Source organism: Coturnix japonica, chromosome 3 (assembly GCF_054131305.1).
Source record: "Coturnix japonica strain WE chromosome 3, WE-NBRP24, whole genome shotgun sequence".
Lineage (NCBI taxonomy): Eukaryota > Metazoa > Chordata > Aves > Galliformes > Phasianidae > Coturnix > Coturnix japonica.
In genome coordinates, this window is record NC_140665.1 from 91,514,077 (window position 1) to 91,658,255 (window position 144,179).

Consider the following 144,179-nt stretch of genomic DNA (forward strand, 5'->3'; position numbering starts at 1 on the left):
CCAGCACTGGCTTCTTTGTTGTCTTTTCATGAACATACACAAACAAATGAGTGATTGCATATACACAGACATGTTTATGGGCAGGTAAGCCACACTCATAATCAGACAGCCCAAGGGAAGGTAGGTAGGGTGGAGCAGAAACCTACATGCCATGGGGGGATGGCAGGAACCATCTCCAGAACTGCTTGGGGGAGCAGCCACAGAGATTTTAACACCGTCTGCCTCTTTTCTCCTCACAGAGATGTGAGTGGGGAGTCAGAAGCCAAAATACTGTTGAAAGCCCTGTGCTCTCGGCTAACCCCAATCCTCTCCTCACGCTCTTTCTCCCAAACCACTTTCCCACAGCTATCCCACATCCTCACCTTGGAAAAGACAGTCTGGGAAGCTGAGGTCTGATGAGTGGGAGAAGGGAGACCACGAGTGGGTTTAGGCACCTGCAACTTCTGCTGGTTTCAAGCACAAAGGGGTGGGTTAATCCGCTTAATGCTCTCCTGGCTGGCTTCTGAGAGTGGTTTTCTTCTTGGTTTATAAACCACACAATCACAGTGGGCAATAAGTAAAACTTTATGAATTACATACAAGAAAATTAGTTTTGTTGATAGGTCGAATGAGCATACTTCAAACAGGGGGATTATACCAAATTTCCATGTCCTCTATGTCTATATTAATAAACAGCCAGAACCATTAACGTAATCCCTGGTCTTGCTTGACCTAGGCCAGCAAGTGTTTTCCCAAGCTCTTCTTGGGTGCAGCCTAAGAGTTCACATGAGCAAGAGATCATTGCTAACAGGTAGTCTGGATGCGGCTACTGTGGTTTGGAAGCTATGAGAAACTAGCAAGTGAGGTGGTGGTAGGGCCTTAACAGCCATCTCCTATGGTAGAAGCCAGCCCTTGGCCTATTTAGACTTTCTGAGTAGATTTGAGTAGATCAGGCTTGGGTGCTCCAGCCTTGTCTGGCACTAAAGCTAGTTCATTGTGCGTCATTTCACTTCTGCAGGCCATCCATCACACAAGTGCCAGCCCTGTCAGTCATGCCTACTGAGATGTGTTTGCTTATTGCTGCGCTGCACCAACCAATTTGTGTCATGGAAATCCTTGACCTTCCTTATTTAGCTTCTCTAAATGCTTCATTTACACTGGTGTACTCTGTTTTTTCCTGCTTGACACTAAGGTTCCCTGTTTCTACTTTGAGCCTCTTTGTGCAAAGATTTCCTGCCTTTTTGCTGAGTAGCTTTGACCTTAATTCAATAAATCAATAATCTTTCCAGAATTTCATAATTACAGTCCCTTTTGCTGCCTCTGCCTTTTGTTCCAGCCCTCACTTTTGGCAATAACTTGCTTGGAATGTCGATGGGATATGCAGTGACTGTATTGCTCTTCGACACAGATTGAATGATTCTTAAACCAACATTAAACACAGCAGAGCTCACTTGCATTACAGTCAACTTGTCTCTTCCCCCAGGCAGGTTTGTGAGGCCAGGGCTGGGACAAGTGTACCCCAGTATCCAGCTCCATGAGTGAAACGGCACTTTGCTGAAGGTTCCTTCCAGTGATGGACACCAGCTCCTTCAGTCTTTCTTAGTCTTCTTCAAAATCTAGACAGAGTGCATAGATTTTGGAGCTTAGTCAAGTTCTTGGGCTAAAGACTACTCTATCAGTTCCTCACTGAAACCAACACATCTCCACAGGTCTGTCTTTTCTGACTGGACAGTCAACACCAAGAAGAAACTTCTCAATTGAAAAGAAAAACATAAAATTCCAAACATTTCTCAGGCTGTTTCTCTTCCTCCAGAAGAACAGATCTTTTCACCTCATACCAAGTTCAGAAGGATGTGTGTTTTTTTTCAGAGCTCATGTATGGCATTCAAGTAGCAAATATTCTTCCCTCAGTAGACTGCTTTCCACTTTGACTTACAAGGGGAAATAGGCTCTCAGCCAAAGGTTAAATCTAAATTCAGATCTACAGAGTGGTGCTGTTTCCATCTTTGTTTGTATTTGGTCCTGTCTGGCTTCCTAGGGTGAAACTCCTCTTCCAGCTCTGCGCAACAAATACCGGCTTTGCTCCTGTGCTCTCTGCTCTCCCTTTGGCATACAGCTTGCTGGAAATAAGCACATCTAGAGAGATCAGTCCAAACAGCCAAGAGAAACTGGCTATTTTTCTGAAATGTGTGATACAGATCAACCACAGGTTGCTGCCTAGATTACTAGTTTGTGGTACTCATGAAATCAGACTAGGTGATCATAAAGGTGCCTCCTGGCATTCAAATGTATCAGCCTAAATAATGCATTAATGAAGTAAGGTGGAACAAAGCCACATTTGTTCATGTGTAAGGCACGTTAATGATGTTCCTTTCAAAGATGGGTAGATGGAGCAGTGGATTGATGCACTGAATTTCACCTCTAGGGACTCTGACTTTGGTTACAAGACAAATGAGTTTGATAGCATCAAGTAAATACTCAATGGATATTCGCCTGCATCCCCAAAACCATCATGCAATTTGGCAGGAGCAGCAGTCTGTGCTCACGAGACGTCTAGAGGTGCTCAGGGCATTGGCAGTCCTTTGGGAGGAAGCATCTGACTGCACTGTGCTGGCTTTAGCTCACTCTCACCCTCTCGCTTCCCAATGTGCTGGCAACACGCTTCTCCCCAGAACCACCGGGAAGAAAGCATGAAATTCAAGCTGAACGATGTGGGGAAAGATACTTATTTGGGTTCACAAAGTGAGCTAATGCTGGAGACCGGCTGGACCAGACTCTGTATCGACTTTGATGCATTATGAGAATTGTGAAAACTTTCAGTGTTTCAAGGAAAAGATTTTTTCCAGGCACAAGATCAAAGTGAAATCTAAATAATATTGGGTTACAGAAGAGGGAATTTTCAAATGGCTGATCTTGACTGTTTATGTATCCAGAAATGTTGTGATAGGAACAGCCCTTTATTATAAGGCCCAGTAACAACAGCTTAAATCAAGCATTAATCAGAAGTAGACAGCAAATTGGCTATTTCTTTTTATAAAGCCTTCTACTGTAGCTGCTTTTTAGGGAAGGAAAAAAGGAGTTCTGTTTTTAATAGCAGAAGAATAGTCATCCAGGAGGCGCCACTGTATCTTTGTCCCAAAGCATAACAATGTCGGATATAAAACAACAGCTCTGAAACAGCTGATAAAACCGCATACGGCCACGTTTCGACACTGAGGCGCTAGGACTCAGCTCAGTGTGAATCCTCTCCCTTTTCTCCTCCTTGCAGAAATATTTGTGCTAATAAAAGAGAGAGATGCAAATATGTGGGCACAAGGGGTAAGGAAGTTTTGCCTGCAAAGCGTGTCCCTGTCGGAACAGAACTGATGACCACAGGAGCCTGAATTTGAAACAGCAGCATTCACAGGTACAGGACAACAGGCACATAGTGTTCAGAAAGGCATGACAGCAGAAATCTGGGCTCTCACTGGCTGTGAGAATTAAGAGAGGAAAAGCACAAGGGTAAACACGTGAGGCCAAGACTAGGAACACTGTCCTAAGACAGGTGCTTAAGGCAGGAACTGAGCTGCCCCCAGAAAGGTGCCTCTTTTCCCTCCACAGCTCCTTGGAGCCAAGGTGTCTCATGCAGCCAAGCCGCCTAATTACCAGGTGGCTAAGACAAAGTGAGATGCATCACCCCCACAGCTAGCTTACCTAATCATCATGACTCTTGTTACGTTTCCAGACAGGGAAGAACAGCCAAATACTTTCAGTCTTGGATATGTTTATATGAAGGAACACAACAAGAAAGAACAAAAGTAAGGTCTCCCTCCAGGACACGGCTACAGTTTGTCTCTTTTTTTAAACAGCTTTTGTTGAAAAGAGTAAAATGGCTGCTTCCCCAGATGGGGAGAACTTGGTTTTCTGTGTAGAGTTAAAAGCCAGCCTTTTGTCTAGAGTCAACCTTGCCTGGGTGGCATCCCTATCTGAATGGCACTGTTCAGGCCCATTTATAGAGCCAAGGAAAAGAAACCTGAAGACCTGCTTCCTCCATTAATTGCAGACTACCATAGCTTCAGGCCAAGTTCAATTGTTGCTGCAAGGAAGAGAATCCAAAAGTAGCACAGACTTTTTTCTTAGCCCACTAAGGAAGCACAGACTGTCCTGAGGGTGACTTTTTCAGCAACAAGGATCAAATCCATGGGAATGAGGAATATGTACTTAAAAATATCTCCCACATTCAAATGTATCCATAAAAAGCTGGTGCTTCTCTCAACTTACAGCCAAACTGATAGGTTTTGAGTAGCAAGCATATTGGGCTTGGTCATCAGCCTATGGTTTTTAACTGTGGTGCAAGTAATAACCAACCATCAGAACTCAATAAACCCATTTGATAGCTGTGACCATTATGGCTTACTGTGTCTGGCTGTTTTGCTCACAGACATTTACACCTCCAAATTGTTCCACCATGCTGAAAGTCTCAGACCTACTATTGAGAGCCCTTCTCCCTCGGGATGGAAGAGTTGAATCGAACCCCTTTGAACAGGGCACTGGGCTCCACCAAACAGAAGGCCACCAGTAGAGCTGTGCCTAGGGATGAACACCCTTTTCGGGTGGGTGCAGGTAGATCCTCATGGGCTCATTTATAAGAAGAAAGGTCTGCATGCAGGCTATTCACAGTGAGTGAATGTTTCCTGAATGAAGCCTTGGAATGCAAGTCAAGCAATGCCAGAACATTTCAAAAAATTCTGTTTCTGTGGCAAGAATGGTGTTGTAAAAATATTTGTGCATATATTCATATGAATATACATATAAATGCATGCGTATTTGGCTGGAATGAGATTCATTTATAAGACATGAGAGGCCAGAAAGAGTGTACCTTCATCTGCACACATACACAGGTATGTACAATTATGATTATCTGTATAAACAAAATAAAATTGTACCTGTGGCAGAGATAAAATCTTCTGTGCGATGGATTAGGATTTATGTAATCCAATAAAAGGATTTGTCAAAGGAAGTAAAGCAGAAACAAAGGAGGCATGCGAGCACTCAGCTTCACAGTCTTTGAAGTGCTCTGTCTTTTACAAGGGAGTAACCCAACTCACATTTATTCCAGTGTTTTTCTTCCAGAAATTACTCCAGAGATTTTCTTTAAACAATAAATAGGAAACACTCTCACATACATCTGTGCAGGATATCTAGTTTACAAGCCTTTTTTCCAAGGTGGGAGCTTGTTCATTAGGCACCACAGTAATGGAAAACAAATACTGAACGTGCTACGGGAAACAGCAATGCTGGCTTTCTAATTTAGCATCCACTCCATACCAAAGTTCACAGCAGCAGATATCCCCAGGCGACTGTCTGCATGAAACCTGCATGAATTCTAGCTACAACCATCCAGTAAAACTTCTATCTGCCTCCCTGCAGTGATCCTGTTAATTTTCATAAGCTGCTAACCAGGGTAAAATGCTAAGCTCCTGAATCTGCTCTGCAGCAGGACTCAGTCTTGCAAATCATCCATTAGAAATATACATGATAGTTTCTAAGTTCCTAAGATGATGCTCAGAACATTCTGGTCTGGACAGAGATATGGAAAAGGTCAGATAGGGTTTAGGCACTAGAAGCCACTAAAACTCTTCTTGGGTCTGATATCACAGACCTCACATAACTGAAATACCATGACTGATAACTATGAGCTTTTTCGAAGGGACAGGCGAGATTAGAGAGGTGAGGGATGTGCCTTCTATATTAAGGAATGGATACACTGTGAAGAGCTGCCCCTGAGAAACAGCCATGGACAGTTTGAGAGCTTGTGGGTTGAAACTAGGGACAGGACCAACAAAGGGCATCTGGTAGTCAGCATCTACTACAGGCCACCTGGTTAAGGAGACCTCTTGAAGGCTGACTATTAGCTGGATAAATAAATAAAAGCTTTGATGACACCAAGCTGAGTGGTGCAGGTGACAAAACAGAAGGTTGGGATGGCATCCAGAGGGACTTGGACATGCTCAAACAGAAGGCACACAAAGATTTAATAAGGTTCAATAAAGCCAAGTGCAAAGTGTTGCACTGGGGTCAAGGCAGTCCCAAATATGAATATGGACTGGGAGAACACACTGGAAACAGACCTGTGCAGAATGACTTGGGAGTCCTGATGGATGAAGAGCTGGTGCTCTTGTAGCCCAGAAGGCCAACAGTGTCCTGCATCAAAGGAGAGGTGATCAGCAGGGAGAGGGAGGTGATTGTTCCCTTCTATACTGCCCTTGTAAGTCACCATCTGGAGTACTGTGTCCAGGTCTGGAGCCCTCAGTACAGGAAGGATTTGGAGTGGTTGGTGCAGGTGCAGAGAAGGGCCATGAAGATGATCAAAGGGCTGGAGAACTCCTCCTGTAAAGAAAGGTTGAGGGACCTGGGCTTGTTCAGTTTGGAGAAGATAAGGCTTCAAGGAGACCTCACTGCAGCCTTTCAGTACTTAAAGGAAGCCTACAAGAAGGAGGAGAACCAACTTTTTGTATGGTCTGATAGTGATGAGTCAAGGGGGAATAACTTTAAACTAAAGGAGGGGAGATTTATGCTGCGTGTTACAAATGTTTTACTCAGAGGCTGGTGATGCACTGGAACGTGTTGCCCAGAGGAGATAAGGATGCCCCATATCTGGAGGTATTCAAGGCCAGGTTGGGTGGGATCCTGGGCAGCCTGATGTAGTGAGTGGCTGGTGATCCTGCCCATGGCAGGAGGTTGGAAGTAGATCATCTTGAAGGTTCCCTCCAACCTAATCCATTCTATGGTTCTATGATATCATAGAACTCATAGAACATTCATAGACAAGTGTGCTCAAGCAAAGCCTACCTATAGCAGAAGTATTAAGATCAGCCCAGAGCACATCTTCATCTGCTTTTCCCACTGTTGGATAACATCACAGGGGCTAGAGCAGATTCATAGTGACTGTGAGACCTGGCTTCCAGCATCACCAGCCTCAGTGTTTGTAATCAGTCTTCCTGCATATGGAGGACACTGTCCTGGTCACCAGGCTATAACATGAACCTGGCATTCAGAGGACAGGAAAGAGATAAATGTAATTTTTTCTTTGTACATATTAAAGATGGGCTATGTGCATCCTAGACTTCAAGACCTGTAAGGTCAGAAGGTGACAAAGAAGCTTCACCATCAGAGGGCCAAGATAGACCAGGCTACGCCAGAGATTGGTCACTGAAATGGAAATACATTTGTTAGAAAGCTGGATGTGTTTCTAGACTGTATCTAGAAAGTTTCCATGCAAGATAACGGGACGGAGGTGAGCCTGATCCAAGCAGTACTCCCTGCTGTTAGAGGTAGCACAGCTTTGCATTTCAGATACCCAGACAGGTTTTATATCAGGCCGATTTTTAAAGCATAATGATGATCTAAAAGCAAGGAGGTAAAAATGGGATGGTAGGTCTCTGAGTGACTCAGATCAGGTATGCCCTGCTTGCAAAGGAAGATGAGGAAGAGGTTCACCCTCACCTTAATCTGGCAGCCAGGTTGGTTATTTTACACTCCAGTCATTAATTCTGCCTGATTTTGCCCTGGGAAAACAGACAGCTATTTATCATATAGTTATACTGATGATGCACTGAAGAGCTAAAATACAGCTTTCTACCCATTAGAGAAAGGGCAGTCCTCCACAGTGAACATTAACAAGGAGTTAGTAAATGTGTATTTATATATTGCGCATATATCGAGCAGCTCTCTCAACTTACAAAGCATCTGATTTTAAGAAATAGTTGTTTTCTTCAGCCACTTCTGCAAGAACACTAGAATTGTGCATTCATTTCATAAAATCCGCCTCAGCTTCGGCTGTGTGTTTTCTTCTCTGCAAAGGCTTTGTTCCCATGCAGCATTTCAAGCACAGGTACCTGTGGCTCAGGGCTGAGATCAGGCTTAAAGTCCTGAGCCTGGAAACTTGGAAAGGTGGTAGAGGAGCTATATGAGCTATAACCATAACCAGACACCTTCTTTTTGGAGTGCTCCTGAAACACTCAGGTTGGCCACTGTCTGTCCTTGCCCAGCTGAAGCTCTTTTGATATATCCCGTTAAATTCAGGAGGAATGATGGTGTTAGCTCATTCACTAAGCTGCCTCAGGCTTTTGCTTGCAGGAAACAAACCAGGCTGGGTCCCACTGCACTGCCAGAGTGGTCCTGCCATGATGGGCCACTGCTGGCTGGGTCTGAGTCTGCTTTCACTCCATGCCTACAAAAGGAGAGAAACTAAACCAGGCAGGAAGAATATTCTGGCACAAGTTCCTGGCAGGCACCAGGGCCTTGTTTATTATTTCATGCATTTTCTTTCTTCTGCTCATACAGTCAGCTCAGATCACATTTTGTCTTCCAGAGATAAATTAGAACCCGCAATGGGCTTCAGACCAACCTTGATGGAAGCTGCCTAAACAGAGCATGAATTTGCCCCTCTACCTTTGCTCTGACTTAAGGAAACATGCATGCCCAGATTATTTCACCTGAGGTAGCCAAGCATTAATTAATTACATAAAAGCATTTGTGAACCTGTTAAAACTATCTATTAGATGAGCAGCTCTGCTATCTCCACCATCACTCTAAACGTTTTAATTAATTTGGGGGAATTTACACATGCACGCTGCCTGCCAAATTCAACAAAACTTGCTTTATAAACTAATAATAGCTTTTGCTTTCACTGTGAAGGAGTTATGCAAGCTCTGTATGTGCATGCAAGTGGAGCGGGCGCCAGATTCTGCACAGAGCCAACTGCTGCTTGATGATTTACCAACAAACCATCCTTCTCATCAATATTACTGCCACATTAATGTCAGCAGAGGTGCAGACAAATGTGTGCTCGGTATCTGACAGGATCAACTCCATCAAAAACAGTCTTTTATTTTCTTAGAATCATAGAATTGTTTGAGTTGGAAGGGACCCTTAAAGGCCACCTAGTCCAACTCCCCTGCAACGAGCAGGGACACCCACAGCTCCATCAGGTGCTCAGAGCCCCATCCAGCCTGGCCTTGGGTGTCTCCAGGGATGGGGCATCCACCACCTTTCTGGGCAAACTGTGCCAGTGCTTCACCACCCCTACCATCATTATTTTTTTCCTTATATTCAGTCCAGATCTCCCCTCCTATAGTCTGAAACCGTTTCTCCTTGTCCTTCCACAGCAGATTCTGCTGCTAGAGAGTCTGTCCCCTTCCCATTTATAGCTCCACATTAGATACTAGATATTTTAATTCATTGAAAGAAAAATTGCTATTTGTCCATATAGAGCTATTGGCAGGGCTTCACTGGCTGGCACTACCCCCCTTTTCTGCTGCAGTTTTCACACTGCATACAGATAACACAATTGTAATGGCTGGGAATTAGTGGCCAATGCATAATTTTTAAAAGGAAAAAATCACTGCTTTGCTTGGCAGAAGTTAAGAGGATAACTCATTAGCTGAGTAGCCTGAAAAACTAAATACAATCCTAATCATCTTTGGTGGATTAGCCCCACAGGTCAAGCAGCAAAGCTTGCACAGATGTGAGGAAGCCTTGCTGAACAGTTCCAGCTTGAGATACGACTGATGCCCTCCTGCCCTGCTGGCACTTTCCTCCATGGCCACAGGAGAAGGGAGATCTCTGGTTGCTGGGCCGGGTGGCACAAGAGCTCGTGCTGTAAATCCCCATTGACCACACTGCACATTGGCTGTGCTCCTCCAAAGTCCTCTTGCCTGGAGGTGGACGGGCTTGTCCCCGCACACAGAAGTGCAATGGCTGCTAGGCCTGCATGTCCTGCAGCCTGTCCTCACACCACCTTTCTCTGGTGCCATTCCAGATCACACAGACATTTCTGGGAGTACTCAGGCATCAAGGCAGGCCTCACGTATTCAAAGATGTCAGAGCAGTGCTGCGCTGCAACCTGGGTTAAACCTGCTGCAGCGGGAGCTGAAGTGCCCCTGCAAATGAGGTTTCTCCCCAGCTTAACTACATCACTCCGAATCCACCTAGATAAACCGATACAACTGTTCTTGTATAGACAAGACCATAATCTCCCCATTTCATCTCTTCTTGCTATTGTTACTCCTGGCCCAGGCCTCCTGGCAGCCCAGAGCACTAATCACAGTCAGCTACGAGGACTCCTAGGGACAAGCAGAGAACTACCCTGCACATTCATTCCCACTTGCCCCTGGCACGACGCTCGCACTCCAGGTCCCTGAGGCAATATCAGTTTAGATGTTTCCAGCCTGCAAGTCTCAAATTTAACATGCAAAATGTATCTCCTTAATTTAATCTCCTTCCCTTGATGCTATCTTCCCCCTGCTCCTCGGTGATCTCTTTGTCATTATACCTATGGTGGTTTTGATGAAGATCCCCATTCGGTGGCATCCTGGGGTTCGGCACTCTGCATTGCATTGCTGTGATAATCAGACTGCATCTCCCATCTTTGGTAGGCCCTGCAAGGACAATTTTTAGAGAAATGTGGGGATTCCCACCCACCTTCTGGCCTCTTACAGTCACCAGCACATCCTGCTTCCATGTGAAGGTGGTTCTGTTGTGATGGGTGGCTCTATCCTTCATGGAACAACTGCTTGTTCATGTCATACGGTGTACAATTGAGAAGGCCCCAGCCACACCACACAAGTACTGTGTTATTTTACCCTTTTTCTGTACTGCTCTGGCCAGGTCCTCTTTATCCCCTGCACAATAGGATCTCCCACTCCATCTCACAGCCTTCCCCTGCTGCCTCCCACGGCACCATCCATGCTCCAAACAAAACATGGTTCTAAGAAATAAGAAAACAGGAGCTGTAAGAAACAGTAGTTTGGAAGCAGTGTTTTGGAAGTTCTGATGTGGTGCCATCTATGTGACTGGGGATACTGCTCCTGTAGGAGAAGACAGAATTTGTCTCCCCTGGCTCAAGGGTTTGCACTCCTAAGCATGTTGGCTGTGGCAGAGCAGGTACAAATCTTCTCATTGACCATTTTACTTAAGCAGGTGACTCGGGCTGTACCAAAGTGAGGTTAGAGGTCTCGTGTGAGGTGACCACTGAGCTCTGACCTCTATCTGGGTAAAGCAGAGGAGACAACAAGTGGGAGACAGTGTCTGACTTGGATCAGAGCCTGGCCTGGTGTTGTGTTTTAGAGTCTGCTATCATGGAAGCTTATAACCAAATCTTTTGGGCCTAGCTTATTACAAGAAAGCAATCAGCATAGCCATAACCTTAAAACTAGTCTCTATTTATGCAACCCCCTTGCTCTCCTAACTTCACTTTCCTTGTAGTGATGTTTCCCAGTAGTACAGGCAGCTCATTGTGTAGGTGATGCCCTTAGAGAGAGAACAACGAGAAAAGATTATTTCCATTGAAAGAAAACTTGGAAATCAACTTGGAAATATTCTGTGGGATGGTACCCACATCTCACCAGGCTCAGGCTGGGTATCAGGAAAAGGTTCTTCACCAGAGGACGGTGGGCATAGAACAGGCTCCCCAGGCAGTGGGCCCCAAGTTGCTGGAGTTCAAGGAGCAAACACTGCTTTCAGTCCTGTAGTCTGACTTTTGGGTGGTCCTAAGAATTTCTGTGGAACTGAGGGATGAACTTACTTAGACTGAATCATCCATATGGTCCTTTCCAGCTCAGGATATTGTACGATTCTGTGTTTTTATGATTCTATGGTATGTTCTAACATCAGGCATAAATGTTCATATTCATCTGTGGCTTTTAATATCCCACGGAGACACACATAGCAGCTCTCAGGACTGTGTGTGTATCATTTCTCACTTGCAAAACCTCCAGGCTCTCAGCAGGAAACCTTTCACAGTTGCTTAAAAGCTTGGAACAATACACGGCATGCGGGTGCGCGAGTGTGCACGGAGTCACATCCCCTTCCTCACGCTGTTTCACTGCCTGCAGTTATTCCACTTACCATTATGAACTCGCTCTTCATCCAGGTAAATGTGCGCCTGTGCTTGACATACTGTGTCAGCGGGAAATACCAGAAGGGAAATTTGAGCAGACACATCTGCAGGATGTGCAAATCAGCGCAGAAACGAGGAATTTGGCAGGTCTCTCGGAAATGTTGATAGTGGTGTGGGTTGGGGTTTTTTGTTGTTGTTGTTGTTGTTACATCTCATGTCTTTTACTCATTCAAACGGGACACTGTTTCCTATTCCATGACATTTCCACATTGCGTATCTGCTGGGAATGTAAACTCATTCCAGGATTCATCCTCAGCTTTTTTTTTTTTTGGGAGAGAAGTCACAAACATCTGCTTTCTAGTGTCACAGCCTGCGTGAGGAAGTGCTCAGTGCAGTGACGCAGCTTGGGGCAGCCCCATGCTGGCTGCAGGATAAGCCCCACAGCTGGCCTGGGGTTCTACAGGGAGATGAGCTGTTCTGGGTCCAGTGGCAAAGCCAGGGCTTGCAAATGGAAAAAAGCGGGGGTGCTTGTTGACATTTAAGTGTCATCTGATTCAACTCCCCTGCAACGAACAGGGACACGCACAGCTCCATCAGGTGCTCAGAGCCCCATCCAGCCTGACCTCAAGTGTCTGTAGGAACAGAGTATCCACCAACTCTCTGGGCAACATGTGCCAATGCCTCACTGCCCTTATCATAAAAAACGTGTACTGATTGCTACTCCTTCTGACAGCTCTGTCTCCCCACTCTCCCCATGCCTGGTATGCACTTGGTTTGCCTCATGCTGTTCTGTCTCATGGAGAATTTAACTGTAGGTAGTAGTAATGCAGTGTTGGTGGATGCTGGCACTGAGCTGGCTTGAAGAAGGCATGGAAAACATGAGTGTAAATGCTTTCAAAAATCTGTGATGGGCTGATAGATGAAATTCCTGCCATTTGTTGTTGTCTAGAAGATGTTACTGCCCCTTGTCACTCTGGGCTTAGTACTTCATCTCTTCAGCTAGTAGAGTTTGCAGGCCTTAAATTCGAGTTTATATCAGTCCCTGCTTCAGATAAAATAAACAGCTGGGGATGGTGCCTGTGGCCAAAGGAGGACAGCAGCCCCTCAAATCACCCCACAAATCACGCCTGTCACTGTGCCAGCCACCATCCAACACTGTGAAAGTCACTGAATTGCACTCCTGGATGTTAATTTCTTTTCTCTCCCTTGAGAGATGCAGGAAGAACACAAAAGGCCTTGAAAACCAGGGCAAGGAAGAGGGTGACAGGAGATCTTTTGAAGCCACCAAATGGAGGCTGCTGTGGAAGAGAGACATTGTGTTTTGTTTCACTCTCAGCTCAAAAGCCTTCAGAAGGAAACAGCATTGGTAAAATACATGAAAAAGGCAGGAGGAGGTGAAATAAATACATGGTACAATGCACCTGTAACAGAGTTAGGGTCAAGCTGTCTAAAAAAGAGCAGCTGTTGGAGCAGCAGCTTCTTCTCATGTACCATTTGTAGCATCTTAAAAAGGCTCCCTTCTCAGAAAGAGCCAGAGCAATGAAATTCCTCTCCAAAGAGACTGTGGGGTCTTGGAGCTCTGTCCAAGCTGGGCATCCTACAGTGGGTGTTCCTGATACAGCAGGGGATATGCCCAATGGATCCAATGAGCCCACCTCAGCCACGCTGTGACACAGCTGCCTAAAAACTGAGCTGAATTCAGGCAGTGAATGAATTATTTTGTGAAAGATTGGCCAGCCCACAGAAGGAGATTCAGAAAATGAAGTCTTTCATGCCAAGCAGTCTGTAGTTGGTATTAGCAACACTCTAAATATCTCTGATTAAATAAAGAAGAGTAATGAGAATAGCTACATCATACGTACTAGGCCTCCTTAAAGCAGACCAAAGGAATGAGAGGGTTAGGATAGCAACCACTAAACTAAATGGAGCAGTTATCCATCTCTGGAAAAGCTACAAAAGAGGGACTGAGCACAAAAGCTGAACCTGTCCCTGCAGGTGGACTCCCATCTCCAGTTTTTCCCAGCTCCCATTCTGTCTGGCCACAGGTACATTTCTCTGAGAGATACAGCTTGGTTTTTTGTCCAGATACACCACAGATGTCTGGATGGATTCAAATACCATCCAAACAAACAAGCAACTACAGTGCACAGCTCAGGAAAAATTTGTAAGCAATTTATCATTGAAGGAGATGGACTGTGGCAAAGGATTTTCCAGCTGTGTGCACTCCACAAAATACCTCAAAGACAATGCTATTGTCAGTGTGCATTTGCAGCTGTGCACACAAGACCATGACAAAGGCCTTTTTATTGTGTTGAATCCTCAAGTCACTCCCTGGAGAAGAATTTGGTTTTCCTATCCAAAACGTGGTTATTAAACTACCAAGCACTTTATAGTTGGGCAAAAGAGTTCATCAGGAGTGCTCCTTAAAGCTTCTGAAGTTCAAGAAAATGCAGAAAATTCTTTCTTCGGTAGCTGTAGGTACTGCTCATAGATTAAACTAGGAATATACACTACAGAGTCATCTGGGGTTTCTCTTAAATCACTGAAGGCTGCTAAGATGCCAAATGCTTGCTCTGCTCCGGACATACGTTGATAGCCAACTGGCAGAATATTAGGATTATGGGATAGAGATCAAGATATGTAATCATTAGCACCATGTGTCTCCAGCCTGTGATTCTAAAGGTAACATCAGTCCATATTTAATTAAAAAGTGATACAATTTCAAACTTGTAAGCCAGTGTTTTGGGTTGGGTGAGATTGCAGAAAGGGTACTTTCCAACTAAAGATTTCTTCTGCTCAGCAGATTTCTGTCCAGAATATTTTGTCTACTGTGCTATTTTTATGAGAGGCCACTGAACTGAAAATATGCTTTGGACAGAATATAAAAGCATTTATATATGCAAGGAAGGTTAGAAATTGGTAACGTTATAGTTTGTGGCCTGATAGATTCCTTGACATTACACAGGGGATCTCTCCATGTACAATTCATTAACTCAAGTTGATAAAAACCCAACTGCAGTAACATGGAGTGCTTTAGCATCATGGCACTGTCAAGGCTGTGTCACCCTTGTCTCCTAGACCACATAAAGTCTTTTTAATATATAAAGTTTCCCCTTCACTTTGAAATAAAACATATCTACATACTAGATCAAATGTCTTTTTTTTTTTCTCCTGATGTTGCTACAGAAGAGTGGGGGTTGATGATGAATAATCCTAATAAAGAAGAGCAAAGTAATCGGATTAGTTCTGCTTCTTAAAAACTGCAGTTCTCAAGAGGCAGCAGGAGACCTCAGAAGAAGCTGGAAGTCCCAGCAGGGGAGGGGCTCAATGTCTTAGCAGAGAACTGGCCACATCAAAGCAGTCTGTAGCAGAAGAAAGTTTGGTGAGTCAAGGGACATTGCTGTTTACCCGGTGAACTCCTGAGCAGAAAGTGGGCATGGAACCACACTTGTACATAGAATCAATGAGGTTGGAAAAGACCTCCAAGATCATGTAATCCAACCATCTACCTACCACCTGGAGCTGGGCCCATTTATAGGTAAATGCTGTAGTGGGTAGGAAATGTGGCATTTAGGATTTGCTAAAATGAGTGAAGAAAAGATCATATTGAGGCCTTCTCAGCAGAAGAGAAATGGAAGAGAAGTCCATCACAGTACATCCAAACACAAGGGCCTGAGGACCATCTGCCTATAAGAGCTTTTTCATAAACCCCAGGAGATGAATGCTGACATTAGGTCAGTGCCTGTTCTCAGAAGAGAATCTCAGATGGCCTTTGGATGCCTTTGTCAGAAGTTGCTGCACATTTGTGTCACAAAACCTATGGCTGCTTTCAGAAAGATGCCTGATGCTCTTAGTACGACTCCTGCTGCTCCTGGAGTTTGATGTAGGCTACTGGGTTTGCATACAAGCTGGCACAGAAATGTAAAGCAATAAAAAGCTTAGCAGTCATAAGGCACTAAGCAGTAGAAAGTGACTAATTAAAAGACTTTTTAAGCTGCCCTGTCATGGTTGCTTTATTTGAAACCATTTACTGAAAATGAGCATTTCCTCTCTAATTTGTGCTTCTTCACAGAGGATTATTGCCTACTTGCCGTAGTTTGCACTGCTTGCCCATGTCTGTGTGATACGGCAGAGCATGTTTTCATGGCTGCATCATCCATACCAGAGAGGCAATTTGCCAGGCATAAGGAAGGTGGAAGTTCAAACCTGAGCTCCCTGAGAAGTCACAAGTTTAGCTTTGCCTGGAGCCACAGCCATCTCAGCTCCCCTCTTCTGGGTCACACCAGGGGACTCACAGCCAAACAGCCCTGCATGGAGGAGTGTAGCCACTGAAAGGTCAAGAAATAACGTGACACGAGGACTAAAGGCTTGATCTTAGTCGATGACTCAGGACTTGTGGTGGCTTGTTTAATAGCCCCAAAGGGAATGCTCCCACTCTTCAAAGGCTATTTCATCTGCCCTTTGAGGATGGGAATGTATGCTTGGGCTTCCATCTAATCTTTGCTGCCGACTCGGTTTCACATCAGACAGCTTTCCACACAGCCTTTCATATCAGGCACGGGGGACTTTTAGTTCTATTGGGGGTGGATCTGACACAAACCAAGTGCAGCCACCTAGGAGTTGGTTTGGATGATGGCGGGACAGCTGCTCCGTGCCATGTCAGTCTGCAGAAGACTGATATTCCCTCAGATACAGATCTTCAGAAAGAAGTCTCTGTCTTCAAAGAGCTCCTGTGCTCAGTGGAAGGTTATCTGATCTACTGAGTGAGCACTTCGGCTTGTGGATATTTAGATCTTTGAGAAAGAATAAATTGCCTCTTTGAGAGTTCCCAGAATCAGAGCCCTTTTTCTATAACACCTGTGAGGGGATCTTCCACTGAGTGTTCATCAGGGAGGCCAAAATACAGGTGTTCCCAACAAACAATGCTTTTGTGCCCACTCCCAGAAATGGGGCCCCAAAACCACCTGTGTTCTGTGTCTCAGTGCACTCTGGGCATGGCCAGCTCTGAACCACTCACCAGGCAGAGGCATCTGAGTTCTGGAACTTGCTTGTATACCAAGCATGAATGTAGGCAGAGCAGGAGCAGAGAGCAGGGACCTACTCTGAGAAGCACAGAAGTACAGCAGCATCCATAGTGCAGCCATTTCTGCCCATTGTATCATTTCACATCAATTTTTAGGGATGCCTGCTCCCGAAAACATTTCTATGGCTGCTGACCACAGTCCTTAAGTGTTCTTAGTCTACAAATTGAAGGGTCATGAGGTAGTGTCTTACATTACACCAGGCTCATTGACAGGATGTCAACAGGGGGTGAGTTAAACATCACTGAAAAGCACTGGCCCTCCTGTTTCTAGATGTGTATGCCTTATACCAGGTCTTGATTAGCAGCAGTTGCCCCTCAGTGCACAAAATAAAAGAAGCTGTAAGAGTGTGAGTGTGTATTAGGGCATCTGTGCAACCCAAGCAAGCAAAAAAGCAATGCTTTTTTTTTTTTGTGGGCATAAATAGCAAGCCTAATTAATTGTTACTCCCTCAGTAGGTACTAATGATACAGCTTTCTGGGCACGTTCTGGTGTAAAAATGAGCTTATTATTAATTAACTACAATCAACATATTAATTACACTATGTGAGACCTGTTCTGTTGCTCCTTTTAAATCCACTACAAAGTGTGACTGTAGTAGAACTTGGCAAACCAAGTATATTTCTGAAGTAAAGTAAGGTAATTAATTGCTCTCACTGGATTCTTCTCTGCTTACAGAGTGCATATGGAGAGCAAACGTAGAAGCTCTTATGTGAGGACGCAGATGAAAGACAGGTCTTCAACCTTCCAGCCAACATCCCTCCACCTTAAATGACCTGTGAGCCTCATTACGCCAGGCAGATTTATAGGGGTGAAGATGCCAAAGTAGCTTGTACAATAGCTAATACCAGTGTGACACTGGAGAAGCACCTCACGTGGTGCCTGTCCCAGCCTGCAGCCAGCAGAGCCCTGCTCCTCCAGGTTGCAGAATGGTGACAACCCATTAGAGGGTGACTTGAGTTACCAGAGGGCAAGTCTGCAACTGCATGGCCAAGGTATCAGTCCCAAAGGGGACAAAGGAAATACATAAAATGGAATCAAGATGGTGCAATTACATTTTCCTCTCATTTATCTACATTGCTTTGAACACAGAGTTGCTGAATACATTGCTACTAGATAAAGAATTCCTTTCCAGCACAGACAGAGGCACAGAAAATCGCACCAGTGACAAGGAAGAGCAAAAAAAAAGAAAGGAAAGAAAGGAGAAAGATAAAAGGATTGCTATATGAATACGGCCTGAATACAGAGAAAGGAAAAGGCACCACAAGTTCATTCATCATAGACGTTTTCCGAGCAGGATGCAAATGACATATAGAAACATAAAATCATAGAACAGCTTGGGTTGGAGGGGACCTTAAAGAGCACCCACTTCCAACTCCCTGCTGTGGGCTGGGAGCCATCGTTTCAGGCTGCCCAGGGCCCACCCAACCTGGCCTTGAGTGCCTCCAGGGATGGGGCACCCACAGCTCTGGGCAGCTGTGCCAGGCCCTCACCGCCCTCTGAGCAAAGCAATCCCTCCTAACATCTAATCTAAATCTCCCCTCTTTGACGTTAAAACCATTCTCCCTTGTCCTATCACTATCAGGCCACTGAAGAAGTCAATTTCTCTTCATAAGCTCTCTCTACATACTGGAAGGCCACAATGAGGTCTCCCAGAGCCTTCTCCAAGCTAAACAAGCATAGCTGCCTCAACCTTTCTTTGTAAGAAAAGTGGTCCAGAACAAAAAGTTGCATTGAAAGCTGGACAGTTGGGTAAAATTCATATTGCCCCCACTCTTGTTAGCAAAGTAAGACATTCCTTGTTCAAATCCACTCTTTGCCTCATTCAGCACAGGGCTTCCCACTGAGATCTGCCATCACAAAACAAACTAAGGCACTCCAATGTAGATAACCTACAGCCTCTGCTACTCCCAGAAACAGGAAGCAGAGCCTAAAATTCCCTATCTCCTCATCATTCAAGGGTTAGAATTATTTTTATTATTTTTTTCTTCTACAGATTAATCATTATTTAAGTTACCTTAGAGAAAGCAGAAGTTCCAACATGAGGGATGAGGGTGCTCGCAGTGTCTTTCTCCAGCTGCCCTGGGAGCACACTAATTCAGACCTGGTGGCTTGGGCAATGTCCTCATGGGTGGGAGGTGCAGTTTCTGACTCCCTCGGGCAGAGGGATCAGTCAGTCCCTGGGTCTCCCACATCCCAACCACCCACCTTACCCGTGACAGCGAGTGACCATGTGCTGGCCTGTAGTATCTGAGCCTAACCTTGCAAAGATCCTTTAACTCCTCAAACAAAGAACTTCTTTGTGGATGGCTGATCATCTGCTCTTCCCGAAAGGTTAAATAGGGCCTCGACTCCTTCAATTACTTGGCTTGGAGACAATGAGCTTTAGCAGGCTAAGCAAAGCTCTGCATGTGAAAACAACTGAACTGACATGTATTTAGTATGTTGCTGGCTTCTCCTCCAGCAGCTTTAATCGATGTTCAGAGAACAGGTAAAATGTGTTTTGCGTGCCCAGAACGAGGATGCCAGTGGCAGTTCCTACAAAGACACCCAGGCAAAAACTGTTGATCGGACAAGAAGGGAGGTCTGTGATGCAAATAGCAAATACCACACAAATCCTCCCATCTGCTGATCTAAGGAACTCTCTGCTGATGGCTCCTCAGTGAGCCTTGTGGCCACCATGGGAGTGAAGTATTTCATTCATTTTAAATGCCAAGATAGTGAAGCTGGGAGAAATTTGGCTAAAGCCAAGCATTAAATCTGCTACGCCAGGAAAAAGTCTTTAAACTTTCACTTCGTATTTGAGTTTCAGATCCTTTGGTCTTACCTGGTGAAAGCAGGGACTCAGGTGAAGCTACAAGACTGGTGAAGCTAATGGAACTGGGATTGGGACCAAACGGTCTGGAGAAGAGGAGGCTCGGGGAAGACCCTATTTCTACAACTGCCTGAAAGGAGCTTGTGGTGAGGTGGGAGTCAGCTGCATAACTAGTGACAGAACAAGAACTCATGGCCTTAAGTTGTGCCAGGAAGGGTTCAGGTTGGGTATTAGGAAACATTTCTTCTCAGAAGAAGTGGTCAGATTGGCACAGGCTGCCCAGGGAGATGATGGAGTCACTGTCCCTAGAGGTGCTCAAGGAACATGGAGATGTGGCACTGAGGGATGTGGTCAGCAGGCATGGTAGGGATGGGTTGTGGTTGCACAAGATGATCTTCGTGGTCTTTCCAATCTTGATATTTTTATAATCCTATGGTTATTCTTGTAATTGTGGCTACAGACCACAGTGCTCCAGCCCTGCATGTCTAACCCTGCCCATCTCCTTTATTCCCTGAGAGCACCACACAGGGTGAGCTCTGGGGTGCAGAAATCACCCAGCAGATGCCTCCTTGGGTACCCAGTGTCAGTCTGACCTCACATCTCTGCACAGAGCCTTTGTATTAAAAACATGTTTTTAATATTCAGACAAAATGAGGTACAGACACTGGAAAAGCAGCAAGGCACACATGGGACAAAAAATACCAGCAAATAAGAAACACCCAGGCCCATTCTTTCATTCTGAGGTTAGTGGACCATGTCTGTCCAGCTTAGATTTCTGGAGCATGGTGGCCACCTCTGAACCCCTTTGTGAGACTGGGCCTAAGCTGTTCACAAGGCCTGGATGTGGAGAAAGCCCAGGCAGGGCAGATCCATCCAGAGGCTCACAGCATCATAGTGGAGCTGGACTGAGTGAAGGTTAAGTTCATTCGTGGTGGTGATTTATGGCAAATGGGATTTGGATTGGTGTGAACATGAATAAACCATATCAAACAGACCACTAGAAAGCTACATGACGAAGAGTGGGTTTCGGTCATGACCAATCTGATTTCTGGCCAGATTAGCAAATCAGAGGGTGAAAGGCTCCATATCCCATTACCATCCACCCCAGGATCTTTAGACACAGCAGGAGCTCTGTCCTCTCTTCAGACCATTCCAAATCTCTGGGGTGAAGAACAGGAAGGGAGAAATGTACTGTGAAAAAGATAAAGCATATTTGGGCTCATGGCCTGGAAGTAGAAAAGAGACCTTAAAGGATAGCAGCCAAAGAGAAATAACAAAAAAGAAGCACTGAACCTTGAAAAGATAAATAGATTTAATGGCGCTTTTAATACTCATAAGCTCTTTATGCTGCTTATAGCTTATGAAGAAGGGTGGATTTTTTTTTTTTTATTATACTTTCTTCCCTTTTTAAACTTATCTTCCTCAGATATTTTTGGTACATCCTTAAATAAAACCAAGATCTGAGACCTTACCAAATTAATTTGCAACATATCAAAGATGTACTTTATTTTCTGAATTGAACTGGTCTAATGCAGCGAGAAGAAACAAGAGAACGTATCTCTACTGATTTCTGCACCAGTGTAATGACATGCTTCAAAGCATGCCCTAGAAAATCACTTAACACAACCATGTTCAAACTGACCAAGTGACCAATCTGAACTGGTCAATTTGACAACATTAGATAATGAGACATGTTTAAAGAGGGAGAATTTAGATGGTTTCAATTCCTAACGTGATCTAGAAGAAAATCAACAGTTTCCAAGAGTGACTCCCACTCCTTGAAGAGAGACACACAATCTGCAGGGCAGCTGGTTTGCAAAGAGTGTGGCTTCATCACAGTCCTCTGCTGCTCCCCAAGGGATTGCCACCCCTGAAGTCATGGATGTGCCTTCCCTTCTGGATGCTTCTTCTGGGCTCTACAGCAAAGCCATTAGCCACTCTGATCTGGTCATCACTATTTTATTGAATAGGACAAAAAACAAGGATGAGAAAAAATTCGGTTAAAACCATTAATCATAGTGTGATGCTTGCACTGCAAGTTCTGCCAGGCAATCCTCCATGGTGCCATCACAGCACCCTCACTGGTGGAGTGAGAGCAGAGGAGATGCATCAACTGGTCAGTCTCCATGCTGACTACTGTTCTGCTCCTCTGAGTAATTTCACCTGAAACAGAGGTTTTTAAAGAGGCAAGCCAACTCCTGATCTACCTGTCACTGATGGTAACCTTATGGGAGCGCACTGTCATGGCAGCTTTGTGCTTACCTCAAGGAGGGACTTTCCTCCATGGGCAGAGCTGCCTACGTGTAGTCACTTGAAAGTTACAACAGGGCAATGTCTCTCTCTTGGTTTGAGGCTGCAGTACCTACAAAAAGATGAACATCATGTGTCTGTGGGACACCTAAGGACAGAAGAACCCTGGCAAACTCCAGGGATTTCAGAGTCCAAGAAGTTTTTGGAGGAGGCTCTCAGAAATATGGTCTGAATTTTGGGTGGTCCTGTGTGAAGCCAGGAGTCGGCCTCAGCGATCCTGATGGGCCCCTTCCAAATAGGGATATTCTGTGGTTCTGTAATTCTGTAATTCCTGACACTATGGTATGTTCACTGCTGGCAAACAGGATGCCCGAGTGCCCTACATACCAGCTTTGCCTCTCTCACACTTGTTAATTGCTCTCATGAGCATGTTTCACAAACTTGCAAAACTATTTCTCCTCTGAGACAGAGAATCACTCCAGTTCCAAACACACCACACAGAATGAGACCGTTTCAGTGACTTTCTCAAAGGGGAAAGAGCAGGTAGAAATGAGATCTGAAGTTCAGCCCCCACCCCCAGCCCAGCACCCTCACTGTAAGCCCATCCTTCCTTCCAGACGCTCAGATCTAACAGGAAGCAGAGATAAAAAGGAGGCTACCAGCATGGCCCCTCACCGCCTGCTCACGGTGCTGCAGGAAGCATCATTGTTATTTCCAGGCAGGCGATCTGCACACATCAATCTCTGCTCTGAAAACACAGCCGCTGGCAGGAGCCCCAGCCAAGGACACTGCTGATGGAGATGCCATGTTGAAACGGATGTCCAGGATGTTTGTGATCATCAGGGCTGCGAGGAAGGGGGTGGGGGGAGGGGGTGGTCTCTGCATCTGCACCTGGACCTGTTCCAGCACAGGGTTTTATAGTCTCCAGTTGCCTGCACCAGAGTGTGCCCCATTTCCTCGTCCCTGGCTGCTCCATAGTTTAGGGTGACTTGTGCTTGTGCAGGGAAATAAAGGCAAACAGAAGAGTGTCCTTCGCAATGCGCTGCATAAATAGAAACACTGCTTCCACTCCCACCTTCTCCAGTCGACTCAAACACCACAAGTCCTACAGCAAAGAAGGCAGAGTCCTACGACCTTTGTCGCATCTGAGCTTGCGTGGGTAAAATTCCTGCTCCCTTCAGCAATGGCAGCATTGTCACGGTGTGCAGGATAAGCAGATCCCCTTCGCAGCAAGCAGGCCTTCCTGCCAAAGGCTGGAGCACACAGCAGGCTGCCGACCTTGCGGGGGCTGACACGATGAGTAAGGACAAGTCTCATGAGTAAGGCCCACAGGACTGGACGCAGCTTGTTGTTCTTTCAAGTGCGTGCAAGCCTGCTGAAGCTGACCTGCAAATTAGTCAAGAAAAGGAAAGCTAAAGGTTACTCTGTCCTCTTACTGAGGCAAACCGCAGTTCTTTCCATCAGTGCTTCCTGGGTCTCACTGGTTAGGAGCACATCTGTAACTGCAGTGGTGCCAGCAGTACCATTAACACCAAGGGAACGAAATGCGAACCAAAGCACTGGTTTGTGAGGGAATGCCATGAAAAGGGAGTCACTGCAGCTTGCCATGTGCTGAATCTCAAGGAAATGGTGCTTGCGTTCTTCTTACTCATCTTTGCATGCTGTTCACAGATTTGTCATCACCAAACAGCACAGGTATGCAAGATACGTACTATTGAAAGCTCCTGTAGGCACCCACAAGTGTTTCCTCTCCTGCTTGATCCAAAACACCTCCTGCTCCAAGGCTGACACGGGGCAAAAGAGGGACAGCATCGACGGTGATGTTGACATACACAAAGGTTTGCTGCAGCCTGTCTGTTTGTGGGGGCTTACCTCAGCGTGCTGATCAAAGAGATTGCAGTGATCCCTTTAGAAGAGATTTATCAGCTGCGACTGTGTGCACGCAAATCCCTTGCTGTAAGTAGCTGGAGGAGAAGCTGTAGTCAGATCACGCCAGATCTAAGAGCAAAGTATTTGGGATGAGAAACCATAAATCTCTTGAAAAGCAAAAAACTTCTCATCAGATGCCACTAAACCACAGATGTCCAACCTTTTGGTCTGCCTAAGCTGCACTGAGTGGACAGGAATTGTCTTGGAACACACACAAACAGTGGTATCTGAAAGTAATGCCTCCTATTTCCTTGGAAACTACGACCTATACAAAGAGCACGATAGCACTATTTGATAGAACAAAATCTCAGCTACAAAACCATATTTATCTGCATGGTCACCACCGTTGGCTCTGCAATGAACAAGAACCTGCATGCCATGCTCATAACAATCTGCACCAGCAAAGGTGACCTACTGTTGTTGTCTCCATTGCTGAAACGCACCACCCACCGGCTCATTGTGCTCATAACCACTGTTCAGTCTTTACAAACATTCAGTTGGCCAATGTCAATGGGTGCCATTTTTTCTGCATGGAGGAATTCACTGACACACCTTTGCTTCATACACTCTTCCACGTCAGACGCCATTGTGTCAGAGTGCCCCTCTGCTGTCATCTGTCACACAAAAGCAAATGTAATGGGATATTGGTGAGAAGGTTCAATGTCTATTGCCATTCCACCAACATTCACCTCTGATGCTGTAAGCCAATATAATAAAATAGCAGGCATTACTTTTGGAGCAGCTCTCATAGAATATATACTGTAGTATATACAAGCTCTGCTTCAGACCTTCCTCATCATCATCAGAGCTTCCAAGCAAGTAGTAGTATTTTGGCTTTAGAGAATTGCTCAGCTCAGATCTGAAGGCCACTGAGTTCCTTTACCAGAACTAAATCTGGAGTGGTAAATGTTTGCTCTAGGAAGCAGAGCCTGAGCACAGAAATACTTCAAAAGAGAGTAGCTTTGTCTTATCTACTAGTTCAGTGAGGGCAAATGATTTACGACTACCCGTCTCCTATATTGAAAAACACTCCCTAGCCTTATTCCTTTCCACCTTCTGTGCTCACCATCCTTAATTCTGAACCCCCTCGTTATCACACCTGGCAGTTCTCCCCTTATTTATCCAAACCCTTTCTTCAGAAGACTGAAGCGTGGCACTTTTTTTCCTTGCCTGAGCTGATACGGTACAAATTGACATCTGCTACAGAGCCATGTGATGAAAGGAGGCCCTCGCAAAAATCTCTGACGCTGAATACAGAATTCTATTAGAATAAGAAAAAAACAAATTAACACTGTTCTGTCTCTCTCCACGCTCCTGCCTGAGATGCACTGAAATCATCCCCATCTGCCACCCCACTGCAAATTTAAAAGTGGCAATACTCCATAGATCCTTGCAGCTATGATTAATTCTATCTGGGAAGGAAGAAAGCCTCAGAATTCAATGAAGAAGTTACCACATACAAAAGAGATGTTGCTTAATAGTGGCCCGCTTTCATTTTATTAGGACTATAATGCTGAAATTAGTTGTTAGTGTTTTGAGGTCTGCCTTTGATCTTAATAATATATGTGGTGAGAATTGGACAAATCAGTAATTGGCTCCAGCTGGAGACAAAGCAGTTGGAAAAAAAGCCATTTCGGGATCCTCTGTAGTTGCTTAAGTAAATCCTAGGATTAAGGACATGCAAATTTTACTGGTGAGAGGGCAGAGGAGATGGGCTTGCAGTGCTGAACAGAAGAACAAATGCAACGATTTTAGGTGGGCCAACTGCAAATGCTTCGTTTGAATTAACTTCAGGAAAATGGAAACCAGTTTTGGCCAGGTCTGTCTGCAGTGAGAACTGTTGACTGAGTCCAGTGCTGGGGGTACCTGCCCAAAAGGTTTGTCAGAGCTGATGAAGGAAGCTTGGTGGAAGCTGGATGTGGAGCTACGTCAGAGCAAAACTGGGAACTGAGACCTACCCCTGAGCTGTGTCTGCAGATCACCTCCATATGTCACCCGGAGTGGAGTCATCCCAACATCACCTCACACCAGTGTGCTAACATCCACAAAATATTTCAGTATTTGGACACAGCAAGTAACACCTCCCAGAGGAATGCTTTAACCAGCAGGTTATAGAGGACTCCAGGCTGGATATGGCTCTGGGCAGCCTGGTCTGGTGGTTGTCAACCCTGCCCACAGCAGGGAGGGTTGAAAATAGATTATCTTTAAGGTCCTTTTCAACCCAGGCCATTCTGTGATTCTATAGTTGTTCCTCAGAGGTGAAGAGAAAGCACCCGGCCCTCCCACCCTGTGCCAGAGTCCCAGCCTTCTTGCCACTTGTGAGTGATGCCCTAAGTCCTTCAAGAGTCCAGACTAAAAACTACAAGGAATTCAAATCAGAGTTTAGACAGGCCAAAATTACACTTCTTAACAAACCATTTGCTCCCTTTAAACACTCGTTAGATGTTGCAACATAATCGTTGATTCTCCTACTGCTGGTAGCTAACAAGGACAGGCAAACAATAACGGGCTACCACCACACCGACCCCCCTCCTTCATCTATTGTGCCATAGCTCCAGGATGCAGCTACTTTAACCAGACATGGTTCCCTTTGTCTATCTGCGCTAAATGCAGATGTACCTTTGGAACAGCAGAGGTGCGTTATGCTCTGCCGTGCTCTGTTTTCCAGCAGGATTACAGAATCACCACCTTCAAGACCTTCAAATCTGCCACCAGCAGGCAGAGCGGCAGTCTGCCAAACAGGTTTTATTCCACAAACGCATCCTTTAAGCTTCAGCGTTGTGTGCTGTGCCCAGATTTCATGAATGCAATAACAACAAAACAAACCGACAAACAGAACTGTTCTCCCGTCAGCTCAGAGGTTGTCAGCAATGGTTAAAAATAAGATGGAAATATTTTCATTTTGTTGCTCTGGTTTCAAGGGGAAGATCTTGCCCCATAGGAAAAGACGGGGGACTGTGGAGCTGGAACGTATTTATAGAGCGCAGGGAGCTGTTTGCAATTATCATTGGTAGAACATACCTTAATGGAACCACGCTGAAGTGGTTTGCTTGTGGTTCGAAGGCTGAATGTTACTCATACTTCACATACAGCAGACACTGTGAGGTTAAATTGGGCACGAGCCAGCAAGCACTTCTGCTGAGCCTCATGACGTGCGTGGCACAGCCACGGGGACATCTCCAGGTCTCTGAACAACAGCCAGTTAGGGCTGTAATCTGCTCTGCTTCTGCGGAGGGATTTCCAGGCTCTGGCAGTTGTGGTTAGATTTTAGACAGGAGATGGAGGAATATGCAGCAATTTGCTTGTACCCCTTCTCGCAGGTAGTGATTTTCAAGTGCCAGTTCTCTCCATGCTGTTTGAGTATATTGGGAGCTTAGTTACTCTGTGTAACCGCAAAGACTTAACTCTAGGTGTTATGGTTTTTTAAGCTTTCTCTCCCAGTACAGTCTATTGTATAGTCCTGTCTACTGCTGTCTGTTTTCTGAGCTACCTAAAATGATTGGTTTCTATGGTAGAGAGGGACACTTGGTCAACAATAACTTCCCCACGTGAGCTCTGACATGCATGAGCATCTCTCCATGCTATAGCTCTGCATCTGGCCACAGTTCAGAGATACAACCATACCAAGCAGAGAGACATAAGATGTAGGGATGACGCTGCCATCTACCTTGTAAGCCCACTCCTGTTCTGCTTTTTTTCAGTGGAACAATCAATCAGGGCTCACATATTGCAAAACTGGCGCTTCATTTGGGCCATTTGTGCTGTGATCCTGTAACAACAGCTCACACCTACATGCTCAGTGATTGCAGTTACCGGCTTCCAGGGCTTGAAGCAACATGGCTCTGCTGCCTCTACCATTAGGCAGGCTGCTGGTAGCACAGGAGACCAACACAGCTTACTTCAGCTCCAACGCCTACGGCCCGGCTCATGGCTTTGCCTGGCTTTTGAGTCACATCTCAGCATGTCTGCTCTGGTGTACGTCAGATGTGTAATGCACCCTCAGCCCCCACAGTGATGGCAGCAGTGGGAAGATTACACTAAGTTTCATAGCCTTCCCTGGCACTCCTGCAGCGCTTCAGCTTTCTCCCAACAACCCACAGCCCAGTTACCTGCCCTGCAGCAGGTAATGTACAGAAGTGTATAAAAAACAGGACAAGGACAGAGTGATCTTTTTCTGAATACGTGCTCCCAGCTTCAGGCAATCACCGATTTCTTGAGCTGGAGATGGCATCCAGGATCTCATGTACATCAAGTCTCAAAGGACTTATTACTTGTAAGCATATCTCAGCCTTTCCAGGACTGGCAAATATGTTTGACTTCAATAATAACCTAAGATAACCAACTCCACAATGTGCCTTTACACTGGACATGCAAAGAGAAGTAGTGGGTGTGTTGGAGGTGCTGAGGGCTGGGTTGGGTTGGCCATGGGCAGCCTGAGCTGGTGGGGGGCAGCCAGCCCATGACAGGGGTTCGGTGGGTGGGCTGTGAGGTCCCTTCCAACTCAACCATCCTGTGATTCTATGGTAGAAATGCTCCAGGTGTTTATCTTGAACCTGCTACCTGCTAATTTCATTTGAAGGCACCTTGATTTTACCTGATGAAGAATGTTTCATAACAGTTTTTCATCATCTGCACACCATTCCATCTATTTTATGAACTTCTATTGTATGTCTGCTCAGTCTTCATTTCCAGGCTGCTGAGTGCCACATTATTTAATCTTTACTTGCAAGGAGGATCTTAATGTCTCTTACAAAATCGCTTCAGTCATACCATACCCTTTCTTCAAGTCGGGTCATCAGAACTAATACTTAGCTCCCGAGGTACAGGAGTGCTGGGTTCTGGAACAGACGTTTTTTGACTCCCACAACAACTGGCAGAAACCAAACCTACTATACAAGCAAAGGGAGGATGCATTATTAAGAGCTTTTTGGAAAATCAACTGAATTATCTGCTCACTTACAGAAATCTCAGATACGGGGCAGCTTCTGTCTAGGATTGACTGAATAGTTTAGGACCTCGGCCTGGAAAAGAGATGACTTGAAGACTTGTGAAAGAAATCTAAAGACCAAGAGTGTTGTCAGAGGGGACTACAGTGAAACAGGTGCCTCACTTTCCTCAAAGTATGAGCCTGGAGTGAAGCTGAATCAAAGGCAGCAGACATCAGGCTCAGCACCAGCATGAGGAAGGGGCTCATCGTGCAGTGGTCACAGATGTGGATGCCAAAGGTCTGCAGGCTTCAAGGGGAAGCTGGACAAGCACACAGATGCTAAGGCATCAAGGACACAGCCTCCAAACCCAGTGGAATTTGTCCCCAGGAAAAACACTGCTGATAGCAGTGTGACTGTTAGGTGGGAGCCACTATCATATCCCTAAGCAAACGTGAACCGCACCAGAACTGTATCCCACTCAAATAAATGTTTTGCAATTGCTCTTTGAAAGATCACTGTAAGCCTGAAGTACCAACACCTGGATCTGCAAATGTTTGTAGGATTTCCATCTCTCCCCAGGCGCTCTGGCAGTTTGCAATGCTACTGCCCTTGCCTAATCCTATAACAACGTAAGAAACCTAAGCAATCACCTACAGTTACCGAACCTATTCTCCAGGGTAAAATTCAAAGTCGCCTACTTACAAAACCTACCCAACAAGGGCATTTCATACCTAAACCGTTACTGAATGTGGTACCTTTGCAAGTGGAAACCACAGAGTTTCCAGGGCACAATGTACAAAAAAAGGTGACCTTGCCGATTTCCCTTTAGGAAGTAGAAACAGATGAAAAAGGAATCGGTGGATTGTTTTATTTGTTTGTAAATATTTAAAGATTCTCCCTTTCCTTTTTTTCACCCTTGATTGTATCTTCTCAGAGAAAAGGGTGTCTCTGGTTTAAGTCCTTGGTAACAGAAACCAGGACACAGAGATGTTTTGACAAGTACTGTCTCTAATTAGATCACAAATTTCAGAGAGCAGGGAATGTACCTTTTTCTGCCTTCCGCATTAAGGCAGAGCCCATTTGCATTTAACTGCTAATAAATAACTCAAGAAATTTTCGGTTGAATAGCATGAGTAACAGCTCAGGGCCAAAAAAATGCCTTTGCTGCATTAGCAATAATCCCCGCAGCATGTTGAGAAGGCTTCGCTGGAGGTGGTCATGCAGGAAGCAATTACCTTATGTATAGCTTGATTAAGGCTAGATGCAACTACAGTATGGACAGCACCCTCTACCTCACAGTCCAGCGGCCATTAGGGCTCACCACACCAATGGAGCCATCTTCCCTCCTCCTTTTGCAATATACTCTTTGCCCCCAACCCCACCTACCATAACCATCTAGACCTACTGGCAATCTAAGCCAAATAGTGCAGACAACGTGCAGACAACACCATCCCACCACAGGCAGAACTCCCCCAGTGTCAGTGATGGTACAACGTGTGTCAAAACAGCGGGGCTCATCCTGTTGTCTGGGGCTGTGGAGGTGGAAAAGACCTGCAGCTGGAGTGAAAGCCTGAAGAGAATCAATTGAGAAATTATGCAGGAGCAGTTCAAGGCACTGCATGTGGGATGAAAGCCGGCTTATGTTTAATGAATCCAAGAAATTATTCAGTAATAGTTCATCCTCTGCAATGGGATCCTTATAATTAACGTAAGCAGCATCCATTAGAGCCAATACAAATTAGGTACTGGTCGTTCAAATTAATTCTTTGCCTTTGGGCACCTCTAGTTACACAACCAAGTAAAAACTTTTAACAGAGAAAAGAGTAAGTCCATCTTTCTCAACTGCCACAAGGTAGTCAACCCAATTTACAGACCTGTAGTTCAGGGAGCCTAATGTACAGATATGGAGCAAGCTCTCATGGTATCCGGCTTCTCCTTTTCCCTGAACCCCGTGATCAGCTTTTGCTTACTCTCAGAATCCCCAATACTTATGTGAGGACAACAAAACCTACTGCAGGCAGATCTGATTTAATGCTGTTCAGCACAGCATTGAGGAGTACTGCTTTAGGAAGCATGAGGTACATGTCTGAAGCTCTCATGATACATCTGGACAGATTGGTCTCACAGATGTATGGGAGACTTTCCAAGAGCAGAATAACTGCTCAGAGAACTGCTGCAGAGGGAAGGCCAGAAGTAATGGTGTTGTCAGGCTCTTCGGACAGCCTTCAACTAGGACTTCAGAGTTGTGGTCAAAGCAGGGATATGCTTGCACTTTTAGATTCAAACACCTCTGAACTCTGAGCAGGTCTGGAGGCCAGACCAAGTTCTGGGCAGATGCGTTAGCCAGGAGACAGAAGTTTTGACCTATGGGAATTGTAGTCTAACAACAGAAGTTTGTTGGCCAGATGAGTACCTTACATAATGAAAGATTCTTAGGCCCATCTGTTTCTTTAGCCTGGTTTATTCATCTGGATGTCCTGCAATGCATTAGTCAGTGTAGACATGAAGTAATGCATGGAATGCCAGCGGTAGGGTTGTCTCAAAGTCAAAAGCTCCAAAACATGCTGAGATCAAGACATTATTTCCACTTAGTTCCCATCAACTGCCACCAAAGCCTACCTACACCAGAATGAAACATCAGCGATGATCATTTTTTCTTTCTCAGTATTTCTATGTAGTGCAGAAACTGGTTTGCTGTTAGGACTTGGCAACTGAAGGCATCTTGAAGAAACAAAGAGTTTGTCTATCAAACTTCCTGCAATGATTCTGCCCTTTGAACAGTACTCACTAGAACCATTTTTGGTCAGCTGAAAGAAGGTTGGGGAACCTGCCTTGATGCTGTCAGTGTCAAAATATGCCTAACCAGAAAAAAAGGAAAAATAGAAAGGGTTCATACAACTCAGCACTTGAGTGGTTACACTGCAGGCACTCAAGACTACTGCTCCACACAGGTATCCCCTAACTGAGACTTCATGGTTAGACAGAGCTTAGCTATCCCACCCCAGCAACTCCACAAGTTGAGGTGGGAAAACAAAACAATACCAAAATTAGTGGAAAAGTTTGAAGGAGACCACATTATTCTGTCTGAGCAGCTCTAACAGCATTGACACGTTGGCTGGAGGAATCCAGTGGGACTTTGTTGTTGTTTTTGTACTTTAAAAGACATTGAAATGCAAAAAACAACCCCCAAAACAAACAGGTTGGGACAGGATTCTATCCTCTAGGAGAAAAGGGTGGTAAAATTAAAAGCTAGAAAGTCTTCACTGAAAACCCCAAACCAGAACAGATTAATTTCAGCTCTTGGAACTCAGACAGCTGCATTGATAAGCTCTTCTCTGTTGGAAAGCGTTTCAAGAAAAAGCATTTGGCCAGATCCCAATGGGTTTTCCAGCTCTCTTCTCTCTTTTCATTCCCAGCTGTTTTACTGGCTGTTTTACTTATGCTACTCGTTTTCCACATTTATCACTTTCTATGAGAAGTTCCTCTAATTTCATGGGGAGTGGTGGCTTCTTTGTTCTGCTTCCCAGGATCTTCAGAGGCAAGTGGAAATTCAATTTCTTATCTGATGTGATGTGTCTATTGCTTCTCCATGATTAAGAGGAAACACGAGTACCATTACAGACACAGAAACCCATCCATTTCTGGGCATTACTCTCCAGAAATCGCTTCAGTAGACATCACATGCACTCACAGAATGAGGGCTAGGAAAGCTCCTTGGTAAGAACAACTGAAGCCAGCAAGCCGCCTTCCTGGCCCATTGGTTATTCCATCCTCAGTTACATTGAGCTGTAACTCTTTGCACAATCAACCTTGTTTGGTCCAATACAGGCAGTCCCAAATGCTGCCACTGAAAGCAGCTTTTCTTCTCACCATCCCAGGGAGATCAAGAGCTTCCTGGAGAACCAAAATAGCCCTGTGCCTCATCTCTGCTCTGAAGGAGAATCCGACTTGTTTAGTTTCTACAGGAGCCTGTCATGTCTTTGAAAGACTGCACAAGAAAATAAAGAACTCTCTTCTTTCAGCCCGCATAAAATGCTTTTCTCTAAGCTTACCAGCACTTCTCATTTCATCTTTAACTGACTAAACTCAGTTTGTTTAGCAATACTGTGCCCAGCTGCATGCACACTGGGATGCCAATCACGGTGTTCTCTGCCCACACCTATGCTTGTAAACTAAACAGTGCCAGGCCCGGGACGAAGCACTGGAGCACAACCCAGACTCTGCTTCTGTTAATTTTTTAATTGCTGTCATGTAGTTACCATGGCATCGTGCTAAAGAGATACATTGTAACTTGTCTAAAATGCCTCGGATAGAGGATATTTATTTGCTGTGGAGATCTGTTTAAAAATATTGCCTCATATTTTCAGTGCAACAGTCCTGTTGGGAAACCCCACATCTATGTGGGAAAGGGGAAAAACAGAGTAGTTATGATAGGAACGTCACAACCTTCACTCTTCATTCCATGTAAAAGAACATCCTTGAAACTGCAACAGACAAGATAATCACTTTTCACTACATTGTCATTTGCATGAGAAGATAAAATCCTTGCAGGGAAGCAGGCAGTCTACTATGGCCCCTACTGTATATGCTTCACTTGAGCTGGGATCATTTCTAGCAATATGATAGTGAAATTACTGAAAAATCATAGCACAAAACTAACTCCACCCTAAACAACCAGACCATTCCTAAAGTAAGGCTGTAACAGTGGCACAGAAGCATATAGAGATGTACAAATGGGATTTCTTTTGTTAAAAAGGCTTGTACAAAGAACGTGCCAGCTCTGAGCCCCCACCACGCACCCTGATGGCCCAGAACTCTGCATCTGAGATTGTCCACATCCATTCTGTTCAATATAAGCCTACATGCAATCCATCTACTATTGCCACACTAGTGCTCATTCTCAACACTGTGCTGTATCTGCACATATTTTTACTATAGATTCTGATACCAACAGAAATTCTGTAGTGTCGATACAGGCACCTCACAAGAAATAGCCAGATGTTAAAACGGGAGATAATAAGTAGGAGAGACAGAATGGCTTTGGCAGAAACTGCTGTAGGGAAGGGAAGGGTGGTTCCAGGAACTGGGAGTATAAATTTTGATTAGGGCTGGGCTGGTATTTCCCATTTCAACTGCCTCCTTTTCTCTTTAATGAGGAAATAGGATTTTCAATTTTGCCCCACTCAAAGAGTGATTAAATGGAAACAAGGATTTGCTTTCATAGGTAAGCCAATCCAAACGTCACTTACATATGCCAACACTGGGAACAGTGACATTTTATATGTGAACTTGCTGCAAAGCAATTACATTTAAACTGTTGTTGGATGTAACAAAGAAAATGCAGCAGAAATGTTTATTTCAAACAGTGAAAAAGAAATTATTCTGTTCTGAGCAGCAGCAGCGTTCAGGGTCAATTTCACTCCTTGAAAGGACGCTGCAGTCTGAAAACAAGAAGTAAGCGAAGAACAGAAGAGGAGGTCCTGAAAAACCAAGGTCAGCAACAGACAGATAAGGCTCTGAATTTACACTAAAAGCTGCAGAGATGATGCACAGCCACTGCAGTTTTCCTTCACTTGTACTGAGGACATTTGCTTACTTTACCTCTGCTCATACGGGGTGCAGACCAATCTGTAACACAGGATGCTCACAAGTTTTTCATACAGAAATGCCACTTACAGTGCAAACAGGACAACGTGTGCTGCTCTAGCAACAGAAATATGCACTGGGCCCCATATGGATCAAAGATATATGTCTGAACAAAGAGGAAGGAACCTACAGTAGAACACAGCCAATGTGAGCACAGTCACCAAAGAGAGTCACCAAAATTATGCTGGGGAATGGGTATGGGAATTAGAATGACTTAAGAACAGCATCACAAAGTTTACCTTTATCCATCTGCAAAGTCCTTAAAGGATGAGGATTCTTTTTGCTCTGGTTGTGTCAACTGCAAGCTTGGCTGAATCTGATTATTTTCTGCAGGCTACACTGGAATTGTTCATTTTGGTGATGCGATTGGACGGCTGCTTCAGGATCACAAAGAGACAGTCACTGAGCAAAATGGGCTTTGAAACGCAGAGATAATGATCAAGAGCTGAAGGTTATTAATAGATTTACGCGCTTTCATTCATCTTATAAAACCCACACTTCCCAAGATCAGACAAAATATATTAGCTATGGATGCAAGCCAAAAAAGTATTTAATCTTTATGAAAGAGATACAAAGATAAAACTAGTGAGCAATTCAGCTGAAGGATGGAGCAAAAGGGAAAAATGACTCCAGTCGTTACTGCTGCATGCCTGTTCCCTGCACACCACAACCAACTCTTATCACCACGCTTGAAGGGTCCTATCAGGTTTACATATCCATTCCTCTACCTCAGGCACGCTCATCTCTATCTCTGGGTTCCTGCAGATGTTTCATCTGACATTGTGAATCTTCAAGCAGGCACTACACAGACTCCCCAGGCGAGCTGTTCTGCTACTTGCAGACCAGCTTGGAAGTTTGCCCTTTGAGTCTTTCTTCCTTGAACTCGAGTCTGTTATTCGTTTTCCCATCTAATGCAAACTGAAAAAAGAAAAAAAGGTTGACACAGAGGAAGATGGAAGAGTTTGAAAACTTTGACTCCCTCAGAACTGGGTCTGGTTGGCTTGTATTTAATGTTCTCCACACAATTGCCCTGTGCTGTAGCAAGAATAGTGTTGATATGACACCAATGGTTTGGCTGCTGCTGCACAGCCCTGGCCTATTATCAAGGCTCTTTCCAGTACCCCAAAAGCCAGCAGGCCGAGGGTAGTCAAGAGGTGAGGAGAAGACACTGCCAGAGCAGCTGGCCTAAACCAAGCAATGAAATATTCCATACCATGGCTCAGCAATGGAAGTGGGAAAGGGGAAGGAGGAGAGCTCTTGATATGAAAAATCTGTGCTCCCAAATAAAGGTATTAAATATAAAAATGATAGAGTAGTAATGGGCAAAACACAGACTGGACATTGACTAAGAATGTAACAGTGAAGAATTTATGATGTAATCATTGTGAAGAACATGCAAAGTAGTAACGTGGTGATGGGATGAGGGGTGGAGTATGTGTACATTGTCCATGTTGCTATGTTGATTTTGGTGTGGGGAGTTCTTTTTGTTGATGAAACCAACGCACTCCTATTACTAGGTCTCCATGTGTTTCTGTTTCTTCCTAGGGTTAAGCAATTAGTTAAGAATATCACCAGGTATCTGCCCCAAGGCAGCATGGTGATGGTTGGCAAGGTATGTGGGAGGACATGGACAAATACCTGTCATGGTTGTGATGATTTTGAATTTCATCTCTGAAGTGCAGAGTCATAAAAAAAAAAACCAAACACAAAACAATGGAATATTTGAATGAAAATATGCCCTGAGCTCTCAAGCAGAGCTACTACGAAAACAGAAGAGACAGAAATTGTATGTTTTGTTCTCTGCTGGATCCTGTCTTGTTGTGGGAAACCATCAGAAGTAGAAAGCTGCTGTATGGAGTCCAACATGACAAGATGAGGAAGGCACTGAAGGCAAGTTGAACCTATTTTCAGAGGTAAAATACATCCAATTGGAGCAGCCTGTGGAAAGGATTCTGATAAGGTGAGGCCTAATGGAATGACCATGTTGGACCAATACCACAAACCTGTCAGGGCAAGCACTACATACTCACCATGGTAGAACCAACTACCGTGTGGCTGGAAACATGTTTGGTAAATCATGCCACCACCCAACACACCATCTTGGGCCTGGGAAGGCAAGTTCATCATATCTACTTGGAGGTCTATACATAAACCGATCATATAAAAACACGCACATACATTCTACACTCTAGTGTTCTGACATTAACAGAAGAGTTGAGGAGAATAGTAGATACTTTCACATCCAGTTTTGTGTCAACTGGAGGATGACATTTTGGCTGCATTGTGAAGTTAATTAGTTGCAGTTATGCGGAATTAGTATATCAGCTTCTGTTGAAGCTCTAAAATCTTGCCCTTCTATCAGTCTTTTATCAATGCTTTTTATCGATCCCAAGAACCTGAACATGCTTCATGCCAGATTCCTAAGTACATGAACAGGCTCTGCTACGTCTTCCTTTGCCAAGGGTTTCATTGGCTGTACTTAAAGCCAGCTCTGGTAGAGTACAGCCAAGTAACTGGGTACCAGACTACACATGCCATATGCCATATTTCTATCTCATAGCTCCTCATCCAGAGCCTCTTGAACACTACCAGGGATGGCGACTCCACTACCTCCCTGGGCAGCCATTCCAGTGCCTGACCACACTCTGAGAGAAAAAGTTCCTTCGTATGCCTAGTCTAAACCTCTTCTGGTACAACTTGCAGCCATTGCCTTGGGTCCTGTTTGTTGAACCATCCGTGCCATCCATGAACATTCGGACTCTTGAGTCAACTCAAATACTATCTTAGGCCACCAGTTTTCTAGGATTACCCTCCAGAATGGCTGGCATCCATTATTCACATTTCTCTCTCTAGTTAGCCTCACTGTACCTATACATTTTTAAACTGAAAGAAACAATACAATTAAAACCAGAAGCAAGAAATGAAAGTAGGTACAGTTAAAACAGAGAGACGAAAAGTCCAAATCCACCATCAATTATCCTACATCTAAAAGACAATCAACATTGACTCAGAAAAGCATCGGGTTTTAGAAGCAGCTTTTTGGTTCAACAGTACAATAAATACTGTCCAGGAGATCTAAATGTATCAATAATCTTTCCAGTTTATAAAGCAAAACTCTTAACTACTTCCAAGTGTCAACGTGATTTCCAGTCATAGGTAGATTCCTTGATTTTTGCTGGATCCAAAGTTCACAGTTTCTTGGATATAGTGAAAAGGCTATCTTAAAAACTGTTTATAAACAAAGCTCTCCTGAGACCAAAGGTAAAAGTAAACTTATGTACTGAAATGGTGAATGACATATAGGAATGAAGGGTTTTCTAGATTAAAAAAAAATAATAATAAAAAAACACCAAGAAGAAATGCTCTGCCCTGCTTAGCAACAAGCATTCTGTTGGTAATCAAAAATAAGACATACAAAATATATTAACATATGTCCTAGTTTCTTAACTTGGTTACCTAAACTAACTTTGGAGGACTGGAGGTTACTTGTGTGGCCTTAATACGCTTTGCATGTAAATATACGCTATTTGAACTACCTTGAATAATGGCTTGCTTACCAAAACATTTCTGATTAAATGCACTGGCCACAAAATTTAACTCTGTTGTCCTTCTCAAATTCTCCTTTGTACATGAGCATGTACATTTACCTCCTCTTGGACATACAGGCGACCCCGAACATAAAAGACAAAGCCAGTTTCTGTAAAACACAGTTGTTATGTCATACAAGAAGCAGCATAAAAAACTGTTGTGTTCTTGTAAAGCAAAGTTTTTAGACAAAATAATTTCCCCCCGATTGTGTATCTAAAAAGTCATAAATAAAGACTTCAGAAAGCAAAATCACATTTCTCTTAAATTAAAGACAGTCAGCCTCATTGTATACATAAATTCTTGTATAAAAAACATACAGGGTTACACAATAACCACTTGTTGGTGATTTCTCCTCAAATACAGTTCGCTCTGAAGTTTATAACATACCGTACACGCCAGGTCCCTTGGACAATACTTACACTTTCATAAACTTTTCATTAACTAACCCAGAGTTCAGCAAGTTCTGGTTTCTGTTCATCAGTGAAAAAAAATACAAATACACCAGTACCACAAAGCCCTTTTTTCAAATGAAAAATAAAAAAGTTTCTTAAAAAAATAACATAAATCAATGAAACTGTTGTCCTCTTCCACGTTTACTCTTGAGGTGACTAGCAGGGCGCCTGAGTGCTTTCCTCTCCTGACGATGCTGTTTCTCAGCCTCCTGCTGTTTCTTCTGGTGCTCGGACTAGAATGTTAAAAGATAAAAAGAAAACAAACCCTCAAGTTCTTGTAAAATTATGAACCACGTCACTGTTCAAATACTTACAGATCAAGTCAGAAACCCCCGAGGGAAACCTGGAAACGTTCCCAGAATTGGTCCCACATTATCCTATCCTCATTTACCTGATATTACTGAAACAGACAGGTTTTCTAACATGTGATCTTAGAATTTCATGAAAGCATTTGCTACGCTGGAGACAATTCTAGAAACATTTTCAGCATGGCAATAAACAAAAATATCTGCACCTGTGAATGTTTTTCCTCTTCATCTAAAATACACCAAAAGGAGTTAACTTGCATGATAAACAGAGGAAAATGCCCGTATGGCCATAAAGTTCTATTTTATTGGGAATCCTGAGTGCTTGTCTTGAAATTAAGCAGGAACAACTGGAACTAGCAGGCTTGAACTATCCATGCTCAGGCAAGTGTCCACCTTATAAAATTCTCCAGCAATTAGAGTGATTTCAACAGCAGCACAGGTTAACTGCATTCACAGCGCTAGAGTTACGGTAACTCAAACAGCTGCATCCCCATGGCATCAATAATTCTGTAATTAACAGCACTCAAACATCAGCCCATCTCTCCCTGAATCTCCCATTAGAAAACAAAAACCTTGTGTCCTGTAAATACTTGAGCAGTTTAGAATGCCTGTCTTTAATACTAATTTGTAGTGACAGAGCACACTGAAACTGAAAAAACAAAACAGGGCAGAACTGTAGGAACCACGCTAAAATCCCCTGAAAACTAAACTGCAAAATATCAATGGCAAAATTTCATTGCTGAATCTGTCGGTGGCTGCTGAACATCTGTGGGCTTGATTGCAGCACAACAGCCAAGCTCAGCCTCAATCCCACTGACTTACAAGGCCAAATGTTATCAGTCTCATGGAAGCACAACTCTATTCCTTGCTAAGCCTTTCTACTTACTCCTGGGTACTCCTGCAAGTTAAGGTCAGGGCATCACAAACCAGAAGCTGATGATCAGAGTAATACGGAATTCTCTTTTGGCTTCTCTTTATCTCCGAATCATAGAATTCTATGCTCTAACAAGGAGCATCAAAGCACACTGCAAGGACTTCTCCCTAGCTCTCCCCATCTATCCCCCAACCTAATGTAGATAAATTAATTTTCTCTTAATTAGACTCTTAAAATCTTCCGAATGCAAACGAGCACAACTTCTGTATTTCACTAAAGCCACATCAGTTAGCAGGTGATACACATTATCAGCCCTAAATTAAAAAACTCAAAGCTACAGCACGTCTGACCGAATCCAAATCCTCACAAATTTTTTTGTTTACCAACAATTGCAAGAAGTGACGTGACTCAGCACTTCCTAATTTAAAGTGGCTATGAAAATACTGCGTTTTAGAAGGCCTGGGAAGCCCTGTTTACAAAGCTGCAAGGCACTGACATACCAGTAACAGCAGCTGGTAAAATCCCCTGAATGGTTATCCTACAGTGGAATCTGCGGCTTATTTAGCCATCAACAGGCTTTAAATTCCAGAAATACAAGAATCGAAAGCAGATGAAAGAGTAAATGAACAAGTAAAGGAAGTAATGTAGAAATATTTCAGTAAGTATGGCTTGTTAAAAATTTATTCAGGCACAAAATGATCTGATCTATTTTTTTGGTGACGGTAGTTTTACTGATGAGAAGAATATTTGACAGCTGTTAAGAAGAAATCTATTTGGAAAGAAGAAAATGGGAACTAAAAACATTTTAGGAAAGGTAGATGAGCAGCATTCAACCACACATTTCAAATGGAATTTGGCAAGCACAAGACCAGAGTTCATTCTTGTGATCTACGTCACACAAGTTCAATGACAAAAGTGGATTTTAATCATGCCGTGACCCAGCAATATTATCAACCAGGAGAAAGCATGTCACCAACAGCATCCCAATCATGCCAGGACCCGCAACCAAGATCTGACTAGTCACTGATGTCAGGTAAGGTCACAAGCTTTTGATGATATATGTCTGCAAATAAACTACTAAAATATGGAAGCCAGTATTTTCCACTGGAACGTATTGTTTTATGAGTGCTGCCTGGGTTATAAGGGTATAAACACACAGAGCACTACCGGAGGCTTTCATTCTTTTGGCAAGAAGCAGAAGCGTTGGCAGCACATGAAGAAATGAAGAGGGACATGTGTTTGACCGTTTTCAAGTTCCTGTCCCTTCACACTAAACCTAAAGATACTTCTGCATCTCTTAAACATATATATATATATATGCATGTATGTATAGCTCACCTTCTTTAATTTGAACGTGGCCTGTTTGCTGCCCACTGTCGTATCAGATACATTCAGTGTGCCAAGTTTTTCTTCAAGCTTCAAACGATCTCCAAGTGTTTTCCTGCAGAGAACAATTAACATTAGTCTCCATTCTTGCCATCTTACCACGAGACCTTCCAATAATGCAGTCAAAACGAATCTTAGTTTCCCTGAAACTCTTCAGTGCCACACGTCTAGAAATTAAATCATCAGTAAACAGAGAAGAAACACGAGTTCCAATTGCTCCTTCCAGATACTGCTTACATAAACTTAAAAAGTGTTTCTACTGAAAAGCTCATTGTCTTTTCTTCTAAAAAAGCATCAGGCCTCCAGCTGAGAAAGAAACCACACCCCAGTACTGCTATACTTTTCCAAGACGTTTTAGAAGCAGTCAGGTATATTCAGCTGCAGTAACAGATAAAAGCACACACACAAAAGTACTTAAGGCGAGATAGATCCAGTTTAGCTGGTATTTTAGAATTCCTAACTTAAGAAACACTTCTGAAGGAAGGAAATAATGTTGAATATATATTCAAATTAATCAAAGAAAGAAACGACACTTCACCATCAGCAGCTACAGAGTCCAACTAGAAGTGATTATTCAGACACTGTGTCCCACAGTGGGATAACTGGAATAGTTTTGCAACTAAGAGAACACCACAGGCAAGTGGGTCAGAACTGAAAGGAGAACCTGACCCCACAGCAGAGTGCCACACACCTCTCCTGCATGGTGCTCATCAGCCAGCGGCTGTGGGCTATCTGCTCTCAGGAACTGACCTCCAGTATTTCTATTAAGAAATATTTTTGTACAACTCTTCAGCACCTTTTTCCCTTGAAGTGGAAGGTGGAAAATAAATCATCATAAAAATACACACGAGGAGCAGCCACCAAAGTCAATGGAATTTCTATGGATGAAAGACTCGCACAGTGTGCTCTACGCATGGAGCCTCTGAAGTCTGCAGTGTTTTGGTTAATGAGCCATTTATGTAACAAAGACTCTTCAGATTAACAGTGAAAAATTACTGTCGAGAATTACTTTATTTCTCATGACGAGGTACTTTGATTGTATGTCTTTTTCTGTAGTATATTTTTCATTGCCTACATGTAAAAACTTGTTCCGTCTGTGCGAATCAGGAAGACAAGCTAAGCCTTAGAGCTAACTATGGCAGAAGATCAGTCACCGACATTGTGGTGGGATTTCTACATCCAAGCAAAGTTCCACTTTTCTCCCCTTTGAAAGTGAGTTGGAGAAATATGGCTTCTACCCAGCAATTATTTAGCATGACTGCCCAGACTCTGCTTCAGTCAGGAGAAAAACTGAAAGGAGGAAAAGGCTTTAACTTTGCCATTTTACTGGATAAGCACAGATATGGCTGTATTTATCGGAAAATGCATGGATCTCAAGTGGCAGTGAATCACACAAGCTGATACGCGCAGCTCAGCACTGCCTGGATCCTTTTAAAATCATCCTCAACAAACAGATTCAATTGACACATTAACAGTGTTATCAAATGCACCCTCCCCTGCCCTACGGGTTAAACAGAGAAAGAAATAAAGAAGTGAGAACTGACCAGGTGCTTCTTTTCCTCCTTACAAAAGAGCAGAGAAGAGTCTCTCAGGACTTTTCCTGCTGTTGTACTCGAGCAACACTTAGGAAAGCCAGCTGTGTTTGTTGGATTCTGTTGACTTTCTTGTATGTGCACTGATCTACACTTGACTGAGTAGGATTACTTCAGGTTTTCATTTTTGTGTGCTCCAACTTCAACGACAAACATTTTGAAGGGATATCAGGAAAATCAAAAGCGCTCTGCGGACCCTGATAACAAAAAAACCCTCTCTCCTTTTATGTATTCCTTTTAAGTTGCTGTGCAAGGAAATTATGTGTTAACTAAACAAAGAAAAGTTTTGCATCTTTACTAATACGTTCAGCAGGTTTTCGTATGTAAGCATAAGAACACAAAGGGGGGAAGAGAAACGCAGACAGATTTGAGACGAGGTTATTTGTTATGATCGCAAATAAGCTTGCCAGCTTTCCTACACAGAGCGCTGCATAGACTGCAGGTCTGTTAAGAAATTTATAGTATGCACCACCACTTCAGAAGCTGGGCTTGGAGCCGTGCTGAGTCAGGAGCATGTCAAAAGAAACACCCAGTTTTATGTAAGTCATAAACTGTTTCCTCAGGTAGAACATTATACGATTAGAGAAAAAAGAACACCTAGCCATTAAGTGCGTAGTGAAGGTATTAAGGCACTTAATTATATTGGTCACAGACCATCATTCCATAGCTTGAATAAATCAAATCAAAGACAAACATGCCAGCATCACCAGATTGTACATGCCACTGCAGTCCTTCCAATTTCCAGCACACTAGTTGAATTAATTATTTTTATGCTGACTACTTATCGCTGAAGAAGGCCAGCAGAAAACATATTTAAGTGCTTTTCATAAAATTCTGCTGGGTGAAAATGCTTAACCAAACAAGTTAGGTCACAACACAGATTAAACCATCACGATTCTGTAATCACATCAGTAATAACAAATGGACGCCAGCTGTAATTTTAAAGTTTGCTCCTTGACTTTGAGGAATATTGAGCTTACGCTGTCAGAACAATGCCTGAATGAGCACAGATGGATTCACTTTTGCTTAGGCAAAAATAAAAGGAAAGAAGTCAAGTACATTCCATCTGTGAATCCACTACAGTGAGTGCATGTAACCTGAGCAACCCTAATTACACGTCACCCCTTGAAAAATACTTTGCATGGAACTAACAGTGAGCTGTAAGGCAGATTCTCTCATCCCTCAAGCAGTCTTTTCTAAGTCTTTCCATGGTTTATAACATCACTGATATCCCTACATCCCCTGGACGAGGCTGTGGTGTTTGATTTCATTTTTTCCAAGATGAAGCAATTTTTCTTCCCCTAAACTACAGATGAAAGATTTCACCTCATTCTGTGCCAGGCTTTTTAAAACCATTTTATTTCTAAACGTTTCTCTTCTCTAAAGCTGTTTGGCTTACTTGCCTAAATTTCAGTACGCTTTTTCACATTATGTGACAATTCACAGTTAAAAATGTGTATGTTTAAGGGAAAGGCTGTATTTTTATCACATGTTTCTTTAAGTATCTCTAGAAGACGGCTATCATAACACAAATAGGCTGCACTGGCAGTTATTAATGACATTAAAAAGTATCCTTATATTATTCTTTTTTCCTTCGAATGTATTATTTCATTCTAAGTAAAAAAGAAAAATTAATGGCTTTAACAAGATCCATCTAACCCAACAGCTTGTTTCCAACAATAGTTAAAATTTTGCCCTGCATCCAATGCACTGCAAGAAGCTATTGTCCCTCAGTATTTTAATATTAGTGTCTGCTCCCTAAATAATAAAAGCCTATTAAACCTTGTCTTCCAAAGGCCTAACCTCACTTCTGGAGAAAAAAATAAAAATCAATGAGATTTACAGGCATTATTAAGCACCTCAAAGGCAAGTCCTTGAGAATCTAAAAGATAAGTGTGCCCTTTATACAGTACAGTGTTTTCTTTCACCATCTGGAACCTACTCCAGATAGGGGCTAATCATGCACTGTTCCACAGCCTTTCAGAGGAATCTATATGCAGTATTTCATATTTCATATTTCATTCAGACTGTCAGTTTCATACTGACACCAGCAGACAAATTCAAACAGCCTCAGAGACATCACTGCTATTATTTGTATGAGCAGCAGTTTGCCAACAATGAGTAATGGATCCTCAAATCTGGCTCAGAATATTAACCTCTTACTCATCTCGTTCGCATTGTCTCTCTGGCATACTTGAAATGTTGTATTTGTTTAAGAACAAAACAAAGCTTTCAACGACTGTGTCCCCCTAAGTCATATCCCTGAATCACCAGATGTGGCTTCATTAGTGAGTGCTTCCAAGGCTATCATGCTAACTAATGAAAATGCCACTGGCTTGTTTCATAGAGAAATATTTGAGAATCTTCCACCCTCCACTATTAAAATAGGAACATTTGTCTTACTTCATTAACTTTTGTTTTTTGGCAGAGTCTTTGAAACTTCTGAATTCCTCTCCTTCTTTAATCTCGAAAAACTGAGGTTTTAGTAATGTCTGCTGATCCTCCTTGAGCCTTTCCTGTCGCTTTACTTTTTCCTCTTGGCGTAGAAGCTTGCGCTGTTTCCTGACCTCTTCAACCCAACCTTTTTCATCATCTGAACTCTCAGAACTTTCTGCATCACTTGGTTTTCCTTCTGGTTCTTCCTCCTCTTCCTGCAGACAAAAATAGTATAAAATAAGAAATCATCGACTAATTTTGTTTTCAAACCATCCCTGCAATTAGACTAAGTGACAGATTTTACACAGATACGGTTGAAGAGATGCACATTTTGAATGAAAGTACTATCAGCAAATGAAGCAATGAAAAATAATAAAATTATCTCCACCTACATATTGTATGTCTTTCAAACCTACAATTGTGGTAGGCATATATCTGAAAATGAGGGTAATCTTGTAAATTAGATCTAAGTAATGCAGCTGGAAACAGAGACTTGCATTGCTTCCTTCTTTCAGGATGAAAAATCTGAAAATGTGAAACAGAAAAACACTGTTTATTCCATCCAAAAAGAAAATATTTTACCTGCTCTCTCTCTTCCAGTTCCTGTAAGAGCTTCAGTTTCTTCTTTCTTTTCTCAGTTATCTTAGAAACAAGTGGGTTAAGTAGCCTAAATTCTTCACTCTGCTCATCTACCTGGAAATCAGGATTCTCAAACATGACCTTAAAACGATCATCTTTGAGAAGGCTGGGCAGATTCTGGAAAAGAAATAAAGCATCGGTTAGTTATAAAATTCCAAAACAGGATTTGGTAAAAATATGTAATACTTTTTCAGTTAAGCAAAGTTCTAAAACTTTGTCAGTTATTTTATCCTCCCAGGTCACATAAATTAAAATGTATTGTTATATTGTTATATATTTTATTACTTCCATAAACATCAAATAAGTATCATTCTAAGCTTCCTGTAAGCAAGACAGGCTTTTATGCACACTACAGACACCCTGAACACACAATTACTAGTATTTCTGAATTAATGTTTCTCATACATTCAGCCAGATAGTCTGGAGACACGCTGGCATCTATTGACTAATCAGCAGTACCTCCGAGGCAAATACTCTGCCTAGATGAGAATGATTCTACAACACATAAAACAAATTGTCAGGGTAAACACTTTGTTATGCAACTGTACTGCTGCTTTACTGTAAATAAATAAAAGTGTTTCTGTATGTCTTATGACAGTTTCTTCACTGCCCTCACATATGGAAAGGAAAAGGCAATTTCATTCATGCTGAAGAAAACAAATATGAATCCAGTATAAATGAGTTGAATTAAGAATTAAGTAGGAAAAAAGGATAGAGAAAACAAGTGTAAGTTTCAAATGTGGAAGCTGTTGTAAAAGCGTGACTTGCAGTTTCATTTGGAAGCTAAAAATTCATTCAGACCCAGAGTAACAAATGATCAGAACACACATCTTTATGTACTCTTTTTTTTATCTATGTAAAGATGTAACGTATTCCTGGGTAAATCACCCCCCACATAAGGAACTCATTTCAACACAGGCTTAGAAAGCTAGAATCTAAGGTTTTACTACCATGTACTTTTTCAGTGGTTTAGTTCCTACCGCATCAACTGATCACACAAGGTTTCATTAGATGCCACTGAAGCTAATACCTGCCTTCTATGAATGCAGCACACCTGTGAGAATGAGCACCTATAAAGCTCTGCCTATATAAGGAACCTGGACTCCGCTAGTATAAAAAAGCTGATAAGACAAACTTCTGCTGTGCCATCTGCTCCCCTTAGAAAGTAAACATCAATTATTTTTTTTCCCTTATACTAATTCTAAGATAAAAATGGATTACTTCAACATCAGTAAGATTTTCTGTTGCATAAGAATCAGCTATCTTAGCTACTCCATATACAGTTAACTACATCTTATAAAGAAAGGCAATTACATTGAAGTACAACCTCAGGCAGCCTCCTGCTCCTCATTTCTACCCATTACATCTATCTTGCAATGGTTACCAGCAAAATACTAACAAAAGAAAAAAAAATAATAATTGAAATAAAAATTGAAATATATGTATTTTTTTAATTGAAAAACTTTGGTATTGATTCTTCATTTACCTAGCTTCTGGACTCCTACAAAACTCATTATCATCTTCACCAGCAGGTATTTCAATATATAAAATTTGCAATATAGATAACAGACGTTGGGCCTTTTTAGTTCCCTAGCTACAGAAGCTCATCTTACTGAGTAGAGTAGGTTATTTATGAGAGAAGAAAGAACGGATTTTTGAATCTTTTGAGCCAGAAAACAACAAGTCAGTAACTGTAAACACTACTGCATTCCATGTTAGAGAAGTGTCTAAAACAGAAGCTCACCTTTTGTTTCCTTTTTCTAGTAGCCTGTTGTTCCTCCCCTTCTTCTTCGATCAGTTTAAGGGCAAGCTCTTTATTGACCTTGGGAAGTTTCTAAAGAACGTAGGTGGAATGTTGGTATTAATAGAATACAGATATAAAAAACAGTATTGTGTTCATACAAATCCTTTCAGAGAATCACATTTTAATGGCGTAAGACACTTAGGTTAAAGACAAGCAGAAACAATGAGTTTTATCACCAGGTTATCTGCTCAAGCAGCAGAGTCACTCATCTGTGGGCTTCACATGCATAAGAATTTTATGGCTTCATTCGAAAAGTTTGATAAATTAAAGCTAAGTTTACTTTTTGTCTCTGATGATAAACAGAATCAAGTCCTAAGTAATTACACCTCTAAGGTATATATCACTCTTTATGAATAATTTTTTCAGAAGCATATGCATTTACCTTAAGCTGAACTCTCTGTGCACGCGTTTCTTCTATTTTCTGTCTTATTTTCTCTCTTCTGTATTCTTCATAAGCAAAGGGGTTGGCCATCATTTTTGCCTTTGATTAAGCAAAAGTAAGAAGAACACCATTAATACAGGATACCGTCCTCTGTTTGCGGGTGGGGGAAGCACATTTTAATGTTAACAGTCAAAGTTTACAAGCATCCTCCTCTTTTACCTTATGGTAAAGCCTTATGTCCATGAAAAAGCCATGCATATACGCTCTGAGGAGTGACGATCCAATGAGATGAGCAAGGCCTGGGAAAAAATTACAGAGGATTTCAAAGAGCTTTCACAGATAAAGAACTCCTATTCTGAACTGGCCACTTCACTTACTCGATTCAAGACAAACAAGCACTGCTGACACGACACATCAGTCTCTGACATTCACACCCAGTACATCAAGACTAAGTTAAACAACAACAAAAATATCAGACCAGCAAGAAATCTAAGATACTTCAGAGCAACAAAATCATGTTTTCTTACATGTTACACTTTTGAAAGATGCCTACAAGCACTGCAAACCATAGGCACTTCACTAAGAAAAATTAAGATGTTTTAATGGACAGTCTATATGTGTCTGACGATCACTTCCTTTTTTTTTTACTGTGGTATAGAGATGTTTTGATTTAGAGAGTTTTGCCTTAGGTCACTATCTTTGAAGAATCAACATGGTGAAAGAAATACAGTACCATAACAGATCATAAAACTATCACCCTCAGCCCTAACCTAATAATAAGAACCAAAATACTTCACGAGTTCTCAAATTCTCCTTTCACGTATCTTCTTAGAAATTCAAAAGTGAGAAAAAGGAAATCCTTTATAACAAACCAAGGAACAAAAAGTCATCAGTCTGCTATATTAATAAACAAGATGACCGGAAGAAACTACTGCCAATGAATTTGGAATGGTTCTCAAACATTTCTCACTGATAAGTCACATCTGAACTACCAAGCTTATAAATGTATAAATGAAAAAAAAAACCAAAAACCAACAAATCTAAGCAAACAAAAAAAACCCGAGCAAAGATGTCAATTAACAAGGAGATTCAAATGCTTTACCTAGATTTTCAAGGTCTTTTTTGGTTACAAATTTGTAGTCATCATAAACTGTGCTCTCTGGGTTCTCTTCCAGTTCTTCAGTCAAGTTGTCCAAGAAAGAACACCATTTGGGGGCAGGTCCCAAAACCTATAGATATAATAGTTACAAAGTTGCATATTCTTACAGAAAAAAAAATAAAATAAAAAGCCTACAGTTACATTCTCAGCTACTTTGCTGTAATGGAAGAAGACATGAATCCCTCTGAAGTCAAATACACCTTAAGAACAGCAGCTAGAGAACACAATTAAAACTACTGCTTGCATTAAAGATAAGGAGTACAATCGATTATGTAAGTGTTACATTAATGCAGGTCATTTATTTGAGATCAACAATACAGAGACTTCAAGTGTTAGAAGTGATCCTAGCCTGACCAAGTAATTTATTAAAAGCTCAGAGCTAAATGTTATAAATACAATTAAGTTAAATAAGGGCAGTAGGTATCAGCTAATCTGCAAAGCACAGCTGGATCGTAAACTCATTACTTCACTGCATAATCATGTTAAATCCTACTCTGCCCTATTTACTTTAATTAAGTCAGAACACCACAGAAATATTTAATGTACTTTTATTCAAGGAAAATTCAGACTGCATGAAAAAAAAATAATGGGAAATATTGAAAAACAAAACTTGCATATTTCCACCATGAGGCAAAGGAATTATTTGAACAATATTATGTTGCGCTGTCAACTTTCTTTTCCATACCTGCTTCCTTCAACTTCCCAAGTTAATCATTATCTCCTTTCACTTTTCCCTCCCGCTGCTCTGATTGAAATTCCGCTCTATCTTGATACACACATATTCAACTATTCCAATATTACTATTTTAGTAGGTGAGCTGGCCAAATGGAAAAATCCAACACTACATTTTTATCTCCAGAGCAAATCCATTGGCATTTCAGAACGCAAAGCAGTCAGTGAACTGCTGGAGAGGGACTCTGAATGAGACTTCCATTTTGTTTACTAAAAATTCCCAGGAAAACCTCCACACATGCACACATATATACAATATGAACAGTTTAACAAGAGAAGGTGGTCAGTAGACATGTACAATATGCGCTGTAGTAGCCGTCTGCTAGTAACAGACTACTAGTCTACATAGCGATCTTTGCTTATAACTATAGACAAAAACGTAACCTTGTATTCTAGACCATACCATTCTACTGATATTCTAGACTAACACTCTGGACAATAATACTCTTCAATACCTTTGTCTTTGTATCTGGCATGTCTTTAGGGCTGAGAACTGTAACAGACAATTCTTTTAAAATTTATTTTTATCAAACAGTGCTGCAAATTTTATTCCAATTAATAAAGAGCTTCCAGGGAAAACCCTAAGATGTCTTCACTCCTTAGTGTATTAACCAGACTCCCACTTGTGACCTTGTAACAGCTTAAACATCATACAACTTTCGGGTCAGTTTCATGTCAGCACTGCAGACTGTCCATGTGGGTTTTCCATTCAGTTATTTCCTCTCAAATTTACTTCTAAATATAAATGCCAGTTTTTATTTTATTTTTTTAATATATAAATTAGAAAGTAGTCTAGAAATAGAAAATGTTCCACTATTTTTCACGCCACTGAATAAACCAGCAGTCATTTCTTCATTACCACATCATCAAAACATGACTAGAATAGGGAAATCTCCTTTAAAGTTTACCTCACTAAACACGACTTCTGTAATCAAATCTAAATTTCTGCGCTGATTATTTTTATTAGTGAGAGCTGAGACTCCTCGACTCTCCAATTAAACAAAGAGTTTCCCTTCATTCCATCTTGCTGACACATTATGTAAAGATCGCTATCACTTCAATAAACTTTTTTCATCACTTCCATTTGCATGGCACTATCTGCTCAAGCATTACACATCACATATTACTCATTAGAATTTAGACAACTGCAACCAATTAGGGTAATCCCCAGATGTGCTTTTGACTGGTGTAAATCCTTAAAAGAAGAACTAAAGCAGAAGTCTCAGAAATAACAGAAAGAAGTTTATCTGCTCTTCAGCTACAACTCCACTCCGTATTGGAACAGCCCCAGCCAAAGCTGGAACATCAAAGCGTGCAGTACAGTATATGTTTTAGGGGGAAATAGTAAATAAATAAAACAAAACCACAGCAGTGTAACTGTGTGCACACTGTGGGCACCAGGTTACGTTAAGATTCAGGAATGCAGCTTTTCCCTGTACCAGGTCACTGGATTCCATTGCAGTAGGACACATGGAAAAGCTGGGCTGCACAGCCTCATCTTTCCAGTTTTATGAAATATCAGATAGGTTTCTCTGTGAGTACCAGAGAAGTTGCATACAGCTAATGGGAAAATCATTAAATGAATGCACATCTAAACCTGGCTTTTGCTCAAATATTTCTTAGGCTAGGAAAACCAGACATCATCACCAAGGGTGATCAAAACAATATCTTTGCTATGTTCATTATTATTCCATTTTCAGCAGAATTACCACTTCTTGAAACAATCTGCACTGATTTCCAGTGAAAGTGAAGAAGACTGTCTCTGAAACTATTTTCGCCTATTAACAAAGCAGCCCAGGCCGTGGGCTGAGCCAGCTGGCAGCGGCACAGGCAGACTGCTTCCTGCTTTCCCTCCTTCCTCCTGAAAGGATTCCAAACAAGATGTGATCAAGGCCTGGGAATCCTCTGTTGAAGAGCAAGGCCCTTCTTCTGAGAAGGAGACACAGAGCAGGGCACACTGACCACAGAGACTTCCCACTACAGCCCTCATTCAACATGGGTACTACAGGTAACTTGCCTTTGATGTGTTATACAAAACCATTTGAAGCAAAGATACGAGCTTTTAACTAATATTATTAGTACCATGCCATCTAATGCCAAATTTGTATTAGTATACAGTAAAATGTGTAAACACAGAAAACAAACTATGACAACTAATGCAGCATAATCTGAGTTTACAAGCTGGTCCCATGGCAAGGCCAAACTGCTCAAGAACAGGAAGATAAAAACAAGGTGACAAACGTTTTGAAAATACTATAAAATAACTTCAGAGAACATGGCTCTATTTTACAAGACAACTCAGTCATCTTGTACCACCATGTACCTTGCATGGTGTGGCTCTGCATAGCACTGTACTGTACTTTGGGCTATGTCTAGTTCATGAGCATCATTCTGAATCATCCCTGCAATTAATGAACATGAGGATACAGTGGGTGCTATCCTTAGCCCACAGCAGATGTTCCTTATCTTCAGTCAGACAGCACTTGCACACTTTTAGATGCCACGTGATAATTTGACACCAAAAGAACGGGTCTAAATCTAACTCATTTTAAACATGGAATTCACTCAACTTCAAGGCAGTCCAGCATGTTCAGCAGCTTCTATAGTCAGATGTCATGAGATTTAAATTAATCAACTTCAAATGCAGAGACTGATGTGTGTGCACACAAGAATCCACTTGAAGATCTGCCAGCAGGTTGAGGGAGGTGATCCTGCCCCTCTGCCATGCACTGGTGAGGCACAAGCTGCCTTGGCTCTACAGGGCAGCACCAAACAGCTTCACAGACACTAGCACTGTGATGCTGTTATCATGCTATACCCAGAGGAACACATACAATCACAAAGTTGCAAATAAGTATGAAAATAAATCACCGTTCCTTCATGATATAACGTAAAAGTAAAACCTCCTTTCAAAAATCTTCAAATTGTCCGTCCATCCTTTATGGGTGTTGAAGTCAGACTGTATGACCTTCATGAGACAGAAAAGATATTCAGCTGCAGTGACAGCATTCACTGCCATTCCACTTGAATAATGTCAATTACAACAAAAATAGCCCATCTTTGAGGTTCTTAGCATGTTTCTGGGCACAGCGTATTGTGCAGAATTACCCGTTAGATGTAATGTTAATAACTGTAAGGCAGGATACGGGCTGGTTAATGAGAAACAGTTTATGCTAATTACTGTACAGAAAGGAGGTTACAAGTGAAGCTATTGAATATTTTCACCAGTGACTGCCACATGGAGTGGGAAAATGCCTGAGAATTGTGCAAAGGACAAACTACAAAGCTGCAAATTGGATGACATTTACAGCCAATCACTACCAGATGCAAAGAACAGAACAGGCAAAAATGACACTATCTGACCACAGATCAATAGAACAATCACGAAGCCACTGTATTGGGATAGGACAGGGATAATAATGCAGCAGAGACATCTTGCAAAGCTTCAGGTAATCATGTTCAGGATACACGAATGCAAAGTATAACACAGACAGTGAAAAGCCACCAGGGATGATTTGTGAAGCAATAAGAACAAATACATGCAAAGCTATCACAGTAACACTGACAACTTAGCTAAACGTCAGAAAATGTGTGGAGATAATAGGAAGAAACAAATAACTGATTTTAAGATGAAATGTGGCGTATTTATGGGCAAGATGATAGTCTGACTGCCTGTGATAAAACAGCCTGGGCCACTGTGACCCAAGGAAGACCTCCACTGTACTGCTCTCATTAAAAAATAAAATGCCTTCAAGCAGTTTAACACAGAGAGCTCTTTTCCAGATTAAATATACTTTACACATACGACTCAGTGCTTTCACATAAATACCTTACCTGTAGAACGCATAAATATATATAAAATGGCATAATCATTTTCAATTTGCAGCCATTTGCTGGAGAAAGCAAGTGCACATCTGCGTGTGCACACGCAGTTTCAATTCAGTTTCAGTTATGCCATTCAACAAGAGAGGAAGATTAGAGAAGGTCTAATAAAGGAAGGAGAAGAAACTGGGCGATCTCCAGGGTGTGGGCAGTGATTGAAATGTGCAATTGCGTTTTCAACGTAATTAGCTCCCTAATTGCATAGCCAGGTTTAATTAATGCAATTACATGAGTAATTAATTACTATTCATTTTAAGAGTACTGTTTTTAATGTTTTGTTCTCTAATTTTAAGCATCAGACAGATCTCAATATGTAATGATTTTGAAAAGTTTCCATCATAGGCATTGAAATGGTAAGAGGAAAAACAATACCTTGCTATACTCTGTTACCCCTCATGGTCACATCAACCATAATTGGTAACTCCCTAAAACCAGATATACTATTTCTAGCTTGTACATGTGAAAACCTCCATTTCTCCATTCTTATTTCTGCACTTTGGGTTTCAGTATGCACAGGCCACATACTTCAGGGAAGCCGTGAGATGAGCCTGTGTTAGAGAAGAGCCCTGGGATGATGTTACCTTGTTATGTCTCTACCTACATTTCCATACACAGTACCTATCCCATAGCAACCAACGTCCTCCAAGCAATTCATGACTTTTAATATCATCCTGCCATTCCTTTCTATTCTACCTTTTCCCTGTGAACACTCTACAACCAACTCCAGTCGTGCCCTTTCAATCTCATAATTAATCCCATTTACTTTGTGAGTACAATTCTTTAATTCTCTGAATTAAATGGATGTTGACAATATACCCCACATGAATTACCCATATGCTTTCATTTTTCATTTCACATTTTCATTCACATTACATTATTATATGGATTAGACTTGATACTTTTAAAGCAACTATCTTCCATGGCCAACAAGCAGCTCACTGGAGCACAGCTATGACCAAGATTGCATTTGGTTTTAAGCCCATACACTCATAAATTTCAATGAACTATACAACAAATTGGCTTTTTCTCTCACTCTAACTCCAGTACATCCAGACATTTTTGGTAGATTCATTAATCTGAGGGAGGTTGGTTTTTCTACCTTTCATTGTGCAATAGGAACTGCTAAATGAGCACTCAGAGGTTTTGCTCCTTAAGAGAGTGTGTTAAAGGAAATGTTGCTTTTAAGATCTTTCTAGTGTTAAACAAGAACTGCCGCCCAAACTTTCCAAGTACACCACTACTCTCGCCCTTCATTTTCAGCCATGATGGTAGGGAAACAGATAAGGAGAAAATTCATAATTGCCCTGGGTATATCAGCTGTATCAGAAAAGAACTTCCACACAAGTTCTGCCTGTTTCAACATGGTCAAAAATGTGCATCACAAAACAACAGCATCAGTCACTAGTCTATGGGCCAACAACAGCATAGTCACTAGGCTATGGGCCAACAATGGACAAAACTTCAAAACTATCACTTATATTGATTTTATGTTCCTGATTGCAACCTACTTTACAACCAAGCAAGAACTAAGAATAAGCTAGAAATGCACGATTTCTGATAGAACAGGAAACTTTCCAACCATCACCCTGCATGGTGACCTGCCTTTCTCTTCTGTGCCTGGAAACCGGGGTCATGCAATACAAGCCAGATGGCAAGCAATTTTACAGCAGTGTTATCTTTAAGCTCATGAAAACCAAACAGACTGTACTGTATTTCAGAGCATGACCTGCATTTTACAGACAAGTGCAGCTGTACTACTTTATGTAACAGACAAGCCACTGATAATTTCCTATCGTGGCAATTTAATCGCTCTTTGCAAATCTGGCACCAAACTGGTCTTGATGTTTATAGCACTTCTGCCAGACAACACATAAGAAAGGAAAAGCAGCTACCTGTTAGGAATGTGCATCTCCTCCAGACAGGTAATGAGGATACCTTCACACAAACCAACCTACTCTTTCCCGAGAACAATTTCAGCATGAAGTTTTATGTAACTTTGGAAATGATTTCCTCTGAGTAGGAAGTATCTTTCTAAATGTTTCTCAATGCTGGCTTTCATACATTTGATTAGCTCTGCTCATCTATCAGGTTTGTAGGATAGAAATCTTAAATCCTTATACTTTGAACTATTTTTGTAAATAAGTCATAATTCAGCACATCTGATTCACTGGTAATGCAGACAGATGACAATACAGATAAGCCATAAGATCCTCCACTTTCAAAAATACAATGTAATCTTCAGTTGAAGTTATACAGAGAATTATCATGACCTTTGTCTTTTCTGATTACAAAAAGCTTAAAAACCCATGTGCTGACAGAACATAGGACAGTGTAAAAATTCCTTCTCAATGATCACATCTTTTAATTACTTGTGATGGTGCTGTCCATTAAAGAAAAAGGAGGACAAATGATGTCTACCACACTATCACTATCACTCATAATGGCAGTAAGCAGGACTCACTCTTCAGATGTTAAACTACTACATCAGCAGCACCATCACCAGCTACAACAAATTCAGGAAGATCAGAAATTGCTTCCCACTTATCACAGCTCGGTGTTTTTCTTCTGTGTATGTGTGAAAAGCAGTACCTTCTTTCAGTCAGTGCATGGGAAATAGAGGATATCCTTTGTTGGGAATAAGCCTAGTGTGTTATTTTTCAGTTTGATAGTGTTTAGGTTAAAAAGAGGAAGTTCACATTTCTGTTTATCAAGATAAACAATTTTTTTTCCTAAGCTTGTTAATACTGTGAGATGGGTAATATATCACTCAGCAGGCATTCTTGTTATACTGTTTGCACAATTCTATGTATAAAGGATTAGAATGTTCTGAACGGAAAACTGTTCTAGAAGAATGATATACAAAGCTCAGAGTCAGCTTGAAGGCCAAAGATGCACTTAACTGTCTCTTTATTAATGGAAAGTTTTTTTCTTTCAACACCATCCCGAAGTGTGATTGTAATATGCTACTACGTAACATCCCTGCTTTATAGTCATTTCACAGATCCTGAAATAAGCAAAACTACAGTTAAGACCAATATTTCCCAGTCTATGTCATAACTATTGCATTTTTGTTTTACAGTGTTTTATTCCCAGGGAATGAAATGTTTTCTGGATAGTGAAAAAAATAAATAAATCTCTTGGCTCAAATCAGTTCTACGGCTGGGCTGCTTTCCACCTCACCAAAACGGACTTGAGGTAACAGCTGCATTGACGTCGATGAACAACTGTCTTCTGAAAACAATTCAGACTCATCATACCATCTTCAAGAAGACAGTTTAGGCATTTCGGGATGACCTAATAATACCAGTCAGAAGACATCCTAAAAGAAATCATAATCCCACAGGCTACTGCTAATCCTTTCCACTACTGTCAAAGTGTCAGTCACTACCACTTTGTGAAAGGAGACCTTAGTGTGGTAGGAGCTGGCCTTTTTCTCTGTGTAACCAGCAAAGGAACAAGAGGTAATAGTTTTAAGCTTGCTAGAGGAGGTTCAGGATGAATATCAGGAAAAAACTCTTCTCAGAAAGAGTGGTCATGCATTGAAACAGGCTGCCCAGGGAGGTGATGGAGTCACCATCCCTGGAGGTGTTTAAGAACAGGGTAGATCCAAAACTGAGTGATATGGTTTAGTGGTATGGTGGTGATGGGTTGATGATTGGACTGGATGATCTTAGTGGTCCTTCCAACCTTAACGATTCTATGATTCTGTGAAATACAAAGCGTTGTACTATTTAATTTATAGCTCTTGCCATGCAGAAGTCAAACATCAGGTTAGAGGATGGGACTCATAACGCCAAATGGCACCCACAACTACTTGAATGCTGGCTAATGATGCCCAACACTGGTCTTAGGACGACCCTTGGAGAGGTGTTTCCTCTAACCATATCCCCACCATATGAAGATCCAAGAGAGAAAGGACAACTGTAGATCTCCAAAAAAAATGAAAGAATAAGAAAGAAAATCTTAGACTGATAAAAACTGATGGGACTGTTCTGAAAGGATATTACATAGTTATGTGTGGAGAGTGCCATACATGAAGAATCTCTGACACCTTTAACTGAGGAACAACAAAACTTTAGCATAAATCTCTGATTGTTATAACCCCTTGTACAGAACTAGTCAATGGCACTGTCACCAGACTGACAACTCTTCACTCAGGTCAGGCAGAAGTGGCAGCTAACTTGAAAACCTGCAGTCCAACCAAAACATGTCCTCCTTAGACTAAGAATTATTTTTTTAAAGGTTGTATATTTTTGAGTGGTAGAAAAAAAAAAGTGATAAAGAATTATTAATAGACATGCAGAAAGTCTAAAAAAAGAAGAACCAAAATAATTTAAAGTAACATGTATGAAAGGAAAGAAGCACCAGGAGTGTCTGGTTTGAACTTCATTTCACGAGCACAAAGTCAATAAATATTTCTAGCAACAACAAGATTCATACATCCAAAGAGGGAATTGTATTAGAATCCAGACCCAAAATGAAGATATTCTTGGACAAACTGAATCATTGAGTAGGCAAGAAATATTCGCCCTTGAAACATTTCCACTTTGTAACTCCAGCAGCCCTGAACTAGGAGAGCACCGGGATATCAAATGATTTTTCAAAACCACCTGAAGAGAAGCCAGAGATGCTCCAGGATTTATTTCTTCTTAAAGAGCTTAATATCTTCCCTACACCAAAAGTACATTGCTTCTAGCCTCAACAGGGAGTTTTCTGCCAAGACTGCAGGCAAGTAAAACAAAAACAAAAGAAAAGAAAAAAAAAAAAGCATCCAGAACACAGAATATTACACTCAATTAATTAAACTCTTAATTGCTCTCTTCTTTTAGCAGCCTAATGGATAGAGCAAGCTCAGTTTTAGTATGTCTATGCAGCCCAAAGTTTCAAGTCCAGCAAAGGAGACAGGACTGGTTTGAAATATGTGCACTGAGATGTGTTCATGTAACCAGTAGTAAACAATCAGAATAAATAATGTATGTGCTTCTTTCTTTCCAACCAAAGCATCCAGAAGCTAATATGTAGGATCTGAAAAGAGAACATTACTTGTCATGGAAGCTGACAGCTTAGCTTAAATTTAAGAGAATCCAACTCATTTTAGATCCCGGTCCAGTGGACTAACATATGCCAGTTGAGCTTTTTCCTCCCTTCACTTCTTTGGACAGAACCGGGTTGCACTATTGACTCAACTTACGTTTCTGAGTCAGTAGTCTGAATAGTATCCCAAGGCGCACACTGCTCTCATTTCAGTCTTCCCGAGGCACACATCAAAGCGAGGTACCAGGAAGCCAGCTGGCAAGAAGCGGGTTCCAAGTGTTTGCATAAACTGCAAGTTAACTATTAAACTATTGGCAAATGGCCCGATTCCAGTCAGAGGCACTTGCCTTCATTAAAGTCCAACAAAATAAAACAAAAACAAAGTCTCTAAGCAAAGGTGTTCAAGATGTTCCCTATATAAAACAAACATTTCATTTTAACGGTCAGATTCAGAAGGGATTTTACTCACGCTTTGCACCACATACCTGCACAGGGCATCTTTCCATTTAAAACCAAATCTGCCATTTAAAATGTACCTGCACAGGGCATCTTCCCATTTAAAACCAAATCTTTCTAGTAAACCCAAATCTCTCCCTGCCTTTACTAACAGTTTGCAGACAAAAGAAACAACTACTCTGATTATTTTTTTTTAAAGAAAAATATAGTTCTCTCAGACATTCCAAGTCTCAAATGTCATACCTATCATGCTGAAAATCCTGCAGTAAAACCTGAAATACGTCATTTCACTTACAGGCAATATTATGATAGCTGTTGTCAACTCCTTCATAACCCTGAAGTTCAAGAGACAAGTCATTTTTTTTTGCAATGGAAATTGAGCTTTGGCATTAACAATGGAGAGAACGGGCACATGTAGACAGATAATTCATTCAGACATGAGCTCAGTCAGACCGTATTCCAAGCTAGCCAGACACAAACCAGTTCCAGTTCAGAAGTCATACAGCTATGTTAGCACAGCACTGTGCCCACACCAATAAAACCTGCTGAGAGGCTGGGTATATTAGGTTGGGCACAGTCCTATGCTGTCTGGCCAACTCCAATCAAGGACAGGGGATTCTAGGTCTGTGCATTCATCCATGGAATACGCTCCTGTGCTGCAAGACTTCTGCACACCTCTTCCAAAATGGCTTTTTTCTCATACTTTGTAAACTAGAGCCCAGCACCACCAAATTCAAGATTTTAAGAATCCACGGTACTCCTCTGTAGTTACTCCAATGAAGACTGAAAAAAATCAAAACAACCCTCAATAAAAAGTAATAATTACTAGCACTACCGGGCAATGAGGGCTGGGGCAATCAAAGACAGAAGTACTTCCAAGAGCTCTGAAACACAACTGTCCTCCATGGCAGTAGTTTTTCCCTTGGGCGTTTATTCTGCTGTGGCATTGAAGAATTATAATTTTGTTCTTGTCAACATCTCAAAAAGAGGGGATGCATCTTAAATTCTATTCATGACTATCTCAAAGCCAACAAATAAATAGAAAATTAAGCTATTCTCTGAAAGCAAACAAAAAACAAACCAGCGAATCTTAGTTCTTATGAAAAGCCAGAAAACTTTCCCATGAAAGGAGATCAGGTAAAACAGCAAATCTCTTGGCCTCTCAAGCTCTGCTCCAAAGATGCACACAACCAAACTCATCTTTGTCTGTACAAAGGAAATTAATCAGTGTTCCAAGTACAGGTAGAAGACATGCCTTAATAATACAATGCATAGAAACCAAAGGACAGGTGTGCGTTGCTGAGCTCAAATAATGAGCCTCAGAGATCAAGGAATAAAAGCAGAACATGAACACATTAATAACATTGAGTTTTCCTTAATAACAAATGCCCTGGAGCCCTGAGGCTGACATGACTTCTCCATTTTATATTTTCTTCATTTTCTTCATTTAAAAAGATTAAACAAATAATAATAAGAACAGCCAACAAAAGCAGCTTTTGTGAGCTACATACTCGATTTTTAGGAAATGTGGCAAGTAACCCTTCAATTATAACACGCTATTTGTGATTTGTGCCAGCCCTTTCATTCTTGCCAGTGAAAAGACAGAGAGCAAGTTAGCAAAGTATGAAACTTCTGCCTTAATATCAAAGTGATTTCTTCTACATTTAACTCTTCTGTTGTCTCAAATGAATTTTGTATGCTTTACGCTATCTGAAAATATTCACTTGTGGTGAACTAGAGATTGCTGAATAAAACAATCATGCCAATAGTTATGGTACCTTCATCAGCCTTCCAAAATGTGAAGACATGAACTGGACAAGTTTACCCTATCCAAAAAAGCAAATATAGCCTGGGTGGTGGCCTTTGAAATGAGTTTTAGTGTTCATATACTCATCCAAAACAAAAAAAGAACCAGAAAAACCCCTCTTATATTTATCCTTAGATTCACCATTTGGGAACCAATCTTGGATCCATTTGTATGCTCATGTGTCACGGTGAACCTAAAACCCCTAAAAAGTTATGATTCAAACAAGTTCAGGTGGACTTAATCAAAGAATGAAAAAGGAAAATGGCTTAATGTTGATTTTCATTGGAACAGCCTGTAACTTGAAAAAGTACTAGACAGTGTTAGGCACTATTTATGTTTGCAGTTGATGTCTGTTGAGCGTAATCTTAGATCTAATGCAGAGCGTTTATACTTCTTAGCTAAAAATTCCATATTCAATTTCAGAAACATAAATACAACATTCAGAGAGGATTCCGTGAAAGTGATATTATTTGAAAGAGAAAAACATTTTTTTGTTATAGTCATGAACAAATAGTTAGTAGTAATACAGTTAGAACAAATTCTAACAACACCCATTGCTAGGGGCAAGTCAAGGAAATGAACCTTTTTCTTTGCTCAGTGGTAAGGCTGAATGTGCACCTCTAACATGCTATTGTGGAACTGTTATCAATCATACACACCTGAAGATGAAACAGAAATCTCAATGAACAGTTTTCAGAGAGAAGCTGAACCCAAGCCTTAGCTAGACAAAGAATGGGTCTGAATTATTTAGATGCAGCAACCAGTCAATCTAAGTTTTAAAAACTGAACTGACTCTGAAAATGTGGGAGTCTGCCTTCTCCAATCCACTTAATAAAAGGCAGATAGATAAAAAAGGCTTGGCAACCTACTCCAGAAACTTTACAAAGGAGAAGATAATAGAACCACAGATGTTCATTGTCTACCTACTGGTAATATGGCATCTAAAATAGAAAATATTTGTTGTCCCTCTGCCCCCTGTTACATAAAGCATGGAACAGCTCCAGAACATCAAGTGGTAAGAATTCAAGAAATCGACAATTTACCACCCCCAAAACAATAAAAACCTTATGTGTAAAATTCTACATTTCTTCAGATGCAAAAATCTGACAACACAGCTCGGTACAAGTGGTGTACAGAATAATTCAGAGGAGCATACTATTGGGGTTACACGTTTATACATAACATGTATGTAGCATATGTTCCATAATGTAAAAAGTAACCTAATGAATATACGAATCAAGACCTTAAAGGACAGAAAAAAAGAAAAAAAAAATTAAAATTGATCTCTAAAGATTAATAGTTTGTCCAAAATGTGAAGAAAGTGACTTATGGAGAAGCATGCATAATATACATAAGCATACATAAGACCATCCTATTCATCTCCTGCCAGGCCAGGAACACCCTAGTGATAGTACTGTAGAATCAACAACAAAACTAGAGTGAAGTGTGATGCAGTTTGCAGACGCCCAAAGACCTGCTGTTGAGTCTCCCTGAAACCAACCCACAGCAGAAAAACACGTAGTTACCAGTTGAGCCTTTTGAGAGAGGAGCTCAATACTGGGCACTGAACAGAAGCTACTGCAAACAACCAAACATGAAACCACACAATAACATGTCCTTGCCAGAACAGCAAATAATACTTACATTCATGACTATATCACTTTATACTACAAACTGAAGATGCTTATGAAATATTTTTCAACAGAGCAAAACTATCACCTCAAATGTAAGCTACACAGTCCCTACTTAGGAACTCTCTTCTGACTAGCTATCAAAAACACTTGACTTTGTTTTCTGCCTGCATTTCCTACCACCACTTGCCAGTTTTGGAATAGGTAGGAAAAGACAAATTACAAGCTGTTTTGTTTACTTGTTTGTTTGTTTGTTGTGGGTTTTTTGTTTTCAATTAATTCTACATACTATATAAATAAATTAGGGTTAGCTTAAATGCACTTTATCATGAGAAAACAGAGAATGTAGATGCGAACATGCAGAAATCATTTTCCTGATGTGAAAACATGAATGGCTCCAAACGACTGACAGATTTACAAGAGCAGTATTGGCAACAACTTGTATTATTACTTACTGGGATATAGTAGATATTCATTCGAGGGGCTTCATTGGCAGTCATTAGCATTCCTAAAAAGATATTTCCACATTAAAAAACATTAATCACAAGAGGATATCACTACTTTTATATACACACATACACTCACATACATAAATACACTTGAAGTACATAATTCAAAAGAGGTAGATTTGTACACAGGACTAAGGAAAGAATAGCCTGATAGCAGTGCAATTAATCAAGTGTAATTTCCTACATGCTAATGCCCTTTGTCCTCCCCCAGCATCACTAAGCAACACTAAGCTTTAACAACCACTATCAATTTTCTTAACAAATTGAAATAGTTCATCTCGTTACGTCATTCAGAACAAATTCAGTTCGCCTTATACTTAAAATCTGCTTTGGGCACAAACTAACACAAGTAATGGGATGGTTTTTGTTTTGCTTTGTTTTCAAACATGTATCTATAGTCTAACCGAAGTCATAAATCACACTAAGGTCTGCTGCTGTACTCATATTTCATCTTGGGAAATCAACAGGAGATTGTCAGCAGGAGAGACAGGATACTATTGCTTCAAATCAAAGTGGTGTTAGTCTGGTGGGGAGATCAAAATCTGAAATCTCAATGAATTTTCCTAAGGAATGCTGAGAATAAGGGTTGTAAACACTGTGAATAGGATAAAAAAACTACTGTAAAAATATTAAAATCCACAAAAAAACCTGGATGTGTCACAGGAATTTGGATACATTGAAGATGAGAAATACTCCCAACAAGAGTTGAGTAAGGATATTTGGCATATACTTGTATGTTTATTTCAGTTTTGATGTTCCGACATAGCCGATCACTATGTAATACACGAAGACAGAGCATGAAGAACAAAAGAGCAATCGAGTTAGATAACATTAGGATCTTGAAGTAACACATGCCACTGAGACTCTGAATAAATGGGGCAGTTACCACACACCCGGAGGGCAGAAATATAATTTACACCCAACTACAGGAACACAATTAACATGGGTGGAGTAATCCTTCCTACCTAATCCTTTTAATAAAAACACACAATGCAGCTGGACTCTTAATATCACAAAAAAGGGGGCTTGCTTTCCTGGCAAAGCAAGACATTTGTGAAAGCTCAGACAGCAAACCAAGGCTTAACTTAAAGAGTTGCAGGCAATTGAAGGAAAAAGCAAGAATTTGTGGTATATTTTTCACAGATGATGTGCTCTGTTGGTATATCAGCACGTTCGCTGCTACTATAGGAGGCAAAGCATTTCTCCACTGCCTGAATATGAATCACTAGAGATAAAAAGAAATTAATTCCACAGGTGCTTCAAAGATGACAGTAAAGGGGAAAAAAAACTCCTCTTTGAGAGTCTTCCACTAATAATTAAAGGCGGGAAACTGTCTTTAGAAGAGTACATGGGTGTATACTAAGGGGGAAATACAGAAACAGAAAGAAGACAACAAAAAGGAACAACTCCATGAAAGATATCTATGAGCACTTTCATCATCTCAGCTTGTTCGTTCCAACCAATTTTTGTAAGAAGAAGGACCACACCCAACCGTGCTACACAGCACTCTGCTTTGATCACTTTAAAAGGGAAGTAAATGAGAACTCTGCTTTCACAGAAGGAGTTTTTTTTAAGCTCGTCCTTAGAAAGGACAGTGACTGTCCTTAGTGATAATTATACGGTATCACTGAATGAAAATGTGAATACGAAGCTGGATTAAATGGGAAAAGCAGTTTTAGAAAAGGTTCCTACAGTTTCTACTTGTAAAAAAACAATAATAATAATTTGGAATGATTGAAAGTGTTGCCACATTCCACGGCCTAAAACACAGCTTGAATATTGCCGGTAGTAGAATAAAATTACAAATATAAAAGGTAGAAGTAAAACCTCTAGAAATACTAGGCATCAATTTCAATGACTTCTCACTCATGACATTTTGATATTATTCTCTTTAAGTCTAAAACAAAACCTGTGAGTTTCTCATGACAGAAATTCTGAGTTTTGGCCCATGTCAGTGAAATAAAATAGGGAAAAAAGTGTTTTGTTTCACATGACAGCAAACAGCAAAGCTTTTTTAGGTGAATGAGAGAGGATAAGGGTTAAAGTATGGGTTTTCTCAACAGTCATTTCAAATAAGACAAGAACATAGGCTGGGCAAAAGTCTTGGGATTTCCTGTGCTGTTCCAGCTCCTGAATGTCCAGATGTGCCCTCAGAGAACTGGAACCCAATGACAACGCCAAGCTACAGCCATACTGGTATTTATGTGTCATTGCCTCTCCTGGCTTTCCACAACTGCAGCACTGACATGACTGGAAGGACTTCCTTCAAATGTTCATTACTTTAAATTCTACGTAGCTAGGAATTAGCGCCAGGCATCCTAAATTCTGCCATCCTCTTTAACACCGAGGAAAACCCAGTCCAATTGCTAGTACTGGAAGACCACTCTCTTTCAGAGGGGCAGAATCCTGAACATCAAGACCACGAGCTAATATTTTCATTAGCAGGATCCTGCACACCTCATAGTGTTGTTGCTGCATAAAGTCAAAAATGCCTGCCGTTTCAGCAGAGATTACTATGCAAGTGTTTGTCTTTAAAAAAAGAAAAAGATTCTTAACTGCAGCTGGCAGAAAAGACAAGATAAGTTTTAACTCGTTAGAAATCTCAAACTCACTTATCTACAATCTTGAATTGAGCTGTTGGTAAGATTCAAAATCCAAGTTGTTCTGTGTTCACTGCTACCTTTCTAAAATTAAGATAATAGCAGAGTTTGCAACACAGGCATTCTCTGACCAAGAACTTTGTCCTCTGCCATCCTACAGGCCATGATGTTTCTTTCATCTTTTCCAGTGCTGCTTTCTAAACAGGAAGCATATATCATGCACTAGTTAAGAACTAAGCACCTACAGGAAAAAACTAAGGTCAGCTGCAATCTATCTAAAGCACATATGCACATACAACCACCATTCTGTAAAATATTTTTTCTCCCATGAAATAGAATCTGGAAATGGGTTAAAAGTGGCTCTTTTTTGACCTTGAAACATAATGTTATGAGACACACCAAATTTGAGAAGTTACGAAAAGCATGCAAACCTGTGGACACCCCCAAGCTTAAAAACAAAAGTACTCCGTCTTCAGTAGGACGTGGTGAGCACCAAACTTAAATAGGGGAAAGATCAAATGGTTGTAAACACTTGTAAAAAGTTTGTAAATTTGTCGAAAGAGTTTTATTCCTAGCTGTAGAAAGTATGCTCTGACTTATCTGCAGCTTAGCTTAGACAAAAGGACAAAGTTCTTCTTCTTATGAGATATTTAAGATACTCGAAAAGGCAAAAGTCAGTCACTCAGTTGAAAGCACAGCAGATTCCAACTGCTGGGAGTCTTTGATTTAATGCAGATGCAGAGAAAACAATGACCTTAACTAGCAACCATTTTTTTACAAGCTGTGTAATAAGGAGGGAAGTAGACCTAATTTGTATCACTTATATAAGTTAAAAAAGGGCAACATAATGAACTAACACACACTTTCCTTTTTGAATTCAATAAGGCATTAATAAAGCTGACGTACCAGAATTTGGATAAAGACAGACATCATTGATTTCATATTCTGGCTCCATTGAAGTAAATATCCTCCCCTGTAATTGAAGGAATATAATGTATTATAAGGAAATCCAAACATCACAGTTACATATGGTAAATCTAGATATTATGACTTGCCTTTGTAGAAGCTAAGGATGATAGAATAAATGTTACTAAAGTATTTGAACATAAAATAGAAACTCAGAACTGTATTCTGCCTCTGATCAGGTCTTCTAAGTGTAACCTACAGGTGACTGAGGACACCGCTGTGTACAGCAGCACTCCTGATTTCTTGGTTCAGTTCTGTGCTGAAAAGATGTGTTAGTTTCACTTCATTTTACTTTATGCAAAGAGAGGATGAGGTCCACAAGTCCCTGGCATACTGCTAGAGTAACCCTCATTTTGGTCAAGTCTGAACGTGGTAATCTTAAACCTTTTCATTCTGCTAAGTGTATTAGCTGAAATGACGGATTGGGAGTAGAATTTGTGCAGCTTGTTACCTCCAGCTTGCCCATGTCTACTTAAAATGAAATACTGCTTGGCACTTTATTTGTATGTTACAAACTCAGTATTAAAGCGGTCTAAACACAAAATAAGAATAATAAAATTATCCACAGGTAATGTAGTTGAGCACAGTAATGAAGTTATTTAATAAAACGTTAAAAGTAGGAAACTTTTACCTTCAAAAAATAAGAACTGGAACAGTCTGAAAAATTCAGACAAAATACAGGTGCTCTTGTAAGCCAAGACACAAGACAGCCAGTTAAAGAAGTGTGTCTAAGAACTGGGCCACAGAATACAAAGCATGAGAGTACATGCCTACATGGTTCTAAATGAGCGACAGGAACAGAGCAAATTTTCATCCTATTCCTCTTTTCTCTTTCCCTGCAGCAATCCCACCTACCTTTCCGAGCCCTTCCTTTCCCACCCAGTTATATGCTGGTACCCCACCCATCCCTGGTCTCTCCCCGATGATTAATAAGAGTCCTCCCCCACCCCAGTCTTAGCAGACAAAAGCCTCACGCTCCCCACCCCAAGGCACGTCTCAGCATGGGGCTATTCTCGTATCAAAGCCATATGCTCTCCACCCCACAGTCTGCCTCTGCAGTTGGTTCCCAGCCAGAGATAGTCAGGAACCAACATCTGGGAGAGGTGGAGCCAGCTGGAACACACTCTAGGAAAGAGTCCAAAGCTATCTTTGCCTTCCAGCACTAAGAAACCCTCCCTTTTCCCACTGCAGAGGCCACCTGACGAACCTTGCACTGTTACATTCTCAGTAAGGAAAATCTCTGTACCTAGGAAAAATGGAGGAGGGCCACTGCAGATGTTTTAAATAATAGCCAGTAAATTATTTGCCTTTTTAAACAATAAAAAGTAACTGAAGAGCATAAAAAAATTGCTTGCAATCATAGGAAAAAAAAAATTAAAAAGGGCTGTTGAAAGTTCATGAAAAAATACAACAATAGAAAAATGGCTGCCTGAAATAGTTAGAAAATAAGTGCCTCTAAACTACTGTAACTGCTCTTGATATGTTTCATTACAAAGCCACAAAATCACAGATACAGCACAAAGCAAGTTGTTTTTGGAGGAATACAATGACTACAGATCAACCCTTTTACCAAATCAAGTTGCAGTAGAATTAGAGTGAATCTACAGGATAACGTATTTTGTACAAGCTGCATCAATGGAAGGAAAAGAAAACAAAAACAGCATAATGTAACAAAAGAAAGTCTTATAGTAATTAGATTACAACATTGCCTACAGGTGCAAAAGACAGGGATAAAGATGTCGTCTATTACGACTTAATCCATGAGTACAGCATCATGCACACTGTTACTTGGATCTTGTCATAATATCTGCCTCAAAATCGATTCAAGTTCCTGTAAAAGTAAGAAGCACTTGATTTTCATACTTCATAAACCACTACAAATCTACACTTGAAACAAGGTATCCTTCAAGCAGAGAACTGGAATGACCAATTTTTCTCTGCATTGGATGTTCATCGTGCACTTAAACGAAATACACACACCAAGGCAATGGCCAAGATACCACTTTTTGTGTTTAAATCCTTCTACTGAAAAAAGAATCATCAGCAGACATACACAAACAGATAAAAAAACCACCAAGACTGTACTTTTATACCTGACAGGCTATTGAATACCTTCCCAGATGCAGGGTTGCTTAGCCAGACAAGGAAAAAATGCTATGTAAATTACAATACATTAAAAACTCAACTTCCTACTTTGAATTTCAACTTTATTACTCAAATTGCACATTAAATTAAAAATAAATAGATAAATAAAGGAAATGATACAAACGCAGCAACAGAAAAACACTTACTGTATCTTTGTTCCACATCTTGATGATTCTACAATCTGCGGAGATTATTAAATCCAACTGATGCTGGAACTGAATTGACTTAATAGGCAAGCCATACTGGTGATCTTTGACTAGCAGCGGGTTACTAGACCGAAGGTCATACAATAAAACCTTGAGGAATAAAAGACAGATCAAATTTTCAATATTTTAAGATTAAGAGGTGGTCAAACTAGGTCTTCATTAATGATTTAACTCAACGTGAGATTTTTGTTTGTTTGTTTTCCATAAAGAAATCCTTTCAAGCTCTGAAAATGATTAAGCCCATTTTATCCTGACAATATATTTTAACCACAAAATGTTTTAGTCCAGAGAAATTAAACCTGCATTCAAGAGTTTGCAATCTTTCTAAAGTCCTTTTCATTTCTATTGAAATTAAAATTGAAAAACTGAAACATTTTCAAGGCCCTCTCAGTATTTTTAAATCACTAATATCACACTTCTGCATTCATATACTATTCTTACTCAAAAGGTTTAAATCCTCACATGCCCTTCACATTCACTGAGTATTCCTTTCACTCAGAGAAACAACAGAGAAGGCAATTATTTTTTTAAGAGAAGTGGTGAATACAGGCCATCCTCCAGAAATACGCATTTTTTATCTACAAAATTTCCAATGGAATCTCTGAAAAACCTTACATTTCTCATATGAATGTATACTAATAATTTGAGGGAAAAAATATTATCCATTTGTTTAGTTCAGATTATAAATATATCTCCGGTAAAGCTTGCATGACACATATAATAGCATTATTACAAGCACAATTCTTGTCTCCAAAAAGCAGTTTTCTTAACCCAATGAAAGATCACTAAAGGCAGACAAAAATTTCCGCATACTCAATGACTAGCATGGAAATAACAAATAAATGAATCAAAATTATGCTTTGTCAGATAGGATGAATAAAACCCAACACATTAGTTGAAAGACAATCACTTCTGCTTGTTTAGCCTCCATGGAAGTACGGTAGAACATGTGTATTGCACTGAAACCAGTACTGAAAGTCTTAAAAAGGAGTAATTTCCTCTCATAACTGATTTGTATGTCTTAAGAAAACTACAAAGTTTGAAATTTTACAGTATGCAGGTTGGAGGTTGTGATGATCTTAAGCCAACCCTTCGGTATTCTGAAGATCAGGATCATATGACAAAATCAACTTGCAGCTTAAAAATGACTGTTACTGCTCTACATATGTAATTTACAGTCTCAGAAATACTTGTATTATTGTGTATTACATTTAGTGCACTCAGTGCACAATAGACCTGCACTGGCAACTGCAAAAGGATCTCCTAAGAAGTGTTGTAGAAGTTAAGACTACCTGCCCAGTAGATGTTCCAACAGCCATATTCAAAGCTCCATCAAATTTCAGTGCTGAAATCGATGGCAAACGATCCACCCTGCAAAGCACAATTCTTAGAGTTAAATGTTCTCTCTCTAAATGATCTAAGTTTTTCACATGTTAAAAATAGCTAAAATAATAGCGTGAATTATTCAGACATACCACACATAAAGAGGTACTTTATAACTAAGAAAACCTTACACTAGCAATGAGATGGCAGCAGGCACTGTAGTGCCAAGTGGGAACTGTTTTTAGAAGCAAAACTTCAAAACAAACAAACAAAAATGACCAGAAGAATGCCCTTTGCATAGGTAGCATTTACTCACTCTGTGTCTGCTGTCACACTGCTTAAAGCACAATCCAGCAGCCCAACTCGATCTCTAGTTCTAGGATCCCAGCATTCCACTTTACCCTAAAGAGTTTAGAAAATATATTTGAAGCTCATGCAACAAATATCAGATACCATGAAAGTCTTTACATGAAATTATGAATTCTTTTATCTATTAATAATAAAACAAATTTCGTACAACAAGAGTTGTACTAATAATGGCATACAAGCTCCACACATTTCACGTGTATTTAAAACAAATGCGCTCTAAATCAAAATGGTTAACATTAGATTTCCCAAGATTAAGTGGGCACACAGGCCTGCAGATTTCAACTGAGATTTACATTCTCAGGCAAGATAACAATAATTTCTCTCATCTGCAAAATCTCATGTATCTTAGCAAGCAAGATATTTCAGAAATTGTACCTGCACTGCTCTCTAAGTCTTCCTGTTTAACAGATCTATACTTAACACAGCAAACAAGATCAAATTAATTACTTAAGTTCCTGTCATGATTCCTTCTTATCCTCATGCAAACTAATACAAAAGAGATACAAACACTGCTGCCCTTTTTATAGAAGGAATGCAAACATTTACCTCAGCTGTCCCTGTAGCAAATAAGTAGTGCACAGGATTTATGTCACAAACATTATTCTCTCTAAAACAGAAAAAAGAACAAGTTTAATGACTTCAGAATAATGTAACTAAAAGGAATTCTGTAATCACATACACCGTTGTTTAGCCTGGAAAAGCAAAAGTGGTGAATGGGGGCAGGGTGTGTAAGTGGATGGCAACCTAGTAGCAGCTTCCCATACTTAATAGGAGCTTACTAAGAATTGGAGCTATCAGTGAAAATCAGAGACGGTGCCGATATCTTGAGATGGGTGAGGTTCCAACTGGATGTAAGGATAATATTTTTATGCCCTGAGGGTACCTCCTCATTGGGACTGGCTGCCAAAAGAAGCTTTGGAATTTCTATTCTCAGAGTTTACAAAAACCCCTGGGAAAAGTCTTCTGAATTCAGTGTTGGCCAAGCCTTGAGCAGGAGTCTGGACTCAGGGTCTCTCCAACCTCAGTGATTTTATAATCTTCTGTCAAAGCCCACCACCTACCACCAACTGTTGTCGCATTGCTCTGCTGCTCTGTATTCTTAACTCAATTACATCAACACGTCTTCCTGACTACACGTTCAGAAGCTTATATCTTCAGCATATTCTGACGAGCAGCCTGACTACTCTTTCCTCTTGTGAGAACCACATTTCTCAACTGCTCAAGCCAGAGCCCTGCACTTCTCCAACAATTCTTCCAAAATAGAAATATTTCTCTTTACACCCCTCATCCCAACTTCTATTCCACCTATAATTCTATAACTCATGCAGTTCCCCTGCCTCACAGGCTTTCCAAATCTTCAATTCTCATTTCCCTGATTCAGATTTCACTCAGGACTCAACTCTACTGCTCCAGGATTGTCCCTTTTATTTCCCCTCCACACTGTTACTAGATGTCTATAGCTGTGCCCACCCAAATACCTCCATGCTCCTTAAGCTATCCAACCTACTAAGCCCCACCTGGTGCTCACCAACCAGTGACTTTATCTGCTCAAATCTGTTCTTTTCATCTGCCTCTTCTCACATGAAAGAAGCCCAGCTCCTGCTATTGGTATGGTTTTCAAAAGAATCAAATACATGCTGGTGATATTAAAATAAATCAATTAATTAAAAAAAATAAAAATAAAAAAAATCAGTCAATCAAACAAAAAATACCCCAACACTCTTTGGGCTACTCCAAGAGTAGAAGGACAAAGACATGTCTAGGAAAGTACATATCCTGTGGGCAGGTCTCTATGTGATGGCTAAATTGAGTTGCAATGGCGAAGTTATATAATACTATAATAAGTCTATATTAAGCAATTTTAATTGATTTTTATTTTTTGTGTGGATACTTTAAAGAATAAAAAGTGGTACAAAGAATGACAGGACATAAAGTTAAATAAAATGAGGTTGAAACTAGGCATATGTTGCTTTTCAGTTGTACTTTCCTCTGTATTTGGGCAGTGTTCAGATACAGTTCTGATGGTGAGCATATTAGTAGTTTGGTTCCACCTGGTGGACAGAAGACAGACATCATGCATTACAGTTACTTACGAAGCATCAGTTTGCAGGGAGTTCAGAAACCTTCCTTGTTCCAGATTTAGCCTGTATACTTCAGAACTACAAAGAAAAGAAATAAATAAATCACAATTACTTCTTTTCTGTACACTGAAGAAAGGATAATTTGTATGTTCATCAAAGATCATAGAATAGATTCGCAGAATCCTTAGAGTTGGAAAGGACCTCTGAAGATCATCTAGTCCAACTCCCCTGCAGTGAACAGGGACACCACAGATAGATCAGGTTGCCCAGGGCCTTCCCCAGCCTCGCCTTGAAAGTCTCCACAAAAAGCTACTTCAGTTTCCTTACTAAGATGTTCATCACGTTTAAAACAGAGTACAGTGAATTGCAATTTTGACAACAAATCTGTAAGTACCTGAATCAAAGAATAAAAGTCTCAATGCAAGAAACTGAATTAATTTAAGACTTTCACATTTTTCACTCTTTTATAAGCAATCTCCACCTGGAAGGAATTCCTGCCTTTTCCAATACAACAGCATTATAAATGTTCAGTTAACATTCATTTAGCTCTTGGAAAACATTCCTGACAGAAGTGAAACAAAATAATCCATTCAAACCCTACCTTGCTCCCACAAAATACAGGTCACATGACGGATAGTGATAAGAGAAGTCTCTACCAAATTTTGGTATTCTTATCCTGTAGTAATGCCCATGTTGTGAATGGAACTCCACATATCTGTCACACTGCAAGAAGACAATCTGAAAATAAAACAGAAAGAATTGAAACACACAGAAAAGATAACAGAAGCTCCTTAGCTGGCCTTGGATAAAAACCTCCAGCGACTTTTTCCTGCTCACATAGGTTTGTCACAACCCACTTAAATAATTTCTACTAGAATGATAGAATTTGTTCTTTATTCTCATTAGCCAGAGCAATCTCTTTATTCAAGATAAGATGAATACTTACAGTAGCATATGTAATAACTTGAAGTTTTTTCTGAAGTTTAGACAAATTACTTGTTCCTCTAAGCCTGCAGTAAGGCATCACTGGAAAGCTAGATCTAAACGACTAAATAACATAGCACAACTCACATATATATACATGAAATCTTCCCACTCCCACCACATTTGTGCCGTACTTTAAACCTTACTCAGATACTACTGGATGCATTAATCATCACTGGCCCAAAATCACTCTATGGTGAAGGCAAACAATTAAGTGATATAGACAGTTACAGGTCAACAACTGACTCTGAGGCTCAACTCTCTTTAGATTAGACTAGAGAGGAGCCAGTTTAGAATGTGTGTACTCTGTATATCATCACCCAATACTAAATCCTCAAGACTTTAAACTTCCCCCAGCTGTACTACATTGCTACCTACACTAATAGTGAGCAGCTCAGGGAAGACAAAGTGTAACAGTTGTTTTGAATCCGTCATGTTTATCTACACATTTTCCCTTTGCATGAGGTATGTACAAAGTACTGACCTGGGTGGCTACTTTATGCCTATTTAAGACCTCTCTGTCCTTTCCATTTTTCTAGTATCAGAAACTCTAGTGTTTCAACTTTGATTCAAGGGCTCACTCTTGAGATCCAAGATGAAAGTCAAGTATCACTCTTCACAAGTGTAATTACTATTTCATACAAGGTTATAGATGCAGCTGCACAGCTGATGTTACACAATGATGTTTTTCCAAACACAGCCCAACCAACCCTTTGTGTGCTTAACTTCTTTATGTTTTTAACTGCAGGTTTACAACAAGCAAAGCTCTTCATTGTAACGCTAACAAGATAAGTATTTTCTGATTTTGCTGTGACAATACTGAAATCTCTGTATCTTTCTGTAGTTTAGAGGTGTTCTTATAGTGATTTCTTTAACAAAATTATACCACATTTAACTGAGATTACAAATATCATCTTGTTAGTTCACTATCAGTAAGCCATCAAGAAACCTTCTATCAGGAATAGGGAAGATACAGTTTGCTGAGTTCTCTTTTACTACCTCCAAAAAGACTTTATTTTCTTGTAGCTGATAAAAACAAGCAGATATTCTGCTAACAACTATGTTACCTCTAACAATTTTATGTCTAAAGCTGATGTATCTACAACGTGGGACTTGAAGACAATTATGTCCTCTTTAATTAGAAAAGGATACACTCAACTGGAAGTCACGCTTGTTTTTCCTTCCTAATAATTAAATCTGAAAACTACAAACATGTGGTAGGAAAAGCACAGCCAATGGTGGGTGGCAAAAAAAGACAGAGGAAACACTTGCCATTTTGGAAAAGAATACAGTAGAAGAGATACCACTCTCCCCTAAGTCTAAAACTTAGTCCAAGTCTAAACCTCCAGAGAGCAAAGAAACATAATTGACTGTACAGATACAAAAGTGAGCAAAAGTGAACAGTATGCTCTGTGAAAACACAAATGAGCCTCAAAATGACACCTTACAAGGTTAGTAGGAGCAGACTGGAGAGGACCTCAACAAAGCCAAACCAGACAAGGGGTAGAATACAAGCCCTAGATGAAAAGTCTGGAAGAATCCGAGTTTGTTAGTTAGGCAGTGAGGATACTACAAAATAATCCAGTAGCAGCCTACAACTGAAATGCAGTTACAAAAAGGACAGTCAAACTCATTGCAGTAGCAAAAATTTCAGCTTTGGCTGGGCAGGCAGGATGGGAAGGAACTATTCTTTAGGAGGCGATCACAGAGCATTGGTCTTATTTCATGCAGGAAATGAACCCTAGGTGTCTCCTTGTATTCTAACCATTTCAAGTGCATTCCTTGTATTCTAACCATTTCTTAAATACTATCCCCTCTTTTTGTCACATTTATAATGGCCTAACTTCCTAAAATCAATTTTCTTTCCAACAATTTAGGATGCTTTAGGAAAATACAAATGAAGATACAATTGTCAAGGTTCAGTTTGAAATACAGTCCTAATTTCAGTTCAGAAACACACATAAGCCTTATTGTTTGCTTGAGAAGTCAGAGATGGGTGAACAATGAGAATTCCTCAGCCTTGCAAATAATTGCTTGGTTTTTACAACCAGAAGCAGGAGGCTGCCCTACTAAATCAGTCACTTCCTTCTTCCATTGAGTTCACACATGCTTGGAAAACTCACTTGAAAAACGTAGAGCTAGAAGGTTAGATGATGTGTCTGAAAATATAAGACAAACCTGTACCAGTAATGCTAAAGTCTCTGAAGAAAAAAAAAATACAGTAAAAATTTAACTATCAACACGCTGTGCTCTAATTAGATCAGCAAAATGATGTGCTTAAATACCCATATTTCATTTTAGATTTAATACTCTGATGAATCAGCAAAGATTTAGGAACAGGCAACACCTTTTGTCACACCAACTGCTGCAGCTGGAAAATACAAGATTTTGAGCACATTTCTGATGGCCCTCAACAGAATTGGGAGTGATAATTGTGCTGAGCCTAAAAAAGGCACACAGTTGTAATAACTCAACTGTTTCCTCCAATACAGCAGTTCATAAAATGGTTGTAAGTTAAAAGAGGGAAGATTTAGGTTGGATGTTAGGGAGAAGTTCTTCACTAGAAGAGTGGTTAGGCCCTGGAACAGGCTTCCCAGGGAGGTTGTGGATGCCCCGTCCTTGGAGGTGTTCGAGACCAGGTTGGACGGGGCCCTGGGCAACCTGATCTAGTAAAGGTGTATGTTTGGTGGCCCTGCCAGGCAGGGGGGTTGGAACTACATGATCCTTGAGGTCCCTTCCAACCCGGGTCATTCTGTGATTCTGTGATAAACAAGACACGCTACTTCTCTCCACATTTTTTGCCTCCTTCATAAGCTTAGCTATCATTGCCATAGCAAATCAGCCTAATTCGGCTGTAGCTAGCCCATTTCTCAAAGAAGGTGCATGTTGGCTACTGTCACAGTAATTATAACCAAACGTTACTCTAGCAAGAACAGCTAATTATGTTTTTCACATTAGTTTGATCATACGGTAGCTGACTATCTGAAGCTGCTCTCTACTGCAGACAAAAGACTTTACAAGTGGTGAGGCAAATTACAGTACAAAGAGGCAAAGAAAACAATGTTTTAAAGGTACAAAAAAAATGTTTATCCTGTTTGTTTTTTTAAACAATCTGTTCCAAAAGTTGTTGATCGGCTGCCTTTACTATATATGAAAATGTATTTTAATGTACATATTACACAATTTTCTCATTTATACATTGAAAACATTAGACATACCTTTGAGTAATCATCTGATAAAATCTCAAATGTAACCACTAGAGGAGAGAACAAGAGAATTTTAAGTTAACTAAGCAAGCAAACTTATTTGCAAACATTGGCACAAAGCCTGAAAATACTATTTACTCTTATGCTAACCTTTAGCCATGTAAGTATTCCCCACAGGTGTCAATGCATAATGCAGACATGGTGATAAAATCTTTAATTAGACAACCTTATTTGCAAAATAATAAGTTACTTAAGAAAACTTTAGAAATTTATGAAGCTTCTTATAATCTTTTTTATCATTCTTGTATACTTGATATGCTCCTCAATGTAGTGCTCAAACGTGTGTTTAGGAAGGTCTAATCAAATGCTTTTCAGTGAGTGGGTGGTCCACAGATCTTTGGTGAGCCATCAAAGATGATAAGAATAACATGAGATCAAATGTACTACACGTTTTCAGACACAGCCTTTCTAAGGTGTCAGCTTCCAGAGATTGAGCTTCGAGGGGTCAATAATCACAACTGCAAAGGCTACTGTCTCTGCTGAACACCACAACACACAGAACTTCACCTAGCTTTAAATAAGGTGAGTCTGGAACATTAGGGAGTAGCTGCTTCACCTAAACTGTTTCCATTTAAACAAGGTAGGTCATTTAAGGTGACTCTATGATACAATGCAAGCTAAACATACTTCTAAAGTCTTGTAAGAAGCCAGTTCAAAAAACTGAGCTCTAATTAACAGCAAGCATTAATTGTTACAATGACTCATACTCTTTCCAAGTGGGTCTCTCTCATGCCACACCTTTCTCTCCCCAGCCTCCCTGACTCTTCCTTCTCATACTACTTGGTAGCGCAGTCTCTATCTGCACCACACAAAATTCCTTGCAGTACTAAGGAATCAAATAACAAAATTTCTATTTCCCTTTTCCTGACCTAATTCAGTAGCTCTCATTCTTTTCTTTTCTTTTCTTTTCTTTTCCTTTCTTTTTTTTTTTTTTTTTACATCACATATCAAAAACAGACCAGTTCCATTTCTCATTCACGATTCAGGTCTTGCACTATTCTGTGCTTTCTGTTTTCAACCCCTCAGTTCCATTCACCTCTATCTGTCTTCTGCCATTAGTCTTTTAAGAACAAAAACAAAATAACCCTCCCCAAATCTACAGACCCTAAAATCTCCTCCTTCAGTCTAATTTCCAGCAGATTCTCCCTTTCTCGGATCTTAGGTGGCTCCTTGCTCTCATCACAACAGTTCTCAATGCAAACAATGTGAACAGCAAACAATGTGAAATCGGGGCCTTACCTTTGCTACCACCTGTGTCTAAAAATAATAATTAAGAATAATACAAACCAAATCAAGGAATTCTCTTTAACTGACTTGAGCCACAGTGAGAAAACACAAGAACTTATTTCAGTAACAACTGAGCAACCACAGAGCACTCTCCTACCTCACTGTTTCACAGTGGGAAGAGAACAGAAGGGAGAACTGCCTGCTATCTCGCACTCACACAACACTCCCCAGAAAGAGCAGCAACTGTAGACAGAAGATTTCTCCTACTAACAGCCACAGCTTATACTAACCTTCAGAATCTAAGCACCTTTCAAATTTCTGGGATAACTGATAAGTATCGTAACAGCGGATCCTTGGTTTGTAAGTTCCTGAAACAAGAATTTGATTTTTAATAAGAGTTAAACAAAAAGGTAACATTAACCCTTTTATAAAAAATAAATGATGTTTTATGTATATATTCTTCACTACATCTATGTTTCTGTGAACGAAAAAGAGGCCTCTTAGTAACAGAACTTAACATTACCTTCCAGTAAGACTGAAAGACCAAGCCTCGTGACATTAGGGCTACTGTAGTAATCATGTTAGGATCTCACTCTAACAGTTAACAGTTACAAAATGTAGCATTATCCTCTATCCTTAAAAAAAAACACTCAGTGATACTCAAAAGTCATTTAAAGGAAGTTTGTACCAGAAGGGGTTTATACTAGACATAAGAAGGAACTTTATCTCTCAGAGAGTGGTCAGGCACTGGAATGGCTGCCCAGGGAGGTGGTGGAGTTGCCATCCCTGGCAGTGTTCAAGAGGTTATCTAGATGAGGAGCTACAAGATGTAGTTTAATGATTTGCTGTAGCTACAGAAATGGGAGGATGGTTGGACTAAATGATCTTGTAGGTCCTTTCCAACCTTGTCATTCTATGATTCTACGATTCATATTCTACGAACATACTATAAAAACAAACAAGTTGTTGTTTTCATAAGATTGGTATTCTTCTAATACAGCTGAAAATTAAGCGTTTCTCAACCTAAGTACTAAAACACTCATTGCATCACATCTTAAGAGTAGGATTCCACAGTTACATTCAATGCTTCATTAAATAAACAAAACTAAAAACCCTTTATCTTCTACCTGTCACATTCTGTGATAAAACATTATTAGTACTTTTGGCCTCTGCTACCGCGGGATCCTTAGTTAACTCACCAACTGCCATAATATACTGTCCATCTCTTGATACCTTAATCTTGGTGCTAATTGTGGGCATTTCGAAGTCTTGAATAAGTTCAATTCTTCTACGGATATCTACAAAGGAAAAAGAGATACATATAAAGTCACATTATTTGTAAAGCTAGTACTATTATCAATCCAATAATGAAATCATTTCTTATATGTTGAGTTTCTTGTATGTTTATTTCTTGTATGTTGAGTTCACTGAACAAAAATGAATATTTGTTAAGATACATCTTTGTCTTTTACACAAGCCAGGAGAGCAACGCAGTACACTAACATTGAGAAGCCAGCTATCACCATACCAAATAGATGTCTATAATGAGGTGCTAACCATGTGACAAATTATACCTCACATTCACAAAAAGGTCACACATTCTACACATCAAAGATATATAATACATTCCATCACGCTGTTACCTCCATGAATATGTTTTTAGTTGGCTGCTTTACACAGTGCTCATGATGGTATGTAAACATCTCCTTTGATATTACAAATTTAGAGTAAAACTGAAAGGTTGAGGGAACTGGGCTTGTTTAGCTTGGAGAAAGCTCCAGGGAGACCTCATTGTGGCCTTCTAGTACTTGAAGGGAGCATATAAACACAAGAGGGAATGACTGCTTATGAAGGTGGACAGTGATATGACAGTGGGGAATGGTTTGAAACTGAGACAGGGGAGGGTTAGGTTGGATATTAGGAGGAAGTTTTTCACTCAGAGGGTTGTGATGCACTGGAACAGGTTGCCCAGGGAGGCTGTGGATGCCCCATCCCTGGAGGCATTCAAGGCCAGGCTGGATGTGGCTCTGGGCAGCCTGGTCTGGTGGTTGGCAACCCTGCACATGGCAGGGGGGTTGAAACTGGATGATCATTATGGTCCTTTTCAACCCAAGCCATTCTATGATGATGATGACACGATAAAATCACAGAGCTGCCCTCTATGCTGAGCTTAATACATACACAGGAGTCTACAGCTAGATTTGATCAGAAAACATTTGTGGGATGCATCCACCACACTTGTATTTATTAAAATAAGTTGTGCACGATTTCCTTGAGTCAGCAAACTGCCTACTCCTGGATTAGCACATCAGATGTGTACAGCCTCGATCTGCTGAGGGCTATGATAGGAAAACTCACCCACATCTTTCTTCTGCAGTGCTCTTTTCTTCCTGTCTGAGAGCCACTATAAGGAAACACAGGCATCAGTATCCACATTATGGCACATCAGTAGAATCAGAAAACTGTTATAGTTTAGGATCTGCCTGAAAGATCACTTCTTTCTTCTTAATTACATTAAAAATCCCAGTAGTAAGAATAATCATCCCACTTTTCAGTATCTAAAGGGAGCTCATAAACTGCTGGGAGGCAATTCTTTACTGAGCGGGCCCTGGGCAGCTTGATCTGCTGTGGGAACCCAGCCCACAGCAGGAGGGTTGGGACGGAGGGGCTCTGAGGACCCTTCCAACCCAAACGTGATGAGATTCAATGAGAAAAGAAGTAGAGAATCAGTGTTCGCAGAGCGGGCTGCGGAGAAGCCCACACGTCCCTCCCGCCCCCCCTCAAGGCTCCGTCCCGCTCGGGCTTCCCCCTCACCTCCGGGAGGCTCCTGCCGGCGCTCAGGCTGTAGATCTTCACCTCGTTGAGGCTGGAGACCTGCATGGCGATCCCACACACCTCTTCCGGGCCGTAGGGGAAGCGGAAGGCTGTGCTCAGCTCCGACCCGGCAGCACTCCGTAGTGGATGGGCGGGTCCGTGGGTTGGAGCGGGGCTGATGGCTGAGCTTCCCGTTCCCGGCCGGCTCTGAAAGTGGGCATGCACCAGGCTGGGGAGTCGGGAGAGAACCAATATATCCAACCTGAACATCTCCTGGTGCAACTTAAAGCTATTACCTCTCATCCTATTTCTGTCACCTGAAAGATGAGGCCAAATCATTTTTATTCATTTCTTGCTCGGCAGAGAAAGACCTAGGGGTCCTGATAGATGAGAAACTTAACATGAGCCAGCAGTGCGCTCTGGCAGCCCGGAAAGCAAATGGGATCCTGGGCTCCATCAGGAGAGGGGTGGTCAGCAGGGATAGGGAGGGATTGTCCCTCTCTACTCGGCTCTTGTAAGGCCCCATCTGGAGTACTGTGTCCAGGTGTGGAGCCCTCAGTACAAAAGAGATATGGAGATTTTGGAAAGGGTCCAGAGGAGGGACAGGAAGATGATCAGGGGGCTGGAGCACCTCCCCTATGAGGACAGGCTGAGGGAGTTGGGTTTGTTCAGCCTGGAGAAGAGAAGGTTGCGAGGTGACCTCATTGCAGCCTTTCAATACCTGAAGGGAACTTACTCCCAGGAGGGGAGTAAACTCTTCAAAAGGGCTGACAATAGCAGGACACGGGGAAATGGTTTTAAGTTAAAAGATGGAAGATTTAGGTTGGATGTTAGGGGAAAGTTCTTTACTAGGAGAGTGGTTAGGCCCTGGAACAGGCTGCCCAGGGAGGTTGTGGATGCCCCGTCCTTGGAGGTGTTCAAGACCAGGTTGGACAGGGCTCTGCTTCCTGCTTTGCGTTAGAATTGAGACCATAGCTGAGACCCAAGCACCTAAATGTAGGTGTCTACATGGGCACTATATATCAAAGCTCCCATTTCAGGGAGCTAAGGCTTCACTCACCTAAATGTAGATTGTCTGGTGGCATTTGAGCTGCCTCGTGGTATCCAGGACACCTAGATGGGGTGACACAAGACCTGTGGAAAACCCATATGCTACGTGGCGTGAGCTGGAAGACATCTCAAATGGCACTAGAAGCTCAGGCAGCTGAATTGCATACCTAGTTAATCCCAGTAATGAAGCCTGAGGAGCAGTGTGGCACAGTATCCACCTGGTGTCTACTTCGGGGTGAATTCAATCTGTTTCTAAGTTCTTCCAACTCATTCCTAAGACTGTCGCTAGGTGTTAACAGACATACAAAGGCTGAATCCATTTGCCCACATATTAGGTGCCTCTTGCAGTTCAGGACTCCTCAAGGAATCCCAGACATCCTCCCCAAGTTGTTTGATATGACACAAGGACACCTCAACAAGGTCAGGAGGACTGAAACAATGAAAAATTCCCAGAGGTTTAAAACCCATGAAGTTCTGAAATACTGAGGAGATACATGACTTTGGGTGAGGAAGGATTCTTGATCCCTTCTTCAGTACTCTAGGTATATTTCAGTGACCATACAGCAGACAAAAAGGAATAAAATACCTCTGTCTACAAGTCTGAATCTGAGTGATGTAACTGAAGCTCTGACGAAGCTTTTTGCTTTATATGTGCCCCAAATATCTGTTACATGCAATAATAACACTTTTAGGCTTTCAATTCAGGTGAATAGAGTTGGGCGGTTAGGTGTATTGACTTCAAATAAGAGTGATAAAGAACATTTTCAACAAGGAGCACATAGTTTTGCCTGCTTTTCCTCTTTTTATAGCATGAAAATTTGCTATTGATACAGTGCTTTGAAACAACATGATGGTAAGCAAAATGGGAGTAATCTTTACTTGTTTTTATGGTACTAAACAACGTCCATTCATAGACACACACACACATGCAGCTAAGGAATTCTAGCAGAGATATATTGTATAGAACCTATAATGTATAGAACCACAGAATGGCTTGGATTGGAAGGGACCTTAAGGATCATCATTAGCCACAATCAGGTCATGTTAGGAGTTCCTTCAGTGAGCTATTTTAGACTTCCACACGTGTTACTGCAGTAATACACTTGCATGAATAGGAAATGGGATTTTAAAAGATACTTCTGAAGAGGAGGGGAAAAAACCACACATTAATGGAAGACTAAGCAGGTAATGCTTGTCATGTAGTAGTTGTACAAATTGTTTTATTGAGAACTGCAGCTCTGAGGTTGCTGTTTTGCAAGCTAACATAAGCTTTTCCCATTAATGTCAATGTCATAATTGTGTAGGTAATTAACTCTGATTATTTGTTAGAGCAATTTGCCTCGGGAGATACTTCAGATGGGATATTAATGCTTTTAATGACTGCTTGGAGGCTGTGCTTTGCACATTACTGTGACAGAGGAAGGAGTACTCATAAACACAGGAAAAGGCAAAGCCACAGCAAGCTTCCTTGCTATGACAGATCAAAGGGAGTGGGGAGACACGTGGTGATCACAAGGGAATTAAGCAGCTTGGTGATCACACGGTGCAGCACTCAGTACAGCTGAGGAAGTAGCAGGGGCACAGGAGCTGAGTTACCACCAGTCAGCAGCACACCACCGTATCCCATCCAAGGGGCTCCACGATCCTGACCTCCTACATCCCCTCTTCATCCAGGCCTAAAAGTGTATGATGGGGGGAAAATAAAAAGGATAAAAACATAAAACAGTCTAAGACCTTAACCTTTCCCTTAGCAACATGATGCAGGAACGACTATCCAAGTCCAAGGCTGTTATTGAGGACATCTTCCCATCAGCTGCTTCAGCCTTATGCTGGAGACACTTAATCTAGCATTACTACTTAGGGGCCTGATGATATGCATCCCAGAGTCATGAAGGAACTGGCTGATGCAGTTGCCAGGACTCTGTTTATTATATTTGCAAAGTTATGGCTGTCTGCTGAAGCTCCTGGTGACATGAAAAAGGGAAACATCACTCCCATTTTCAAAGGAAAGACCCAAGGAACTACAGGCCCATGAGCCTCATCTCTGTGCTTAGGAAGGCCATAGAACAGATCTTCCTAGAAAACATGTTCACAGAATCACAGAATTGTAGGGGTTGGAAGGGACCTCTAGAGATCATCGAGTCCAAACCCCCTGCCAAAGCACCCTACACCAGGTAACACCCATGTTAGGGCACAGGAGGGATGAGCAAGAGATTTGAGATAGGCAGCATGGCTTCAATGAAGACAGGCCATGCCTGACCAATCTGGTGGCCTTCTAAAATGGAGCGATGGCACTGATGGATGAAGGAAAGGCAACTTGTATCATCTGCCTGGACTTGTGCAAGGCTTTTGATGTGGCCCCGCACCACATCCTTGTCTCTAAGTTGAAGTGATATGGATTTGAAGGCTGGACTATTAAGTGAATGATTGGTTGGAGAGCCAAAGCCAAAGGGTTGCAGTCAAAGGCCAAAGTCCAGCTGGAGGCTGGTCACAAGTAGTGTCACTCAGGGGTCTGTCTTGGGACCGGTATCCTTCAATATCTATTAATTGCATTGATGATGGGATTGAGTGCACCCTCAACAAGTTTGCAGCCAACACCAAGCTGAGTTGATAGTACAGAAAGGGGAGATGCCATCCAGCAATTAAAACCCTCTCATTTCAAGACACTTTTTGGGTGGTGGTGTGTGTGTGTGTGCAGGTGGAATGACATTCTCTTTAATGTCTCGAGAACTTCATTTACATTCGGTACAGAGAAATATGAGCAGACCCAGAGGAAAACCCGCTGTCCTCCCGCCTCCCTCCCGGCCCTGCCCCGGGCACCGCCCCGAGCGCGGCCACCCCCCGCCCCATCACCGGGAGCCGCCCGCTGTGCAGCAGCCTGTAAGTTCAGAATAGGACTTTATACATCTCGCTTGTACTTTTGCCCAAATATTTGAGCGCTGATATTGATCAAACAGAAGTCCTTAATTACATCCTTGTGACTGGAGTCTGCCTGGCAATGGGGACCGCAGTGGAGATGGGGACTGAACTGGGTGCAGTGCAAAAGGACGGGGAGGAGAGGGAAAGGGGAGGAGAGAGCTTTGGTTCTTCATTCAGCAACTGGATGGAACAACCCTGAGAAAGGAGGAACTGCTGCGCTGTATGTGTGACATTGTGGAGAAGGTCATGTTCTGTTTCAGGCTGAGACTGGAGTGACTCACTGTAATTATGCCTCCAGAAGATCAGTAATCGACTCCAGCTCTTTTGGTTATTAGGGAAGAGCACATTCTACACATTACTTTTCTTAGCCTCTCACCTGCTTTGTGTTTCTACAGTGATCAGGAGTGAAGGGAAAGTATTGGATCATGTCGGAGTTCTGGCTGATTTCTGCCCCGGGAGATAAAACCAACCTTCAGGCATGGGAGAGAATGAACACGGTGACATCCAAATCCAACCTGTCCAGCAACAGCAAATTTCATATTCCAGACTTAAAGGTAAGCGAGGAGGGGGTTTGGGTGTGGGTGACAAAACATCCCCAGCCAGGACTAAGCATTTCTGGGATAAACAAGAGATTTATCATTTCAGAGAGCTGAAAAAGATTGTGACTGGGGGTGAGCTGTGTTCAGGCTACTGACTGGGGAGGGACAAGAGTCATTTCGCTTGAAGATGACTTTCATGTGGGAAGGATACATGTGTGAGGAGTGAAGGTGACTGGTTAAATACAATGTATTGCATCTGCTGTACCCTTTGCTTGCAATCACAAAAGTCACACAGCATTGTACAACTCAAATTGCTAATGCATGGGGAGCAGCTCAGAATCTAGAAGTACTCCAGTGAGACCACTGACGGAGGAAACAGCCCTATATAGTGCACATTACTCTATAGGAGATGGATGTGTGTATATTCAGCTATATTACTGGCTTTATAGCCTCGTATCAATAGGAAGAGCATTTGTGACTTCTTTTAAAATACATCTTTGTCTTCTTTAATGATTCTTTTGTAAGATCTGCACTTTATTTTTATTTCATTTGCATCTATGAGAAGTCTAAATAAGTTTCGTTGAAGTCAGTGGAGCTGCAATAAGTGTGGTACTTGGTTCCTTGGGGAGCTACCATCACTCATCTCTTACAAAGCTACACGTGGTGCAGCCAGGGTCTGGCTTTAGTCCACAGAGATTAAGTTATGGCTTGAGCTATTCCAGTTACTTACAGATGCAAGTGAAAGTGGAGCATGGCCTTTTCTCAAGTGATAACCTGCTGAAGTAGCACATGGGTGCCGCAGACTGCACATGCTGCTTTTTACACATGCACCTGAGATTGCTGTGATTTTACCCATCTGTGTGCCACCAGCCTGGTTAGTGCTGGTGTGAGTCCATTGACACTGGGGGAAGTGAAGTATTGACATCATCAGACCATACAGCCAGATCTTTGTGTTCTGCTCGTTGTTCTGTGCAAGACTTGTTTCTTCTGTTCTCCTTCAGCCTGACCCATTGTAATGCTGAGCTGGCAATGTCACAAGTAAAGGTTTGGCAATGTATTGCAGTACCATAAACATAGAACTATGACTGCGACAGAGCCATGCAAAAAGCAGATGTTGGTCCTGGGGAAAATGATGTCCTGAAAGGCTTAGTCTTCGGCAATAGGAAAGGATGCAGAGAATACATTCTGCTTCCCTTGGTTCTCTCAGTACATTAGATTTGTTTTGTGTGTTTGCTGTGTGCGTTTCTACTCCCTATTTTGTTAGGTAAAAGTCCACGCTACTCAATGATTCAGGAATGAAAACAGGAAGGAAGACATGGGTGCTTGATCTCGAGACATCATATGCACTTTTTCCTTTATTGGAAAAGGCTTTTTGTGCCTGGGGCTTGGAAAGGGAATTGCTGTATTATCCACTGAGTGAATAATGTCCTGAAGTACTGTTGAATTCACAAATCAAAGTCCCTAAGACTGCTGACAGAAGCCTTGGACACGTGCATTTCTCACCTGCTTCTCATCTCTTGTACAGGTGGGGACACTGGACGCTCTTGTTGGTCTGTCAGATGAGTTGGGAAAACTCGATACCTTTGCTGAAAGGTAAAATAGGTCTTTCTTACTACCTACAAATGAAGAAGAGGCGTTGTTTGTATGGGTTGGTGTGTCCTTGGATTCACCTGAGAGTTGGTTTAACCCAGACTAAACAGCTGTGTTTTTTTTTTCTATATTCTTTTTGAAGAACAACTTCCCCCCCATCCAGAAATTTTAATGAAGCAGTATTTAGAGAATATGAAACCATCCCCAGTTTTCTTTTTCCCAGAATATTTCTCTTGAGTATTTTTTTTAACCAGATATTGGAGTTATAAGGAGATATAAGGGATAATTTCTTCTGAATGAAATCGGGTCCTCTTCCTCTCAGTCTTTTTAACTTCTGGAAAGCCACAGTATTGACTGGCATTATGTCAAGCCCATTTATGCAGGGAGACTCACATGATCTCCTTGTTGATCTCTGCCAAGTTTGCCTTTTAGGCCAAACTGACCTGGGTGGACAAAGGATAATAGAGAACAGAATGCTAAGGAAGTGCCAGGTTTTAGGATACTTTATGGCACAAAGTAGACTTTATTGATGAAACTTCTTGCTTTGGAAGCAAACTTTGCATACAGCTGTGGGGCTTTTTGCCTTTTCTCCCCTAGCCAGGCCTAGTGAGGAGCTGCCTGTCTGCATATGCTTTGTGCTCTCATAGATTGTTTGGTGGGTACAAACGCATACAGAGGTGTTGATATAAGCTGTTCAAACCTATGTTAAGCAGTTTGTATAAACATAGCATAGTTCTCTGACTTTGCTGGTACCACGGTGGGGCTGAAATAAGATTTACATTTCATCACTGGGTTGCACACAATGTTAATCTTTTTAGACTTGCTTTTCAGAATATTTAACAGCACAGAGCAGCTTAATACTTAATCAATAAGACCTTCTCTATCGTGACTTTCCCTGTCTGGTAGGGAAACCTGCCCCAATGTCTTTGAAAATGTGTTTGTGCATGTGGTTCATACAGCAGATTGTTCATGCTGGAGTGAAAAGGTAATGGGAGTAAATCTTGGACGAGACAGTGCCAATGCCATCTATCTATTCCAATGTAAAGTTGGAAAGCTACTTTGGGCAGCAGCTGAGGAAAGCTACTTAGCCAAGCAACAGAGCGATCTGAGTTTGAAGGATAAAGGAATCACGCAGAAATGATTTTTGGAAGGGCTTGGATAATTCCCACTTCTGCAAAGCCTGCTGTAGTGTCCAAGTAAGATCACTGAGGGGAGTTTTAGGTGGCATGTTCCCACTGTTACCTTTGTTTTAACTCAGCAAGGTATCACATAGTTCCTTGTTCAAGCTGAATGCTACTTTACTCCACTAATTGTCCTGTTAGTGCCAGCAGTGGCACTTACTGTGTGACATGGTGTATGCGCTGTGCAAAAGAGTCAGAGAGGCTTTTATACATTGAGCTGTTGGATATGGACTCCTCCTGTTTGTCTTCTTTGTTTGTAAAGCTAATAATGAAGAAGGACCAATGAGATTTCAAACTAAGGAAAATGAGTTTAAAAACAAGAAAAATAGATTAAAGGAGGGTAATAGCAAAGAATTATCAGGAGAAATGAATTGGAATTATGACATCATTTTGTGTTAAACAGATGCCCAAGATTTTGAGTATGTAAATTGAGATTCAAGGGTTAAAATACCAAACGCTTGTACTTAGCCAAAGAAAACAGCATCAGGAGAGTTCAAGCCTGTTCAAATGACCTGAACATTTACATTCCTGCTCCTCTGAGGTAGCTACCTGCTGCACTGTTGCTAGATAAACAGGACTGCCAATAAAGGCAGTGCAAACCTGTCAGCGCTGCCTCCTGCCAGGACAGCAGAGAAGGGGCAGGAGTTTGCAGGATCTATTGTTTCCATGTACTTTTATTATTTATTTACACAGGGAGGCGGAGTGTTTTTCCATGTCGCTGTGGGATAATGTGGTGCTTTTTAAAGCTGACGTTCCCATCCATTACTCCTACCTGAGCACTTTTCAGATCCCATGTCTGCAGGGTGTTGTGCAGAGGCTGGAGACTGCAGGGTTCTACTACCTGCGGCTTTCTGTGCCCCCAATGGGAGTGATGGTTAATATTCAGCTTTACTTAAAGAGTGTTTGACTTTTATAACTAAAATAATTGTAATTAAGTAGTGGCACAGTAACACTTTCATGGCTCTATCTAGTGCATCAAGCCTAGATTCTGAACTGTTCCTGTCTGGCGTCATAAGAACAACTGCAAAGGTTTATTTAGCATCCCATGAGCAGATCTTCAACCAGAGTTAAGCTGGTTGTTTATTGTCGTTTTAGTTGCAAATTTACCTGCCTTGCTTCAGAAGTGTTTTGTGTGGGTATCTCCGTGTTTATCAGATCATTGTAGTATCTGTTTTATATTTGTGTTGTTTCTTTACTAACAAAGCTTCTCTTGTTACACCCAAGCGTAATTAAGAAAATAGTCCAGTATATAGGAGAAGTTATGGAGGACTCCAAAGATAAAGTCCAGGAAAATCTTCTGGCTAATGGAGGTAGGTGCTGTGAATGTGGACATGTTAATGCATTGATGCTGCCCGTATTTTGCTTCAGAATATGAGCATTCAGAATTGAAACACTCACCCATTAGAGAAGACAACCATCAGGAATATTTTCCAAGAGCACATCTAGCCACATTACAGAGTTAATAGAAACTCTATACAGCTGCAGCTTTGCTTCCAGGACAATATTCAGTATCTGATAGTCTTTTGTGGAAGAAATATTTCCAACACCAGAGCTGAGGAGTGAGGAGGAAACCAGGAGACGTTCCTAAAATGACCTAGCATTCTTTCTTGCCTCCATGGGCTGGATCACTTCTAGGCAGCTAAATCATGTCCTAAAAGTCTGCACGGAATTGATTAATACTATAGTAGTGTTTTACTTTCCTTGCTGCAGTGCTGGGATAGAACTTGCTCTCTGTCAGCTGTGGATTTCTAACATCACAGGTGGATGCTGAGTGCAACAGTTTTAGACTGCTGGGGAGTTATGAGTTGTTGGGAGCATCAAGACCAGAAATACTGTGTTACAATCAGTGTTGCAGTAACAATGACAGCCTGAGGACTTTCCTGTTCTCACTTGGCCTATGCACTTCTTGTTAGTGGATCTGTGGTGCTGTTCTACAGCAGGTAGGCGGTGAGGTCTTGCAGGCTTGTGCAATCAGCAGAATGTGAGATCTCGATTGCAAGGGGAGGGCCTTGTCACTGCCCTGCCCATATGCTGCTTCCTTAGGGAGCCAGGCTGCACTCACAGGGTCATGCCAGAGGCTGTTGAGATGTACACTGTTGCTCCCATCACACATAACTTCTCTTTGGTTTCCCTTGTGATCCTCTGCTCTGACTGGCAGCTGTTGTATAGCAGAAGAGAAGAGCAGGCAGGGACACTTCTGAAGGTGAAAGGTGACTGGAGCTCACTATTAGAACACAGAACATTCCTACCTGGGAGGGACCCACAAGGGTCATGGGGCTCCACACGTGACCACCCAAAATCAACCCGTGTCTGAGAGCAGTGTCCAGATGCTCCTTGAACTCTGGCACTTGGGGCCTTGCCTACAGCCCTGGGCAGACTGTTCTGTGCCCACCACCCTATGGTGCAGACCCTGTCCCTAACCCCCAGCTGCCCCTCCCCTAACACAGCTCCATGCCGTTCCCTCAGGCCCTCTTGCTGTCCCAGAGAGCAGAGCTCAGTTCTGCCCTGTACTCCCTATGAAGAGCTGCAGCCATCATGAGGCCCCCCCTCAGCTCCTCTGCTCTGGGCTGGGCACACTGAGGGGCCTCAGCCACTCCTTGCACACCTCAACCTCCAGACTCTTCCCCATCTTCATAGGGTGGGGGGAAAGTCCTTTTAGAAACTCCCTTTGTGCATGAAATTAGACTGGCTTGTTACGTGTGCAGCTACTGGCCAAGTACAATAATCCCACTTATTTATGTTACAGGGCGAAAGGATAAAATGAAATGTCTGAAAAGTATGTTGAGGATTGCTGATTGCAGTGTTGCTACAAGCATGCATTTGGGTGTAGTAGTGCTAGAAACAAGTCTTGGTCTGGTTGTAGAGATACAGTGATCATGTTACGATGGATTTCTCAAGTAACAACCTCGTAGCTTGATCACGATATCTCTATGACTTGAGAAACAACAGGTTGAACTTATTTCCTTTTTTTCCTCTTTTTACGCTCTTTTCCTTTCCTGTCGACTCCGCATGTGTTGTAATAGAAGGATGTGGAAGTTTCTTGTATCTGCTACTAATTTCAGTCCTTTGGTCATCCAAAGGAGTCATATCTAAGACTTTGTCAAGACTGTTGATTGCATCTTTAAAAATAAATAAAGCTATTTTAATATATAAATATATATATACTTAGGATTCCCCCGTTACGATCCAAGAACATTCCTCACAACCAGCAGCAACACGTCCATCCCTGGATGTGTTTAAGAGCCGTTTGGATGTGGTGCTCAGGGATATGATTTAGCAGAGGGATGTTAGAGTTAGGGTACTATGGTTGGGCTGTGGTTGGACTTGATGATCTTCAAGGTCTTTTCCAACCTGGGTAATTCTATGATCCTATGAACACAGAATTCTTCTATCTCCCTTTTTGGATGGCAAAAAGACCCTAAAACTGAAGGTCGTGCAATCAGAATCAAAATTGTAAGAACTTCATATCTGCTTTACTTCCTTCCCACATTCTCCCTGTGTTGGAGTTTGCTGCTTCCTGGTCATGCACTGGCAGGAAGGGCTTAATCTGTGCATTGAATGTGAGGGAGCTTTGCACAGTGGCTTTCATTGGGAGGGAGAACATGGTCATGCCAGTGTTTTCTACCTTCTGTTCAGTTCATCCTTTGATAAGAAGTTGTCTTCCTCCTTCCATAAGACTTTCCATGCTTCAGAAATCTAATAGGGTAAACTGACTCTGATGTGGGGTGAGAGAAGCCCATGGAAAGGATAGCGCTGCCCTGGCAGGGTGTTTGGTGTCACACGAGGCGGGGTGGTACACTTAAACAACTTAACAACTTAAACAACTTAACAACTTAAACAACTTTTCACATTCCTTCCCATCCATCTCTGTTCATACAGTGCTTCTCACACTGTGTGCAACCCACAAGGAACTGTTCAGCCCTTGCCTTGGGAGTGGTTAACTCTGCACCAGGCAGTGAGGAGCACTGAGCAGCCCCACTTGTCCCTCCTTTCCTTAGCTCCCTGTTTGTTCTGCCCCATGGCAGCTTCCCACATATTCTCCGTCCTACCTATCTGGGAAGAAGCCCATGTGCAGCAAACAGTGCCTCTATTTCAACTACTCTTTAATTTGGAGATGTTTAGATTGAGCATTTGATTTGTGCGCATTTGATCTAGATCAAAATTCTATGAGAATTCAGAAGGTGGGACAACCAAAGCTCTACATAGGATTCAGCTGGGGGCTGCCACCCCAGCCTTGAGTTTCCATCACGTCAGCTGTCTGCTGTAACACTTTTCTTTGTATTTCCAGTTGACCTGATTAGCTACTTGACCCGATTTGAATGGGACATGGCCAAATATCCCATAAAGCAGCCACTGAAGAACATATCAGAAGCGTTAGCAAAGGTGAGCTGTGCTCCAGGTTGGAAGAAGATCTCAGAATGGGGAATCATGTCTTTTGTCAGTTTTGGCTCTCTTTTATCACAGCGGTCAGTGAGAGCTCTGCCTGTGGTTTGGGCAGGAGCATGTTCAGAAACTCACTGCACTGCAGCAGTTGATTCATTTTAACTTCTACTGTAATAACACCAATATATATCCATATATCTGTATCTACAGACAGATATCCAAGCCTATTCATTCCATAAATATATGGAACTTTATCAGATTTATTAGACAACATTGATACATGCTACGTTTTAGTCCGCTAAAACTGAAGTGGGCTCCCTCTTGGCTGCGTTCAGATGGTTTTAGGAGGGGCTGACAGCTGTGTTACCTCTCTGCAGTGCAGAGGTAGGAGGAGGAAGGCAAGGACGATGCCTCAAGCAGTTTCTCAGTTCACTTTGTGTACTTTGTTTTAGCAAGTAACTCAGATAGAAGCAGACCTAAAGACCCGATCTGCTGCGTACAACAACATTAAAGGAAACCTGCAAAGCCTGGAGAAAAAAACTGTGTAAGTACAGCGTGTGCCTGTTGAGCTCTGGAATGCTGCATGGCTGACGTGAGAGCAGTGCGTGCCTCATCTACTGCTGTGCAGTGAACTGTGTGTGCTGCTATGGGTGCACACATAGTGCCTGGCTCTGGGAGGAGGAGGCTCAGGGGAGACCTCATTGCTCTCTATAGCTTCCTGAAAGGAGGTTGTAGTGAGCTGGCATTCGGCCTCTTCTCTTGTGTCTGTAGTATGCACTGCTGGCAACCATATCTCCATCGCAGTGCCTTTGGTGTGCTCCTACTGGGTTCCTGCTAATGTCATTTTTTTCTTTGTCTTGTTTGCTTTAGGGGGAACTTGCTGACTCGGACGCTTGCAGACATTGTGCATAAAGAAGACTTTGTTCTGAATTCTGAGTACCTTATCACACTGCTCGTCGTGGTGCCAAAGTAAGGCGATGGCATGTGCACACTGATGCGATGTTGAGTTTTGGGTCTGAGTGCTGGATGCGGGCAGCTGATCTGTGCTGTGTCTGGAGAGCAGGTGGATCCATTAGCAAAAGGAACAGACTGCTCCAAGCTCAGAGCAGAACAGAAGTGGGATGTAGGTGTGTAAATGTTACAGAACAGGTTCTCAGTCTCCTGGTAGGAGTTAAAATAAACCCAACACCATGGCAGAACAGATTTGTACTGGAGCTGAGACAGTTTATAAAAGGAATCAGCCATGTCAAACTCACAAGGGCTCTGCTGGTCACGTATTTATAAGTGCCTGCATATAGTATAATTGACATGGCCATCAGTTGTGAAGGTGCAAGGTATCTTTCCTTCTGAAAGCCTACACAAAACTTGTCCTCTCAGTACAACACTGTTCTGACATGCACACACAGTGCCATCACTTTTCCATCTGAAAAACATGTCACAAAAAGCTATTCTAGGTAAGTTTATTGAATTTATTACCAACTCCTTTTGGGTTCCCACTCTAAACACATCCCACTTTTGCAAACTTACCCCTCCCTTGGCCCCATTCTTCCAGTGCTGATCCCAATATTGCACTACATCAGCACTGGACCATGACACACTTGTGTAGAGCTCCTAGAACACAGGACACATGGAAACCAAAAGCCTCAATCTTTCCACTTCCAGCTTCACACTTCCTCATCCCAGAACCCAGTATGAGGGAGGACTGAGGGTGATACATTGGGAAGCTTCTTTCTAGCTACTCATTTAGGACAGGAAAGGCCAGAAGAGGATTTGCCATCACACAGCCCATCACAAAGAGCTCCCACTCTGGGCAATTAGCTTCATTATTTTTATCAACACATTCTCTATCTGGTATATTGCATTTATTTACTCTCCTTTCCTTTGTGTTGCTCAAAGATCAAGCTACATACAGTGGCAGAAGACCTATGAATCCCTGTCTGATATGGTAGTGCCTCGCTCCACCAAGTAAGTGACATCCCAAATTAAGGTCCCTGCTGGCTGCAGATATCCCTGCCATATCTATCACTCAAGTTGATCCAGAATCACTTGACTAATACACAGGAAAGCACAGAGAGAGGAAAGCTTTGTGCAACTGTCTTAAAAACATGTAAGCAGGGGAATGTATTAGGAAACAGAAAAAAAGCATGTGCGTAAGCAGGCTGTCTGCATCAGAGACACCGTGGTTGGTGCTATTAGAGTCTTTGCTCCCTCTGTAAGCCACATCTGCCTCGAAAAGCGAGGTATTGTTCAGCTTCATAAACGAGAGGAAGAAAGGTGAAGTGAGTATGAGAGATTGGCCGTGTCGACTCACAGCAGGGATGTTTCCCTCTCACAGAATGATTGCTGAGGATGCCGAGGGAGGACTCTTTACCGTCACCCTGTTTAGAAAAGTGATGGATGACTTCAAGGCTAAAGCTAGAGAGAACAGGTAAGCAGTCACGCTTTGCAAGGGATCCAGCAACTGTTCTTCCTTCTCTCATGCGACAGACAACAGGACATTTGCTTTCTGGAGGTGACTTCGACTCCCACACTATAGAACCTTTAAAAGGACCAGCATCTTCAAAACTTCCTCATCTTGCTTCATCAGAGGAAAAAGAGACATTTGTTCTTACTGCTTGGACTATGGCTTGTGAGAGCAAATGTCATTCAATTGTAGGTTCATGGTTCGAGAGTTTTATTTTGATGAGAAGGAGCTGAAATGTGAAAAGGAAGAGCTGATGAAGCTGGCTTCTGATAAGAAACAGCAGTATGTAAGTAGCACATCAAGTTGCTGGCCGCTATATTGACAGCCTTTGCTACCTGTGTGTAGGGGTCTCACTTATAAGTGGCTTCCTGATCCCAGTAGATTCCTATGAGCTCCATCCAGCACTGAAAACTGAGGTGTGGGATAGATAAGACCATTTGTCCAAGGACACACAAGTTTCTGATCTACCAGGGGGCCATAATGGCCTTCCTGAGAATTAACTCAGCAGCCTTCAATGGCATTAGCAGTAGAGCCATGTCATGCAGCAAAGAGGGAATCAGCGCTGTTACTTCTGTTCTTATAGGGCCCGTTACTGCGCTGGCTGAAAGTGAACTTCAGTGAAGCTTTTGTGGCTTGGATTCATGTGAAAGCCTTGAGAGTTTTTGTTGAATCAGTCCTGAGGTACGTGGGGACAGAGGCAGTGCTGGCAGATTCCCGACAAACATGACAAATACCAGCTCACTTCACTGAAGGGGGTTTACATCACAGGAGATGGTACAGATGACATGTAAAGCTGATGAGATGGTTCTTTGGGGCCACTTACAGCTAAAATAATGGTGCTTAATCCCCCTAAGGCTTCCAAATGGAAGTGTTTATAGAGAAAAAGGCAGCACAGCACAACTGGGACCGTGCACTACACAAACCATCCACTAGGGAATGCACCAGGAGGTCGAGGAGGGAGAAGAGCAGGTAAGGAATGGGGCGATCCCTGGAAAACGATGGGGTATTTTGCTGTGTTTGCAGGTATGGCCTTCCAGTGAATTTCCAAGCCATGTTGCTGCAGCCAAATAGGAAGTCGGTGAAACGCCTGAGAGACGTCCTAAATGTGGCCTTCAAACATCTAGATGAAGTTGCAGCAGCAAGTATAATGGATGTATGTATCTGGAATACAACTGCATGTAACGGAGCTTGTCCCAGTTTAGTCCAGGGGTTGGAGCAAACATCTCATCACATCTTGCAGTGTGAGGATCCCTGGATACAGCTCTAATTCCTGGTGGTTACGGAAAGGATCAGAGGGTCGGGTAGGGTCAGGTTATCATGGAGAGTTGCAGAGTGTGCTTACAGTTCTGTTGAAGCACGTGATGCTTACAGTTACCAGCCTGAAACATGGCAGTTGTTCCAGGTAAGCTTTATGCATTCAGCTCAGTGCCAACACCAGAACTGATGTAAAACAAATGCTGGGACTATGAGATCTCCCTCCTTTGTAGGAGGCTGTCACTGAGTAAACATCTCAACCCAGCACTGCACCAGGCAGCAATACTTGCTCCCCAGGTCCTGAGTACACCTTTATAGATGAACCAGGTGTTTACAACTGCCTAAAACCAGGCAAGCAAAAGATTCCCAGTGCACAAGCCAATGAGAACAAAGGGAATATGAGTACTGTGATAGGCAGCCTACCAAAACCACCAAGCAAACAGCAGATTCTCTGACAATTCTGTCATGCACAACAAGTACAAGACTCCATTCCACCTCAGTGAAGCAAGCAATCTGCTTCAGCTTGGAACAGCACGACTTACACTGATATTGAAGTCATGTTGTTTCCTTTTGCAGCCTGGCATAGACATCCCTGGTTTACAATTGAGTAATCAAGAATACTACCCTTACGTCTATTTCAAGATCGACCTCAGTCTTCTCGATGGCAGTTAAGAACAAACCAACCATTTCATCTATCAATTGTCAAGACCCAAATGTTATAGGAAGAGAATCTTTAGCTGTTGAAAGTCAAATTGAAATGCTGATGAATAAGATTTTCCTAACACTTGCAGTAATTTTTTAAGTGGCTTCAAACATCTCCAGTTCATAGAGCTATAAAAACATGTTTCAGAGGCAGGTGGTACTATGGTAATATTTATTATTTTTTGGTAAGTTACAAAGATGGAATCTATCGGACTTCAAATTAAACCATTTTGTGGCTACTTTTTGGTGTGGTGGCTCGTGTTTCTACTAATTGTACAGTACTGGTTTTGTAACAAAGCAAACTTCAACCAGGAAAGAAATAAAAAGGAAGGACAAAGCATCAGAGCAAAGCCTCAGGGCTTCTGTTTGTTTCCTTAAACGCCTTAAGAAGAAAGAGACTCAAAGATTGACTGGAGGAAGACTTGTGGTTCCAAGTGCTCACAAGTTCAGGCTTTGCCAAGACACATCAGTTAGAACACGTCTGTTAGAAGAGCTGGGACAATGTAGAATTGAAGGTTTCCTTCCCCGCATCAGTGGTCAGGCTGCCAGCAGTTATTACACAGATCCTAGCTCAGACCAACAGCAGATTCTGTACTTCCATTTCAAGTTATTTCCTTGAAAGGATGGGAACTTTCAGTTCCTTCATTCCTTACTTAGAAACAAACTGATCACATGAGGGTCATTCTACTGGACACCGATACACAATACACGGAGAGCAACAAAAGGCCATGGTGTTTTCTTATTAAAAAGAGCACTGTGTTCACACCAAACCCTGCCTCCTCATCGAAGGAAACTGCAATTTCCTATCAAAACAATGCCAGATGGAAAGAGAAATACTGGATCCAAACAGCACTTTGGCTTTTGACTATTAGCACCTAGAAATACTCATGTCCTAAAAATGGGGATTAGTTTCACTGCCACTCCTGGGGGAAAAAAACAGCAGCTCCCAGCTCAGCAGCGTCTTCTACTGGATGGCATCTCCCATTGCAGCAGCAACCCAACTCCCATAGTATTAATGATCATATCGAGGCTGGCACAAAGAAAGAGAAAACCCCTGAGAGAGAATAGGAAAGGGAAGCCTGAAGAACATTTAAGCTAAGACTGCCACTCTAACCAAGCTTTAGCACAAACCATCGATACCTTTCACAGTTACAGCATTCAGGACAGCTCTCTTCACCAGCCTCTCTCTTCTGCCGTTTGTTACTGAAGACTCATCCAAACCAGGGTAACTTCTAACATGTGCACCTCCATTTCTCCGTACAAGACTAACACTGTGTGTCAAAAATATTCTGTTTTATTTAATTGAAACAGAAGCTGACCAGGTTCCACCTCCACAGAAAAGCAAAAAACAAAACCCACGTTTAAAATCAGTGACACTAACAGCTTCCTGTAACACTCCAACACACCGTCAACAAAATCAAACCCAGGATGTTTCAAAAGAGAAATAAAAAACAAATCGATGCTGTCCTCAAAATATTTGTTACACAGAATACAATCAAGTTTACCGCTTGTGACAATTCATAGAATTTCTGCAATGTTTTCTTGAGTTGCGTACAGTTCACTGCTGCAGTGCATCACGTAGCACATCGTGTCACGTGCCGTTGCTCCATAAAAAGGCCACTGGAATATCCATCTGAACGTGAACTGGGTTGTAAACTGCTGCGCAAGCTCTCCCAAGAAAAGAAGTTTCCTCAAGATCTCACAGCTCATCTTTATCCCAGATATCATCCAGATCCACGTCGCTCAGGTCGATATCATCTTCAACGGGAAGCTGTGAGAAAGCAACAGTTTTGAGCAAACGTTTGTCAGCAAAACAGCGCAGGAGCATCACTGACTTGGGAAGATCCTTCATAGAAAAAGCCAAGTTCCCTCCTGTCATTTCTGGCTGATAAGAACTGACAGCACTTGAAGCCTGGGACAACTGACTGGTGTTTAGACTGGATGAAGAATGTTTGCTACTTACTCATTAAATATACCCCACGTAAAGTCAATTGCAAACAGACAAGGCAACAGAACAAGTACCATATTCATAGAATCATAAAATGGCCTGGGTTGAAAAGGACCACAGTGATCATCTAGTTTCAACCCCCAGCTATGTGCAAGGTTGCCATATTTTCATTCCATCTAAGCAGACCCAAGGACTGCGATACCTGACTTTTACAGCAGTGTTGAACTTTAAGCAAGAACGTACTCAGATCACTGTGTGGGCTTTAACTTAACTCAGTAAAATCAGCACATCACAAAACTTCCGCAATTTTGGGCCTTACATGCATACACTACTATCTTCCTTACTCAGCATGGGTTAATAATGCACTATTTCAGCCTCAAGGGACTGAGCTTTCCTATTACATTCTAACAGGCAGGAGTGCCTGTCCATAATGCCAGGCAATGAACCCGGTGCCTATTATCTGCTTAATTAATTCCTGCCACTGGGCCATCAGAATGACTTACTACAGTTTTCCCCCACTCACCACGCTGCCAGTTCTTAGTTACTGTCCCTTTGCTTCTGAACTTTGCAGAACAACAGCACTTGTATACACAGAGCACTTCTTACCTCACCATCTTTGCCATCCCAAGGTTCAACTGTGTGAATTTTAGGGAAAGCTCCACCTCCTACTGGTGCTGTAGAACCACGGCCAACAGACAGTTCCCTGAGAGGAGAGAAGAGTCTGTAACTCTAGTTTGGGGAGTGACCTATTTTATGCGACTCTAACTTTGAAAAGCTGGAGATAATGTTTCTTTAAGCAGATTCTAAGCCCCTGCTGTCTCCAAGGAGCTCAGGATAACCAGCTCCTGCTTGAAGGCATCCATCCTGCACCTGCTGCTTAGGCTTGCTGAAGATAGCTAACACTATAAACTAAAGTGCTAATCCTTTTGCATTCTTTCAGGGGCAAATAAGACACAGAACAGGACCAGAAAGGTGGCCTGCAGTAGAACAGCACTGAATACCAAATCCTAAGAACTCCTTCGGTTACTACATAAACCGTTTTCCAAGATTCAAGTTTACTTATTGGTTTTCAAACTACTTTCCAATGTCTTAGCAAAACCACAATTAAATTCTAAATGGCTGACTGGCTGTATCTGCTCTCTACAAAAAGGTACTGCTTAATAGCTGCAATTGTACTGAAACCATTAATTTTCTCCATCCTTGCTTTGAGCCACAGCCTCAGTTTGAAGGATTTCTTACCTGAGAAACTCATTAATCCCCTGTTCGCTGAATGATCCTTTCAGGAGGGCAAATTTCATCTTCCGGGCATTAACAGCTGCCATGGCTGGATACCCAAAGCCTCCTATTCCCAAAGAGCTCTCAAGATCTGACTGAGCACCAGCTTCGGTCCACAGCCACCTTAGGGTAAGACAAAAAAATAGGAAATGGAAATCGGGAAAGGCGCTACAGTCATTAGCCATTACTCGCCAGCAAAAGACTCAAAGAATCCAAAATATCACCCTAAAGTACTGTAGCATTCACAATAAGAATACTTGATGGCATTAATGCTTAGAGATAGCCTGCATGGGCACACTTTGAGAGGTGCATTAAGAGATAAGGGAAGAAGTATCCAGTTTATCCTGTAGCTGCAAGCACCTCTCAGCCCAGTCAGTGAGCAATCAAGATAGAGAATTCAGAACAAGGAACACATGCACATCTTATCCATGTGCACATCTTATCCAAGAATACCAGGCCAATATGTCACTTACCCCCACATCTTCTTTTTGTATTTTTCAGCCATTTTTAACATGACATCCAGGTAAGAATTCCTCCCCGAGGCTCCTGTTTGTCAGACAATTAAAGAAGTTAAACACAACCACAGGCTTAAAGGGACAAATTCCCAGAGAAGACTGCTTGCTTGTATGCCTACCTGTGTCAAGAATATGAGGCAGGACAGAAATGATGCAGAGCTGATGAGCATCACAGGTAGTCTTCAGAACATCTTCACTAATTATCTAAAAGAAAGACAAAGAAAAAAGAAAGATCAGTGATAAAATAGACTCCTGTTATCCTGCTGTGAATGCAGTTCCCTCCAACAGCTCATCAGCACCATCTGACGAGATAATAAGCATCTGAAGCAACAGAACTCTTAAAGGCACTGAATACTTCACTCGTCCCACAAGGTAAGGCTAACTACAAAGAAAGCATAAAACCTTCTATTAAGAGCTGAAGCAACAGGATTATAAGCAGTACCACATAAGGCTTCTACTTAAGACAGTTGCCCTTGAATCAGGGCTGGTGTAAAACAAACCACTGATCTAATTACTTATTACTGCAAACAGCACACCCAGACCTACACGTGTGCCTGTAGTTCTTTCATGCTGTTGCTAGCATAAGGAGAGCCAGCAGGGTGCAGCATTTGCTGAAGACTAAGAAATGTAATTGCTATCTGATGGAGCAATCTCAATTTTATCTCATCTATTACCTTAAAAAGGGAGTCAATCCATTTACTTAGACCAATGATTGACAAACTTGGGACTGTGGACCAATCAGTGTGCAGCCTTGAATATATTTACATTAATTGGGTCCATCTGCTATTAACCTACCAATACCAATCTATTCTATTAAGTACAAAACAGAGGTTAAAAAACCAATGAGGTGAAGATAATCATTGCAAATGTTAAAATCCTACTTTCTTGACATGACATTCACGCAATTTTTCACTCATTTGCTAGGAGAATTCAGACGTACTGACACCAGTGCCATTGGTGACCTCAACTGTACCAGCTCTCAACCCTTCAAGGAACAGGACATACACATTAAGAACAAAATAACAGAAAGCTGAGTGATCAGACTTGCTATTCTTGCCTATTTCTGCCATGAAACAGTGCACAAGCAGCACAACTTGGCTGTTTGATTTACAATCCTATAAAATCTACAAAGGGTATAACAGGGAAGCAATTTGGAAATAAAGAAATGAAGCAGAGATACCTCCAGAAGCTCAGGTGGTGGTGCATTATCAGAAAATAGATCCAGAGCACGAGCAACGATATCAGATCTAGTTCTCCCTCCATCATAATCAACAGGGTCTTCTCCTTTCTGGAATATCTTAATTGTGGGAAATCCACGAATCTGCAAAAGAAGTTAAAATAACCAGCTAAATAAATGAGTGTTTATGGTGGATGGCACCCACTAGTCTGACATACCCTTCATTAAAAGGAAGGGAACAGATGTAACATCTAGGTGAGCCTTACAACATGCTACAAAGGAGCTTCAACAATTTTGTTGCTTCTGCAACAACTCAAAGCAGTGTTAACACACTGAAACAGTGTTTCAAGTGACAAGCAGGAAGACTTCAGCCTCAGCTCAGTGACGGAGCACTGTATGCTTCCTATTTCTTAGGGCAATGGTTTTCCCATCAGTCTCAGGAGAAACAGTGCAGTGCCCACAGGGTGGCAAACAGGCCATAAGCTCCCTCTGCTACGCTTCACATGCGATGTGCTTAGTGCTCCTGATTGCCAGCTACCTTCACTCACAGGGAGAATAAGCAGCTTACGGTAAACCCTCCCATATTGTATTAAAAAAAACCCCTAAGACTAGCAGTTTGCTTTGAGCACACAGCATAACTGAGCAAGGCAGTTAATACTGTCAGAGCAACTCCTGACATATGGCTCAGGGCTATACACGTCCTTCAAGTATCTCTAAAACACATACACATCTGAAGGGAGATCTCTCACTTCAGGTGATAAAGTTATTCAAGACGTTATGATGAACGGCTTTACTCATCAGCAACATTCAAATTCATTCCTTTCCCCTCACCCCTCCTGTGTTGCTACTGACATTCAAGAATTAATTGCATACAAACTGTATGTACCACTTAGTGTAACACAAATAGTGCCAGGTTAAGATCACTAAGGTTGAAGGAAAATCTGGCTTACCGGGGACAGGAAAGAAAATGCCATCACTGCAAAGCACACTCACCCCATATCTGCTCGCCAGCATCTGATTGACTGTTGCATCTACCGCAGCCAGCTTGACTTTCCCCTTGGTTTGTTCCTTCACCTCAGTGGCAGCAGCTGCCCATTCTGGCTCCAGGCTAAAACACAAAATGATCGGTGCTCTGAGCTCCCTCAGAGTTACAGCAAAGTACACCACATCCCAACACTACACAGCACGCTCCACTCAGGGGGAAAAGAAAAAGAGTCTGCAGGGTATAACAGCTAGCTACATTATTCCAATGAATGCCCTGGATCTAAGGGAGTGAAAAGGTTAATCCACTTCTGAATCTTATTTCCATTGGTAACCAGCAATTTTACTGCCAAGGAGGAGTGCAGCCAAAGCAAAAGCAAGGTACCCATAGCAGGAGAAGCCCACACCTTTTTGGTTAAACAGCTTACATTAAAAAACCAACCAAACAACAACTTCTGATATAACCAAAGCCCCTTTTCAGGGGATCAACGGTGCTGCATACAAACAACAAAGCAAAAAAAACAACAAAGGAACTCATTTACTTTTTGCAGTGCCCACACCATGGGGCATAGAACTCCACCATCCACACATCGTCACTATTTATGACATTCTTATCGAAGCTGTCATCAGTCAGTTCAATCACGTCCTTCTTATCTCCACCTCCGCTTTCTCGGCTCTGTAAGAAACAAACAAACAGACCCTCACATATGAGGCAACCAAAATGGGTTTCCCACACGAGCTGTTCCGTGTCGTGTTGTACCAAATGGTCTTTATTTGAATATATGAAACAGGGAGAGTTAGGTCACACAACTTTCCCATTTTAGAGCTGACAACAAATGTATGCAGCCTATTCCCACAGCACTGTCAAAGAACAGCAAGTGAACCTTTCCTCATAAACAGCATTCAGATCAAACTAACTAACAGGAAGACGCAGGAACACTTACCCAGTTCTTCATGCTCAGATCAGTCTGAGAACAAAGTACTCCCTACTTCCCATCACACCCACCTCTGTGCCTTGCTTTTGATGTAAGACATGCTAGTGGGATACAAGCTACAGGGCACAGTCTAACAAGGGCTTCTGTTCTTGCTAACCTGAGAATGCGGATGCAAGAAACTTGCTCCATGATTTTGAAATGGTGGTATGAGTCAGAAGCTTTTCAATACATCTTCAGGGAGAAATGTAGCAAACCAACTACAGCAGAATACTACCAGATTTAAAGGAAACCTAACTCACTCATCCCAGGGCCAAGCATGCTTCAAGACCCTTAATCTCAGGGATGGTCCTGGAGCAAATGCCTTCCAGAAGGCATTTCCAATCAAAGGACACAAAGGAGTAGTCAGCAAAGATTTAATGAAGAGAAAACATGCTGATCTGATAGCTCTCTGTGATGGATAACCAGATTGGTGGATAAGGAGACAGCAGTGGATGCTACCCGCCTTGACTTCATGATGTTTTTGACACTGTTTTCCCTAACATCTTCATTCAGGAATTGATAAAAGCATAGGTTTGATAAGCAGGGAGTTGGACTGCACAACTGCTGTGTTCGAAGGATTGCAATCTAATCACCACCAAGTCACTACCGCTATTTTCCAAGGGCCAAAACAAGCACAATACTGGTTCTGCATCTTCTCCACCTGGACAGTGGGACTGAATGCACACACAGCAAATTTCTGATGCACCAGATGAACGTGCTGCCACTTGGAGCTACCTCAAAGTTCAACACAGTGAGAGGTAACGCAGTGCATCTGGAGAAGAATAACTCCATGCAAAGGGTCCTGGTAGAGAACAAGTTGTACTTGAGCCACTAAGTCACTCCTGTGGACCATTAGGCAGGAGTTACCAGAAGTTTGGTTATCTTTTTTTCTGCTCAGTATTGGGAACAAACACAAGCAGTGCTGGGTCCAGTTCTGGGCTCCCCAGTGTAACAGAGGCATGCACACTCTGGGGTAAGTCCAGCCAGGGGGCAAAGCTGATTAAGGGCTTCATGCATCTGACATATGAGGAGAGGCTGAGATTGCTAAGCCTGCAAGAAAGAAGGCTCAGTGAGAATCCTTCTCATGTATTTAAATTCCAGGGTGAAAGGGAGTAAAGGAAAGCCAGACTCTTCTCTACAGTGTCCAGTGACTGAACCAAAAATAAGGGTCCAAGCTGAAATAGAATTCAATTTAAGCATCTAAGAAAACGTTCCTACTACAACAGTGGTCAAACACCAGAAACAGCTGTCCAGAGACTTCAGTCTCTGTAGTCCCTATGTCCTTGACATAGCCCAAAGCAAGTGCTCTGACACTCCTTTGAGGAGGAGATTGGACTAGATAAAATTAGGAAGTCCCTTCCAACTCAGAGAATATGGGGCACAAACCCGTCCCCCTCTGCACAGAACAGCCGCCATCTAAAAACATAACAACACACTTCGTCCAGTACCTGTCTCCCAGAACTGTATCCTCCACTTCTGCCACTGAGCCTGTCTTTCACCAGGGACCGAAGAGCACTCAGCGCAGCATCAACAATGGCTTCACTTGTCCTGCCACCTGCAAAGCAGCAAAAAAAAAAGAATCATTAAAGCACCGAACTGCTTTTCAGGCAGGTCATTGAATTAATCGTAAGTATAAGGAACAAAGTCTCCCCCCTTGGGATCCTTCAGGAAAAGCAGGTCTGTGCTGAGAGCAATACAGCACTAGCAGTGGGACACTGACTTAAAACAAACACAACAAGATTCCTTTTCTGATTTTCATATGTGCACTTTATCCGATGGGGAGACGACTGTGGCAAGCTCCCAGTAAACAGCAGGAAATGAGTAATCTTCAGGAACTGCTTACCGACCTCCATCGACTAAAGGCTGCTGACAGGACACATACAGCTGGTCAAACACATCTCACCCACCTGTCTCTCTCCATTTCCGTACCACCGGACATAGAAAAAATGCCACACAAGCCAGCACTAACTGCTAGCATCATTACTATATTAAGGGATGCTAATAGGCATGAAAGAGCATCACACTTACCCTGATAATCTTCTGCTTTGTTTTTGTTGGCTCCAAATATCTTGATAGTTGGAAAACCTCTGACTCCATACTGTCCACCCAAGGACTGATGCTTATCTGCATCTACTGCACCTACTTTCACTACACCCTGTGGAAATAAGAACGAAAACGAATAAGAAATGAAAACGAGTAAGACAAACCTCCTACAGTGATGTAACACATCTTATATACTATGTATGGTGAGAAGTTATTAGTAAGGTAAGAAAACAGCCACCAAATAAAAGATGCAGTTCCCCAATAAGCACTGAACTAGGAACACCTCTATTTCTCTCTTCAACCTGAAAGCTTTACAGTTTTACTCCCCAGAAGGAAAAACATATTTTACATTCCCCTTTTCTGTGAGACAGCTCAGCAAATCATTGCATGATCAAGTTTTCTATAATAAAAGAAGCACTCTGCACCAACAGCTTACAAAGCTGTGCTCAAATACTCAGTTCATGCTGTTCCTGTACTTCAAAAGGAAGGGACATGATGGTGAGAAGGAGAAAAGAGAAATATGCTATTTTGGGGATGGCTGGATTCTACAGTCTTGTGGTGCTGTTCAAAGCAGACTAGGAAAACAGCAATGGAAACTAACTGGGACAAAACTGACTTTCTTATATATTTTTAATGGTCTTTTAACCACCTGGGATAGGCCGCTTCTGCAGCAGAGGAGCATAATTAAACTGATACAGTTTGAGGGATTTCCATTCTGCTTTCATGTTTCCAAGGCAAACAGTTACTTTATTCCACTACCATAGAAGCGCCCTTGTGAGAAGCCAAACTTACTTTTAATGCTGTTGCAGCTTTCTTCCACTCAGGGGTCAGTCTCTGACAATGACCACACCTTTTGAAAGTAAGAAAAGAAAAAGCAACGGATAACACTAACATTCACACATAAGTATCTCATGAAGTTCACAGCCTTGTTGGGTTTGAAACTGCAGAACACCTGCACACTGCAAACCAAAGGAGTTCTACCCATGAAGAGAGGAAGAGACTATGCAACATCATATCATCTCTCAGATAACTGAAGAGAAACGTCCCTGTATTTTTTATAGACACATGTACACAAGCCTTCCTAGCACGTAGGTAAAATCAAGCACCAAAATCCAGATTTGCACAGTCTCTTCAGTTGCTAAAATGCTAAATGGTTCAGTGATGGGGACTGAAAAATTGATTCTAGAGGTAACTCTAATTAGGAAGAGTTTTTGGCACATCATCTCCCACAGACATCTCCTGAAGACCCACAACTGATTGGGAACCAGCATACAATCATGGCACAGTATGTCTGCAGGGAAAGAGAAGCTGTCCATTTACTGAAACTACATGATTCCCATCGTTTAGCCTGGAAAGCTGCAATAGCACTAGAAGAGGCAGTAGATAAGTCTCATAAACTGCCCAGTTCAGACACTGTCAGCCTGTTGCAATTCAAGCCCCTTCATCAGGTTGGATATTAGGAAGAACTTCTTTACAGAAAGGGTAGTTAGGTACTGGAATAGGCTCCCCAGGGAGGTGGTTGAATCGCCATCCCTGGTTGTGTTTAAGAGCTGTTTGGATGTGGTGCTCAGGGATATGATTTAGTGTAGGGTTTTTAGAGTTAGGGTACTGGTTAGGCTGCAGTTAGACTTGATCTTCAAGGTCTTTTCCAACCTGAGTAATTCTATGATTCTATGTGAAAGCTTTGAGCAGAGGATTTGTGCAAAGATGGAATATGCACGATCAGACTTTACAGGCAGGATGAAGAAACTGCTCTGAATACAAGCTGCATAGGAGAAAAGGGCAGTAAATTAAGATTCACAAAGCCAGTGTGCATTCAGCTCTGTGCTTTACACTTGACTGAAGTTAAGACAGAACTGAAGAGCCTTCCAACTTACCTATTGCATTCGATAAGTCATTTTCCATTTTCATTTCAGTTGAAAAACTGAAGCATTAAAATGGCATATAAGGCTTTGTTGTTACAGCATTTGCCAATTTCTCCCCTTTTCCCATGATGAAGGTATTTTAAACAGGAATCTCAACTTCAACTCTTCCCTAGTTGTGATGCCACCAAGCTGACATGTGGACCATGAAACCCTGGACTGATCAGCAACCGATTCATCTGTTTGCTCTGATCTTGCAGAAGAACCAACTACACCACTGTAATGCTCACCATGGGGCGTAGAACTCCACGAGCCACAGGCTCTCACTCTGAATGACCTCCTTGTTGAAGTTGGTTGGCGTTAGCTCTATCACATCATCACTGGCCGAATACAAACCATTCACTGCCAGGAATAACGTGCAGCTCACCGTACCTAGAAGAAAAATCAAAACAAGGATGTAACCATCTGTTAAAATGAATTTCATGCTTCTGGTCACTTCTAGATCTTACTTTAATCTGAGACTTCCCACGTACAGTCTCATAGCCCTTTCTTCTACCTTGTCAGAATTAAGAGATGACTTATGATAACAACAAATCATCACTGAAGGTTAAGGGAAGTAAGAGCTCAGACAACAAAGTCAGAACTAGGCAAAAATAGCTGGCTTTTCTGCAAGTGGCTCTGATTTGCATAGCAAGCTGCCTATTCACTTCCTTCAAGACTGAATACAAGAAAAAGATACAGCTCAATGATGCAAAAATTCTCTAGCATGTGGTACACAGGCTGTGCAGCACACCCTATGCATTAGCAGCCCTGCTCAGCAAATCAAGTTTCATTATATTATTATATTATTATATTCTGCAAATGAGGGAAGCAGAAAGTAACATATTTTGTGTGCTCAGATGTCAGGGCTGAACTGCCACACTGCAAATCAGTACTTTATCCACTGCATAACACCCTCTTCCCAGCATCTCTCAGCCCCTTCTCTTAATGTGATCCTCACTGGGTTCCACCACCAGACTCCCATGTTAGGCTGAGCCCGCCCTTCAGTATCCCCTCAGAGCACACCAACCCACCATCAGGGCTCAATCTCTACTTAGAAACCCTTCCCAAGATGTTAAGAAATGACTGAATTGAAACCAGCACGTTTTGTCATCACCCAAGAGAAATCTGTGGCAAACATTCAGCAACCGAACAGAGCTCACTCAACTATTTCAGTCACTTCAAATTGAAAAGCTCAAGCTCTCAAAGATCTGCCAAAGAGAATCCAAAGAAGAAAGCATCCGGTGAAACTGAACTAGGTTAACAAGGTTAACTAGGTTAACGAGGTTAATTAGGTTAACGAAGGCTGTCCTCATCGGACCAACCCCCTCACAGCTCCGTCTCCCCCCGCCGCCCTTTGTACACGTTAATTCACCCCTGGCCGCAACCAGGACATGAAAAAACCCCAACACCCTAATTACTAGAAACGAGACGAGCTATTTTAACCTTATTAAGAGCCAGCTCCGCTGCTCCCGCTTGGGCCTCACGGGCAGAACGGGCCCTTCGCGCTTCCTCCCCCAGCAAAGAGGTCACGACTCAGCTCTAAGCACGGCCTGCCGCCCCCCCATTCCCCACCACCACCCCATAAACACCCTCATTGCGGCCCTTACCCCACCACAGGCCGCCCGCTCCGCGCACCCCCATGGCTGCAGCCTCCCTCTGCCGCCGCCGCTCCTCACAGCCCGCCCGGCTCCACCTCCACGTTCCCCGCCGTGGCCGGCTCCCGTTGGTGGATGGGGCGCAGCCGTAATGGGGTGGACCAATGCGGAGCGGCCGCGTGAGGGCCGCTGGGCTGAGGGGAGAAGCGCTATGGGGTGGGAGTGGGCGGGTAGGGTTAAATGGCGGAGCTTGGTGTGCCCAGCAGCCAGTTGAATGACGAGCATTTCCAGTCTTGGGTTAAGAAACACGTCCCATGTAGATTGACCCGTTGTACTGAAGGGCCTTGGAGCAGATTGTGACTTGCTGTGAGCACAGCGCGCTCCTCATGCTGAGGGGAAACTCAGCCCTGCTCTGAGGAAGCGTGAGGGGGGAAATGTTCCAACTGAGGGGAAATACTGAATGGTAAAAGCCTTATGGATTAAAGTGATGGGAACAGGACTTTAGTTATTATTTAGTCAGAGTGATACCAAAAGAATCAGGCAATAAATAGCTATGCTCATCAGTGTGTGGCAATGGCAATTTCCTTGGGCCTCAAAATAGCATTTCAAGCACAGGGACTACATTTGACTTGATGGTAAGGTCACATTCTGCAATCTGTCTTTATTACACAGAATCACAGAATGACCCGGGTTGGAAGGGACCTCAAGGATCATGTAGTTCCAACCCCCCTGCCTAGCAGGGTCACCAAACATACACCTTTACTAGATTTATTACACCAGTCAGGACAAGAAAAGGAGACATAACTGCAGATCCTTGATAATGTGTTAGTACAAAGAAATCAGCGCAACACGGTGTAAAACAACCCTGTGTTTGATGCTGTGGCAAAGACAAGGTATAAAGATACAGAAATTTACAGGAAAGATGCTAAAATGAAAAGGCAATGTTTCACTTGAACTCCTACAGTACAAAAAGAGCCATACAAGGGGCAGCTGAAAAGGGGGCACAGAATGCAGAGCCCTCCTGAATGCAGCTGTTCCTTTGGCCTTGTAGCTGGCCAGGCTGTGGGTCCGATGAGCCAGCAGCTCATCAGCATGGTTATCCCTAATGTCTGTGGGCATCTTGGTTAGGCCCTGGAACTGGCTGCCCAGGGAGGTTGTGGATGCCCCGTCCTTGGAGGTGTTCAAGGCCAGGTTGGACGGGGCCCTGGGCAACCTGATCTAGTAAATGTGTATGTTTGGTGGCCCTGCCAGGCAGGGGGGTTGGAACTACATGATCCTTGAGGTCCCTTCCAACCCGGGTCATTCTGTGATCTTTTGCTGCTGTTTCATTCTATATTCATTAATACATCTTATATGACTAACAGCCCTAGCATCCTCCCTCCTCTTCCTCTATCATCTGCTTTAACAGGTGGCATCCATGCTTTCACTGGAGCGATGCCCTTCATTTTTCAGCTCTTTATTCAGTTGTCGTTTAGATTCTGCTTTTTTCTCATTTGAGTGACAAACAAATGACATGTAAGAAACCAAAAAGCCTTATCTCCCGACACCAGCCGCTGTGTCTGTCTGGGCTAAACTGATGGCCCCTAAGGGTATGGAGAAGGAGTATGTGAAATCCGTATGAAGCATTTTTATATGCAATGTGTTTTCTTTGTGCTGGAGTTTGGGTCTTGCTGGAGTCTGGCATTTGCTCTGCCACATGTTTGCTGTACCCGAGTTCACAAGGCTGCAAACTAACAAATGAAAACATTATGAAAAATATAGTATATTTTGGTGCATCTCTTCCAAAACTTATTGCTTTGAATCACAAAACGATTCAGTGGTACAGAAGCAGGTATATTTAATACAGGACATTATAGGGAAGTGAGGAGTATTGTGGGGGATGACCATTTCTCACCCATTGCTGCCACAGGATTGCAGCTCCTTGCAGTGCCACAAAGCAGCATGAGGTGGTGCTGGCTGCCTTTGCAATGGTTGTCTGCCTTTGCAGTGCAGCAAACCTTGTCATGGGACAGCGGGGTCTTCAAAGCTGGGCTCGTTTGTTCATGCAGGGGAGGTAATGCTGGGGAATGATAAGGGGAAGAATAGAAAGAAAAGATGCTCACAGTCCTTAACATCTTGATCCCATTCCTCAATTCTAATTATTGTCTTTTATTGGCTCGAGTCTTTGTTTTAATCCTGAAGTAGGCTGTGATTTGTTTTAGAATCTCCTTTTTCCCTTCCTCGGCCTGGCTGTGAAGTATGCAGAAGATGTTTGTCGGTAGACATGCTATGACTGTGATGATGTTCTAATTGAGGTGACATTGACAGATGCCATTCCCCTTCTTCCATGTGTTCTGGTGCATCTGTATCCAGACATTTCCATTTCTTTTTGTCCACTAGGACCCATCGTAACATTTATCTTATAAGTCTTAACATCATCAATGTCACGCACACAGTCGGCAGTACACAGAGACTCTTGACCAACAGGCAAATGTTAGCATTGTATCACTGGGTATAAGGGAAGTGGAGGTAGCAGGGTAGGAATGAATGCTGACATATTCCTTTTCACCTAACTTAGGGAAGTTGACTGAATTGCAGAGATAAGGTTAATATTTCAAGTTTAAAGCCACAAGTTCTCTCAGCTCAGCCTTAGGAAAAAGAAATCAAATCTTGAGTGTTAATTTAAGAGGTTGACAATGTGATAATGAAAACGAATGTTAGAACGCGTCCTTGCAACATTGCTAAAACTGGTAACAAGTGGTTACTTGAATATGGAAGAACATTTGTTTTATGAGCAGGGCCCTGCATATATGCTGAGAGATTTGGAAAGAAGACTGATGAAATTGGGTGCAATTGTCAGCTTCAGAACATCTCTGCATTATTCAGAGGAAATACTGCTCATGTAGGAAGTTTCATGGACACATAATTACTAGAACCAATATGTATTCCTATTGTGAAATCTGAAGTTCTGGTGTTTATTTAGTGCTTATTGGCCTGTATTCGCTTTTGAGTTGATGGAACTTCACAGCTAGTTCTTAGGGTGGCAGCCACCAATACATTGCCCTTCAAGAGAGCAGAGAAGAAAATCCAACTAATTATCAGCAGCCCCTTGGTTTAAAGAGCCTTGTGACCTCACTGACAGCGAGACTGATGAAAGGTCTACGTACCAGTATGCCTGATTAGGAGGCATTGTATAACTTGTATAAGTATCACTATTGCTAAAGCCTATATATGAACCCTTGATTCTGGGCAACTCTGGGGTTACCATCTGGCTCTCTGCTCTCTCAGTAAACTAACTGAGGTGCTACAGTTAAATCAGGTTGTTTTCCTTACACTGCCACATGTGAAAATTAGATTTCACAAGGTAGAAAAAGAGGGGAATAATTTACAGTCAATTACATATTGTGTTTTTATTCTTAAACATATAAGGCAGTGATTCCTCATTTCACCACCGAAATGATCGAATTCAATGTAACTATGGCAGAACTGCTGAGGGAAGAATAGAATTCATATCATTGGGCCACTGATGTTCTGCTGTTGAACTTCTGCTGATTGAGCAGAATATGGATCTACTTTTGGCCTTCCATTGCTACACTATAGAGCCCTTTACATTCTGAAAAAGATTGCTTGCATGTGGATTGAAGCCTGGCTCACATTTACTCCAAAAGCATACGACACCACAACCTGGGTGAATGCAATATCTACCCTTCCTATAGATGAAGCTTGAGCAGGTGGGTTCCTGTTGGTGGAAACATCTCCCTCTGCTTCCTCAGAGCTGTCACAAGCACCACCAGAGCTGTGGGACTGCTACTTTCACCTTTGGTTTACACGAGCCTTGCAAAGAGAGACTTTAAACTTGCTTTATTCATCAGTGATTCATCTCCCATGTTTTGTGCCAAATAATAATTAACTTTACTTTACTCTGCACATCTCATTAATGCATACTCTACATATGGGAAAATAAAGAGCCGTCCCTCAGCCCCACTTCATCTTGTTAATGCTGTGAAGAGATGTGAAGAGCCATGCAGGGGGACAGGTAAACCTGGGAGCAGCAGCACGGCAGCCATTGCTTCCACCCCCCTGCCTGCCCTATTTTCCTTTCCTTATTCATGCCTGCTAAGTGCGAATGTTGGGCTGTACCTGCAGTAATGGGTTGTGTCTACTGAGGTAGGGGATGAATCCCATCTATCCCCTCCTTACATCCCTGATGCCAAGCTGAAGGCAGCACAGGAGAACTTGCTGTGAAAGGAAATGTTTCAAAGAGAGGTTGTGAACCTGCTGCTCTGCCAGAAAGAGATGATTCCCAAACCTGAACTTTTCCCATTGGAGAAAGAAATTGTTTAGGATTTACAACAGGTTGACATAAGGAAGGCCCACTCTCGTGTGAGAGTTTTAAGCTAATCTCAGCTTGAAGAAGTGACCTTAAGGACACGTGGAGGCTGGGCTGCAGGTGATTAGATGGATTTCTTATAGCTGGGACTAAAATCCAGGCTGGAGAAATTAATTGTTCCCTGGCAATAAACGGAGGAATATTTTTCTAAAAATATGATACAGACAATGTAATAGTTCCCTGAGGAGTTACTGACAGAGATATAGAGAGAAAATGTACTCATAGAAGGGTGAACTAAAGGGATTTAATTCTGCTCTAAGTACAAATTTCAATGAAGCATCTTCTATAACATTGCTACCAGCTCCTTCATCCTTGGCCATTGCACAGGTTGTCCTTCCAGGGTTGAAGGACACCTATGAATTTGCAAAGGCCTTCACATGATTTTAAGGTGTCTATTACTATTTCCTAGAAAAGAGAGCCTTGAAATTTCACAGCAGCAACAATGAATAACAAATAATGCAAACAATAACTATTTGGTTATTGCTTCTGGCCTAAGAGGAACTCACCTTTCTGTGAGCAACGTGCTCTTCTAAGACTAGAACTGAGGCCAGAACTGAGGCTCCCTGAGCAAGACATGATGTGATAACTGCTGCATGAGACAGTCAGCAGTGTGAGAGCTGCCAGAAGTTATGGACTGCACTGTGAGGAGAGCTGGGGAGTTGGGAAAGAAATAGCCCTACTTCACAGATGGTTGTATGGATGTATTGGGGAATACTGGGGACCCTGTGGAGAATAAATTAGCAATGCCTAGGGAAGCACATCAGTAGTGCTATGGAAGTCCAAGGTGACCTAGATAACAGCATCAAAATATCAAATCTAGGTACGGCAAAACTGAGACAATGAGAAAAAAGCATTTAGGGATGGGTTTATTGGGAGAAAACTGGGCTAGAGAAAGGGAAGTACAAGGATGGTATAAAAGGAGCGCTAACATATACAGAAAGGAATGACAAGGTACACAGATCTTGTGAGTGGAGCTGTCCGGTGGTGCTTTTTGGGCAGCCCAGAACTTGATCACTGCTTCAGGTGCAGGGTCATACACTATTCTCTGGCCACGTCCCTCCTCTGTGAGCAGTGCAACCGAGGTGGGAGAGGGGAGGGATGCTCTCCTGGACAGTGATCAGATGTGTGGATGGATGGACTGAGCATCCTGGTTTCAGTGTCAGTGCCTGCTGCAGGGCTGATGGCTTTGGCATTTACAATTATGAAGCCACAGGTTCATAACACACTATCTGCTTTATCTGGAAGATGGAACAGCTGTGATACGGCCCAACTGTATCAGAACAAAAGCTGAGTAACTCAGTGCTTTAACAAAAGTAGGATTTACCCACTCCACATAAGAAATGAATGTCTTTTAAAATATGCAATGCAGACAAAGACAGTAAAACCAAACAGAAGTGCAGCTTCATCCAGCCCTACTTCACATCCTGACTGTTCTGCAGGGGATGCCTTTTGGGTCTATTGCTTCTGCTCTTAAACTCAGAGCAAAGCTGTAAAAACCGTGTGCAAAGACAGGAATGGATTGGATGCAGAATCCTGTCCCTGGCTTCATTCCCACATTTCACTGCACGGACAGAGCATCCCCATTAAGATAAGAGTACAGCTGGCTTCATGTCAAAAGAGCCTATTTTATTTTTAAAGCATGGGAGGTAGCTCTTAGTTTTTTTTCAGCTGCAACATCAATTAGTACACGGTTACACCATTTGTTGTAATGAATGTTTTGCTTACATCAGTGTCACTCTAGAGCACGTGTGAACAAGTGAATTTTCCTGTCGATACAGGAGTTCAGGACGTAGGAAGGGAATGAGTGTGATAGCTACATCAAACTTTCTGTAGTGGATAAATGGACTCAGAGCATTCTGTCTAAAAACAGTGGGTCAGAATCAACAACCTAAATCCCCCCAACTCCCATGGAATTGCTACCAGAGATGCTGTTGCTTGAGCTCTATGGGTAGCTCAGCTGTCTGAGCGATGCAACCAACTGCCTGGAGTCCTCCTCCTCCTCCTGTACCCTCTGGAATAACCTTGATTTAATGGAGCCGTGCAGTGTTTGTCTCACACTCATGGCCTGTCAAGATCCAGTAGTTCAGCAGATTTAACAGATGCCCTACAGAGTTCAGTCCAGCCAGCAGGGTAGGTCACAAGCTGCAACAAAATAGGAAATGGGAAATTTATTTATACTGTTGTCTTAGATCTTAAAAAAAAAAAAAAGTTTTTTACAATAAAAACAGTGAAGTGCTGGCACAAGTTGCCCAGCAGGGCGGTGGATGTCCAATTCCTGGAGATACTTAATGTCAGGCTGGACAGGGCTCTAAGCATCTGATGGAGCTGTGGGTGTCCCTGTTCATTGCAGGGGAGTTGGACTAGATTGTCTGTAAGGGTTCCTTCCAACATAAATGATTCTATGAGTCTATGATTCTGTCATCTGCTTTGCCTGAAGAACTTCAAACCTACATCTCATGTAAGTGGAGCTCAACCATCATGCATATCCCTAACAGGATTTTGGTCACATCCAGCTAGCAATCCCTGAAACCACTTATCCCAAGCTAGGGATATCCACTAGGCAGCTTGCATATCACCAGCTCTTTCTGGAGGCTATGAGAGCATTTATTTGGTCCGCTCCTGCCAGTTGGCTGCAGACCAGGTAAGGGTGCCCTGCTGCTTCTAATGTCATTAGTGTAGATATTACTCTACAAAGCATTCCTTTGGCCAAGCATAGATGCTTACAATATGTATTTAAATCATTGCCACTCTCATCTCTGTGGTGAGAAACTGGTTTGAACATGTGACTCAGCGATGTCAGATAGAGACAGCATGCAGCAAAGGGATCAACTGTGAGAGCTTGACAGAGGGACATTGAGGGTTTCCTTTGCAGAAAGGCTCTGGTAGGTGCTGGGTGCTGTGTTGTGCTGTTTGGAATATGCTCCGAGAAACTGGACTTTGTGTGCACCCTTTGCCATAGATCAGAATCACATTTGTCTTCTATAATGGATTTTTCCTTTTTATTGAAACAGACCAGAAGGCCTTTCGTATTCCTAATTGCTTAGAGCAGGAATATCTTAATTTGGGAATTTAACAGCCACGATTAATCTTTCTGTAAGAGGTAACTGAAGAAAAAAATCATTTGTTTTAAGTCCTTTAGCTGAATGGTACTTTTCTGACAAGGTGAATACATTTTAGGTAGCTTTGTACTAAGCTGTTATGACAATTAGACAGTCACAAAATCTAATACAAATTAAGGTGATGCACTAATAACAAACCTTTGAAGTTCATCGATAATAAAGGAGAAGGGCAGTAACATGTAAAAATGCTGACAGCTCTTGGAAACTTTCAGGATCCTCCTTGCAGCCAGGTCTGGGAGGGAGATAGAGGCCTGAAAGACTTTGACTGATCTGGAGGCCAAGGGAAGATGAAGGTTTGGCTGAAGGCATAGACCTAAATGTCAGGTTAAGAAATGTATAATTAGTATAAAGATCAGCGCAGTTTCTAACCAGTATAGAAAAAGGGAAGATTAATTAACATTATGCTTAGGAAAAAAGCACCTTTGTTGCTATTTTAGTCATTTTTAATTTTATTTTTAAATTATTTTATATTTTAATCTATCTAAAAATGAAGCTCTGGAGCAAAGAGAAAGAATAACCTCTAATTAATTTCAGGAAATGCTGGGCTATTTTTTCTTTTCCTTTTTTCTTCTTTTCAAACAGTCTGTTACAATCCCATAATATTGTGAAACCCAGATTCCAACACTGCTGCATCCCTCTGGTGCTGCAGTGCAACAGACAATTGAATGAAGCCCATTCCTGTAGAGTGCTGAGATCCTAATCAGAGAAAGCCTGGAAAATAGTCCTGCAGGCTGGAAATCCAGACCTGTGATTTCTTACGCCCTGTAGATTATATAAATTGATGAGAATTTATTTCTGCCATGAGTGATAGGAGCAAGTCAGTATTAATCTCTGTTTACTTACCTGTCTGAAGGATGGCTATCCAAGTGAAAACTAATTCACTGGGACAGTTTACAGTCAGTGGACATAAACAAGCTCTTCCAGAAGGCAAGTTCTCTAAGTTAAAAATATCTGCATACATGGGTCCCATGAATTGCTCTCTGCAATTGCCTATTGACTGTGACGAGTGACTGTCAATATTATACTACACCTATTGACAGGTGATGAGCAGTTCACACATAGGCACCTTTTGCTCAAACACCTACAGGTATATCCTACAATTTTTACTCTTACATGTTTTGTCACACTGGGACTCTGTATTTCATTTCCAAACTGGTAATGGATTTAAGAGGAAGGCAGCACTCATCAACAAAATTGCAGATTGAAGCCAAAACTTAAATATCCTTTGTTAGGAATCCCTTGAGCTTAGTTGAGCCAAGGCAGGATTCCAGAGTTCAAAGGTGCAACTTTTCCCCAGTATCCACTCAGGATCTGCAAAGCCAAGTAGAAAACCTTAAACCTCCCCACAGGGAGGGCTGATCCATTGAATCCAGTTTGATTCAAGTCATCCAGAGAAAAAAAGAAGTCATTATAATGTACAATTTCTTGGACAGGAGTTTGTTTTGGCGACAGCTGCAGACTTTCCTTTCAGTTACAGTCCTGAAGTTTGCAAGTGCACCCCTTGCTTCTACAATTTCATCATGCACAGAGACCACAGATCTCAATGTAAATATGATAGGTGATTTGAAACAATTCCCTACCTGCATACAGGCAATTGGGTATTGATCTGTTCTTATATTTGATGAGTATGGCAGATAAAATGGTTCTAATTTGCTCTTGAAGCCAGCACATGGAGCCCTGGATTGCCTAAAATGTACACAAAAATCACTCTCAGAGTCAGCAAGGGCCACATGGTAAGATTTGCTTTGGTGAAGGTAAAGGCCCTTTATCATAGGAAGGAGCACAAAGATAGAAAACTGAGCTACATCCCACTGCGGTGCTTTTTGCTCAAGTGCTGTGCACTCTTCCTTCCTTATTTGTGACAGTAAGAAATGTGATACAGAAATAATTTGTGTTATTTTTGAGCAATAAGTCTGCACTTAATTAGCAACTGTGAGATAAAGCCACCAGTTGATCTTCTGAGAAAATGACCACATGCTTGTTTGATTGGATACGGTTACATTACAGTTTGATTAGTAGATTATGTTTCATCCTCTTTGTTCTAACTGTTCATCAGAATGACAGACAACTGCTTAATGAGAGACTGTGGTTAATAATGAGCACTAATATCTCTGCTAAATTTAAAGCTTCATTCCTGCTTCCCACTGTTTGATGAATTAGGCAATGAGCAAGTTTTTAATTGGCGCAAGCCTGATGTGTGTGTAGGCCTTCTTTCAGCAGATCCTGCGACAGTGCTGGCTTTGATTAGCGCGGTAACGACAGGATCTGATGCGTGGAGTTTTTATTATATTTATTTAATTTCTATTTATTTATTTACTTATTTATTTATTTTCCCCCCAGTCAAGCTCAGGATGCCAACTAAGCACCCAGTGTTTAAATTTATGCATGACTTCATGGAGGCATGGCTACTGAAAACAGTTCCATACCAAAAGCAAAACTGATTCTGAAGCTCAGCTGTCCTGTGAACAAGCTCCCCTTCAGGAATAACTGTAGGAGTAGATCAAATTAAAATAACAAGAGCCATGGAATGGGTTCAAGTGCTGCAACACAGTCATTTATCACAGAATCACAGAAGGTTAGAAAAGACCATTAAGATCATCTAGTCCAACCACCAGCCCATCACCGCCAAGTCCACCATCAGCTATCATGCTACATCCACCTGCAGGTATGAGTCACAGCCTCCTGGTTTGCCCATCCTGACTGCGGACCCAAACCGTCCCCGTGTACTCAAAGGGAAAGGGTCTGTTTCAGTAGTAGTTAGAAGCTTTATGGTCAGCTCAACACAAATCATGAGGAACTGAATGACTGAAAAAGTTCTGGGCCAAATTTGTCTTTAGCAAAATTTTACAGCCTAATTTTAATGGGTATGTAAGTACCTAACAAGGCAGATGGGTGCTCTGAAGGTTGTGTAGGAGCCATCCCCATTAACATCTAAATACCTTTGGATGTACACAGCTTATGCTTTTAAAATATGAAAATTGACTCTTGTACTACAGGAAAATTAAATCATACTCTGGGTTTAAATTCCACACCATACTAAGGTATGGCTGAAACCCATTAATTCAGAGACCACAGTGATCCTTTTGTCATAACAGCAAGGAGAAGACAAAAGTAATTAGCAAGGGCTTGCTGCTGTTGAGCTTATGCAACAAGTTCTGGGTATGAATGAGAGGAAACACTGGTGAATATTATTTATCAGAATGTTCTGAGGCATTTCTGTACAGGCATCTGGAATGACTACTGCTCAATTACTTTCAGGTCATTAAGCCTGGAACTATTGCTTAATGTGGGCTTTGAGTGCTCTGTGTAATTTGGGCACTCAAATTGCACCTAAGGCATATATGTCTAGTGAAGCACTTAGTGGAGAATCTCAATAATATAATCAGTTATAATTAGATTAAAATGTTACAGCACTTACCTTCATGGAATAGAGCAGTACTGTGGAAAAGATAAAGAAGCACATTTTACTTCCAACCGAAATGAAACCTGCTGCCTCAGTGTCAACCTCAGAACTAAAACACAAACACGTATAGCACAAATGCTTTTGTAAATGGAGCCCTATATATTAAGTAAATTATGGCATTAGTCTTTTTATATTCACCTACATTCGCATAACTGCCTTCTGAAGCTGTAACATAGATCAGGCAGATGGAGTTACCATCCCTGGAGGTGTTCAGGAGAAGGGTAGATGTGGCATTGAGTGATGTGATCTTGAGTGGACGCAGGCATGGGCTGATAGTTGGATTAGATGATTAATCAGTCTTTCCAACCTGAATGATTCTATGGTTCTAAGATTCTATGAACAATTACCAAACATTATTCAGAATTAATACTCCTCACATTTTTATGCAATACACATATAACAAATATTTACTTGAGGTCATCAGTGTCAATTCTGCTTTTTCGTACTGAGTACATTTTGCTGTAATGTTTCCTTACATAAGAAAGGTATAAAGCTTACTCAGGCATGTGCCCAGGCATGGTCTGCTGTCTGCTCCACCATTAATTTCTTGCCCAGGAGGGCCGCAGTGCTGAGCAATAACGAAAGGGAAGCACATTGTCAGCATAAGCTATGAAATGCTTTGTTTATAGGATATGAGTACATGCTGATTGTAGGCTTGCCTAATTCATGTGAGCATGCGTGTAAGTGTACATGCACACACAGACAGTTAACCTTTATTTTTCTGGAAGTATTTTATGTCCTAGTGCCTACGCACAGTTAAATATCTCATTCATCTCTCCATTTTCTCATTATTCCACAGAGAAGTTAATAATTAAAAAGAATCCTTCTTTCACACGTAGAGAATTGACCTCCTGAAGCCATCTTAAAAATTCAGTGCCATTCCAGCTGCCAGCACCGCGGTTCTGAGGATTTATACCACTCACAGAAATGTTTTTCCTTCTTCCTGCTTGTTCTGCTGTGCATAGCATTATATCTCCCAGAGCCATTTTATTTTTTAAGTGGTTCAACTTAGGTGCAGACCAGAATTCACCTGTCTACAAATATGTGAAAGAACTTCTTCACTGTAAGAGTGACAGAGCACTGGAACAGGCTGCCCAGAGAAGTGGTAGAGACTCCTCTGGCGATGTTCAAGACCTGTCTAAACCTGTGCCACATCTGCCATGTATTGTAAGGAACCTTCTTTAGCAGACAGTTGAACTCAATGATCTCTAGAAGTCCCTTCCAACACTTGTGATTCTGTGATTTTATAATTCTATGATTATGGGTTGCAGTGACTGCTGCCATCACTTTTGGCGACTTCAATTGCCACTGCTATTGAAAAAAAAAACAACACACCTATAAAATGTTGGGGAATGGAAGAGACATGGAAAGAGCTGGGAGGGAAAAGAGAAGCAGAAGGACTGGTGGAATTACAGTGAAAAGTAATGGTTTATTTAGGATTTGCAGGACAGCATGTTTTCAGGGAACATTGTATGCTTCCTTGGAAAAACAACGGAGTTATTAGAACTGCGTAGGGGAATTGTTTCTGTCCTTGCAGAAACTGCACTATGTTGTCTGTTCTTAGGGGAAAATAACAAAGAAAGAAGAAATATTAATAATTTCCAACAGAAATGCCGTGGTTTCATTGAGGTGTGTGCTCTCCACCCTTCATGCTGACCTTCCCTCAACACGTGAGTCTCTCCATATGTCCCTTCCATACCAAAACCCACTCACAACTCTACATCACATTTCCAGCTTCCTCCATGCCCACGGCGTGGGAGAGGCCAGAGCAGCCCCTACAGGCACCCTCAGCTCCCAGCACTGAGCTCCCCTCAACCTATTTCTGTTCCAAAAACATTGCCTGCCTTGGAGTGCACAAAGGAGCACAACACTGGCATTTCTCAAATGTCAGCTGAGGTAACTTGTTATCTGGCACATAATTATATACTTTAAACATTACTGGAAAAGGAAGAATTGCTGGGGCATACAAGAACCCATCTTCTCCAAAGTTGCTGCAGAGCTTTGCTCAAGGCAACAGCGCTACAGTGTGATAGTGCTGCTTTGTTTGGCTTAATGACTATTAGACAAATGCTTTGGAGAACAGTGCAATTAGAGACCTAAACAATATAATCAGAATAAATAATGAAGAGAGGGAGCGAAAATAACATTACACTGGCAGCCACCCGTAGCAATGGGTTTATGCAGCCATATTTGTCTTCACATCTTCCTTCTTGCTCCCTGTTTACATCTGACACCGTGTTCAGGTACAGCACTGTGGGTTACAGAATAAAAGAACAGAATCACAGAATGGCTGGGTCAGAAGGGACTTCACAGCCAACCCACCCAAACCCTGCCATGGGCTGGTTGCTCCCACCAGCTCAGGATGCCCAGAGCCCACCCAAACTGGCCTTGGGCACCTCCAGGGATGGGGCACCCACAGCTCTTTGGGCAGCTGTGCCAGGGCCTCACTACCCTCTGAGCAAAGAATTTTCTCCTAATGTCTAAACTAAATCTCCCTCTTTTAGTTTAAAGCCATTCCCCCTCATCCTGTCACTAACAGAGACCATGATTGTCTCCTGCTTTGTGGTATTCATTGTCTAGGGGTGTCCAAGCACTCCTGTTCCTTGTGTAAGGTATGAAAGCACTGTAACACCTTGCTCTGGGTGTTCCTGCTGGAGCAGCGTTTGGACCGGATGGATCCAGAGATACCTGCCCACTTCAGAGATGCTTTGACCCTATGAAATGGCTGAAAGGCTTCCCATTAAATTCTTTGTTATAGTTCATAGCTTTTCCCACAAAACATGGATGTATTTAACTGCCTCACACCGATCCCCCAAGCTGAAGATCTCTCAGACTCGTCTGTGAGAGCAGTTCCTTGGCAACTTAATTAAAAACAAAAACCTTTCACTGTAGAGGATGTTCTGCCTTAGGAAAGTGAGTTGTTTAATTATAGCTGGCAGCTGAAAATAGTCTCTCTCTAGCCAATGATCTAGTTGCTGTTCTCTGCCTCATAGAGACTTACTTAGATATGTCTTGTACCTGTGTTTTTTTCCGCTTCTATTTCCTATCAAGTCTTTGAGCCAATCACATGGTAGAAAGACATATGAAATGGGTAAACTTTATGGCATGTGTGTTTTGTCGTATCTCATAGATGGTGGTGAGGCCCTGGCACAGCTGCCCAGAGAGATATGGGTGCCCCATCCCCACAGGTGCTCAAGGCCAGGTTGGGTGGGCCATGGGTGGCCTGAGCTGGTAGGGGGCAGCCAGCCCATGGCAGGGGTTGGGTAGGTGGGCTGTGAGGTGCCTTCCAACCCAACCATCCTGTGATCCTATGATTTGAGTAAAAGGTTTCAATGCAGATACAAGGGCTCCAAGATGTGAGGCCAAATGTGCAAATTCCTGAACAGCTGTGCAAGCAGAGAAGTGGAAATGCTTCTCCTCCATCTTTGTGTGAGAGCTGGGTGTAATCCCTATGGTAGAACCCATGGTTGCAAGGTGTCCTCCTGGTTGCCCTTCCAATCACACCCAGCTGCTTGCTGGAGCAAGAAGTCTGAGACCTGGGAAGTTGAGTGAAGATTTCTGCAAAATGTTTTACAGCATATTGCTGAGTTTTGTTTCATGAGTGAAGTGTTTCCAAAATGCATATCATAATGTTAGCTGTGTCCCAGGTGATTCAGAACACGTCCCTCTGGTCACTTGAATCAAATGTCTCCATCCCAAAGAAGACGAAAAATTACTTACCCGTCTCCAAAGACTCCATGTTCTGGTTCTGGTGACACCAGGCACCAGTCTACTATGTTTTGTTTCAGATCCCATATAAGCCAGCACGCAGTGAGCTCTTGTACTGCTCCAGGAGTTAATACCAAGCTTCTTGATAGATTATATGGTAGTTAGATTGCATTTTTGCAGTGGAAAACTTCTAGCACTAAGGTCTAGGCCTGGTTGATTCTGATTTAGCATAGAAGTGCTAAGGAAAGATTTCATGCAATAGATTGGAATCTTTGTCTTTGGCTTCCACAGCAAAGCAAAGTTATTAAGACACTAAATTAAATACGGACTTTGAAGCCTCACTTTTGCTTATTGCATTGTTCTCTAAAATGGCTCCATTAACGTTAGTGGATACATTCCTATTAAGTCTATTAAAGGTCTGGGGCTGCTGCATAAAGTTGGGAAGATCACCACAGAAATCAAGACGTGAGCCACGGAAGTCTTAGCACTTTAATGCTCTGAATTAAGGCTGAGATCAACATCCAACCTTTGCAGCATTACACTTCAATGGCCTCATATGGACAAACAGAATCTGTAAAATGAGCCCATCTGTATCTGAAGCTGAACTGAGAAGGATGTCTACTCTGAAGGTTTTTAACTATCCAATAGGATCATGTATGAATGATCTTATCCTTCCAGCAAGGATATCATTTTCCTGCAGACGAACAGAGCTTTCAATCTGTCATAGCCTCAAATTCATTTTCCTTATCTATGGTCCCATGTCACAGCTGTCACCATAGTGCCTTCATACCTATTCAGGGAATATTATGCATTAACCAATAAATGTCATAAATCCAGCAAGAAACTAAGACAAGAAAAATCTACAGAGTATCTCCCTTGATTTTTCCATTCAAAACCACTACAGAAAACAACCTTGAGAATGCACAATAATATATAATAGTTAAATCCAAAGGTGACAGAAAGAGAAGCCATGCTGCCGTCTGAGACTATTGCCCCTATTCTGCAGAGACACTGATTGCCTGGTTTTTGAAAAGAAGTTACCCCTGTGTTCAACTGCTTCCCATCACACAGAAGGATGATGGCTCCAGTACCATTACATCACACTTAGCTCATTTAAGAATGAGGGAGAGAGGAACTGCTACAGATTTGATGGGACTCATGCTGAAAACATGAAGCTCAAAGAGTTTCATAATCCATGTTTTAAATTGTTTGAAGCATTCTGAAATACCAAATAATCCCTTATCAGGACAGGTCTTAGTGCTGTTGTCCCAAAGCTCTCAGTGAGTATGAGCAGTAAATATGGTCTGTGTCAACTACAGGAGTCTACTTCCAGACTGTTAAATTTATTGCAAAATAATAAAAATGAGGTGTGATTAATTCCAGTCCAGCTAGAATTCTCCTAGAGGACTTCTGAGTGTGGTCTGAAAGGTATAGTGAACCAGGGACTTCTCCCATTTGGCAACTAGGATGTTGTCCAAGTGTGTTTTCTAACAGTATTGATGCCAAACAGCTGTGTCTATTGACCTTAGGGGTAGGTAATGGCTCTAGAATTGTTTAGTTCATCATATATATATGAAGAATATAGATGAAGTCTAAGAAGTCAAATCCCATTTTGCAAGGATCTTTATAAGATCACTCTTGGGAATGAAGATTAAGAGGAAAGACCAAGAAACAGTGCTGAGTATTATATGTCAGCTGGCATAAATTGCCCTGGTTAAAAATATATTTGTGGTTTGAGCCATACATCCAAGGGCACATCACTTAGCTTGCCATAAGGATAACCACAGTTGTGACCTATGTTAAATACCAACTAACAGTCCGTGGTGTCACAATTCAGTTTCTTAGTGTGCTGAAACCATGATGAAGGTGATGATGGCATCTGTTTCAGATGTCCCCTTGGAATGGAGGAACATTAGAAAAGACAGTCACCCCAGGGATTTCTGTAAGTCACTCATTAAAAAAATTTCCCTTCCTTTAGCCTCTAAAAGCAGTTCCCTTTTCACCATCACTTCTTAACTGTGGCCACTAGAATGATCAGAGGGCTGGAGCACCTCTCCTATAAAGAAAGGTTGAGAGAATCGGTCCTTTTCAATCCAGGCCATTCTGTGTTTCTGTGATAATGCTAAGATAGTTTTGAATATTTCTTTGTTTGCCTCTTGAGTTAAAGGTATTCTTTGATCCTTGGGAGCAACATGGAGATGTCATCTGGCAACGTTCCTGTTTGTGTCCAGGCTGATGGGATTGCAGCAAGTAGCCTTGGATCTGGAAGGGTGTCAGTCTTGTGTTACTACCCTGTCAGTATAACAGCCAGTGCTCCTGCGGTTTGATGGATCATAAGAGCAGAAAATTACTCTGCAGTTTCAACTAGGCTGCTTTCCTTTCTCAGCAAGATGTAAATCAGCTTTTGAAGCCATGTTTCTGATAGCACTGGGATGTGGGATGCAGAAACCTGTAGGGGGGAAATGCTTCCACCTTTACTGTTTGCATCCTTAAACTGTGTGGTTAACCAGGAACAGCTGAAGATTCATAAAAAATAGTAATGTATTTCATATTTTAAGACACAATAATGAGAAAGAATAACAATAATTATCGGTTTCTGGTATCATTAATCAGAATTTATGGCAAGTCCATTGAGGACAACTACCCTGTACTTGTGCATCTGTACCCTGATCCAAGTGCAGCACCTCACGCTTGGCCTTGTTGAACCTCATTCAGTTCTCTTAAATCACTTTTCAAGCCTGTTTGGTTCCCTCTGATTTGCATCCCTTCTTTCTGTCCTATCAACTGCACCATTCAGCTTGGTGTCATCATCAAACTTGCTGAAGGTACACCTGATCACTCCGTCCATGTCATTGATAAAGATGTAAAAAAGCACTGCTCCTAAGACTGACCCTTGAGGGACAGCACTTGTGGCCGGCCTCCACCCGGACACAGAGCCATGGACAACATTGCTCTGGATACAGCTGTCCAACCAATTCTTTGAAATTGGTTTGAAATCTGCCAAACAGTCCAGCCTTCAAATCCACATTTCTCTCATTTAGAGATAAAGACTGCACAATGTCAAAGGCCTTGTACAGACCCTGCCTCCTCTCTTTGATTTCTTGTGCTGGGGGATGGAGAGTTGAGATCCTGTGATCTCAAAAAGGTTTGCTTGAAGATCTGCAGTCTCTGTTCCATTCCTGTGTCCCAAACCTCCTCATGGAGAATCTTGAAAGACTCTGCTCTGCTCACGAGGAAGAGTTTGTTTTACGATCCTTCAGTTTTTGCCTCCTAATGTGGAAATCTCATAATCCCATCAACAAATCACCAAACCCTGTCCAAAGAATGAATGATGCTGGCAGCTCGGAGTGAATTACTAATGCATTTTATCATTCCTTTAACAATTACAGCTCTATTTAAAAAGGAGAGAATTATATTGCAATTCAGTTTTAGAATGATAAATTGCAGGATATTAAAAGATTCTTCTCTGAATGCAAACAATAGAGAACTTAATTATTGCTCAGAATGTCATTGTAGCATTATGGAACGATTTGAAATTCAACTTGCCTGGCTCGATTTATTTTAAGCCTGACATTTTCAGCCCTAGCTTTCACTCTCTGGGTCTCTTTTTCATTCTGACAACATGTCAATCTATCTTCTAACAGTTCATGTGTTAAAATAATCTCACTTAATCTGAAGGTTTTCTCCATTGTTTTAAATTGCGAAATAAAGGTTTATCTTCAAATGCAATCTGGCACAGGGAATGTGTTAATATAGGAGAGAAATTTGGACCATCAGCAGCATCTCTGATCCATATATGCCTTTTGTCATAGATGAAAATGCCTGAGATTCTTGAAGAACCAGCTCACAATGAAAAATGCAGCTTAACTGCAAAAGTTAGTCTATGGGAACCAGCTAATTTCTCTAGTATTTCCAATGAGAAGCCAAAGCACTTCATTGTAACTTTACCATTACATTCAGCTACCAGGCTACAATCCAGACTATGAGATTAAAGTGTTCATTTTAATAGCATACATATGTTTCCCATTAAGTATGTAGTCAGAGGTGTCATTTCTCTCCATTGACTAGAGAGGGGCTTCAGCAGGCACAAAATCTCTGGCTTTTGGGCAGAAGTATTAAGGGATATCCACCTTTTGCACAGCCCACATCTGTGAGGTGATATCACCCAGAAATAATCCTAAAGGACCAGATAGTTCTATAGATGTGAGCCACAACATGGTCACAAAGCGTTGCATCAGTGCAACCACAGGGTAACCTCTGATGGAGGGGTAGGCAGGACGGCACGTTTAGAGTTTGGGCAGGACTTTCCTAAACTGGCTCTTTCATGGGAGGACTTGTCTCATACACTTGGTGGGAGAGGTCCTTATACAGCAAATTCTTTACCAGCTCCACAGCTCTAAGCATACAATGCAGGTATGCAAAGTGATGCATGTCATTAAACACCCCACTGTGCAATCATTGTGCTATCTCATTCTTCTTCCTTTGCAATAAAAGCCCAGAACAGCTCCCCAGAACCCTATGACAGCAGCTTTGGAGGGACAACAGACCTGCAGAAATTACACTTGGAAAGATCAGCTGCATTTTTTTCTGTGGTAGCTGAACTGTTTGTGGAATTACCTGTTTTGCAGTGGATTGCAGCAGGAAGTTTGGGAAGTGCATCCTCATACAAAAAGTCAGGGCCTACTAATATCCTGTCCCTTAGTATTATTGTCATACTTCTATGTGGCGTGGGTAAGAAGATTTACAGCTGCTTATCTCTAGCACTGAACACAGTATTTTGTGTAAAAGCAAATGGTGATTACGGTTCCAAGTCATTCCCTCCCCTGCTTCACCAGATCCAGCTTTTCTCTTGGAATTTCACAGCCCCATAGCTTTGGTTTCTTCCCCTAGATGGAAGAAGACCAGATTCCCCTTAACCTCCTTCCCCTTCCTCCTCCTCCTCCTCTTCCTCCTGGCTACAGCCACGGCTCATTTCCTTGGCATGTACTCTCTGAGTCACCACTGACTGTGTGCCCTTCTCTGCAGGGAAAAGCAATCAGAGTTAGTTGCCTTGAGGCTCTGCAGCTCTTCAACTTCTGACACCAACAAATTATCCTATGTAGTAAAGCAAGATCTCTTTTTTCATTTTACCCCTAGGCTCCAGTTTGGTTTTGAGGATAACATGGTTCATTTCTCAATTTCATTCCACTGCTCGATAAACTGTTTTCTTAAAAAATGTCTGAAAAGAGATGCTTTTTCCACAATCTCATGAAACATTTATTTACTGTTTAGAACCCTTCAGTAAGTGGCAAAGTTTTCACATTTGTGAAGCATAAAATTCCTGTAAAACCAAACTGCACTTCCCAGCGGAATATTAAAATGTAGAATGGGTGAATTAGTAACTAATTCATTTACAATAAAAAACATGTGCTTCTAGAAGTAATTAGCCTATTATTTTGATTTAGGGAATGTTTGCTTAATAGCCTCAATAACCACTCACTTTCCCAGCTGCATCAAAATTAACATGGGGGGAAATGACATTCAGCTAAAGTAAATCATTTCAGTAACAAGAAATTCATATTTTGCTGATGCTTCTGTAGGTGATCTGAAATCACTCAGTTTTACCTTTTCTGCATCTGAGAAATACGCAGTTGTTTGCTTAGGGCTAAGCAGGCTCCTTAGCTCACTTAGAACAGCAAAGCTGTATTTTAAGAATGTGGCAGTAACAAGAAGTGAACGGTAAAGACAACTGCTTACATACGTGGTCCAGATCATCTATGTCCAGACAAGAGTTGGTTTGTGCTATGAGTATGTGGGACATGTCAGACCTTATCCAACACTATTTATGTGCCAGTGTTGTGATTTGGATGGGTGAAATGACCTCAGTGCCTTCCCTAAAGGACCCCAGCAGTGTGTGCTGAATGGCAGCAGAAGTTTTAAGGAATCAAAGCCTGTGGTTCCCAAAGCCACCTATCAAGCATCATTGGATCTCCTTTCTAGCCCTTCTGTGACAAAAGCTGTGAGCTTTGTATGCCTTTTTCTCAGAAAAGCCACCCAAATTGTGCTTCCGTTTCAACTCAGCAACTACTACCATTTCAGTGACTGAACAGGACCTCATGTAAAGGTCTCACAACTTTCAATACGTAAAAAATTCCACAATGTAGTATTACATTAAGCTATGGCACACTATGCTGCATTCTAGCAGTCAATAGGGTCAATAATGCATGATGTGATATAATGATGTTTAATACAGCTACCCAAACGCTTTTGCCACTACTTTGAGAGGGGTAGAGCTTGATGCCCCCAGATTAGGTTCAGAAGCATTCAACATTGAACTGCATGGCCCAGACAACACAACAAGATCTAGAACAGGATTAATGGGAGGTCTGCACAGCATATGGGGGGGTTCATCCAGGTGCAAATTGAGCATTTAGTAACAGATGTCAGAGGATGGTTTAGACTAACAATTGCTTAAGCTACAGCGATGTACTCAAAACTTGTGCCTAGAAAAACTATCACTGCATTTCAGCTATTTGAAGGTCCTTGTTTGACCATAAATTGAGGTAAATAGGCTGAAAGTAAGTTAAAACAAGTTGTAACTAAGTTGATTATTTTTTTAACTATCAGCTGTAGGTTTTCACCTTTATGTTAGTGCTAGAAAGTCAGCCAGGTACAGAGTTAACAGAGATGGGATAGGATTCAGTTCAAGACTGAGATAACTATCTTTACATGTTTGCATACAGATATTTACAGGAGTTTGAAGTGAATAAACAACACTTACAGTCAAAGAAGATCTAGAGTTGGTTCAGTTGTCCAAAATTATGGATCTAATGTGATTTGAGACACCCTAGGACTGCTGAAACTCTTGGGCAGATACAGCTATAGATGTGCAGAATAGGATAAAGTCTTCCCTCGCTTGCTTTGTTGTAGGTGTTTGTTGATCACTTTGAAGCCTGAAGTGCCTTAAATTCCCAATTCCTGGAAATATTTCCAATTGGTCATAAAAATCTCTATCAGAGCTATAATTGTGGTCCTGGTGGGTCTGAACAGCTTTTTGGATACAGAAGCGATCCTTTGATCATAGGACAATATATATTTCTCCAGAATGTTCTGGACTGTCTTCATATCTTGATCATCTTGAACTGGTCATTTGGAGAACAAGAGGATTTCTTCTTCTGAGACTGTTGTGTTTTGAAATTAAATCTTGTCAATATTATGTATAATTAAATATAATTATATCTATCATGCTAATTTCTGTGTCATTTTCTCTTGTTTATTTACAGCATGGGTGCAGGAAAAAGTGAGGTGTAAAAAAACCCCAACCAAACAAACAGAAAGAACAAATGAGACTGGCAAGAGTCAATTTCTTGCATCTTCCTGGTGAGTGGTAAAGTTTAGTCATCATTCAAACAAAATATCCCTAGAACAATTCCCTTCCTTTCACTTGTGCTTCATTCTGAATGGTATTCTTCTTTCTCATTTCATTGCCTATCATTTTTCTCATTTTTAAAACCTCTTCTGAATCAGGCTGCATATCAGTGACAAGTGATTTGAAAACTACTCCACCTTGTGCTGAAAACTCAGGAAATGGCCGTGCCATCTTAGAAATGTGAGTTCATTATGCTTGTAGCTCCTGAGTCAGCTGCCTCCCTCTCTCTCCTGCAGAGTGTAAGTGCTTGTTTGCCCATGGCTACATTCACTTTAAGCTCACTTTGGAAGTTGCCAGGACTTCTGAGGAGGAAGAGAGGAATTTGGGAGGGTTGGCTCTGATGAACCCCCCCATAACCTACAAATCATCCTAAATCACGCACATATCCTGATTTTGGGTTCAGTCACATAAATGTAATTCCTTTGGCTTCCGTGTAATTAATCCTTCATTAAGCCAGGGAGAATGAATCAGAATTATGCTCTGGAATATTAATTAAATCATAGCAAGTGTTTACTTGTGAAAGCCCACTTCTTGTATAATACTGCGAGATGATTATCCCAAACTGTTTGAAGTGGTCGTGACGCTAAGCACAGCTTTATCTCCCTGGGGCTCTCCTTAATGCAATGTGATTTCACACTTTGCTTAATGCCAAGGTGACAGTGTGCCTTTGGTCTGCTTTTGGTCTGGGGAATATACTCGGTTCCAAAATCAAGCAGAACTATGTTAGGAAAAAAAGTACAATCTGTCTAAAAGTCAGAGTGAGTCTTTCTCATCTGAGGTTGACCCAACTTACTAGAGTTAAAAACTAGTAGACTAGAGAACTGCTGAACACACTAATTACAGCTGCAGATCAACACTAAAAACAAGGGGTTATTTTTAGCAGCCAGGCACCCTTATCTTTATTCACAATTGCTTCACTGGAATATTAAAATGTAATGCACTGTTCACGCATTTTGATGTCTTGCTACTCTTATCTTCATTTTCTTGTCAAAGAAAGTGACAAAATCTGATGTGGTTCACACACAACAATAATACTGTGCTGAGCATCCTTAAAAGCTAGCCCTACTCTGAAAGGGATCAGTCATTCTGGCTATATGGTAAATGGCAGTGAAAAAATTGATCATTTTCCATTCCTTAAGCACCAAAATGCATGTTGAGTTGAGGGAGGCTTTTGAATGTGAAAAATTCAGATTTATCTATGTAATGTAGACTACTTGAGAAGGAATCCAGGCTGTACTGAACGCTTGAAAATGGAGAGGTGACGTGTGGTAACAATAATCTGTAGAAGCTACTTATGTGGCCACTATGCCAACTCAACTAATGTTCTTTCCACATTGGAAGAAGAATTGTTTGCTAACAATATGCTATTAGTTTAACCCAGCAGAACTCATGGGTTGAGATAAAGCTGTTTAATAAGATAGAGAAAAGCAAAAGGGTAGTAGCTATGATTATACGTATATGAATATATATAACAAGTGATGTACAAGTGACTGTTCACTACCCCCTAACCAAAGCCCAGCTAGCCCCTCGGGCAGCAGAAGAAAGAAATGAACTCCCATCTCCTCCAAAACATCTCCAGCGTGATGTCATATGGTATGGGATAACCCCTTGGCCAGTTTAAGTCAGCTGTCCTAATTCTGTTCCCTCCCAGCTCCTTGGGCCCTTTGGTGAGAGAGGCCTTGGCTCTGTACAGCACCTGCTTGGCAGCAACTGTAAACAATGGAGTGTTATCTCCTAGAACCATAATGTAACATCATACCAGGTACTCTGCAGGAAACAATTCCATCCCAGCTGAAACGAAGACACGCTAAATGGCTGTGAGGATAAATTCTGATTGGGAATAGATATGTTTGAAATACATTGCTTCAAGGTTACCATTTTCACACAATTTTAAAAGGTTCTCCTTCAACTGAAATCAACACTGCACCCTTGAACAAAATTGCGACTCTAAAGCTTTTAGAAACGAAGTAACATGAGGAAAACAACATGTGATTTTTATTCTCTATCCTCACAAAGTAGATGCTGACTTGATATAGGCCTTTCATTGCACTGTAAAATTTGATTTCTTAGAAATTTAACACCAGTGTAAATCCTATGCTGCATTAGGCTGGGCTGTCGGGAAATTAATCAATACTTTTTGCTTTCTTTCATAATTTCAGGTATAGAAAACAGTTAATGAAGCTGAAAGCTGTTATTAAACCAGTTCTTGATTTAGAAATAAAGTATTTCAGAAGGAGGTTGAAAAGAGATAATTAGATACTGGAAAGCCTACTATAGGGCTAGAGCTTACCTGTAGGTTTCAAGCAGTTCTCTGCACAGAGCTGTGGTGTAAATAAACCTTCACACACCAGTGAGGTGTTGGCTATAGGCTTTCCTTGCTCAGTCTTGGCTGGTTAGTTTGCAGCCCAATCAATGCCCCATGCAAGGCAAGAGAGGGTGATTTTTATCAGCAGAGAAGTTTGCCAACTTTTGTTACCTGCTACTGAAGCTGACAGAAGCAAGGACAAAGGGGATTCCCTTTAGGAAGAGGGGGAAGTAGAGGGAAAGAGTGGACTTTGCAGGGAGAACTTTTCTGTGGGGACTTTCTCTGGAGGAGACAGCACCAGCAGATGTGATGATGATGGGAAATAGCTTAGCTCTGCTGCTGCACCTTCACATCTGCAGATGCCATCAAGCATTAGCAAAAGCCACTCTTTCTTTGGCCACAGATCGATCTGCTGTGCAATCCAGCTCTGAGATAAAACAATGGGCATAAAACACAGAGATACATCCTATAAAACAGAAAGAAGTGGTATGGACATACTGTACCATGGTGTGGTAGACAGGCTCTGAGTGCTCTATCTCTCATCTGGTCCAAGAGCTAAAGCCACCAAAACCTTAGCATGAAATGGATCAAAATAGCTTCACAGACATTAGCTGCATCAGTGGGGAGCAGGCTTTGCTGTCCAAGACCTGTTGTCCAGCCAGCTGCTCTGCCAGAGCTAAATGCAGTACATAACACAAACCTTTGGATTACTACTTCAGTACATGTTATCCTGTCTGCATATTTGCTAGGGAGGAAATACACTGATATATGAGTGTTGATTACTAAAGAGAGTTTTACAAAATAATGGAGAGCCGATGCAACTGAAAAGCAGATGCTGCTATTACTGTATTTGCATGTTGATGATTTACCAGCACCAAAAAGTGCATCTGCAGCTCCCAAATCAAGAGATTTTATTTGAAAAACGAAGCTCCAAATGTTCCTTTAAAAGTGCAGGCTGACTGCACAGAGCAGTGTCTGCGTTTTGTCAGCTGGGTCCTTCTAAGAGACGCTGAATTACAGCGTGCATGGCAGACTCATAGGAGTTGTCATGGAGTTATGATTTTTTCTTTTTATACCAATTAAATGGTCCAGATGAAAAAAAAAAAAACAACAAAAAAACACCACAAAGTTCCTTTCCTCAAGCCCTATCTGTGTATATGAACTTGTTTTTGCAGGAAAAGATGCATGAAATAGCCAGAAAAATGCACTGCAAACCTTCCTATCTTGCAGTTCAAAGGGAAAATCTTCCAGTTCCAGGACTCCTGATAGGAGGATTCCATTGTATATCTTCTCCCTGCACAGGCAGAATTTCGGATGACCTTGAGCTCCTCCTTCCCCATCTAGCTCTGACTGCCTGTGGCTTGGATGTGCCACTGTCAGCTTATCAGCACGTCTGTGATGGTGGCCAAGCAATCAAAGTCACAAAGGGTTTTTTTGAGACAGCACAGACCTCCAGGGATGACGTCTGCAGAGATCATCATTATTTTTCACAAATGACAGCACAGAAAGAAGCCCAGCTCTGCATCAGGAGAAGTATTTAATCTTCGATGCAATGGATCTGTCACTCATAGAGCTACTTTTAGTTTTAGGGCTCAGTACTGTGCTAATAAAACTAATGGGAATTTTGTCCTTGCCAGAAAGCAGAGCTGGATGTGGCCTTTCAGAGCAACATGCTTAATTCTAGCGTGCATCCTGGCTTCAATTTTTAATGAGAAAATGGGAATAAACAGAACAAAGAGTGTTCCACAAGTCCCAGCTCCTCAATAAACGCAACATAACAGTAGAGTTAAAATTAATGCTATTTTTTACAATCTGGATGAGAGGGTGAGACAGTCTGAGGAGTGTTTGCTGTGTCACACAATGCAGCAGAACTCTTTGCTTCTTCCCATTGGAGTGGACTTGCTGTGTGTCTGAGTTTTCACCCAGTGAAGCACTGTTATTCCAAGGCAAGTACTAACAGATGCTGGACAGCCATGCTGGGCTGAAGCTGGACTGCTACAAACACAGTGACCAGCGTGTCTGGTTCAGTGCAATTTCAGTTGATGCCTTATTAACCTCGAACCTCACTCACCACTTTAGTCTGGAGGAGAAGATACACCAGGATCTCTGAGAATGATGGCTTTGTAAATGTGACAAGTTTCCAGTGGATAGCTCTTTACAGTATGATGAACTGTGCCCCCATAACTGCACCTAGAAGGTCATCACATCTAGATTCACTAGAGTTGTGAACCACCACTGCAGAATGAGAAGTCTGTAGGAAGCACCTTTGGTCAGTTAAAGACCTGTATATTGATGAAGAACCTCTGAGTTTGTCTAATTTTCCCAAACAGGAAATATTATGCTAAGCTGCCTCAAAGAAAAGTGCTGGATCACACAGTAACTGCTGTTCAGACATCATTGCACTTGGAAACCAAAATATCCCACTATTCATTATAGAACTGCTTTAAATCTAGTGCCTTTCATAGAGTGATAGAATGGTTTTGGCTGGAAGAGACCTCAAAGATTGACTGGTTCCCACCCCTACCAGGGGCAGAGCTACAACCCACCATATCAGACTGCCCAGCACTCATCCAACACCTCCAGGGATGAGGCACCCACAGCCTCTCAGGGCAGCCTGTGCCAGTGCCTCACCACTCTCATGGTGAAGAATTTGTTCCTAATGTTTAATCTACAACTATCATTTTTTGTTTAAAACCATTACTCCTTGAAGGCCATTTTAAAGTCTTCTCTTCTACAGGCTCACCAAGTCCAGCTTCCTCAGCCTTTTTTCATAGGTGAGGTGCTCCAGCCCCTGATCCACTCCAACAGGTCCATGTTCTCCTTGTGCTGGGGGCCTCAGAGATGCAGATGGGCCCCAGAACTGCAGATGGGACCATATGAGAATGTGTTCTTGTTCAGCAGCATCCTTAGCTCTGGGCCTCTCAACTGCTGCACTGAGGAGGCTCTCTGGAGAATTTAAACTGTATTGTTTCACCAAGGAGTTATGTTCATTTTACACCTCTGATGGTTGCAATCTTGGCTTCTGTTTCTGCTGGAAATCAGAGATGTTGCCTATATCCTGTAGGATTACCTCAAAAAAGTGGAATGAGTTGATGGTTGATGGGTCAACTGTTTGACTAGATGATCGTAGTGGTCTTTTTCAACCATAATGATTCTATGATTCTGTGTTTCTAAGTCAAGTGAGGGCTGCCCACAGCCTGGGAATACCCAGAGACAGTTTTATGTGCAGAAGTGAAAAGGGAACATATTAAAGGTCTGGCACTTACAGCATAATTCACAGTAGCAGTTGTTTGCTTTCAGCAAAGTATTGACTTTCTGTTGTTCTATTGGATCCTTGCTGTGTTGCTTCTGAAAGTGAAATTCCTTCAGTCCGCTGCAGATCTTTTAAAATCAGGTTAAGCATCTGCCTGATCCCTCCCTGGGATACCTTTAGTAGTGAAAGCCACAAGTTGATCCCATTGAATACAGCAGAGCTGACGGCCTGGGGAGATGGATTTTGGGCACGAAGAGGTGCTCATAGGATTCCAATGTCATGAGGTCATCACTGCCTAAGGAGAAGCAGAGGAAGTTAGTGCTGACAGGGATCAGCAGGAGTGCTCTGCCAGGAGCTGGTGACCTCTCCTGTGCTGTGAGGGAGAGACAAAGGCCAGAGAAGGCACTGGAAAGGGCAGTGTGAGGGAAAATATAGATCAAACCTCAGCGTGGCATGATGGATGGGCTACAGATAACGTGTGTCATTGGGGTTATTGGGATGGTTTGAGGGGGGTTTCTGAGCCGTGGTACTGCAGGGACTGCCTGCCCTCTAAGGGGTGATGTGCAGCCTTGGGGGAGATTGCTTTGCCTGCACTGCTTTGCTTAGGGGACGAGTTTTCTTTCTTTTCAGCTGTTCCACCACCTGGCTAAAGACATGGCACAGAGAAGCAGCAGGGAGAGCAGGTGCAGCTGTCAGTCCCAGTCTGACTTCTTTCCTTCTTTTTTTAAATGACCTCAGTGAGTGCCAGGCCCTGTGGCCATAAATCTCTCCTCATGTAAGCCTGGAGGCCATTCCAAAAGCACCGTGGGCTGGTAAGGGCTTTGCACATTGCCACAGCTCCAGCAGCAATGTGTTCCAAAGCATGGCACACAGTGGCCCTGCAGCATTTCAAGAGCCAGCAGTGATGGCTATGGGAAATGGGAGCAATTCCTAAGTATTACAGTATTATCAGAGATAAGTGACAGATAAGCCCAGGAATTTATTCCTATCTGCTTTAGAAGATAAACTGAGAGATGTTTTCCATTTGCTAATAAACTCCTCTTAACAGGCTTAAACTGATTAAGGAACATGTTGGGCTTTCATGTTGAAGGGGTTTAGGGTGAGCTGGTAGTCCTACAGATTTGGAGTTCCCAAAAGCTCTTCCAGCTCTGTTTGATGTGAATGTAATACGATGGTGCAGTTGATACATAGGATGGGAATCTCTGTGATGTACTTCAGGGTGATTTGATTCTGGGTGAGAACAGCTAATAATTTAAGTTGTATGATGCCAATTTCTACATAATACTGCACATCATAATTACTATGGTTTTATATGCTTTGTTAGCAGTGCTACAGTAACAGTCATCCAAGCTGAAGAATGAACTCCGATGGAATCAGAACTAGGTTCTGCATGCAGTAACCCAACACTGTGAATCTTCCTTCCTACACCAAAGGACTGTTATGACAGGTGTAGCCCAAAGTTATGTACTAACGGAACACCATGGACAGTTTACATGGATGACCCATAGACTATGGGAACAGTCTAGCATAGCTGAAGTCTAGTATAGCTTGTAGTCTAATAGCTTAAACCACAACAGAGTGAAGTAGTTTAGAGGGACGGTGGTGATCATTTGACGGCTGGTCTTGATAATCTTGGGGGTCTTTTCTAACACTGATGATTCAATGATTCTATGCCTACAGGGTGGGAAAACTAAGTGTTTAGACTTCTAGAAATTGGCTCCTTGCTATAACACCCTTATCCACGATTAATTCTTTTTTGACAAGCCATGCCATCCTGGCACTAAAGCACTTTCCTTGTGAGGGCATGGTGGGACTGGCAGCACCAGAGGTGACTCAAGTCCCTGTGATATGTACAGTCTCCAGCTTTCCCACCTTCTTTCTATGAGTACGGAGTTAGCCAGGGTCAGCTTTCTCCTCATTGAGGTAACTGTGCTGAACACCTACAGCTGGGGGTGATGTACCTCAGCCATAATATCTGTAAAGCTCTTTGTGAGACTGAGTGGAACTCAAGGGACAGAAGTACAGCAAATCCCGAATCCCTACTGCTGCTTTGGAAATTATATCTCTGATGGGAAGGAGAACATGCTTGCAATAATTTCTCTCTTTCTTTGGACTTGAGTGACTTTAAAACATTGGTGATTGGTGCAGACATGAAATAGAACCTACAGGTGTTTGGGAATATTAGTAATACTTGCCTAAGGGCAAGTACTTGGGGCTTTTCAGCACAGACCTTGCAAAGCCTGCTGAGCTTGTTGGCAAAGCCCCATCAATATGACCCCTATAATAAAACTTATTTAAATGGTTATCATTCCAGGTTGGATTAGATAAACCGTGCTGGTGAATTACCTCTTGTGATATTTCAGCATGCACAAGGACAGCCATAAAACATATCGTTTCTCTTCTCTCTTCTCAGATTTATCTATTCTGTCCAAACTCACAGTATCTTGATCAGAAATTGTGTCAGTAGTGATTGGTTTAATTGTTACTAAGAATCCTCCAAGCCAGCCAGCTTTCTGATGTCTGGTTCATCACTTGGAGGTGGGATAGGAATCTGCAGGACAACAGGCAAATGCTTAGAGATTAGCAAGATTCCTCACTGCTGTGGGAATGCTCAGATCATCAAATGGGAACACCAGAGGAAAGAGAAGTCCTGTTTATTCTTGTAGGAATGGGTCAAAATCTAAAACCCTAATTTCAAGACATAGCTGCAGCCCAAAGAAAAGGAGGTGGACTGGCTCCCAGTGTATTTCTGGCTGGGCATCCAAATTTCACTACATCTCTTTTGCACTGCATCTTGAGATTGGTTTTGCTTCCTTTTTCAGGGACACTGACTTTATTGTGATTTTTTGCAATCCCAGAGACTTACTTTTTCTCCTGTCAGTCTTTTTCCTTCCTTCCTTCCTTCCTTCCTTCCTTCCTTCCTTCCTTCCTTCCTTCCTTCCTTCCTTCCTTCCTTCCTTCCTTCCTTCCTTCCTTCCTTCCTTCCTTCCTTCCTTCCTTCCTTCCTTCCTTCCTTCCTTCCTTCCTTCCTTCCTTCCTTCCTTGTGCTTGTCCAAACTTTGTCACTAGCTTTGCAACTTTTTAAGCGTTTTCAAACTTTTGTTCCTTTTATTAGGAAGGCTGTAATTACTTTCTGAGGGCAACCTTTGTTATGACATGAAAAGAAGCACTCCAACAACTGTGCTAAGCATTAGATGTTCAGCTGAGCGATGAAACACTATAATCAAAGCCCCACATGTGACAATCTCCTTCAACCAACTTTTGCATTCCTAAGTGCAAAATTTTCTAACAGTACAGTATTTATTGCGCACAGGCTTGTGAAATGAATGTCATGTTTTGCATGTTTTGAAAAAGAAAAAGTTGAATAACCACCGTTGTCTCAGCCCAGCTCACATTCCTACTAAAAACAGTCACGGTGGTAATGACATGAATGAATCTTGCATCTCTGTAGGTGCGTAGGTTTTAGCAATAGTTTTGTTTGTAAGGGAAGGCTAAAACCTGTTACTCGTGTTGCACCAAGGAGTAGCATTTACGTGGTCTCACCATTGGTGTGAAGTTGTAAAATATTTAGATTTGCTGGTGAAGCTAGAGATGGGATTTCTCCAACCCAGCTTTGTGCTTCTGAAATAACAGAATTATGGAATGACTTGGGTTGGAAGTGACCCCAGTGATCATCAGGTTCCAATCTGCACCACATGCAGGGCCACCAACCTCCAGATCTGGTACTAGACCAGGCTGCCCAAGGCCCCATCCAACCTGGCTTTGAAAGTATGAGAGCCTGGTCCCTGATACTCTCTCTCCACTGATTTCTCTGTGGAGAACGTGGAAGTATCTCTGGGAGAAGATGTCTTTGATCAGGTGTTCCTAGGACCAGCTGCATGAACTTGCAGCTGGGTGGATTTCAGCACTATTTTGTTCTGGAAGCAAGAAACAGGTCAGCATCCAGCCACTTGCCCCAGCAGAGCTGCTCAGTCCAGCACTGGATCACAGCCATCCGTAGGAGCAGCAGAGTTCTGAGTCCAATTCTTTCTCTTTCCAATGAATCATATATTTGTTTTACCTAGTGCAGCTGAAGCACATCCTTAACAATAGCAATATAAATTATAATAGTACAGTAATTCTGGGAAGTTGCACTGTTGCTGTTTGACTTTTTTATATATAGAAGAGTTCAGGCTCATAAGAAAACCAATTCCATACATACCATCCAGATTTTCAGATGAACAAAGATATTCTTATATATATATTGTAAAGACTGGGCTACTATCTCTAGTGCTGGACCGCTGTTACAATTCAAGATATATTGAATTTGTATTGCAGTGCATTGATTTGCTAAACAAATGCACAATTAAATTGATTCAGAGATCTAAAAACAGAAATATTGATTGCTGGGATGTAGATGGTTTTGCTAGTTTGCCTGCAGAAGCCTTCCTTAGCATTGTATCCAAGGCCAATGTTTTTCTCTGGGCTGTAACACAGTGCGCTCTCATTTGTCACAGTCTGTGCAAACATGTATTTATGATGCATCGAATGCTCGACAGTTATTGTCTCTGATCTATATTTGCAGTGAGGTAATGTTTATTTATGACTTATTTAATCATACAATAATGAAATGAAAACAACTCAAGACATTCTTTTAAACTTTTTCTTTGGTCATTAATTTCTTGGGACACGGTGTTCATGTTTTCAATAATAATTTATTTTATATTTTAATACATTTTAAAAATAAACCTGTGGTTATATAATTTTTTCTTGCTATAACATAGTTTTTGTTCAGAAAGTGATATAAAATATGACTCCATATGACCACTACATTGTAATTTCAAGTGTATTTAATTAGTGCATCAAGTTTCATCATCGCCTTTTGTCTTCACATCTCATGAGTATGAAGCTATCATTACCCATCCCTTAGTCATGCCAGAGATAGACAGGAAAGGATTTTATAGTCAAAGGTGATTTCTTTCCACCTGGATCAATATGTAAACATAAATATATATCTTTAATTCAGATAGCTCAGATCAACTCATAGGCTTGTCTCTGTCTCCAAAATTTTGTACATTCCTTTACTTTCATTTCTTCCAGTTTCAAAAGTCTCATGGTTACAAGTGTATCAATTTCTTTTTCCTTGGGGATATTAATACAATCCTCCCACTGCAATCAATGGTTATTCCAATCAACTGTTTTCCAGCTGAAGTAAGCAGTTACTAATAGCACACAACACCCGGTGTCACGGATTCATATGTGCATATATATTTAGTCTTTAATTAATTGGATTGAATAGTCTTCACTTAATATTATAATTGCTTAAACATGGCTGCTAAAAGCAAGCGTGGAACTCAGACACTGCATGTTCACCATATCTGGCAATGGCAAACCACTTGCAGCAAGCTGCATTCAGGCTTCAGTCATAGCATGGAGCAGGAGCACAAAGTATCTGCTCTCTGGCCCCAGAGATATTCTCATTCCCTTTGATGCACAGCACTCTAATCCCTCCTTGTTACACGAGGCAGAGGGAATAAATAGAGAGTGCAGTAAGTAAATATGACTTTTGCTGGTGCATGTCTTAGAGCTAGGAGTCAAAGCATGGATACAGAGCTCTGTTCTATATCATGCCCTCTTTCCTATTCTGGGAATGGGTCAGCTTTGCACATTTTTGCATTATTCTGCTGAGGAGCTCGAGAGCTGTAGCAGAAAATCCAGAGGAAGAAAAATTTGTTTTCACATAGTTCCCTACAGAAGTGAGCACAAAACGTAGTCCTCTGTAATATTTTCAGCAATCAGTCGAGAAGGAGATTCATTTTTATTTTCTTTAATGCAATGCCATTGGCCAGATAAAAAGCAACAGCCCCATACCGGAAAACAAATAGATTGCAAAGGCTGCATCTGTGTCTACAGCAGTGCCGCAAGGAGCAGGAATGTTTTGTGCTCCCAGATGAGTTGTTCGTCAGTGATGTGGATGATTGCAGGCTCCAGAGGACTGTTTCAAAACGGGTTTTATTTTCCTTGTTCTTTGGCATGCCCCTGGCTGTAGTAACAGTAAATAGGGTGAAGAAGAAAAAAACATCTATATCCTTAAGGCGGTACACCGTGCACATCAGCCAGCACTGTGCACCTGTGAAGGTGTCATTACTGCTTTATCTCCTGTTTTCTGCTGAAACAGTTATTGTGCTCATGCTTTTCCTGAACCACATGCAATACTTAAACATATGGAAGTTCTTTACAGAGAGAGTGGTGGGGTGCTGGAACAGGCTGCCTAGAGAGGCTATGAATACTCTGTCCTTAGAGGCCTTCAAGACCAGGTTGGATGGGGCCCTTCATTCATGTCTTTCATGTTCTTTCTCTACCTTCTCTTTGCTTTCTGATTGTATCTGTTTTTAATGACTCCTGTTATTGGAAGGACACAACCCATTCATTTTAAGCAAATGAGCCACACACCCCTGGAAATGACAGACAAATCTAGATAAGATCTGAGACTGAGATACTCAAGGATATTGTCAATATATTTATGACATGGAAAAAGTTCAGCTGAAGCGTCAGAGAATTATTGCTGAAGATTGCAAAGGAAGACTAAAATGATTTTACAAAGTTAGATGGGGTATGGAGAGGGCACATTGCCACTCAGGCTGCTTGTTTGCAATCAGCAGATTGCAGAGTCACTGAGATCCAACCAGTTTTGTTGCCAGCCCCTTAGAAAACAAGCTTTCTTTGGCCTTCTGTAAAGTTTTGGCATCCAGATGCATTCTTATTGGGTCAGCTCCATTGGAGAGTGAATGCAGTACAGGGGAAATAATTCAAATCAAGATGGCAGGTAACAAATCTTGCAAGTTTTGCTGATCCTCTCCAGTGCTCAAAATCATGTTAAACAAAGTACTCTTTTGGAGGTATTTCATCATAGCAAATGG

General features: G+C 41.9%; 3 protein-coding genes across 6 annotated transcripts; 1 reads left to right on the forward strand and 2 right to left on the reverse strand.

Annotated features, from left to right (window-relative positions):
* Positions 1–37,589: 37,589 nt before the first annotated feature.
* NOL10 (nucleolar protein 10) lies at positions 37,590–81,265 on the reverse strand. 2 transcript variants are annotated; one of them, XM_015859421.3, is made up of 21 exons: positions 81,162–81,265; positions 80,706–80,751; positions 79,547–79,645; positions 78,638–78,715; positions 77,073–77,110; positions 73,472–73,608; positions 72,883–72,948; positions 71,336–71,396; positions 70,737–70,822; positions 70,390–70,468; positions 69,038–69,187; positions 66,687–66,753; positions 63,127–63,179; positions 49,073–49,199; positions 48,190–48,269; positions 47,971–48,069; positions 47,529–47,618; positions 45,728–45,901; positions 45,113–45,360; positions 41,070–41,172; positions 37,590–38,782 (listed from the first exon to the last, which is right to left on the reverse strand). In XM_015859421.3, the coding sequence occupies exons 1-21, from the start codon at positions 81,225–81,227 to the stop codon at positions 38,663–38,665; spliced, it is 2,067 nt and encodes a 688-aa protein (XP_015714907.2). In that variant the 5' UTR covers positions 81,228–81,265; the 3' UTR covers positions 37,590–38,662. The 2 variants fall into 2 exon arrangements, with proteins under 2 accessions (XP_015714907.2, XP_085400079.1); XM_085543953.1 differs by lacking the exons at positions 37,590–38,782; positions 41,070–41,172; positions 45,113–45,360; ... (3 more) ...; positions 48,190–48,269; positions 49,073–49,199 and adding an exon at positions 52,667–52,829.
* Positions 81,266–84,983: 3,718 nt separating this feature from the next.
* On the forward strand, positions 84,984–97,482 carry ATP6V1C2 (ATPase H+ transporting V1 subunit C2). Of its 3 annotated transcripts, none has more exons than XM_015859424.3 (13): positions 84,984–85,091; positions 85,526–85,684; positions 87,195–87,262; positions 89,665–89,750; positions 92,729–92,823; positions 93,276–93,367; positions 93,694–93,792; positions 94,720–94,788; positions 95,159–95,251; positions 95,480–95,573; positions 95,871–95,968; positions 96,311–96,440; positions 97,118–97,482. In XM_015859424.3, exons 2-13 carry the CDS (start codon positions 85,556–85,558, stop codon positions 97,211–97,213), a joined length of 1,149 nt encoding a protein of 382 aa, XP_015714910.2. In that variant the 5' UTR covers positions 84,984–85,091; positions 85,526–85,555; the 3' UTR covers positions 97,214–97,482. The 3 variants fall into 3 exon arrangements, with proteins under 3 accessions (XP_015714910.2, XP_015714909.2, XP_015714911.2); XM_015859423.3 differs by lacking the exon at positions 84,984–85,091 and adding an exon at positions 85,093–85,412; XM_015859425.3 differs by lacking the exon at positions 84,984–85,091 and adding an exon at positions 85,328–85,435.
* A 1,039-nt stretch (positions 97,483–98,521) lies between these two features.
* On the reverse strand, positions 98,522–109,734 carry PDIA6 (protein disulfide isomerase family A member 6). Its single transcript, XM_015859422.3, has 13 exons — positions 109,668–109,734; positions 108,309–108,450; positions 106,949–107,006; positions 106,142–106,268; positions 105,562–105,668; positions 103,682–103,815; positions 103,152–103,266; positions 102,162–102,302; positions 101,101–101,185; positions 100,940–101,012; positions 100,431–100,589; positions 99,798–99,894; positions 98,522–99,014 (listed from the first exon to the last, which is right to left on the reverse strand). The coding sequence occupies exons 1-13, from the start codon at positions 109,699–109,701 to the stop codon at positions 98,943–98,945; spliced, it is 1,344 nt and encodes a 447-aa protein (XP_015714908.1). The 5' UTR covers positions 109,702–109,734; the 3' UTR covers positions 98,522–98,942.
* Between the last annotated feature and the right edge of the window lie 34,445 nt (positions 109,735–144,179).

Bases quoted from the DNA above. Each gene is read 5' to 3' on its own strand.
- PDIA6 (XM_015859422.3), bottom strand. From the start codon at position 109,701: ATGGGGGTGCGCGGAGCGGGCGGCCTGTGGTGGG. The intron at 105,669-106,141 runs GTAAGTGTGATG...GCTGCTTTGCAG, and splicing joins CAAAGCAGAAGATTATCAGG to GTGGCAGGACAAGTGAAGCC. The intron at 99,895-100,430 runs GTAAGAAATCCT...CTCTCCTCTCAG, and splicing joins GGGATTAATGAGTTTCTCAG to GGAACTGTCTGTTGGCCGTG.
- ATP6V1C2 (XM_015859424.3), top strand. From the start codon at position 85,556: ATGTCGGAGTTCTGGCTGATTTCTGCCCCGGGAGATAAAACCAACCTT. The intron at 92,824-93,275 runs GTGAGCTGTGCT...ACTTTGTTTTAG, and splicing joins TATCAGAAGCGTTAGCAAAG to CAAGTAACTCAGATAGAAGC. The intron at 95,574-95,870 runs GTAAGTAGCACA...CTGTTCTTATAG, and splicing joins CTGATAAGAAACAGCAGTAT to GGCCCGTTACTGCGCTGGCT.
- NOL10 (XM_015859421.3), bottom strand. From the start codon at position 81,227: ATGCAGGTCTCCAGCCTCAACGAGGTGAAGATCTACAGCCTGAGCGCC. The intron at 69,188-70,389 runs GTAGTCTTAACT...TTATTCCTCAAG, and splicing joins TTGGAACATCTACTGGGCAG to GTTTTATTGTATGACCTTCG. The intron at 45,361-45,727 runs GTAAAATATTTT...TTTTGTCTGCAG, and splicing joins AACTGGAAGAGAGAGAGCAG to GAAGAGGAGGAAGAACCAGA.